The sequence below is a fragment of the Myotis daubentonii genome, chromosome 15 (assembly GCF_963259705.1).
Source record: "Myotis daubentonii chromosome 15, mMyoDau2.1, whole genome shotgun sequence".
Lineage (NCBI taxonomy): Eukaryota > Metazoa > Chordata > Mammalia > Chiroptera > Vespertilionidae > Myotis > Myotis daubentonii.
Window position 1 is genome coordinate 32,615,593 of NC_081854.1, and position 141,399 is coordinate 32,756,991.

General features: G+C 49.9%; 4 protein-coding genes and 1 non-coding gene across 9 annotated transcripts; 3 read left to right on the forward strand and 2 right to left on the reverse strand.

Annotated features, from left to right (window-relative positions):
- Nucleotides 1-3,597: 3,597 nt before the first annotated feature.
- On the forward strand, nt 3,598-16,135 carry CIBAR2 (CBY1 interacting BAR domain containing 2). Its single transcript, XM_059665436.1, has 9 exons — nt 3,598-3,617; nt 5,481-5,715; nt 7,668-7,736; nt 7,825-7,926; nt 8,046-8,051; nt 8,817-8,921; nt 13,857-13,970; nt 15,227-15,328; nt 15,992-16,135. The coding sequence occupies exons 1-9, from the start codon at nt 3,598-3,600 to the stop codon at nt 16,133-16,135; spliced, it is 897 nt and encodes a 298-aa protein (XP_059521419.1).
- A 2,856-nt stretch (nt 16,136-18,991) lies between these two features.
- KIAA0513 (KIAA0513 ortholog) lies at nt 18,992-73,520 on the reverse strand. 2 transcript variants are annotated; one of them, XM_059667167.1, is made up of 13 exons: nt 73,395-73,520; nt 41,168-41,657; nt 38,540-38,639; nt 37,625-37,698; nt 35,429-35,499; nt 33,613-33,784; nt 32,737-32,777; nt 32,160-32,238; nt 30,319-30,396; nt 29,041-29,070; nt 26,163-26,243; nt 25,666-25,760; nt 18,992-24,234 (listed from the first exon to the last, which is right to left on the reverse strand). In XM_059667167.1, the coding sequence occupies exons 2-13, from the start codon at nt 41,479-41,481 to the stop codon at nt 24,185-24,187; spliced, it is 1,185 nt and encodes a 394-aa protein (XP_059523150.1). In that variant the 5' UTR covers nt 41,482-41,657; nt 73,395-73,520; the 3' UTR covers nt 18,992-24,184. The 2 variants fall into 2 exon arrangements, with proteins under 2 accessions (XP_059523150.1, XP_059523151.1); XM_059667168.1 differs by lacking the exon at nt 29,041-29,070.
- Nucleotides 73,521-84,123: 10,603 nt separating this feature from the next.
- Nucleotides 84,124-119,033, forward strand: ZDHHC7 (zinc finger DHHC-type palmitoyltransferase 7). 4 transcript variants are annotated; one of them, XM_059667169.1, is made up of 8 exons: nt 84,124-84,647; nt 97,507-97,592; nt 100,963-101,294; nt 114,499-114,623; nt 114,811-114,907; nt 115,376-115,457; nt 116,190-116,320; nt 116,972-119,033. In XM_059667169.1, exons 3-8 carry the CDS (start codon nt 100,980-100,982, stop codon nt 117,146-117,148), a joined length of 927 nt encoding a protein of 308 aa, XP_059523152.1. In that variant the 5' UTR covers nt 84,124-84,647; nt 97,507-97,592; nt 100,963-100,979; the 3' UTR covers nt 117,149-119,033. The 4 variants fall into 4 exon arrangements, with proteins under 4 accessions (XP_059523152.1, XP_059523154.1, XP_059523155.1 ...); XM_059667171.1 differs by lacking the exon at nt 84,124-84,647 and adding an exon at nt 84,688-84,794; XM_059667172.1 differs by lacking the exon at nt 84,124-84,647 and adding an exon at nt 87,124-87,320.
- Nucleotides 119,034-124,263: 5,230 nt separating this feature from the next.
- Nucleotides 124,264-124,370, forward strand: LOC132217726 (U6 spliceosomal RNA). The gene has a single exon (XR_009448985.1). It is a non-coding gene; the product is annotated as a U6 spliceosomal RNA (small nuclear RNA).
- Nucleotides 124,371-134,996: 10,626 nt separating this feature from the next.
- Nucleotides 134,997-135,595, reverse strand: LOC132216378 (protein S100-A10-like). Its single transcript, XM_059665534.1, has one exon. The coding sequence runs from the start codon at nt 135,548-135,550 to the stop codon at nt 135,251-135,253; it is 300 nt and encodes a 99-aa protein (XP_059521517.1). The 5' UTR covers nt 135,551-135,595; the 3' UTR covers nt 134,997-135,250.
- Between the last annotated feature and the right edge of the window lie 5,804 nt (nt 135,596-141,399).

The following is a 141,399-nucleotide window of genomic DNA, read 5'->3' on the forward strand; positions in this document are numbered from 1 at the left end:
TGTGCCCCCAGCAGCCCAGGACTGGGGTGGAGGAGACGGAGGGCTGTGCCCCCAGCAGCCCAGGACTGGGGTGGAGGAGACGGAGGGCTGTGCCCCCAGCAGCCCAGGACTGGGGTGGAGGAGACGGAGGGCTGTGCCCCCAGCAGCCCAGGACTGGGGTGGAGGAGACGGAGGGCTGTGCCCCCAGCAGCCCAGGACTGGGGTGGAGGAGACACTCACAAGCACCTAGTGGTGGACGGAGGATGGACGAGCCCAGATGCTTGCTGCAGAGGGGCGGGTGGGGAGAGGGCTGGCCATGGTGGGGGTGGGGTGCTTACCCTGGGTAGCCAGCGTGCAGGAAAGGTAATCTTAAAGCAGGGGCAGGACCCAGGGCCCCTCTGAGAGCCCCTCCCCACGTGTTAACCGGAATCCATGTTCCAGGAAGCATCAAGGAGCCCAAATTGAGTGATGTTCCCACAGCACCTGACCCGGAGTCCACAGAAGTGTCAGCATCACGCCAGCTACTGGCAGCAGGTGGCCCTGGGATGGATCCCGGGCCAGGAGAAAACTGTTCCCTTATTTACTAAAATGAGGTTATTGGGCCAGCGTGTGCGATCTGAATGCAGTGTGTAGATTAGATAATAGGACACAGTCATCTGTAACTGTCAATCATCTGACTTGCTGTTTGTTCTGTGTCTGTGTAAGAGGCTGGTCCTGTGCTGAGGAAACACACGGAATACTTGGGTAAAAGGGCATGGGCATGCAACTTGCTCAGAAAATAAAGTACATGTACGGAAAGAAAGAGAGGACGATAAAACAAGCAATAAGATGTTAACAATTGAGCCCTAGCCGGTTTGGCTCAGTGGATAAAGCCTCGGCCTGGGGACTGAAGGATCCCGGGTTCGACTCCAGTCAAGGGCACATGCCCGGGTTGCGGGCTTGATCCCCAATAAGGGGCGTACAGAAGGCAGCCAATCAATGATTCTCTCTCATCATGGATGTGTCTATCTCTCTCTCCCTCTCCCTTCCTCTCTGAAATCAATAAAAAATATATATTAAAAAAAACAATTAAAAAAAAACCAATCAGGGAATGTGGGTGAAGGAATTCTTGTATTATTTCTGTGCAAACTGAAATGCTTTCAAGATAAAAAGTTACAAAATAGAAAGAAAGAAAAGTCAATATCCTGGGGTGGGGGGGGGGGGGGAAGCAAGAGCGAGGCTGGAGAGCAGTTCGGATTCAAGGAGACTAAACAGACTCGGGCGGGAACTGCAGTGTGTCCGGGCCCCGTGACATTAGTGGGGCCACTGGGGAAGCGCGTGTGGAGAGGGGGTGTTGGGTGCCAGCGCTGCATCGTGTAATTCCCTGGGTGTGGTGGTCACACGAGGGCTTTCAGGACGATGTCCTTGCTCCTCTGCGGTGTACCCTGGGTTTTGGGCTAAGGGTCAAGATGTCCGTAACCCTTTCTGTGGTTCCGCAAAAATACATTTATAGGAAAGAGAGAAAGCCATGCACTCTAAAAGGGGGAGGGAATTACAAGGGGGTCCATGCTATTTTTTCAAGGACACACACCTCCCACCCCTGCAGCCACGGGCAGTGAAGGGCTCTGGGGTGGGTGAGGCCACCCCAACCTCTGCATCCCCTCCCCATCGCTTAGCTTTTCTCTCTCTGGCCGCAGGATGTCTCCATGGGCCCTACTAGACGGTGGTTTTCATTTGCTAAAGTTTCTTAACGTTTCTGAGATGTGAATTAAGCCATCGCCCCGTCTCTCTGACCTGCGGCTCTCTCTCCCCTGGTGTGTGTGCTCTGATGTGCTTCCCCTGGTGTTTTCTGGGTGCTCGCCCAGCCCACTTCGCTGTCCCCCGCATGGGATCCCCATGAGAAGGTCTCTGCTGCCCTCTGGTGGCCACTGCCTGGAACTCAGACCCCACCCTCCTGAGGGGCAGAAACCTGAAAGGCTTGGCACTTCTTGTCCTAAAAGTGTTGGAATCGCCAGAGAAACAGCCCATCAACCACAGGAGGGTGTTTCCCTGAAGGAACTGGCTCAAGTGATCGTGGGGGCCGGCAGGTGTGAAGCCCACAGGGCGGCTGGAGCCAGGCAAGAGCCAGCGGGCAGTCTGGAGGCGGAAGTTCTCCCTCCCAGGGAACCTGAGTTTTGCTCCTGTGGTTGTCCAGTGATGGGACGGGGGTTCCCCATTACAGGGTCATCGCCTCTACTTAAAGTCAGCCGGCTGTAGGTGTGACCACGTCCACCAGATACCGTCACAGAAAATGATGCTTTCCTGCTGATTTCCGACTCCTGCTTTGCTAAGAAAAGGAGTCCACTGTGGCTTCTGAGTGTGTGAGGATGGAATGAACAAACAGCCAGCAGGGCTCTGAGTGCAGCTGTCACAGGGCTGGCCTGGAGATGTTAGTTATTATTGTTATTACTAGAGGCCCGGTGCACGAACTTGTGCACTGGGGGTCCATTGGTCTGGCCTGCGCCCTCTCGCAATCTGGGACCCCTCGAGGGATGTCAGACTGCTGGTTTCAGCCTGATCCCCGCAGGCCAGGCCGAGGAACCCCACTTCATGCATATGCATCCTTATGTGCATACAGGCCTCTAGTATGCATATAAGATCTTTGGTTAATCTCTCCCCTTTCCCTCTGAGATACATCAGCCTGTTCCATGTTTCCATGCCTGTGTGTTGAGCGGCTGTTCCCTGTTGGTCAGTGCACATCATAGCTACCGGTTGAACAGTAAAATGGTCGCTTAGGCTTTTATATAGATAGATGGTGAGAATCACCTGCATGAGTCAATAATTAAGTTAGAGGAAGAGAGACAGGGAGGTCGAAGGAAGGAGGGAGGCAGGGAGAGAGGGTTACTAGTTTCTTATGCCTTTCTTTGAGGTAAAATGTAGATACACGCAAATGTACAAATATTACAATTAGTAAAATGTATTGTATTTAATTAGTACAATTTTATATGTGCTGTTATATTTTCTCCTTTTTGTGTTTTCTCTGTTTTCTTTCTTTTCTAATAAGGAACAGATAGTTTTTATAATAAGGGGAAAAACAATAGAATGATGATACAATTAAGCTGCTCCTTTGGGCGGATGCCCTGTCCCCTCCATTCTCCACAGGCCTGGAGGCTCCCCGACCTCCTCTGTGCTTTCCCACACGCCGTCCTGAGTAACCAGGCCTCCTAGGACCTGCCTGCCTTTCCCAGGCCCCCAGGGAAGGCCTGTGGCCTCCTGGAAGGAAGGGGGCCTCAGCACACAGGACCCACAAACACAGCTGGGCCCAGGGCTGAATCCACCCCAGAACACTGCCCTGTTCCACCTGCAGGGGGAGAGAGGAGGCCTCTCTGGGACTCCCCTGACCAATGCAAGGCTGGGAAGGCCCTCTGAACCCACTGGGAGAGGCTGGCCTGGGGAGGGGTTGTCAGGCAACCAGCCGAGTCTCCTCCCAGGGCAGCTGTGAGTGGCTCCGTTGCCCAGCAACCAGGTGGCAGCGTCCCCTGAGCCAGGACCTTGCAGCTGCGCCCAGCTCTGCCCTGCCCTGCTTCTCACGGGCCTGCAGGACCCCTGGGGCCCTGTGCTTATTCCCCAAGACTGGGACAGCTGGGGCTTCTGGTCACAATGAACATTGTTCTCTTCAGGTAGGTGGCTCTGTACTGGTGCTGGCCCTGGCCGGGAGGTGGGAGGGGGTGGGGGAGGCTGGGTTTTCAGGACCCCATGCACGGGGACAGATGGTGCAGCTGGGATTGCTCGATGGGGATGGATCAGGGAGGTGGGGAGTGATGAGAGTGAGCTTTCTTCTGCACCCCACTCACCTCAAGGTCAAAAGAAAGCGTCCAGAATATTGCCTCTGTCCGCTTCTCCAGCATTACTGCCCACAGCTCTGAGGAAGCCGATTCACAGGGCCCACCCGCAACTTCCCTCGCTCACCTCCACCTGGAAAACCCCTCCTCATGCCTTAAAGCCCGCCAGGCCTCCCTCTTCTGTGGGAATGTCCCGACCCCACTCCAGGCCTGACTCTATCACTGCTCTCCCACAGCTCGCCTGCTTCCTCGGAGGGTCCCAAACCCGAGGGTGTCTCTGAATCACCCGATGTGCTTTTTAAAAAATGCAGCTCCTGGGCCTCCCTCACAGGATTCTGGTGCACAGATCGGGGCTGGGGGCCTGGGGAGCTGCATGCTTAGCGTGTGCCTCAGGTGATTCTGATGGGGGGCGAGGACGCCACCTGCAGACGCTGATACTGTGGGCAGCTGTGTGCCGTGGAGCAAGACGCTCCACCTCTCTGGGCCTCAGTTTCCTCGTTTATTAAAGACGGTGATGGTGTTAGTGCCTGGCCTATGAGTAATGCATACGGAGTGTTTTGCAAACTGTGAAGTGGTTTGTCAGACGGAGGACAAGGGGCCCTCACCGTTTCCAGCTTTAGGGGTGTGACTGGAGGGTTGCACAGGGGACTTCGGTCCACTGGAGAGAGGCAGTGGGGTCCTGGGGACAGGGGCTCAGAGTTGGGGAGCGGCCCAGGCGGGAGGTGAGTGGCCGGGGTGTTTAGGGGAGACTAAATTCAGCGGGGCTGGGGCTGAGGGGGGAGGATGAGCGGACGGAGCGGCTTTTCAGAGTAGGGGAACTGCGCTGTGACACTGTGACGGTGGATATGGGCAGCAGGCATTTGTCGAAACCCATAGGACGTACAAACAGCACGTGAACCATGAGCCCTAATGTAAACTATGGCTTTTAGTTAATAACGTATCACTATTGGCTCATCTTTTGTAACAAACGTCCCCCAGTAATGCACGATGTACTAATGCAGCGGTTCTCAACCTGTGGGTCGCGACCCCTTTGGGGGTCGAACAACCCTTTCACAGGGGTCGCCTAAGACCATCGGAAAACACATAGATAATTACATATTGTTTTTGTGATTAATCACTATGCTTTAATTATGTTCAATTTGTAACCATGAAATTGGGGGTCACCACAACATGAGGAACTGTATTGAAGGGTCGCGGCATCAGGAAAGTTGGGAACCACTGTACTAATGGAAGTGTGTGTGCGCAGGGAGAGGGTACCGGGACCTCACTGTACTTTCCACTGGGAACCTAAAACTGGTTTCCCTGAAAGTCCATCCATTTAAACATAGAGCTTCAGTATGTTTAACATAAAGGTTTAGAGAAGGAGAATTTCAACAACTTGGGGATAAGACAGAAGAGAGGGAATTTCAGGAGGAGCCCGAGGCGGCCAGGGAATAAAGAACAACTCTGCCAGGGGGACAAAAGCCCCTAAAGGGTTGCAGGGCAGGCGCTTGGAGCCGAACCCGAGTTGGCACTCCTGCCTGGCCACTGGCCGGCTCTGTGACCCAGCAGGACTCCCGCATCTGCCTCGATGGGCTGACACCTGACCTTGAGCGCTGCCCCAGGGACAGACGCCTGCCAGGGCGCTTGCCACTAGGAGGAAGGTGATGGTGGGGAGCCTGTGTCCTGCCCAGACGCCCCCTCAGGCCCCCACCTCCTCAGGGACAGCCAGGTGAGGGCGATGGAGAGCACAGTGACCAACGCCGAGAAGTACTTCGGCCGGTTCTGCTCCCTGCTGGCCGCTTACACCCGGAAGACGGCCCGGCTGAGGGACAAGGCCGACCAGCTGGTCAAGCAGCTCCTTGACTTTGCCAACACGGAGAACCCCGAGATGCGGGCCACCATGAGGAACCTCGCCGAGGAGTTGGCCAAAGTGCAGGACTACCGGCAGGCCCAGGTGAGGCAGCCCAGGGGAGGCAGGCCCAGGGGGGGCAGGCCCAGGTGAGGCAGCCCAGGGGGGCCAGGCCCAGGGGGGGCAGGCCCAGGGGGGGCAGGCTCCCGAGGGGGGTAGGTGCAGGGGGGGGGGCAGGCCCAGGTGAGCGGGCTGCAGAGGCCCCAGGGCCAGAGCCAGGGTGGGGTCAGAGGGTGGGGGCAGCCCTGGGTGTGTGGGGCCACACCTCCGTTTACAGGGCTAAGAACAGGAGGCTTTTGGGGGCTGGATGAGCGGTGGACAAGGCCAGAAGGCCGGTCCTGAGTCCTGCCGCTATGAGCTCCTGAGTCTCAGGGGGCCTGGAGAAGGGACAGACAGCCTGGGGGCTGAGGCCAAGGAGACTGCAGCATATTAAGAAAATAATTAAAAATAAAAATCTCCTACCAGCCCCCAAAACTCCTCTCCGTGATTACAGAAAAGAACAAAGCAGCTTTTCTACTAGATGAGCATTAAACCAGACGTGCACATCGCAGGGGATCGGATTAGTGATGGGCAGACAGACAGAACCTCAGCCCGTGCAGCCAGACAGCGGGGCCCGCCCAGGAGCGATCCGGGTTCTCTGGGAGGGATACCTGGTCCTGGGCGAGGGTGCTCAGCCCCTTTGTCACACAGGGTTTCCTGGTTGCACCTGGGGACGGGGTGGCACCTGGGCCAGCTGATAGTCTTTACCCAAAGGGAAGTCTCCCGTTTCCTGACAAGCAGGGGGTCACCTCTTGGAGAGGGTACCAGGGCTGAACTCAGAGAGGATGTCTCCATTTCAAAGACAAGACTGCCTTCTGGGTCACAAAACCCACAAGAGGCCTCTTTAGCTTTGACAAAGGGTTAGAATTCAGCCGTGGGCAAACTACGGCCTGCGGGCTGGATCCGGCCCTTTTGAAATGAATAAAACTAAAAAAAAAAAAAAAAAAGACCATACCCTTTTATGTAATGATGTTTACTTTGAATTTATATTAGTTCACACAAACACTCCATCCATGCTTTTGTTCCGGCCCTCCAGTCCAGTTTAAGAACCCATTGTGGCCCTTGAGTCAAAAAGTTTGCCCAACCCTGGGTTAGATGCATCTCAAAGGGATAGAGAACCGGTTCTCAATGGCAGGTTTCCTAAAGAAATGCTTTCAGGACAGGGAAGGGAAGTCCCCTTCCCTGTTGGCTGTGGAAATGGTTCCTTAGATTTGTGTCTATCCTCACGGGGTCACAAGCCTCAGTGAAGGCGAGGAAGGGCCTGTGGGGAGTGCGGCTCCCCTGGCCGGTGGGGAGCCAGGTGCGCAGGGAGCCCACCCTCAAGGCAGCAGCCTCCCTGGAAATGTGTTAGAAATGCAGGTTCCCAGGCCACCCCTGGGCCTGCTGAGTCGGAATCTCTGGGGTGGTGCCTGGCAATCAAGGTTCTCAGGAACCCGTGGGGGCATCCGAGGCCTACTCTAGGGTGCCATTGAGCAATGCTGGGCACAGGGTAAGCACTGAACGTTAGCTGTAATTGCGATTGTCACCATTGCTGATATTGTTTATCAAAGTGCCTAGTGTTAGGCAGGACTCAGGGGTGTGAGGCGTCCCCTCGCCGACCCTGCTGTGTTCTAGGGTCAGCTCTGCATCCCAAATGAGATCCTAAGGCAGTTTGGAGAAGTAAAATAGCGACAGGTCCCATTCCTGTATCCATCCCTGGTGGGTACTGTCATTATACCCATTTTACAGGCATGGAAATGAGGCTCAGCAAGATGAAATGTATTGCCCAAGCCCTAGAGAAGCAGAGCCCTGAGCCCAGGCTGTTGGTCGCAGCCCTAGGGTGAGGGAGGGCGCCCGTGCTCCCCTGCCCCCTGCAGGCCCACCTGCAGCTCTGTGTGTGACAACACTATGCATGCGGGCCAGAGGTGCATCTCCCTGGCTCCGTCCACTCTGATTCTTTGCGTGTCTGTGCTCCCCAGGTTGAGAGGCTGGAGACGAAGGTGGTCACCCCCCTGAAATTCTATGGGCCTCAGATAAAGCAGACGCGGGTGAGTGAGGGCGCCGCCCTGCGGGGTGTGCAGTGTCCGGGGCTGGCTGAGCCAGAGCCCCAAGAAACAGCTCTCCTTCTTCCTCTAGGCCGAGATCAAGAAATGCAAACATATGCGGAATAATGAGATCAAACAACTGGAAAAGTTGGAGAAACTGAGGCAGAAGTCACCTTCGGATAGGCAAACGATCGTATCCTCCCCTGGCGTCCGGCCTGGGGCCTCGGGGCCTCGGGGCCAGGATTACCGTTTGTCATGGGCGCCCTCTGGTGGGGGCTGCTGGTTAGCCTGTCTCCTTAACGTCTCTCTCAGTCCCAGGTGAGAGTCCCAGGTCTGTCTGGGGAAGGTAGATCGCATGCAGGTAATGAAAGACCTCACACAACGGCGAGGTGAGCTCTTCCCTGGGCAGGTGTGTGCCGGGTTCAGGATAGGAAAGTCAGGGGGCGGGGGGAGCCTGGGGGCCAGGAGCCCTGGGGGCTGTCCCACCACTGACACGAAGCAGCCGCTCAGCAATCACCCCCTTCTCAGGTCACCTATTTAGCACTCACTCGGGTAGGCACTTCCAGATGAGGAAACCGGGCTAAGCAAGGTGACTTCCCCAAGGTCACAAGGAACGAACGGGGAGAACCTAAACTCAGTTGAGGGCCCTCTAAAACCCAGGCTGCGCCTGTGCGAAGTGGGGTCATGCAGAGGCCAATCAAAGGAACCCAGGAATTAATTAACTTGAGGATGTTCCACATGCAGGAATTAATTATTCTCCATGTGGAGCACCTGTGATAACAATCGCTCAGCGCGTGCCCACTGCTTAATTCTTACAACAGCCCTGGGACGTAGATCTCATCGCTGTGCCCTGTTCACAGGCAAGGACACGGAGACTCAGAGAGGTTGAGTGACTTGCAGGAGGTCACGCAGGCAGCCAGTCAGTGAGTCTGGCTAAGCAGCGCCTGCGCCTTTAGCCGTGGTCCTACTCGGCCAGTTCCTCGATGACCAACTTGTCTAGGGACCCCTGAGGCGGGAGAGCTGGCCTACCAGCAGGGCCAGAGGATCCAGACGGAAGCTCCCTGACACCGTCTGTCTCCGCAGGCAGAGACCAGCGTGCAGAAGGCCTCGGTGGACGCCAGCCGCACCACCCACCAGCTGGAGGAGACGGTCGACGCCTTCCAGACGCAGAAGCTGAAGGACCTGCAGGTGGGGCGGGCTGCCTTGTTTGTGCTGCGAGCGCGTGTGTGTATGTGTGTGTGTGTGCCTAGAGAGTGTGCGCATGTGTGAGTGTGTGTTAGCTTGTGCCCACTCAGCTCCCGGCACAGTTAATCCCAGCCTAATCCTGGCCTCGGGGCAGGGGGCCGGCTGCTCTGGGCAGCTGTCCCTCACAGCTGGCCTGCTCAGTAGCCAACATTCGGCAGCCCTGCCCCTCAACGCCCAGGCCCAGCTCCCCACCAGGAGAACTTGGCAGAGTGTGTCACCCTCAAACCCCTTCCTTTCCACACAAGGACCCACAGGACTTGCCCTGACTTCCTCCTTTTCTCCATGAGGTTCTAAATGCCTTCCTCCTTCCGCCCGGATCCACCCCAGAGCAGCCCAGGACCGTGGACCCAGAGCCCAGCTCTTACATCAGGGCCTCCGGGCATTGGGGTCTGAAGGACAAGCTGATCACACAGGCCCCTGCGTTCACTTGACCCCCCTCTAGTCCATTTTCCAAACTAGCCTCGAGGATCTCACCAAAGGCAGCCCCAATCTGTCACCCCCAGGTTCAACAACCTCCTGTGACTCCCCGGTTCCAAGGAGAAAGGCCTGGATCCTCCCCAAGGCTGCAGAAGCCCCAGCCCTGCCCCCAAGCTTAATCAGAGACATTCCATTCCAAGTTCAAGGGCACCCGGCCCCTTAGTACCACAGCTTTGCACAGGCTCCGCCCACTGCCAAGAAGGCCTTTGACTCTCAGACCAGTCCAGCCCCATTCTATTTTTTAAAATATATTTATATTGATTTCCAAAAGGAAGGAAGAGGGAGAGAAAGAGAAACATCACTGGTAAGAGAGAATCATTGATCGCCTGCCTCCTACACTCCCCCTACTGGGGATCGAGCCCGCAACCCAGGCATGTGCCCTGACCAGGAATCGAATGTAACCCCCTGGTTGGTGTAACCACTGAACCACGCTGGCCAGGTCCCAGCCTCGTTCTTAATACGCTCTGGTCTGCTCCCTCTGGCGGCAGTTAGCCCAGGGACAGATTAATTATATCTTTAGTTTACTCCTTAATCTAACAAACGTTCAGTACACACCTACTATGTGCCAGGTGCTATGCCTGAGGCTGGGGACCCCACGGCCAGAAAAGCAAGGCCCCTGTCCTCATGGGGTTGACATCCTGCCCCGCCACAGGCCCCCATGCCGCATGCCATTCATCGGGGCGGGGAGAGTGTGGTGGAGAACTTGCTGCCCCCCTGCCCGCCTCCCACACCACATGTCCACAGGGCAGACCCCCTGCCTGGCTTGTGGCCTGCTGCTGGGTCCCGGACGGTACTCAGTAAATGTTTGGGAAATGAGTAAACAAATGAGCCAACAGTGGTAATTAGTGCTCTAGCATGTACGTTGCAGGCAGGACTTAAGCCACCAGCTGGCCATTATTAAGCACCTGATGTTTGCATCCTGAAAACAGGGCTCTGTAAGGCGCCAGCGAGAGCACGAGATTCTCGGCCTCCCTCCCCGGTCAGGGGCCACCACAAGTTGCAGTTTAAAGTGCGCATCCTTTAAACTTCCGGGGTCAAGTTGGTAAGGGACACTTAACCAAGCCACCCCCAGAAACCCTCCAAATTTTTTTAAAAATCATTCTTTTTTATTATTATTATTGATTTTTTTACAGAGAGGAAGGGAGAGGAATAGAGAGTTAGAAACATCGATGAGAGAGAAACATCCATCAGCTGCCTCTTGCACACCCTCTACTGGGGATGTGCCCGCAACCAAGGTACATGCCCTTGACCGAAATTGAACCTGGAACCCTCCAGTCCTCAGGCCGATGCTCTATCCACTGAGCCAAACCAGTTAGGGCACCCCTCCAAATTTTAAGAGATAAACATCCAGAACTTAAAATGATGATGACCACCGTGTTGATTTTAGGTCACACTTCTAATAAAATGATCAGATTTCCTCTCCAGCCCCCCTAAAAGAATGTCAGTAACACTTTCATACAGGGTTCCCATACCTGAGCATGCGTCCGAAGTCACCTGGTGGGCTCTGACACCGCAGAGCAGCAGCCTGGCCTGGGTGCCACTCCGTGGGGCTGGGTGGGCCAGAGAACTGGCATTTCTGACAAGCTCCCGGATGGGGCTGGTGCTGATGCCAGGAGCAGCCTGAGAGCTAATTGAATCCTCATGGGGCTCTGTGAACAGGACTGCCCTGTCCCTACGGTGCAGAAAAATAAACTGAGGCTGGAGAGGATGTCATTCCCTAGGCCCTAGGCAGGATGAGGCTGTGACCCGCCTCTTGATTCTCAGCTGCCATCACCAGCCTGCCTGCCAGGGGCAGGAGGGGAGGAGGCAGGTAATCCCACCAGCCTTGGGACACTCTCCTCGTCATCTCCCAGGCTGCCTTGCGGGCTTCCTCTGGCCTGCCTCTCCCAGGTGCTTCCCATGTTACCTAAAGTGGTGTGTTTCCAAACTTCAGGCTCCTTCCCTGACACCAAGCCTGTGTCCTGCTAGGGCCCTGCACACAGTAGGAGCTTGTGGTAGGCCCCAAGCACAAAGGAGCCTCTGCTGGGGCCTGACACACAGTAGGAGACTCTGCTCAGGCCTGGCACACAGTAGGAGCTTGTACTAGGCACTGCACACAGTAGGAGCCTCCACTGGGGCCAAACAGGCAGTAGGAACTCTAAAAGAGCTTACTGAGACAAGCTGAACCATTTGATCAAGAGAAGCCAATATCTAATTACATTTAATGTGGTAACTCGTCAGGTTGTGGAGCCTCTGGGCTGAGCCATGTCCGCCAGCAACACCCCTCCCTCTCCCAGAAGACCCCCTCACAGCCCATGGGTGGCAGAGGCTGAAGGTTTGTGGCCATCAACCTTAAAAGCCGAGTGAATGAGCCCAGGGTGCAGAGCTGAGGAAAGGACGCCCCTCGGCAAGTCCTCACTGAGAAAGGAGGCCTCTGCATTTCTGGAATAAGCTCTCTGTGCACGGCAGCTTTTGTTTTTTTTTTTTTGTTTTTTTTTTTTTAATTAAATCTTTATTGTTCAGATTATTACATTTGTTCCTTTTTTTCCCCCCCATAACTCCCCTCCTCCCAGTTCCCGCCCCACCCTCCGCCCTCACTCCCCACCCACTGTCCTCATCCATAGGTGCACGATTTTTGTCCAGTCTCTTCCCACATCTCCCACACCCCTTTCCCCCCCAAGAATAGTCAGTCCATTCCCTTTCTATGTCCCTGATTCTATTATAATCAACAGTTCATTCTGTTCATCAGATTATTTATTCACTTGGTTCTTAGATTCACTTGTTGATAGATGCATGTTTGTTGTTCATAATTTGTATCTTTACCTTTTTCTTCCTCTTCCTCTTCTTAAAGGATACCTTTCAGCATTTCATATAATCCTGGTTTGGTGGTGATGAACTCCTTTAGCTTTTCCTTATCTGTGAAGCTCTTTATCTGACCTTCAATTCTGAATGATAGCTTTGCTGGATAAAGTAATCTTGGTTGTAGGTTCTTGGTATTCATCACTTTGAATATTTCTTGCCACTCCCTTCTGGCCTGCAAAGTTTCTGTTGAGAAATCAGCTGACAGTCGTATGGGTATTCCCTTGTAGGTAACTGAGTTTCTTTCTCTTGCTGTTTTTAAGATTCTCTCTTTATCTTTTGCTCTTGGCATTTTAATGATGATGTGTCTTGGTGTGGTCCTCTTTGGATTCCTTTTGTTTGGGGTTCTCCGCGCTTCTTGGACCTGTAAGTCCATTTCTTTCACCAGGTGGGGGAAGTTTTCTGTCATTATTTCTTCAAATAGGTTTTCAATATCTTGCTCTCTCTCATCTTCTGGCACCCCTATAATTCTGATGTTGGTACGCTTGAAGCTGTCCCAGAGGCTCCTTACACTATCCTCGCATTTTTGGATTCTTTTTTCATTTTGCTTTTCTGGTTGGATGTTTTTTGCTTCCTCGCATTTCAAATCATTGACTTGATTCTTGCGCTCCTCTGGTCTGCTGTCGGGCGTCTGTATAATATTCGTTATTTCAGTCCGTGTATGCTTAATTTCTAGTTGGTTCCCCAATATAAGATCGAGGGTCTTATTAGTTTTCGTGTAGAGCTCATTAAGTTTATCGGCAGCTTCTAAACAGTTCTTGAGAGACCTTAAAAGTGTGGTTCTGAACTCTATTTCTTCCATTGACAATTTTGTCCTGTTTCTTTGTCTCCGCATTTTGTTATGCTTCCTTGGTGCACCCCCTAGTGGTCTTTGTTCGCAGTCTTATAGATAAATCTTGATTGTTGTAGCTAATTCCAGGGAGGGTTTGACCTCCAGGCCAAGTGGCTATGAGAATCAGCTGTGTCAGTAGTGAGAGAACTTCTGTCCTCTAGGGAGGTGCTAATCTAGCCTTTGCCTGAGGCTATCCGGCAAATGCCTCTGTGCAGGGCTTGGGCGGGGCGGGTCGAACAGGATCAACAGGGTGGGCCAGAGAGAGCAGTTATGGCGGCTCTCAGTCCTGTCCCCAGGAGCTCTGCCTCTCTGAGTCCCAGCACCCGATGCAAAGCTCGGAGAGAAAGCTGCACTCGCTCTGACCGAAGCCAGACAGACCCGCTTCTGGCGTTTGAGTCTGGGTCCCTAAAGACTCGCCCGGATCTGGTGCTCAGAGTCTGCGACTCCCTCCCGATTGAAAACGCCAACCACGCCCTCCGCCGCCAGCCCGCTCCGCGCACTCCGCACCTCAGAATTTGACTTCAGCACTGCGCCTCCTCTGAGTGTGCACGGCAGCTTTTGAATGGGAATGCATTGTCTCTTCGAATAAATTAAAAATAACATTGACCCAGGACCCATCCTCATAAAGACGACTGATGCCTCCTCGCCCCCCAGGTTGTCCACATGCGAGGTGACCCAGGGCTCCCCTTTGGACAGTGTTGCTTATGCGATTCGCACTTCCCTCCCCACAGAAAATTTTTTCGGACTTCGTGACCATTGAGATGGTCTTCCACGCCAAAGCGGTGGAGGTGTATTCCAGCGCCTTCCAGACGCTGGAGAACTACGACCTGGAGGGGGATCTGCAGGTGGGTCCCAGGTGCCCGGTTCTGGCTGGTGGCCTGAGCTGAATTCAATTTGGGTTCTGTCTTGATAGAAGCCGTTTTTGTTGGCAACGTTTTGTAATTTTTATCATTTGAAAGGCTCATTCTGATGAACTGTTGTAAACACCTGCCCCTGGGTCCCAGTTTAAAAACAAGCAAATGAATCAACAATGACAACAAGCCTCTCCAGGCCGATGCGCGCTGCTGTCTGGGTGTTCACCAGGTGCTGGCTACCCGTCTGAGCTGACGGAAATTGCGGCTCCTCTGTGGCCTCTGACAATGGCCACTCCCCGGGGTGTAAATAAAGTCACTTGTCCTGGTCCCTGGTGGTCCTGGGGTTGGTGAGCGCCGCTGGGTGGTCCTCGCTTGGGCCTGTGGTCAGTTTTCAATCAGGCGTAGCGGGCTGGATCCCTGTCCAAGGCTGGCTCGCTCACGTCTGGCAGCTGATGGCTGTCATCTGGGTACAGGACAGGCCACGGGAGTTGCAGAGCTCAGTGCAAAATGAATACATGGGCCATGCTGCCCAACAGTTCCTAAGAGTTTCCCGACGGCAACAGTGGGTTCCTTCTGAGCGCAGGGCCCTGGACAACTGCAGGAGCCGCACACACACGAAGCCCTCCCTGTCTGGGTCCTGGGTGGGTCCCGGAGCCCAAAGACCTGCCCGTGGCCTCTCTGGGTGGCGTGGGCCTCCTCACAGCATGGCGGCTGGTCCAGGAGCCAGTGTCCGTCCCGGGACCGAGCCAGGAGGAAACTCTCACCTTTGGTGACCGAACCTCAGAAGTAACTTAGTGTCACTTCTCCTGTATTCTGTTTAGAAGTGAGTCACTCAGGCCACATTCAGGGGGAGGAGGATTGCATTCCAGCTCCTAGTGGGAGACATGTCAACGAATTTGTAGAGGCTTTAAAACCACACGAGGTTAGATTTAACAGATCGGTCGGGCTCTCCTGCACTCACTCATCCCTGTGATACTCCTGTGGCGGGACAGTGATCTCTAACATTCCTGTGCGAATCTGGACGTGCACTAGCCTCTGGGCCTCAGTTTCCCCATCTGTAAAACGGGGTGAGAACGCCCACTTCAGGGGTTGTTGTAGGCGGCATAGAATACTGAACAGGAGGTTCCCAGAGAGGTCGGTGCGGGTGGGGCTCCGGCGGTGTTAGCAGTGCCCCGCCATCTTCCCACTCTCACATCCGATCTCCGTTTCCCGATTGGATCTAACCCACCTGAGTCTCTCCGTGGCAGGATTTCAGAGCCAAGATGCGCGGAGTTTCTGGGCACAAGGACGCCCGGCCCCACAGGGTCGCTGCTCCCTCCGCAGCTGCTCCGTGGTCTCGCCCCTGCCAGGTGAGCACTGCGGGGGGCCGGGGGGGGGAGGGGGGGGAGGGGGCCTGTCAAACCTGTGACAAAGCGAAATCACCCTGAGAACATGGGTTTGAAAGGAGACGCTGAGAAGGAGGCGCTGCCAGCGAGTCTGACCTGGACTTGCGTGGAAAAGGAATCAATAAAGCAGGGAGCCCCGCGGTGCTGCCGCCACGTGTCCCGAGCGCCCCCTAGAGGCACCCTGCAGAAATGCACTTGGGAAGCCAGGGCTCTGGATCCTCTGAGTATTAACAGAGTAGCATAAGTAAAGACTGGAAGCCGCCTCCTGCCAATAGGGTAGGTTCAGCCACCCAGCGGGTGGGGGCGAGGCGGATAGAGGGTGTCTCTTGGCTTTCTGAATCATTCTCCCCAAAGGCAGCGGAGGAAGTATGGCCCCAGCCAGGCCGACTGGACCCAAACCACTGCTCCCAAGCTATGGGAGTTCCTTAACCTCTCTGTGCCTTGGATTCCTCACCTGCCGAGTGAGGCTGATAACAGTCCCCCCCTTCATAGGGCTGTGGTGAGTGTTAGGTGAACAAATCTATGCAAAACACTTAGAAAATGCTCAATACGTGTGGCCGTCGTTGTCATTGATGGTCAATTATTATCATTGATGTTGCTGTGATGATGACGATGGTTATTACTTAGAGCACCCAGAGCACCATGCGCAGCCAGAGAAAAGAAGAGGCGGCGAGTGAGGACGACTTCGCTGAGGAGGACCTGGAGGAGGAACTCAGGGGCTGGGCTAGGGACTCCATCAATGGGACCAGAACTTCCAAGTCAGAAAACTAGGGGCCAGCCCTGGATGTTTGGGGGGCCTCTGCTGCATATCCCTGGCGAATCACATGTCTTCTGAGCTTGTTTCCTCATCTGCACAACAGGGACAGTATCACTCGCCTCCCAGGTGCCCTGGGGTTCAATGTGCCCAGCATGGTGCCTGGTGCATAGTAGGTGTTCAATAAACAATGGGTGCATCCCAACCTGACTCATGCTGACTCTCATTTCCCACTATGACCTGGGAACCCGAGTGTTTAAACCCTGTGTGTGAGTCGGAGTCCAAATTCCCTCTTTTTGTAAGGACGCCAGCCCCACTGCCCTATCCAGTGAGACCCCATCCTCACTAATTACAAGTAAGAGTCTATTTCCACTTTCGGAGGCCCTGGGAGTTAGGATGTCAACATGTAAGTTGATTCATCCCATAACACATGAACATGGTGTACAGGGATGACCTTGGGACTGGGGGACACATCACAGAAGTCCAGGGAAGTGGAGGGGCGATGCAGGTCAAGGAAGGGATGGGCACATGATTTTCTCTCAGCAAGAGGAGAATGCGACACTTTACTCATGGCATCATTGCAGGATTAGCATCCTCACTACAGTGATTGTATTACCCGAAATCCAGCTCCCTGGCACCTCCTCAGGGAAGCCCACCCTGATTCCACCCAGAAGGACATTCTAAAAATAACTAAAGCATTCTAAATTTTCTATATAATAGGTAACTTATAAAATAACATATTCATAGATATTATATATTATATATAGTCACATTTCGACTATATCTTTTATCTTATACTTGATACTATAAGCATATATATGTACACACACTCACACACACACACACACACACACACATACACACATATAAATGTACTTTTTAAAAACTTCAGTTGTGCCCCAACCCCACTGATGAATAAGTTGCTTATTCATCTGGTAGTCCTGGAGCCTGGTGGTGCCTGGCACATAGTAGGTGCTCATTAAATAAGTTGACTGCCTAAGGGACCTCTCCCCTTCCCCTCTGGCCCCAACATACCCAGAGAACAACTGTTCTAAGTACAGGGTTGGACAGTTGGCTAAGAATTTTCCTTGTCACCATCTCCTTGGGGGTCACTTGCGAACTGGCAACAAAACTTCTAACTTCTCTCTTTTGGGGCCCCAGGTAAGAGGTGGGGTGGGCAGGGCCGGAAGCAGCATGACTCCAGGGTCTCCCTGAGCCACTGGATTGGGTGGCCTCCCTCTGCATCCCTTGCTTTCCCCTCCTCCTCACTGAGCAAACTCCCCCTGTCGTTCCCCAAGCAACCTGTGCAGATGTCTGAGTGAGGGGGGAAGAGAGAGCCACAGCCACTCCTCGTGCCATGAAGAAATGCCTTCAAGAGTAAGGCCCTGGTCCCAGGTATGGGAAGAGGTGAGAGGCCTCTTCAGAGCACCGGAGCATCTGGGGCTGAGGCAGGAGAACTGGAGGCCCTCGGCCAACAGGATCAGCACGAGTCTGAGGGGAAAGCCGTCACTCAGAGTTCGGGAAGTGTGAGTGCAGTTTTAAGCTTTGCTAAAGTCAGTAAAAGGTTGCAACTTGCAAAAAAAACACCATTTGAAAGCTTGTTTAAATTCCTTTTCTATTTAGTTTGTGAACTTTGAATACATTTTAAATTAGTTCCTATGAACTTTAAACAGAAATCTTTGGTTCTTTTTCTTTAACGGGTAGGACCCTTCCCACGGGTATGCCTCCCATCAGGAAAATGAGGGATGGGGATCGGATTGGATGGTGATAAGCACAACTCCGCCATTTGCAGGGGGGCATTTGCAAATACTGCATTTGGTTCTTACAGGAGCCTTCTAGGATAGGTGATGACTTCCTTCCCATTTTACAGATGAGGAAACTGAGGACTAAACAATGACTTGGCGGAAAGTTATGGGGAAGGTGGAACAGGACCTGGGCCCCCGCCCTGCCCCGCTCTGCAGGGTCCCGCTGTCCATCAGAGGGGTCCTTCCCCTTCCCTGGAGTTGCCTCTGAATCCAGCCCTGAGCTACTCCTGCTGGTGGGATCCTCCTAGCCCCAGGTTAAACGTCAGGCGTGATGTCCAAGCTGGGGCATCCGCCATCCAGGCTGTCCCTCCACGTATGACTAAGGGGGGCTGGGATCCTCAAGACTGGGTGGGAGAGCCGGGCATGTGGAGGTTGGCCCCACCCCACTGAGCAGGGAGCATACCCAGCCCCCCTCACAGTATGGGGGACCATCTGCCCTGGGCCCCTCAAGCCCAGCTGCTGTTTCAGGCTTTGGTACCAAGGACTCCTTCCCCAAGCCCTTCCCGCTCCTCACTTCACCTCCCAGACCTGGTTGGGCCAGAGCATTAGAACGAGGCTACTGACTTCTTATAATTAGAAAAAACAAAAGCCCAAGTATTTCACAATATGCACCTGTCAAGCCAAGTTGGAAAGAATCAATAAAGGCCTCCTGTTTGTATTAGGCAAGAGTTGTCATCAGTTCCCATTACAGCCCCTCAAACCCCCAAATGCAAGAGGCGAGCAGCTTGGCTCAGAGGAAACGCGGGATTAGGATTCCAGCTGGAAGGGGCTTCAGGCATCCTGGAGGCCCTGGCTTGAGGTCCAGTCCAGGTGGGGCCACTCCATTCACTAGGACATACCCCCCAAGTGCCCAAACCCACTGCTCCAGGCTCCTTATCATCCAGAGGAACCTCCTCTTCTTAGCATTTCTCATGACACACCCATCTGGACAAGACCCGAACGCTCACCCTAAATAGTGACAGCATCTATGTGACTCCAGAAGAAAAGTTATCTTCTGAAAAGCCTCTGATATCACCGAGAAGACTGCAAATTTCTCAGGGATATGTGAAACCAGCAACCAGACAGACGTTTTCTTCAATGACAATTTATTTCAGTTTCCACCTTCTGACAACCCGAGGTGCAATGCACAGACATTCTTTTTCCTCCCAGCAAGAAGCAGTGCTTGACTTCAGCAGTTCTGAGATCCTCACCCTGAAACTCTCTCAACCTTAAAATACCGTTTGCAGAGCATCACCCGGTGGGACACACAGTGAAACCGCAACACGTAGAAGACCCGCACCCTGAACGCCACTGTTAGCTCCTAAAGGCGATGTCCAGGCGCAAGCTTAGGCGTGAGACAAACTGGGTGAAAGAGAAAACGGACGCTGCGCGCGTGTGAGCCCCACCCGAAGCCCGGTGGAAGCCGCGTGTATCACAAAGGTGGCGGTGTTCTAACCCGCGTCAGGTTCTCAGGGGGTCAAGTCTGTTGTTTGAAATATTGGCATTTTCTAGTGTTCAAACGTTTGTCTTGTCTTTAAGGTGTCCCTGGGAAGTGACAGCCCGGGCTCACTCGTGATCTCACTGTCTCCAGGACAGGACCCCACCCACCAGGCCTCGTGTGGAACCGCCATGCACATCCCATGTCCCGTTCTCCTTTCACGAGCACATGGCCCAGGGCCCCCCCCCCCCCCCCAGGACTGACCCAGAGGGCAGAGGGGATTCACCAGCAGGCGTCCCCTTTATGGTTAGAGTGCTAACCCCAGTCAGGGGCAGCTCAGAGGAGCTCCAGGCTACGGGGCTCAGGTCTGACTGGCCTTGTCAACGCCTGGAGTCTACAGGTCAAGCCGGGATTGGCTCCCCCTGTGGCAGATGCCCCGAGAGCTGTGTGTGTAAGTGATGGGAGGGGCAGGCCCAGACCATCCCGCTCACTCCTGAAAATGATGTTTCCCACAGCAACCGAGAACCAGGTACTGGGAACACTGCCCCACTTGAATCCTGGGGTTCCACTCACCAGCTGGCTGCCTTGGGGACACAGGCGACACCAGGTTGGTTACCCAGGGAACAGAGGCTGGCCCCCGGGGGCTCCTTCCATCCCTCCTGAGGAGTACAAGACGCACAGGCCCAGGAAGGGCAAGGGCCACCCCGCCCACGGGAGGCCCCAAGAGCCTGCCTTGTCTCAGCATTGGCTGTATTCGCTGGGTGTGAGCAACCTGGAAATGATTCCTCCATCTGTTCCTGGAGAACCAACGCGCTCTTCTCCCGGCCACATGGGGGTAAGGACGTGTCGGACGCATGGCCCGTGTGGCTGAGGAATCCTGTCCTGCTGGGGCTCAACTCCGCACACCAGTCCATTAGAGGTACTTCTAGCCAGACAGCTTCCCTTCACCGGGAAAACATCTCTGAGAATCATGAAAAGGAATCAATGGTTTACAGAAAAGCAAGGTGAGACGGCCAAGCTGTGAGAGCAATGGTTCCGGAGAACCAAAGGCGGGGAAGGTGAGGGAGGAGGCGAGAATAGGCCTTGGAGCAGTTTCACTACGGTTGAGGAAGGTGAGAGATTAGCCCGAGACCAGCGGTCGCCAATCGGTGGTCCATGAGGTCCGAAAGGTTGGCGACCCGACCGTTGGTTTAATGAAACCTTTGGACCTGCTGGGCGGGACTTGCTGCACCCGTCTCCTGAGTTTGGGGCTGGGCCTCCAGCCCTCCTGCCCTTTCCCTGATTCCCAAGCCCCCCCAGTTCTGGGCTAAGGACTCAGCCCCCTGCTGCATAGCTGTTTTAAGTTTTGGGTAATTTGGCAATCAAGCTGGCCTAACCATGGGTCTACCTGGCTACTCCCGAATTAAAAAGCCAAAGGTTAGGGCCCAGTAATGCCCAGGAGGGCCAGGCTTTCAGCTTGTGGCCCTAACCTCAGGTCACGAACACCCAGGCCAGACAAAGCCCATGGCCGACTCCTCTGTGGACTGAATGCTGTGCTTCTCACATCAGGAGGCTGGTGGTACATTAACCACATAAAACAGTCCAGGAAAGAGCGAACCTCCGGCTGCTGCCCTGTAGCCACATGAACCCGTGGTCTCCCTGGGCATGGAGAGGCGAGCGCAGGACCCACAGGTGGTGCCTCTGACTCCCACCCTGGCCTCTGCCCAACATCCCCGGGGCCCGCGGGGTTAACCCAAACACCCAGGCCCTCATTTGGGTGCAGAACTAGGAAGTGACGCCTTTCCCAGCCCTTTTGTAATGTCAGAGCCCCTCGGCCCACTTGTCTTCCCTTTGGCAATAGGTCAGTCTACTCATCTCACTGCACAAAGTACTTCAATATCAGAATGTGGCTCTCCTCCCTTTGGTTTTACACACACACACACACACACACACACACACACACACACACCACCACAGTTGCAGTCTGAATACTAACGTGGCCCCTCTTAAACACCCACCAGTATTGCAAAAATTATAACAAAGCTTAAAAACACAGAAGGCTGCATTTCAGCCTCCCAGTTTTCCAAGGAGGGAACACTGACTCAGCCCCGAGGGCAGCCAGCAGAAGAGCTGGGCTGCACTGCGAATGGCAGGCCTGCGGAGCCCCCGCCTGGGAAACTGCTCCTGCTGAGGCCGGAACCTCTCTCCTTGGACTCCATCTGAAGCTTCCTGCTCCGAGGCGAAGGCTCCCGAGTTTACAGGAAGGGCTCAGAGCTCTACGACCAAAGCGTCCTGTGTGCACTGGGTGAGCCAGCTCCTCTGCTGGGCCTCTGAGAGTGCGTCCTGTGTCTGCTCCTCCCAGGGCCCCTCTCCTCTGCTCTGCCAGGCCCTGGAGAGAAGGGATGATGTCACAGGGAGGAGAGGAAACACCAGTGAGGCAAGCTGCCAGCCTCCTTCTAAGGAGCCGCTCCTGCAGGAGGCAGTCCAGGGCAAAACGCTCGGCCAAAGGCAGCTGCCAACGGGAGACAGAGCAGCCTCCCATCCCCTCGTCGGGCCACGCCAAGGCGGGCCCCCGGTCTTAGCCAGCGCTCCCTTGTGGGGCTGAACGTGACAGGCAGCACCTCTGGGGCCAGACTTACCCCCCTGCGAGGAGCGGGATCTATGAGAACAGGAGTGAGAGGGGAACACAAAGCTACCCTTCCTTCCACCTTCAGCTGCCATCTCCAGGGGCCTATTAAAAGTATCTCCAGATCATCTGGGAATTAAAGTGCGTGGAAAAGCCCACAGAGGCCAAAGCTGCAATTCCTTCCGAAGGCCGTGTGCTCCCGCCCCACCCGGCATCTCCCTGGGAAAGTCTCCGAATGCACCCTCTTCCTCCAGAAATCAGCGCAAAACCAAAGCTTCCTCACAAACACCTCCGAGCACAGGGATGAGTCCTCAGGGTGTCTTGAAGTCTTAATGCATCTCAGCTAACTGCTAAGAAACGGCTGCTACAGCCAAGCCAGCAAGCTGAGGGGGCCTCCCACAGCCCTGCAGGGCTAGGACGACTACAGGGAGGCCCTGGTCTTACAGAGCGTGGGGAGGGGGCACAGCAGCACATCCAGGGCTCCGGGCTGAATGGTTGAGGGGGATGCGTTACCTGAGGGAGGCCTTGGAGGAGGGGGGCCCATACACCCATCCATGGTCATTCCTCCGAAATGCACTCGTAGAGACACGTGCCATCACTGGGGCCCAGCAGTGGGGCTGGGGGCGGGCCACGCCAGCCTGCACAACCTCCCAACACATGGCAGTCAAACCAGCAGCACAGCTGTGCTTCCTTAGTGACACCCCCAGAGAAGCTGACGCCACACACACACACACACACACACACACACACACACACACACACGCGCGAGTGAGCTCTTTCGGCTGACGACATTTACACCACACTCAGACCACACGTTTCATGGGGCCTCTCATGATTATCCAGACGTGCGTTCAATGGCTCCACCAACACCGGCTTTTCTCTGGAATCTTCCAGGGAGGCATTCCATCAGGAACCCATTCGAGCACTGGCTGGATAGGTGACTACCAGGCATGATCCGCTGTGCTCGAGAGCAGACAGTAATGTGCTGTGGTTTCGAGCTGGAGGAGGTAGTAGGGAAAACAGGACGGAGGACAGAGAGCCCCAGGAGCCCATTTGAAGGTCAGTGCCCATGAGTGATGGGCGGCGGCACAGGGAATGAGGCTGAGAATTCCCACCGGAGGAGCCAGCATGCCGGACGCTTGCAGGCTGGGCTTTAGTGCGCTTGGCTGGTGTGCTGTGCCTGGTACACACTCAGGGAGGAGTCCCGCTTCCCAGGCACCGGATGGGGGAGGGGTCATCTGCAGGGTCTGCAGGAAAGAGCTCAATGGGGCCTGGGCTGCAGCAGGGAAAGGCGCCTCCCCAAGGCTGCCAGGGGTGGAGGGCCCAACCCCCTGAAGCTCTCTGCTAGCGGGCCTCACACAACCGCCACCAGGAGCCGCCTGTGCCCGGCTGTGAAACGCCTTTTCCCTTTTTTGAAATAAAGAGCAGCACTTTTAGAAAGGGCGGTTGTCTTGCAGCTACTGAAGAAATCTCTTTCCTGTGCTGTTTCCTGGGACAGACGGCCGAGGCCACTCCCAGCGAGCAAGAGGAGGAAGCTGCCAGCTGACCAGGAACAGTTCCGACAGCGACGCAGACTCCTCGCTGGGGTGACGGCTGCGGGGACCTCTCCAGGTGCTCCACACTGGCTGTGGCCAGGCCCTCTGTGCTGGCCTCTCCCCCTCCCTAAATCAGAACCTCCTGGAGGTTCCTGTGACTCGGCGGGAGGAGCGGGAAAAGCCAGCAACCGCGTGGACCTACACTGAGAGGGCCCCGCCCGCCACACGCTGCCGCTCAGCAGGAGCAGACTAGGATTCTGCCCTGCCCAGGCCTGAAGCAGAGCCCGGACCATCTCCCAGCTGCCGTGTCAGTCATGGCCGGCTCGGGGCTGCCCTCTGTACATTCCCACGCCCCCCTCTCCTGCAGGGGCTGTGGGCGGACACTGCCCTGTGTCCACCCTGGTCCTGGCCTCCTTCCTCTTCCTTCAATTCCACGTCGCAGGCCTGGCACTGGGGAGGGTGGACGTCACCTCATTCTAGTCACACAATCCAGGGTCACTTTGGCACGTGAACAGGGGAGTAGACATAGGCAGAGGGGGTGGGGAGGCGGGCAGCCGGGGTCTTCTAACCGCTAGTTCTGGGGCAGCGTGGGGTGGCGCTGGGTGCTGCCGATGTCATGCAGGGTCATCAGGTGGGTGACAGCCAGTCGCTGGCCCAGGAGAGCGGTGCCCCGGTCCTGAGGAGTGCCTGGGCGACCCTGTGGCCTACTCGGCGGCCATCTGCTCGATGTGGTCGCTCAGCAGCTTGTATTGCTCTGGAAGAGAGAACAATGATATTTTGTGGGAGAAATGGTGGCGTGGATAGGCGGGTCCTGCTCTTCTTGCCGAGGCAATGACAAGTCAGGACCACATCAGGGACGGTGAGTGCAGGCTGCTGGAGGCGACACAGCCCTCGCCGCCAGCTCGCTGCGGGCCAGGCGCGGACGTGCACCTGGAAATGGGCTCCTTGGCACCAGGAGCCTCTTATGGGAATGATGATACAGAGCGTGGTCCCTCGGGCCCTCCCAGAAGCCTGTGGGAGGCGCAGTGCGGGCAGACTGACTGTCACAGGAGCCACACGGTGGGAGAGGAACGGCGTTCTTGCCCTTTGCTGGTGTGGCGGGCTGGTGACAACATCGGAGATAATCTAGGGATGCCTCTAACACTCTCCCCTCCTGAGGCCACTCTTTCATAACGCCTTCAGTTTGGTGCAGGATGAAGGTTTTTTTAATTCATGCAGTCATTGGTTGGTGTTTGTATGTGCCCTGATGCGGGATCGAACCCACAACCTTGGCATATCAGGATGTTGCTCTAACTAACTGAGCTACCTGACCAGAGCAAAATGAAGTGTTGTTGTTTCTTGTTTTTTGTTTTTTTTTAAATATATTTTATTGATTTTTTACAGAGAGGAAGGGAGAGAGATAGAGAGTTAGAAACATCGACGAGAGAGAAACATCGATCAGCCGCCTCCTGCACATCTCCTACTGGGGATGTGCCCGCAACCCAGGTACATGCCCTTGACCGGAATCGAACCTGGGACCTTTCAGTCCGCAGGCCGACGCTCTATCCACTGAGCCAAACCGGTTTTGGCTTTGGTGTTTTTTTGTTTGTTTGTTTGTTTTAAAAACAAACAAAACATTGGCCAATCCAAATATGCAGTGAAGTGGAAGGCTTGGAGGCCTGGAAGAAATGCTGTTTGTAGCAGGTGGGGTGATGCATGAAGGTGGACACAGTCCTATGTCAGGGGAGCTGACATCAGCAATGGATCCCCTTCTGTTATAGAAGCAAAAACTCTAGATAAACCTCAAAACCCCCTCCACCTGCCCCACCCTACCCGCTCACTTTGTTTAAGAAACAAAGGGAGGCCACGTGGTGGCCATTTAGAAGGAGGGGCAACTGGTGGTGAGTTTGGCCATTTTCAAGTTCAGAGTCTGAGCGCCCAGGTCCATCTTTGCCCTTGTCCCTGACCTTAAACACTGCACTGGCAGCTCCCCCACTCCTGGCAACCCTGCAGCGCTGCAATGGCTCCCAAACAGCGCGAGCAGTGTCCTGTGCATTGAAGTCAACAGAGACAGAGGAGGGCGACCCAGCGGACAGTTAGCACCGCTTCTCACTAGAACAGGGGCGATGCTTCCAGCAGGTGGGGGAGACCGGTCTGCAGGGCGCTGGTCCCTGGAACTGCAGCCCCACCTCTGGCCGCGACTCACCTTCATCCAGGTTGCCGATCACAGCCTGCTTCTTCAGAAAGTCATTGCACAGCTTCCTGTTCAGCCCGAAGGCCAGCATGTTGTGAGTGAATGTGCTGGAGGGAAAGACACCATGAGCTAGCACCCTCCTGCCCCCAGGGAGAGGAACCGGGACCTGCCCTCCCTTCTGGAGGCCCTGCCTGCCGCCTGCCTGGGATTGTCAGACAGAAGTAAAAATAAATCGGTCCTTGTCAGCTGGCCAACGGCTCCCTGTGGAAGTGCCGCCACAGGTGTGGAGATGGGAGGCGGATGATAGGAACTGGAATCCAGGCCGAATGTAATGAGTCACATGCTGCCAAGCTGTCTGAGCCATCACGCTGGGCTGACCCTGTCACCGCACGGACACTGTGGGTGGGAGAGTCCCCAGCCAGTGTGGGCGCCAGCGTCAGCCCTCTGCCCTGCTTCTCTTTCTGTGGGTGACCCAGGGTCACCAGACGGGGCTCCGGCCGTGCTCTTACCCCAGCTGCCCGAAGGTGATGTTCTCGTTGAACCGCAGGCTGTCGTCGCGCTCCTCCTGCGTCATGTGGCACCACTTCTCCCTGCAAGCACAGGGGGCAGGAGAGGGCATTCAGAGCGCCACTGCACCCAGCCCCTCTCCCGCCCTGCGCTGACCTACGGCGTCAGCGGTACCCACGCAGGGCCTCCCCACACAGGAAGCCACCAGCGCTCCCACACTGCCTGAGGGCCCCCCACTTACTAATGTCACCCTTCCTAAGATGAGGAGGGCCCAAAGCTCAGACATTTCCTACCGACGGGAGGGGACGTGTGCGTGGTGGTTGCCTAGGACCTTCTCCAGGAGCTAAGAATGCCGCCCCATGCCCTGCTCTTTGGTCTGAGGATGGGAGGTCACGGCCCATTTTACGGACAGAGACATGCAGAGGAAAGGACCCTGTGGCGTCCCGTGGGGAGTGGACGTCCAGACCCTGCGAAGAGGCTCTCTGGCCTCTCTGGCTTTGGTGGCTCTGGCCTGCGGGGAGGGGATGGCCTGCTGTGGGCGGCTGTGCCCGAGGCCCAGGGAGCAGGAGGGCTGGAAGGCCCTGCCACCCTCACTATCGGGTCAGGCAGCCTGGGTGCTGCGGTCACTGTCTCCCCGTGGCTTCCTCACAGCTGGCGCTGCCTGTCCACACACACCCTCCTGGGCGCGTGGACCAGACTCAGGTCCTCCCCGCAGGCCCCAGTGAACCGTGAACCGTGCCCACCATGAAGATGGCATAAAGCCTCTAACACGAAGCGAGAAAAGGATGCAGGGAGGGGAGGGTGTTCTTCTGAGCGATTCATGCTATCCCTGCCTGAAAGCTGTCCCCATTGTCTCCCCATGCCCTGTCCCCAGTGGACGGGTGACCACCCCACCCCCGCGCTACTCTGCCCCCGTGTCTCCTGCATCTGAGAAGTGTGCTACTTGCAGGAGGTGCAGATGGTGAGAAGCTCAGTTTAGTCTATTTCCTCCTAAAGATTAAACTCTGGATGATGAGTCTGACTAAAACAAGATTAGGAAAAAAGGGAGAGATCAGAGAAAGGGGAGAGAGGAGGCAGTATGAGGGACGAGGGGTTGGGATAATGGAGAAGCCAGAGGAAGAGAAACACCATGAACATTAACACTTCACCCGCCCCTCCGGGCCTGGGACACCGCAGGGGCCGCTGCCGCTCAGCGGGAGGCCCCGGACCTGGGCATGAAGGAGGCGAGGACACATGCAGCGCCCATCTCCTCTGCCTCCGACACGACACCCAGGCAGACAGCCAGAATCTGCTCCCAGGTGCTGCACTAACCCCGCCCTCTCTCCCCAGTGGTCTCCTTAGAGCTGTCCAGGCACCCAGATCCCATCCTGCCCCCAGGCCCGCTGGGGACAGGTGTGCAGGCTGCAGGCTGAACAGGCCCAGTCCCTTGGAGTCTTGGGGCGCAGCAGCCCTGGCTCCACCTCTCTGGGCCCAGGAGCGGAGGGGGTTCTGTTTGCTGTGACTAGGAGTAGAACCGGACCCTTTAATCTGACCTCTGAAGAAAGAGGTGGAAGGTGATGCCTACAATCAAATCAATTCCTTTAAGCTGTCCGGTACCAGTCAAGTTCTAAAACTCCCAGTGGGCGGACATGCATCTAGACGGCAGCAGTGGGAACTCGGAGTGACCAACAGCCTGTAGAACGGGGAGCCTTCTGCAGGAGACGTTTCCACCCGAGAGCAGAGAGGACACCACTGGCATGTTAGCCGTTCACAACGAGGAGAAATACCACGGAGTCGGAGCTGACCCTCCTGCCCCCAGTCGCAAGCACCACCTGCCCCTCTTCCAGGTACGGCCTAGGGCACGTTTGGGGAAGGTCTGAGAGGTGCGTGGTCGGACCACACCTGCTCCATTGAGGAGGCCTGTAAGGCCTGGAGGCTGGCCTGCTCCCGGGTTGGGTGACCAGCCGGAGGCCACAATGCCCCACCCTCTTGCCGGGCTGAGGCTAAGGAGCCTGCTCTAGGAAGCTGGCTCACCACCTCACCCAGAGAGGCTGTGGGAACGCAGGGGCTTCCTCCTAAAGGAGACGGGTTACGCCTAAATGCCCCTTTTAGAGCCACAGGAAGGCTGCATAAAAAACAAGCTTTCTCATAAAACAATAAGCACCAAAATTATATTACTGATTAAAGTTAGCATGTTTGGGGAAATTTTCATGGGGGGGGTGGGGAAAGAAGACATTGTATCAGAAATGATATTTTGAATAGGCAGGCCTCTATATTACAAAGGATGTCCAACAAATACAAAGTTCAGTTAGAGTCAGACCCCACTGTGCGCTACCAGGAGACAACCCCATGCTAGGCCTTTCTCTCGGGGGCCCCTCATACACACAGGCTCCATTAGGCTGGGAGAGAGCACGGCTGTCCCTTTCCTGTGACTCCCCACCCTGTTACAGCGGTGAGGGTCTGCAGACCCCCACACACCTGAGTGTGTGACTGAGTGTGCCCCCTGCACCTGCCCAGGGCTTCGGAGCCAGGACTCCAGTGTGACACAGTGAAGGTGCAGGTGTGGCTGTGAGGTTGGCCTGGAAGGGGCCAGAGGGGCCGGCAAAAAGCTTGATTTGCTTGAAATCGGAGCTGACTTCCTGGACTTCACTGCTCTCTCCTGTCTGAACTCCCACTGGGCCTTCTGGAAGGTCTGGGTGCCGTGTTTGTTTCCTATTTTGAGGTGCTCTGTCCTTGGAGAGCTCTCACCCATCACCAGCCTGGCCCCCCAGGGACACCCTCACTGCTGGTAGCCAGTGCTGAGTGGCACCTGTGTCTGGGCTCCAGCCACCCCCGCCCACCCTGAGGTGGCCCTGCGGGGACCCAGCACTGTAACATGAACAAAGTCACGTGGACACACACCTCTTCTTCTCCTCCTCTCCAGCATCCCCTCTGGAGCGGCAGCAGAAACAGGTCAACAGAGGAACATGTCAAAGTCATGCAAGATATGTGGATGGAAAAAGAGAACAAGCGGAAGAAGGAGGGTTATTCAGGCAGAAGCAGAGAAGGACAGAGAGAGGCAGCGTATTTGAGATAAATCTGCTTCCTAGGGGTTTAAGAGCTAAGCAACAAGAAACTCCATTCACCTACGAGCATCTAAGCATTTCCTTCCTTTTCGTTCCCTGGCGAGTGTAGAGTTCTCTCTAGAGTCCTTGGGAAGTGTCAGCGTCCGCCCCCGACCCCCGTGTGCTCCCTCTGCCTCCCCAGGAAACGCAGCCACAGCAGACTGCTGGGGGCACAGGCAGGCCACCTTGCTCCCATTAGGGATCGGTTGCCACCCAAACAGGTTTCACCTGCAATTCCCCCACGTGCTAGTGGGCTGAAGACTCAAACGGCAGGACCTGCCCTCTCTCCTGCCAGGGACCAAGGTTAAGGGGTCTCCCTGGAGCTAGGGGGAAGGGGATTCATTTTGTTAATGAGCGAGGTTCAGAGGCTTCCAAAGTCCCGACCAGGGAGGCCAACAAGGGCGCCCAGGACTGGGCCGGCTGCTGCCCCTGTCCTGCCCAGTGCTGTGTGCAGTGGGTGGCAACCTTAGCTCACTGTGACCAGAGAGAGAACTGAGCACCAGCCCATGGCAACCTTAGCTCACTGTGACCAGAGAGAGAACTGAGTGCCAACACCTCACTGCCACCACGTGCCACGTGCTTGGTGAAACGGTTCACCCAAGGGGTCTTCGGAAGTGGCGAGACCACCCTCAGGGAAGCTGGGAAGGGCTGCAAACCAGAGGAGCAAGTTGAAAGCAGCAACTGCATTTCTCCAGATGTTCAAGCAAAGTCTGGGGGTGGCAGCCAACCCTGCACCCCAGCCCTGCACAGCCCTGCAGCAGTGGTTCATGCTCAGGACTCGGGTTTCTTACAGAGACCAGGCGGAGTGAGCCGAGGGGTCCATTTAGGGGGCGTCCGCATTTCTTAGGAGTGTCAGGCTGAGTCATGCCAGCCCCAGGACAGGGAGAGCTCATGCAAGTACCCGCCCACCCCTGGAGTTCTGCTCCGGGGCCTCAGGAGCCTGCAGGCAAAGGCCCGGGGCTGAGGGAGAGAGACCCATGACTCAGCCGTTCTTCCGCTCTCCTCTTCAGAAACAGGGACAGAACGCGCTCCCGAGTCCTCCTCCCCAGAGCGCCAGCCCACACGTTGCTCCTACCTGGTCGTGGGGGACCGCTTTCTCCTCTCACAGTGGACAGCATCGAAAAAGGCCGCATTCCAGAACCTCAGCGTGTGCCTGTGAAACAGAGACTCTCGTCACTTCTCAAAGCGGTGAGGGAAGGCTGGTCCCGCCCACTTGAGGGATGAGGAAGCACATCCGGATGATGGACATGTCTCAGGGAGGCAGGGCTGAGATGGGAAGACAACGGAGCCTTAATCCTGAATCAGGTGCCTCCTTAGGGCTCCTGGCCAAGCATCATGAGTGCCTGGGTGAAGTGCAGGCAGGGAGGAGGCAGAGCTGGGTAAGCCTGGATTCCTCAGGTCAAAGCTGAGGCCACTAGGGGCAGGAGCCCTTTCCTGCTTCTCCATCTCCCACTGAGGCTCCCAAGAAAATGCAGGGGGTTCAAAGAGGCTTGCTTTTCTAGAACAGGTGCTAGTAACATAAACGGCAACCTGGCGGGGACAGGCTACGTGCAGAGGGCAAACACGTGTATAGGGACACACAGTAAGAAGCATTCCTCTTAAAGAAGATCAGGGGTCAGCCAACCTTGGATTTGGTGGGTGGGCCGAATCCGGCTGCTGCCTGTGTCAATCAGTGTTTATAGGAACCTAGCCCCACCCACTCACTTACATATTATCTAACAGCAAAGTTGAGTGGCTGCCTGCAAAGCCTAAAATATTCATCACCTGGCCCTTCAGGGCTGTTACTCTATTGCAGGTGATAAGACAGCCCCCAAGTCAAGGCCCAGGGGCTGTGACAGGCTGGTCAGCTTCCACTTCTCCCTGATTCCCTTTGAAAGTGGCCTAACTCAGATGGGGCCCCCCCAGGGAAGTTTCTGGACAGCTCCAGCCCTGCCCTCTGGCTGGGCCCCGGCTTTGTTGTGGCCAAGTTCTCCCACAGCTACACTGTGATCTCTGAGGGGGGGCATGCCTGGTACCTGGGGTGCCAGGTGCTGGTGCATTGCCTGCTGTGAGTAAATAAACACGGGGATAGAAAGGCTGCAGAGGGATTAGCAGCACAAGTGCTCATCCACACAGAGCAAGACGGAGGGCAAGATTTCCCGACCACTGGCCTCTCACTTCAACCGGACCTTTATACATATAAAGTGGCTTTATTGGGGTATAACTCACCTACCATAAATTCACTCCTTTAAGCATGCAATACTTAAGTGGTTTTGGTATATTCACAGAGTGGTACAACCATCACCACTATCTATTTCCAAAATATTCTCATCACCCCATACCCATCAGCAGTCACTCCTCATTCCCCAATGCCCTCAACCCCGGGCAACCACTAATCTACTCTGTCTCCAGGGATGTGCTGTCCTGACATCTTATATAAATCACATCACACCATCTGGCCTTTCAGTCTGGCTCTTTCCACTTAGCAAAATCTGTTCCTGGGTCCCCCACGCTAAAGCAGGTACCAGTGCCTCGTTCCTGTACATGGCTGGGTGACATCCGTGGGATGGCTATGTCACTCTGTGTATCCATACAGCAAATGTCCACAGAAATGGACAGCCGCACTGTTTCCACCACTAGGCTTAGGAAGAATGCTATTGTGAAGATATATGCACAAGTTTTTGCTTGAATACCCATTTTCAATTCTTTTGAGTACATTTCTAGGAGTGAAATTGCTGGTCATAGGTAACTCTATGTTTAACCTTCTGAGGAACTGCCAGGTTATTTTCTAAAGTGGCTGCCCCATTTGACAATCTCGCCAGCAGTATATGAAGGCTCCAATTTCTCCGCATCCTCACCAACCCTGCTATTGTTCATCTGTTTATCTGTATGAGTGACCTTCATTTCTGGTGTGACCAGGTATGAGGGGGGCCTTACCAGATGGGCTGCTGCTTCAGGTGCGTGTACAAGTAGATTTTCTCCCCCTTTCTCTCCTCCTCCGGGCTGCACACGGTCACTGCGGGAGGCGGAGGAAGACTGAGCATGGCTCCGGTTGCAAACCCCATGGATGCTGCTGAGGCCACTGCGGCTCCCCAGCAGCCACAGGCATGCACACTTTTGCAGTTGAAACTGCAGGACAGCTTTGCCACTGCCCGTGGGCAGTAATGAGGTCCTCACACCTGGCCATGGCTCTTTCTGAGGGAGGAATCCCCAGGAGGCTCCTGCACCCCCAGTGATATTTCCCTAAACATCCGGGAGAAGGAGCTTAGTTCCCGCTTCCTCTCCCTAGAGGACTGGCTCTCCTGCGGAAGTTCAGCAAGAAGACAGACCGGAGCTGAGGGACTGGGGAGTCACCTACGGCAGCACCTTGTGCTGCAGGCGCAGTGCAGCCCAGGACAGTTAGGCACCTGCTTGTTGGTGCTGCTAGTTAAAGGGGGGCTGGTGGGAGACTCCCGTGGGGCCTGGGTTACAGGACCGGGTAGCGGGGGGGGGGGGGGGCAGGGGTGGCACTCACCAGTCTTCTGCGGCTTGTCCTTGGGCTTGCTCTCCTCCTCCCTGGGGGAGAGGGACCATGGCAGTGACAACATGACCCCCACATTCTCTCAAAGAAACTGTTTTACACTGCTGAAACGGGACTCAGTCTCGCAACCAGTGTGTACATTTCATGTGGTTTTCTCTAAACCAAATTTCAATTAAACCAATGCTACATTTGTCAACTGCCAGTCTTTTTGAATTTAGGCTTCTTTGTGTCATTTTCTCTTAATTCAAAACTCTGCGGACCAGAAAAGGGAAAAAGCCAAGTTGCCTGACTGTAATCAAGCCACTGGAGGTGACTGCGGGGACCCCAGGCGGCTGGCACGGGGACCCCAGGTGGCTGGCACAGGCACCTGGCCCAGAGCTCTCTTGCTGACGCGCCTCTTCCCCTGTGGAAGTGTTCACATCTGCATGCGTGAACAGGGTCCTGAGTGTCTGTGGAAGCTGCTGTCCGGGGAACAGAGGCTTCTCCTGAACCTGTCTTTTCCTTTAACACAAGCTCTCACCAGTCAGAGGGAGGAGGAAGGAGGGTTTGTAATTTCCCTCCTGCCAACTGACAATGTCCCAGTGCTCCTCAGCCATCCAGAAAACACAGACCCACAGGGGACCGCCCTGCATGTTGACAAGCAGAGCACATTTGGAAACCCTAGAAAACTCTGGGGGCAGGGAGGCAAGCTGGGCTGGCAGCTGCGCTTCTCCAGCAGCTCCTGGCCCCTAAGATCGCCAAGGGCGAACAGACTGTCATTAGTAGGCCAGCAACTCCTCTCACCTCCAACTTAGTCACCTCTGCTGTTTGTCACACCTGCATGCCTGCCCCTCCCCAGTGAGACAGAGACGCTCAGCAGGCGACACTTACTCGTTTTTCCTGACCAGGGGCCCCAGCCCCCCGAAGAAGCCCTTGACGTTCTCCGTGTTCTTCAGCAGCCGCTCGGCGATGTCCTTCTTCTCCGCTAACCAGCTGTTGGCGGACTTCAAGTAGGAGTCGATGCTCCCTGCAGGCTTCTCCTTGGGAAGCAGGTGTGGTTTGCCTGGAGACAGAGGAGAAAGAAAGGGGGAATAAGAACCGTATTGTGCAGCAGCAGCAACCAAGGGCGGAAGGAACGCCTGTCAGCTGCTAAAGCCGCTCTGGTGTGGCGGGGAGGCCTCCTTCCACATGGCCGGACACGGCAGCGAGAAGCAGGGAAGACGTGACCCGGGCACCTTCTGTCTCGGGCAGTCACTAAGCACTGACTGTACAAGAAGTCAGCCAGGTGCCACAGGGGCCAAAGAAGAAACAGGCAAGGATCCAGCCCCAAAGCACGCAGTCCAGAAAGGAGGTGAGGAATGCACACAGAGTGAGAGCATAGTGAAGGCAATGGCAGAGGCCAAGGGCTGGAGGGCAACAGGGGAAGGGCATTTCCTTGTGGTGGGAGGAGGCATGCAGGTTCCAGACAGGCTGATGCACCTGCATGGGGCCTGAAACAGGAGGGTGCTGGATGAGGGAGATGGCCAGAGGAGGGTGTTCTGGGAGGAGGAGTGTGAGTGGAGGCAACACAAGGAATATCCCTTTCTAAGGGCAGTGTATGGACCTTCAGGCCAAGATCCCCCTGCAGGCAAGGCACTCCTTACAGGCCAACGTGCCACCTATAAGCCAAGGTGCCTCCTACAGGCCAAGTCACCCCCTTATAAGTCAAGACACCCCCCAGGCAAGATGCCCCCTTCAGGTCAAAAGTGACCCCTTCAGGCCCAGGTGCCCCTATAGGCCAAGGCATCCTCTACAGGTCAAGGTACTGAGTATCTCCTAATTTCAGCTGCTCTGTGCACAGGTCTGACTCAGATAAGTAGCATCTAGCTGTTCTATGAGAAGAAGGAGCCACATTTTGGATGAGGGGTTCCCAGCTGACCCAAAGGCAGCCGATGAGTGGCCCAGCACCAAGAGCCTGCCCAGTGGTGGCCTGGCTGAGCTCAAGCAGTCAGACCAGCCACTGCCAACAGAACTGAGGGGCATGGAGAGGATGGCTGTTGGGAATGAGAAGGGGACAAAGCCAAATTGCAGAGGACAGGGATACACACAAGATCAACTTGTGGGTCATGCAGAAAGGGTGGGAAGGGAGGCAGCGCTAGCACTGCCCTGACTCAGCTCCAGGCCCCGTGCAGGCCTAGCAATGTCTCCTTACGTGGCCCGAATGAGACGGTTGTAGCAGCTTAAGACAGGGAGCCCTCCAGCTCCGCATACCAGAAAGTCCCAAAGGAATGAACCAGAAGAGCTGTGAGAGCCTCTGCATGAAGGCACCCTGACCCGTGCCTGGGAGGGCTTCCCAGCCCAGAATCCAGGCTGCTTCTCTCACCTGCCCGCAACAGCCAAGCCTAAAACTGATGTCCTGACATCCAGCAGCGCCTGTGCCATTGTGAAATGCCCCACTGAGTGTTTTTCTCACTTCCCAGCAGCTGGGAGGTTTCCTTCGTACTGTGGACAGTCAAGGACTTGACCCGCCTGGTAGACCATGTCTCCTCCTGTCTCAGGAATCTCACTCCTCGCTCATTCCCTCCCTGACATCAGCCCTCACTGTCTTCTGGAAGCCTCACAGCTTTGCCTTTGATCAGGAAGAAATCCTCATTTGATGCCAGGTTCGAAGCTGACAAGTCCTGAGTTCCCAAGTTTGCCCTCCACGTGAGCCATGCCCATGTCTTACCGATGTGGTAGTAAGTGAAGCACATGGTCATGAGGTTCTTGGCAGGCCCGAAGTCATCCATCTGATGACACCTAAATTGGGAAGCAAGGTTGACTGGCTAAATAATCGTCCCACCCGATTTTCTTCCCTCCCTCCCTCCCTCCCTCCCTCCCTCCCTCCCTCCCTCCCTCCCTCCCTTCCTTCTTTCCTTCCTTTCTTCTTTTTTCTACCCGATCTTTTTACTGCAAGTTCATGAAAAAAGACTGAAATCCTTTACAAAGACACCTAAATTAATACCTCACTTCCCAGGTGCTTCTTAGGAGAGACAACAAAAATAATGCCCCTTGGTCCAGTTACGTGAGTAACGTGAGTTACATTTATTTTAAATCGGAAGTGAGGATATTTTTTCCATGGATTTTTAGAGAGAGTGGAAGGGAGGAGAGAGGTGAGAGAAAGAGAGAAAGAGAGAAAGAAAGAGAGAGAGAGAGAGAGAGAGAGAGAGACATCGATATGACAGAGACACATTGATTGGTTGCCTCCACATGCACCCTGAGCAGGGGTGGGATTGGTCCTGCAAGCCAGGTATGTGCCCTTGACTAAGAATCAAACCCGAGACCCTCCAGTGTGCAGGCTGATGCTCTAACCATTGAGCAACATCGTCCAGAGCTAGTTTAATTTTTAACCTCGAACAAACAATGCTTAAAGAAAAAGTCAATAGAAATGATCTAGACAGTGGGTTTGGGTCATTTTTGTTTCTATTTTAATATAAAAATAATTTAATAAATTTAAAGAACTAAACTACTAGTAAAGCCATACAGACTAAATAAAAGTAAAAACTAAAGATACTAATAAACTAAAATCATAAAACTCATTATTTCAAAAACTTAATAAATATTTCAAAATACTATGAAGTTCTGTTTTGTTTGCAATCCTACAACAATATATATGCTCACAAAGTAATGGAAAGATTTTGTGTTTTAGCACGGCTGAAACTTGAATTTAATTTTCCCCCTTAATTTTATTTAAGAAAAAATGCAAAGAAAAATTGAGAAGTAGATAAGTATGTTACCATGTGGGACAGGCACAATCTACACCAACTATGGGTTCGTGAAAACTTCTGTAGATGCAAATGTCTGGAAGTTGAAGAATGTTGTGTCTAAGAGCATGGTGCACACGAGACAACATGAGCTCTCAGCTGAGGTGGGGCACGCCCAGTTTCCCCCCGGGGGCTATATCCTGAACTTGGGGTGTTCTGGACAAGCGCAGGAAACATAGATCCTCGGCTCTTTTGCTCACTTTCCTCCAGGACATGCCCCATGTTCGTGGCGGAATGACGAGGAGACACCGAGACACAGGGGGATTAAGATTGAAGAAAAGAGCTACATTTCTGTTGTGAGAAGGAAGGGAAGGACAAGATGGACATGGGGACACAGGGAGGTGGCCATGGTAGAAGCCATGGGACCAGGCCCTGCTTTGAGGCCACATTGAGGTGATGGGGGAAGGATACTAAGTGATTGTCAGGCCAGCCCCTTCCTTTCCCACCCACAACCCGTGCTGTCCACCTGGGTCATTGAAGCCACTGCTCCGCTTCCCCCAGGCCTAAATGTGTCCCTTAGATTCATAATCTGGAGGACACGTCACCCGCTCTGATACAAGTCCATGACGTCTGAAGCAGGCCTGGCAGTCCTAGAGCCGTGGGTCCCAGGAGGAGAGCCCACGAGTCCAGGGCCTGCCTCCCACAGCTGCACAGAGGCAGAGGGGCCCTTTCCACCCCCGCACACATACTGTCTACCAACGCCTTTGTGAGAAAGGCCCAGCAGTGCCAAATGCCTACTCAGAGCAGGCTGTGTCACCCAGTCGTATCATTAAGTGGGAGGTTACCTAGCTTGAAGTACTTCACAACAGGAAATCAAGAAAATTCCAGATCTCTGCTGGAGGAGGGTGAGGTCGACTGTGTGTAATCACAGCCTGCCCCAAGGACCGGAGTGAGGGATTTACTCACACCCAGCTGCACCCTCTCGTCTCTACTGCAGGTAAGGATTCTCACTCCCTCCCACAGCTGCTGGTCACGACTTCTCCTTTTAGCTGATGCTGGGTGCATCACAGGAGCTGCGAGCTGATGACTCGGCGGCGCTGACTCACAGCCGGGCTATCGTGGGGCAGAGTAGGAAGGAAGACAAGCTCCTTAGGACAAAGGCTTTGAGCAGCAGTACTTACTCGAACAGGACCACCGCAAACGACTGCACGAGGCGGTAGAAGGTCGGCTCTGAGACACACTTGGAATTGCAGCGCTGTTGGGGGGAGGGCAGACACATCATCGGGCAGCCGGGTGGCAGAGGCACAGGGCAGCTCAGAGGGGCTGTGGGCTTACCACGCTGAGCACCTCTCAAGGCAGCTGGGTGAGAGCCCAGGACCATACAGCCTCCCCTGCCCTGAGAAGCCAGGACCCCGGCAGGTGCTGGCACCCAGCAGAGGTCACAGCTCGTCGGAGCACAGGCAGATGTTTTACTGCATCTCCCAGGAACTTCACCCCTCACCCTCATACAAAAGTGTGGAGGGGCAAAACACCAAATGACAACATTGGCTATTTCTGGATTGTAGGTTTATTAGTAGTTTTTCTATTTGTGCTTACCTGCACTTTCTAATTTCTCTTTGAAGAATAAATTATTTGGGAGAAAAATACTTTAAAAACTAAGAACTTAAGCCACTTTATGAAAAACGAAAAGGAATCCACTGGATATTTACACAATGTAATTCTTTTCTGAACTTACAGGCTGTCATTGTCCTGAATATATCTTTAGAAAAACTGGATATGGTAGGTTATTTAATAAAAATAGGTTAACCCACACGCTTGCCTTTAAAATCGAACTTTTCTGGACTTTCATGTGGTGGACAGGCCAGTTTTTCACTCATTCCTTCCCAGCGGGGCATCCAAATGAGCTACATGCCACTTCCCACTATTCTAAATAGGCCTTTCAGAACATCTTGAGATAAGTGTTACTTTTTTTTCTGTTGGGTCATTTCCCTCCACTCCTTTCTCCTCAGTGGAGGAATTAAAAAGAAAGAGGATGCTACATATCACCAGTCCCCTCCCCATCACCGCCCTACCTCTCCCATCACACCTGCTCTTACCTGGGCGCTCACATATCGAGCAAACCACTCCCGGCCTTTTCCACTTTCACTGCTGCAGTACTCCCCAAACTTAGCTTTCTCCTCCTGGTCCAAGTCCTCCCTGAAAAAAAGAGCAGAGGGAAAACTTTCAATCCTCTGGAACAAAACAGGTTACCATAGGGGGAAGAGGAAAGAGAGGAACACCAGCTGAGTACAGCTGCCTGAACTCCCGTCAGCTCATCTTACCCTCTGGGCAACCCTCTCAAGGAAATGGTGTTATTTCTATTTCAAGGGTGAGCAGACTGGCTTGGGGGACCAGGCACAGCTGAAGAGTGAACAGGGGCTCCATCAGACTTCCTGGCTCCAAAGCCCATGTTCCTTCTCCCTGGTCCTCCTGCCTTCAGTTCGGCGGTCCAAGCACTAACAAGGGTGACGTCGACCTCCTCTGAGGGCTCGTTCTCTAGCTCATCTCACTAATCTCCGGTGCTGAAGCCAGCATGGACCCACCCAGTGAATTCAAGGATGCCTCAGCCTCAGGAGGACAAGCATCTGATGCCCCTCCCACCAGTCAGAAGGCGGGCGTGGTTGCTAAGCCGCTGAGCTTCTGAAAAGCCAGTCTTCTCACCTCTATCCACTCTGTGTGAGGGGTGGAGACTGGGGGACCGTAGTGGGTCGCCACTCACCACCTCCAGAGCGGACAAAGTGCTCATTGATCTCAAATCACTTCTGATCAGTCTTCATAGGGGCTAAGACTCCACCCAAAATTCAATGACTGCAAAAATGAAGTAGGGGCTGAAGATCAATTGGCTTATCCCATATTTCATTTATTTAAGGTTCTGTAGAAAACATCTTGGTCTCATTTATCCCCAAACACCAGATGAAATACGAGAATTTGCCAGCCATTTGCAGTGATTTCTGGAATGCTCTTGAAAATGCGTCCGATCCAGCTGTCCATGTTCCATGATGCCGACAGGCTGCCGCAAACACAGACCAGCCTTCCCGGCAAACTGACACGCTTCAAGCTTTCTCCCCTGTTCGTTAACTGGGTGCGCTCAGAGAAAGCTGACTAATGTCAGTGTTAGTCAAACAAAATAAACAGGAAGCCACATCTACTGCTCTCCCAGAATGCATTTAAAATCAAACATACATGATTTTTAGATAGTCAAATAGATGGATTAGCATTTGAAATTTTCTCTTTTTTAACTGCATAGGAAACTGAGGCACACCTGAGTTTGCCTCCAACAATGCCAGTTTATAAACAAGGGACCTAAATCATGATAGAAAAGAATGTATTCTTTGCAGAGTGTCAACAGCAGACATCCTTACAGCTTTAATGAAATTGGAAAACCTCCCCTTCGTCCAGAGCTCCTCAGATGTGATGTGTGTGGGCAGTTACACACGTGTGAGGCCTTCTTAGAAGGCAGATCCAGCCAGTGTGTGTGGGGTGGGGTGCTGCCCAAGACTGCATTTCTAAGGAGCTACCAGTGATGCTGATGCTTTGGGTCCCAGCCTGGCTCAGTGGTTGAGTGTTGACCTATGAACCAGGAGGTCATGGTTTGATTCCCAGTCAGGGCACATGACCGGGTTATGGGCTCAATCCCTGGTCAGGAGGGTGCAGAAGGCAGCTGATCAATGAGTCTCTCTCATTATTGATGTTTTCTATCTCTCTCTCTCCCTCTCCCTTCCTATCTGAAATCAATAAAAATATATTATACTAGAGGGCCGGTGTACAAAATTCTTGCACTCAGGGTGGTCCCTCAGTCAGACATCCTTAGCACTGCAGCGGAGGCAGGAAAGGCTACCACCACTGCCGCTGTGCTCGCCAGCTGTGAGTCCAGCTTCTGGCTGAGTGGTGCTCCCCCTGTGGGAGCACACTGACCACCGGAGGGCCGCTCCTGCATTGAGCATCTGCCCCCTGGGAGTCAGTACCCATCATAGAGACCAGTCATTCTGCCATTCAGTTGATTTGCATATTAGCCTTTTATTATATAGGATATATAAAAAAGACAGTTGGAGTAGCAAGACTTTCAGCCCTGAATGTGCTTCTGTGAATGACGCAAGATCTCCAGTCAACACCTGCCACCCCTGAATTTGGGTTTGTTTGCCTCTCCGGGCCCTTGGTTGAGACAGTACTTGCATGAGGCGGGAGAGATAGAACCTATCCACAGACTCTCGCTTCTCCTGCATTCTAACTCTCACTCCCACTTCCTGTTGCTCCCCATGCCATGCTCCTTACCCATCCCTTCAAGAACCGTGAAAGAAAGGCCAGGAAGAGGTGCTAGGAAGAGTCCCCACCCAAGCAGCTGCTTAAGGCTCATCACAAGGAGCATGCCTTATACTGCCCCTAAATTTAATGCCAGCTAATAATTGTGGCCCCCTAGCCACGCATGATTCTGGCAGTTACTGGGAAAGCAAAACTAGTGTCCTTGGATTCAGCAATGGTGAGATGAGGGTGTTGGTGGAGTGGTCAAAGCAGTGGTAGGATCAAAGAAAGGGTGAAAATTCCCCACCTAGTTCTACCTGCAGCCGGGGTGGGGCTGTGAACGACTGGGGAGGCCTATCACTGGCTGGTGAGCGGCTGGGAGCCCTGGCCCAGGTGACGCTCTGCTCAGGGACAGAGCCCAGAGCGGAGAGGCCCCGGGGACCTACCCTCCGGAGAAGATCTTTTCCACGTAGCCACGCATGAACTCCCTGAGCTCCAGGGCCTCCTCGTCCTTGGCCGACTCCGTGCTCTGGTTGGAAGAGAAGGACTCGTTGGAGGAGGAGCGGCGGTACTGGTCCCAGGATGGGTGAGAGGGCGACTCGCCCATGTCGTTCTCGCTGTCTGCTGACTCCGTGGTCTCACTCTCCGACCCGCTGTCCCCATCCTGCAGCTTTGGTGGCAGTGCCTCCACGGGTGAGGAGGCAGATGGCTCTGTCTCGAAGTCAATCAGTGAGCCCACGGGGACCTCCGGGGCCTCCATGGCTCGGTGGGCTGCCGAGGAGGATGCCAGCTGGGTAGGTCGGAGGACTGGATTTCCAGGAGTGTCACTGGGAGCTGAAGACTCCAAGGGAGCCTGCCAAACACATGTGAGTTGCTTGGCAACTTCTGGCCACCAGGAATGAGTCCTCTGGGGCAGCTGACGTGGCCCTAAGGCATCTAGGATGGAAGCACACACACATGATCAGCAGGAGGGCAGCTCCTTGAGTAAGGGAAATTCAGCACTGAGAATCCAGACTTAATGAATGAACTACATTACCCAATTCCCTGTAAAGAGAAGAGGCCCCCAAATGCCAGAATTTGGGACCTCTCTATACTACCGTCATTCTCCTCTTGTCTGCTTTACTGTGAAATACCTGGTGTGTACACAGTAGGCACTCAGTAAGTATTTGTTGAATAAGTGAGCAAATAAATACCATCAAGATTTCTCCAAATAGACTTCAAGAAGGCTGTGTGTGCCGGTCCTCTCTCCACTCCAGACTACCAGACTGAGGACAATGGATAAAGTCTGCCCCAGGCTAGACATCTGCTGCCCACTGTCACTGGGATCAATAGCTGTGGAAGATGGGTGTTGCCAGGAGTCTCAGGAAAAGAGGTTTCTGCTAAGCACATGGGCCCCTCACCGCCGAGGCTCACATCTCTTCCTTTCTGAGCTCCTTTCCTAGCATTCTTCCACTCAAGACCCAGAACTTTCCCAGGCTTCAGATATATATCCCTTCTTATCATCCCACTCACACCTTCCAACAATTTGTTTTTTCTTTTTTATTGATTTCAGAGAGGAAGGGAGAGGGAGAGTTAGAAACATCAATGGTGAGAATCTTTGATTGGCTGCCTCCTGCACGCCCCACACTGGAAATCGAGCCCACAACGCAAGCATGTGCCCTGACCGGGAATCGAACCATTATCTCCCGGTTCATAGGTTGCTGCTCAATTACTGAGCCACGCTGGCCGTGCCCCTAAGACAATTTATAACATCACTGGCCATCTGGACCCAAGCTCCCCTTTCTCCCTTCTCCCTGCACTACAGCCACCCTGGACATTGACATTTGCCTCTGGTGTCTGTCCTGTTACTCTTCCTCCTCTTCTATCGTCCTCCTTCTTGCCCACCCAGAATTCTATCCATCCCTGGAGGCTTGGCTTAGCTCAGCTCTTCTGATAAGCTTCCCTATTTAACCCGGTTGGGCCCTGGCATTTTACTTACACTCATTTATAATTCTGTCTGTTTGGCAGGTAGGTATTAGCCTTTTTGTTTATCCCACTAAAGTATAACCCCAGGAGGTTGGAGCAGGCCTTAGCCACTATTGTAGCAACCTGAGTGCCCAGCACAGTCTTGACTAAATAAGTATTCATGTATGTTTGCTGATGATGAAACAACCTGACCATGGACATGCTCTAAGGGTCCAGAGAGTTGGCGACACAGACTATGTAATAGCAGAGGTGGGGACAGAATCTCTGTTTGTAAACTAGGTCTCCTGACAGCCAGTTTGGGAGTCACATGACAGTTCTGGGGCCCTCCCTTCCCAGTGATGAAGCGGGAAGAAGTCCTCTGGTTGCCAAAGCCCCTCCAGGCAAGAGCACATCCTGAGCCAGGGCCACATCCCTCTCCTCCCTTTTTACCGACCCAAATGTCTGGGACAACACCTGGCAGACAGAGGCTACTGATATTGATGAACTAATGCATCTTCTGAGGGCAACAAAACTGTATTTACTGCCTGCTAAGAGCTTATCGATTATGGGTTTCTCCAAATTCCCCAGCCTAGGGTATTTTTAAATGCCCTGAGTCAGAGAGATGGAATGGCTGGCTCCTTGTCATCAGAATGGCAACAGCACGCTCTCAGTAGAGGCCTACAAAGTTTGCCTTGGTCCAAAAAAGAGATCCATAAACCCCAGTGTGAAAGAACTTTTTGGGCGAGAAGAGCAACAGGGACCCTTAGGAGCTCAGATCAGAGGGCTGGCGATTCGGGCAACCTGGGCTCCCTTCCCCGAGCTGTGTCACTGAGCAGAGGCCTCTGCTCTCTGGGCTGGGTCTCCCCATCTGAGACATGGAGGCCAGGTTAGCTCTCTAAGGTCCTGCTGGCAGTCGTGTTCTCAGAATCTCTGTACCACAGAAAGCCACACCTATTACACACCTACTGTTAAGATGGAAAATCACACACTAGAAAAATGTTTGCAGTCACTATGATAGGAAAACTGAGTCAATCAATTAGTATTATAAATTAACTCAAATCCAACTAAAAAATCTCTATTCTGATAGATACTAAAAAAATCTATATTCCAGTAGATATGCAAACTACTCAAACAGGTAAGGCACACAAAAGGAAATGCCATTATTAAATGCTTAGACAATTCTTCAACCCATATTAGAACAAGTAGGTACCATCTGATATTATAAAATTAGCAAAAATTTATAATCCAAATGCTGATGAGGTTATGATAAAACTAAATTTTCTAACAACCCTGGTAATAGGGATACTTTAAAAAGCAATTTCTATAATTCTCATTTTTCTCTCCTCTGATCCAGAAATTTAAATGCTCAGAATTTATCCTAAGCAAATAATTCAAAACACTCAAAAATAGTTATGTGAAGGAAAATGCTCACTGCAACAGCATTTCTAATCCTAATAAATTGAGGGTAAAATCTAAATATACTAAAATGGCAAATAAATCTAACAATTTGATGTAATGGTAATTAGTAGATATACAATTAGAAAACAATTAGAACATCAGTGAATGTTCACTTTAAAGTAAATAAAATATTTTACGGTCAACAAATAATTATTAATCCTACTGCATGCCACCCTCTGTTCCGGGTTCTGAGAATCCTGAGTGAGTGAATTTTAATTTTACTATAATTACAATTATGTATACACTAGGGGCCCGGTGCACGAAATTCGTGCACTGGGTGTGTGTGTGGGGGGGGGGGGGGAGTGTCCCTCAGCCCAGTCTGCCCCCTCTCACATACTGGGAGCCCTCAGGCGTTGAGCCCCATCACCCTCCAATCGCAGGATCGGCCCCTTGCCCAGGCCTGACACCTCTGACAGAGGCGTCAGGCATGGGCAGGGGACCCTCATTTCCCCCCATCACTGGTTCTGCCCCCAGCCCAGGCCTGATGCCTCTGGCCCAGGCGTCAGGCCTGGGCAGGGGACCCCCAGACCTCTCCGATTGCTGGCTCTGCCCCTTGCCCAGGCCTGACGCCTCCGCCAGAGGTGTCAGGCTTGGACAGGGGACCCCCATCTCCCCCCGTTCACTGGCTCTGGCCCCCGCCCAGGCCTGAGGCCTCTGGCCCAGGAATCATGCCTGGGCAGGGGACCCCCATCTCCCTCTGATCGCTTGCTCCACCCCCCGCCCAAGCCTGATGCCTCTGACCCAGGCTTCAGGCCTGGGCAAGGGGACCATCATATCGCCCCAATCCCTGGCTCCGCCCCCCACCCAGGCCTGATGCCTTGGCCAGAGGAGTTGACCCTCATCACCCTCCAATCACCAATCACCGGATCGGCCCCTTGACCAGGCCTGAGGCCTCCGGCAGAGGTGTCAGGCCTGGGCAGGGGACCCCCAGCTCCCCGTGGTTGCAGGCTCCGCCCCTGCCCAGGCCTAACGCCTCTGGCTGAGGCGTCCGGCCCGGGCAGCGGGGACCCGCAGCTGCAGTGGCCCCGCGATCGTGGGCTCTGCTTTAGGCGCAGGCAAGGGACCCCTAGCTCCCGGGACTGCCAGCTTCAACCGTGCCCAGCTCCCATCGCTGGCTCCACCCCTACTTCCTGCTATCACTGGCCAGGGTGGCAAAGGCGCCTGATTCTCCGATCATGGCTGGGGGGCAGGGCAAAGGCGGCCTCAGGGCCGCCTTTGCCCTGCCCCCCAGCTCTTAGCTCCCCCCTGGGTTTCTGATCATTGTCAGTGGCAGGGGGCTTCTTCCTGCTTTCCCTTTCGCCTCCCTGCATTGTGCCTACGTATGCAAATTAGCCGCCATCTTGTTGGCAGTTAACTGCCAATCTTAGTTGGCAGTTAATTTGCATATAGCCCTGATTAGCCAATGAAAAGGGTATCGTCGTACACCAATTACCATTTTTCTCTTTTATTAGATAGGATATGGAAAAGACTGGAGAACAATACAGAAGTGTATTATAGGCCTGGCACAGAGGTAATTTCCCCTTTTTATTTTGTTCTTTACCACAACAATGCAGTATGCAATAAATAAATATCCACAGGGAAAAGGAAACAAGTATCTTGAAACATTTCACGTGGTCAGAAAGGCTGTCCTATGTACCAGGGCAGAACCCCCACCACACAGGAGGTTCAAGATCAGACCCAATTATCATGGCTATTTCTGGTCCAGCCTGAGGCTCATGAGAAGCTCTCCCAGCACAGGGTCTCAGCTAGAAAATCCTGGAATGAGTCACCCTTTCCCAGGAGCCTCCTCTGTGGGCTCAGGAGGGAGGGGACGAAGTGAGATGGAGAGGCCCCCAATGAGGGCCCAGGCCTGAGCTCCAGGCAGGCACTGGGCTTCAGCACTCGGGCCCCAGGGGCCTGTGCACTGTCATCTCACATGGCAGCCCCGGGCCCCTCAGCCCAGGTTGCATGTCTCTCTGGAGAGAAGGCTGGGATGCCAAGCCTGTTCACAGAACTAAGGGCAGGGTGAAGGCAGTTGGTGCTCAAGGCCTTGGAAGCCATCCCACCCTCTTCCTCCAGGAAGGAAATGTGATTTCGGGCCTCTGTGTAGGACAAGGTGACGGGCACGCTGAGCACACCAGGATCCCACAGCTCAAGTGGATTGCCTGTGTTGGGCCATCCAGAGAACACAGAGGAGGTGAGCCCAGTGGAACGGACCGCACTGTCCCTGCTCAGACCCACTGGGTGCTACCATGCAGGACCTCGGGCCCAGTGGTATCAGATCCAAAGAGCTCACCAAACAATGTTGAAATCTACTCTGTGAAATCTTCCAATTCTGCAACCTTGGCAACTCATTTAAATTTACTTCAAAACATGTCGTTGGCCAAAGAAAACACATCTGTGGGTCAAGCTCCAATCCATTTGCTTTGTTTTATACACACGGAGACTCTCAGGCCCACAGTAGATCCAGACTCTGACACTCCTGGTTTTAAATTGTGGCAGAACCTCTGCAGTTTCAGCGTGTGGATATTAAAAATACTTTTCTACAGGCTGGAAGCAGGACAAACCTTCCCACAATTGCACTTTTACAACTGATTTCCCAAATCTTATGGCAGAGACTTATGGCAGAGACTTATGGCAGAAGTCTCTACCAACCAAATTAGGCTAAAATTCCAAGTCAACCTATAACTTCCAATGGCCTTAAACATCTATTCCAGTGGTTCTCAACCTTGGCTGCACATCAGAATCACCTGGGAATCTTTTTAAAATCCTGATTTCTGGGCCTCATCCTCTGGAAATTCTGTTTCTTTGTTATGGGGTGGGGCCACAACATTAGTAACAAAGAAACAGAATTTCTGGAGGATGAGGCCCAGAAATCAGGATTTTAAAAAGATTCCCAGGTGATTCTAATGTGCTGCCAAGGTTGAGAACCACTGATCTATTCAGTCAACAAATATTTATTGGGCAGCTGTAGGCATCAACTACTGTGCAAGGAGCTGGGAATACAGCTGTGAACAAGGCCGTATGGAGCATTTGGTCGTGTGTGTGTGTGTGTGTGTGTGTGTGTGTGTGTGTGTGTGTTTAAGGCAGGGGGAGGGTAAGAGACACTTAATAAAAACCCAGATATAGTCTCAAGGTGATGATGTCCCTGAGAGTGCTGAGAGGTGGGGCTTCTTTGGACCGAGGGTCAGGGAGGCGCATATTAAGACAGAAGATCATCTGGGAAGACTTGAGGGTCTGCTGAGCAGAGAATAGTCTGGGCAGAGGCCACAGCCCTAAGTAGTGATGGCTTTGGAAAGTTCAGGGACTGGGAAGGCTGATGAGGTAGAGAGCAGCTGCTCTCAGAGAAGAGGTTGGCCAGCTGGGCTGGGATAGATGTGCAGAGAGGGCATGGCGACACGGTGGGAGCCTGGAATGCAGTGCAAGGGCGCCGGGCAGCCATGGGAGGAACTGAACACAGGCAGCCGCCATGGAGGACAGGAGGAGAACAAAGGGGCCAGTGGGCACATCTGGTGGGAGGTTTCCAGACCTCCTGTGGCCAACTCCTTCCGCCCGGCCTTTTCCCGCCACAGTGGGCCTGGCTGCAGCAGGAACTCGGAAGGAGATTGCCTTCTTGCGGCTGCTCAGCCACATCCCTGAGGGGCTTTGCTCAAATCTGATTTCCCCAACACCCCAGCAACCAGAGGTAGGACTTCCTCAGCAAGTTGGTCTTGAGCAATCAGATGAGGTTCCCTGGGGGACAATCCAGAACTTTCTGTAACTCTGCCCTTTGCCATTAACCCTTGCCATGCTCCCTCTCTTTTACTGTCCCCAAGAACTACCAGACATGCTGCTCCTCCCACAAAAGGACTGAAATACCTCGCTGGACCAGCACACATAACACACACGGGCTCATGTTCACGTCCACCTAGCTTGTCTCCCATTGTACAACATCAGTAAAGCAAGGCTTGAGAGGTGAAGGAGGGGCCCACTACACCTGGAAGTGACAGGGCACAGAAGCTAAACACAGGTCACCTGCAAAGCCTGTGCTCCTAACCACCACGCTGTCCTTGCAGCCACCTCCCTGGTGCTCCCCCGAGGACACATTTCTAGCAGTGGGGCTGCCAAGTCAGAGGTTTGCACACCATGAAGGCTATGATGGCATTGCCAAATTACCTTCTCCAAAGTCTGCACTGTGGCGAGATATACTTGGTGGGTTTTACATTTGTACCTTCATCTCAACCATAAGGCCAAAACACCGCCGTACCCCGAGTTAAGAACTCGGATCTGTTTGTTTCCCTCTCAGTTTAAGTGATGGGCACTGCACAAGAAGGCAGGTGCACTGTGCAGACAAGGGAACTGGGACCGTGAGGCCAGGGTCTTTGGGGAACCAGAACACCTCCTCACCCCCAGCATTTAACTAAGGCGCCTGGTTTGATCACTTCACCTGATGACTGACCCACATAGAGAAAAACTAACCTCTTCTTCCTCAAGTGTCAGTCCACACAGTCAGACTGGAAAAAAACATTTAAATCTGCATTGGTTTCCTATTTTGGAAAACGTACATTTGAATTTCTGTTTGCTCTAATCATTTGGAAGGTCGTCGAAGTCAGCACGTAGGGAGCTGTGCTAGCCCCTCCTGGCTCACGGGGGTAAGCTGAACAAGATCCCCTGTGGCAATGTGAGACAGCTGAAGAAAGAAATCGAGGCTGACATTATCAGAGCAGTTGATACTTCCAAGGCACAAAGATGTAAACACGGTTCGTTCTGGACCACTCCACCAAGCTGCTAGGGCAGTGTTGCGTTTTTACTCCCACTTTAGAGATAAGAAGTCTGGGGCTGGAGAGAGGGAGGGTCACCTGGCAGGTGGGTGGGGAGCAGCACTGCCTACTGGTCTGGACTAGAGGTCAAAGGTTCCTTGCAAGATGCTGCCTGAACTTCTGCTATATTTTGCCCTCTCTTCAACCACAACTTGAATGTCATCTGCTGCATCTCCTGTACAGCAGTGAGCTAACCTCCCCATAGAAAACCTATCTTGCTTTGCCTACGTGTGGTGGAGGGCCAGTGAACATTATGAAGAGCTGCACACCCCTGCCCAATGTGGATCACTAGACTAAAACACCCTCTATCCCGAGACTCCAGTTCACAAGACTGCAGCCCCGCCTGCACCCATGCCAAGGCTGTGTCTGCACAGAGAGAAGGTGAGTGTCTTGGGTGGGAAGCAGAGTATTAATAACTCTCTCTCCACAGTCACCAGAGTCATGATAACACTGGGACTTAACCCTTGAAGGACCATTCACTCCATAGATGTGGGCATCGGACTTCATTGATGCAGCCTTCTTTGACTAATACAGCCACTGGTCAATTGAATGCTCTCTATGGCTTTTAATAAATATCTTTCAAGAAACATGCCCAAAGAATCCCAGAAAAGTAAGTCTATTCTTCCTCTATGGTCGTGATCACAAGGTGTCCTGAAGAGCCTGTGACGGAAGAGAAGGGCCAGTGTGACTGGCTAAGGAAGCTGATGGGCCCTAGCCCACCCAGGTACGGGGCTGGGGCTTGTCCAGGAGCAGACTTGGGTCTGATGGCATCTTCTTAGCTGGATGTCTTAGCTTTATGCTGCCCAGGACTAGAGGAGACAGCCTGGCCAACGGGAACACCCAATCCTCACCACAGGAGGCCCAGCCCAAGGAGCTGAGCGGGGAGGCTTTTCACCTAAAGTTGTGGTTCTCAAGCTGAGCCGGGCACCCAGACACCTGAGCCAGTCACAGAGGTGCTGTGGGATTTTCAATTTTTGAAGAAAACATGATACTAACTTGACACTTGCTGGACACAAAGCAAACCACCGACTCGAGCAGTTTCACTTTAGATCACGCTACATCCCTTTAAATTAGGGGTCCTCACACTTTTTAAACAGGGGGCCAGTTCACTGTCCCTCAGACCGTTGGAGGGCCGGACTATAGTTTAAAAAAAAAACTATGAACAAATTCCTATGCACACTGCACATATCTTATTTTGAAGTAAAAAAACAAAACGGGAACAAATACAGTATTTGTATTTGCATGTGGCCCGCGGGCCGTAGTTTGAGGACCCCTGCAAATGATACCGTACCTCTGTGGAGCTGGGTTTTCAGCAGTTTCCCATGATAATGAACAAGTACAACCCCCAAATAAGTGTGGGGCCGGAAAGGAGACTGGCCACGTCCAATCTGACTCCAAGGATGAGAAGTTGGAATGTCCCATTAGTAAGTAATTATGGCTTTAAAGAATGAAATAGAAAGATTTTTTCAATGGTGTGGTAGGCTGAATAGTGGCCCTACAAAAGGACTTTGCAGATAGGATTAAGTTCGGAGCCCTGAGATGGGGAATGAGATTATCTGGGTGGGCCCAACATAATAGCAAAGGTCCTTATAATAGGGAGGCAGGAGGGTCAGCATCAGAGAAGGAGAAGGGATGATGCTAAGATGCTGGTTTGGAAGGTGGCAGAAGGTGTACACGCCAAGGATGCAGGTAGCATCTGGAAGCTGAAAAAGACCAAGGACTGTGATTCTCCTCTAAGACCTCCCAAGGAACCAGCCCTGCCCACACCTTGATGTTAGCACAAGACTGCTTTTTTTGGTCTTCTAATTTTTTAAATTATTATTTTTTCTTTATTAAGGTATTACATGTGTGTCCTTGTCCCACCATTGCCTCCCCCCACCGCCCCAGCTCGTGCCCTCACCCCCCTAGTGTCTGTGTCCATTGGCTATGCTTATATGCATGCATACAAGACCTTCGGTTGATCTCTCCCCTTCCCCCACCCTCCCCTGCCTTCCCTCTGAGGTTTGATGGTCTGATCAACGCTTCTCTGCTTTTGAATGCCTGCCCTCCAGAGCTATAAAATAGCAAACGTGTTGTTTGTTGTAAGCCACTAAGTATTTTTTGTGTGTGTGTTTTTAAGCAGCTAGAGCAAACTAATGCCAATAGCTAGTACATTGTTAGGACATAAATACTTATTAAGTTGCTCAAATATTAGGTATTTGTTTTAGCCTAAGGCTCCCGGGGGAAAAAAATGACTGAGACACCAAGACGCTGTGAAAGTTTGGGAGCCTCTGGCCTAGAAAGACCCGGGAGCCATTGAACTCCCACCCAGACTTTCACACCGTCCTGCTAAGCGGATTCTCCCCAGAGCCTGGTCAAGCCTGTGGAGGTCACTTCGCCCATTTCCCTTTATTAGAAACAAATCGTCAGAGAAAGGTTTGGAAATAGAAAAGAGGAATAAAAACCTCTTTTTTAAAAAAATATGTTTTTATTGATTTCAGAGAGAGGAAGGAAGAGGGAGATGGAAACATCAATGATGAGAATCATCTATCGGCTGCCTCCTGCACGCCCCCTACTGGGGATCGAGCCCACAACCTGGGCATGTGCCCTGACTGAGAATTGAACCATGACCTCCTGGTTCATGGGTCAATGCTCAACCACTGAGCAACACTGGCCAGGCAGAAGAAAAACCTCTTAATCCCACAACCCCATTTCCATTTCTGTGTGGTCCTTTCTAGTCTTTGTCAATAGGCAAACTTTTTTTTTTTAACCATTTCAATGCCAAGAGAAATCTGAATTATTTCTTTGCACCTAGCCAGTGGCTACCTCTCTTGTGACGTCTACAAACATGGAGGCACCTACTGAATAGAGTTCTCTGATCCCCTGAAGAATATTGTATTTCAAACTGACCTAACAGAGGTCAACAATCAGTCTGGGTTTGGCTGCAGGAATTAGGATAGACAGCCCCCTGACTTAGATTTCTGGTCTTTGGGGCTGTCTTGAGATAACTGAACTTGATCAATTACTAGATTATGGTTATCTGCTTTTGTTCAGCTATTAAGTGACATAATAATGAACAGTTTCCGGGAAAATCATGCCTCAGTGAAATAGCTGGAGGAGAGAGGAGGGAGAAGAAGGAAGAGAAGCTTTCAAAATGCTGTTCAATGCAATCACCCCGTAAGGAAAGTGCTGTGAACACAATGGATGAAATGTAAATTATTGAGGTTCCACAGAACGCCCCTCAGCTCCTCCGCATGCCGGGCTCTGCCCTGGTGGAGTCTGGGAATCAAGAGATATGGGAACAATTTCCATCCCCCTCCCACACCCCTTGCAACTGGCAGCACACAATTTGCCTTACAGCAGTGGCAGAGGCTCCTCCTGCAGCTCCACCACACTCACCGCTCCCCCAGGTGCCCCAATCCCTGCAGCCACTAGTCAAAGAAGGACCCCAGTTGGCTGGCCTGGGCGGGCTGTGGTGAGGACACCCAGGAGCCCCACAGCACAGCCTGGCAGACCGCAGCGCTAGCCCAGGCTCTTTAAAAAAAATGTGCTTCCTGTTGCTCAGAACCTCACACTCTGAGACCACAAGGTCTGCCTCTGCCAGGGGCTGCACCGCTCACCCTAACACAGCTCCTGACAAACAAGTCCACTCATCATTTCCTGGCTGGCTGATAACTGGCATTGCCTAGAACCAAGAAGAGACTTTCGGGCATCTGGGGCTCTGAGGCAATAGTCATTCTAGTGAAGGAATACATGTCAGTAAGAAGAAATGTCACAATGTCTTTTTACATGTCAGTGTGTTCGAGCAGCTGTTCAGACATGGGTTTATCTCCATTTGACATGGATCTAGGGCTACTTACAGGCCAGTGGAATCCAAGAAACCCATGACTGCAGCTGGGCAATGAATGCAGTGGTGTTTCCTGGCAGCCAAAGCAAAAATAGGAAGCATACTGGGTCATAAAATTCTTTTCATTCTGACAAATTCACCTGCAGAGTAATTTTTTCCAGACACTGAATTTAAAAATGAATTTGTCAAGGAGGCCCTCAAATGAAAAGACACTAATTATTATAATGAAAGTCTCTAACAAGGTTCTTGAAGAGATATAGAGATGTTGAAACTTACATTTTTTAATTGACTCCCCCAAAATCTGAGGGCATTCATTAAATGAGTTTGGTATAAGTATCTGTCTGGCTGGAGCACGCTACTGGGTGAAGATGAGACGCCCCTGGTGATACAGGGATGCAGCGTCACGCACCAGGAGACGTCACAGTTAGCATGCCCATGAGGGTCCACTCCCTCAAACAGCGGATGTCCCAAGGGCTTTTGGCAAGCACTGGATCACAGACTACTCCTGGCTGATTTCTCTGAATAGCACCTGAAGTGCCAACATGCTAATCTGATAATCAAAGCAGAATCCCTGGTGAAGCTGCCAGCGGGAGAGGACCGTCCTTCTGCCGTGGAGATGGAAGAGGCCGACTTCTTCCCCGGCACAGCAGCGTCTTCGGCAGCTTTAGGGCTTCCCTTGTGGAGAGTTCAGCCCATTGGACAATAGGCAATGGCAACCCCACCGTGCCCCCCACCCCCGTGTGCAGGCACACCTGGGTCCCACACAGGATGGCCTGCTCCCTGGCAGCTGGCTTGAAAGAGGTAACCCCTACACTGGGAGCATGTCTGAACTGGCAACCGACAGGAGAATTCTACTCCTGAGTGTCAGGGATAGTCTCTAGCGGGCTGCGCCTCTTCATGGCCCAGAACAGAACCAAGCACAAGAGTTGCTCAGTGAGTATCTATTGTTGAAAACTCACAGGTTAGGGTTCAAAGGTGATCTCCATGGCCACAGGCTGCTTCCTCCACCTCTGCATTAGTTTGCAAAGTCAGCTGGCCCGCCTCGGCCTAATCATCACCACACACTTCCTCCCACTGCCCTTGGTGCTCAGAGTAGGGAGAAAGTAGCTGAAGAAAAACTGCACCGCCAATGTATTTATAACCCAAAGGAGGAAAGGCTATAGGGTCACTACTGATCTTTCAGTCAATAAAGTTTCTAAGCCCTGCCCCTAAGCCATTCTGCTAGGCTGCATGAGAGACCACCACACGCTCCTTGGCCTCAGTGAACTGCAAATATAACCCACAAGGCAAAACTCATTCAGCAGTTCCACTGTTCTCTGCGTAGGTGCTATGTGCAAAACACTATACGAAGAAGAATAACTTATGAACTCAATCTTTAAAAAGTGCACATCTAATAGCGAAAATAAGACAAGTATGACTGTAAATTGTGCGTTCAGACACAAATGCCTGCAAAAGAGGCACAAGGTTGGAGTAGAGGGCAGTTTGGAAGATGCAAGACCACACCCAAAGGCAAGGAGATTGTCAGGGAAGGTGCCTGAGCTACATCTCTCTGAAGTCAAGGTCCATTCCTGCTAATAGAGATGGAAAGGAAGGCATCTCTAGAGAGCAATTGATGTGAACGAAGTCCTGACTTTCCCATGGGGTGGGCTATGACCCTCTCTTTGGTTTGTGGAATGTAATGAGTTACCACTGCAGCGGGCCTTGGGAGAAACTTACCCTCCTGTTTTAAATCTGAAGCAGAGACTTCCAAAGCATCAAAAGTTTTCTGATGGCAACGTGTCAGGAAGTGGCCTCCCAGTGATGACCCTGACCAAAAGGAGCACAGGTGGGAGGCTAGGGGAGGAGCGGAGGGCCTGCGGCCGTTCGGGACCCATGTTCAGGACCTTTGTGGCATCCATCGCAACACAACCCCCAGCTCCCTGGGTGCAAGGTGCCTGCTGGGACACACCTGCATGGGGACAGATGAAACTGATTGGCTGTAGCTCCCAGGAGTCCAGGCTAGACACGGACTTGGGGATCATGAACCAGAGCACATGCGAAGCACAGAACCTCTAGAGAGCTAAGCTGCACGGCTGACAGTGAGAGGTACCAGCAGGGGTGGGAAAAACAGAGGAGCTGCTCTCAGGAGAGTAAGCACAGGTTGCCTCAAATCCCTGCCCAAGGCACCAGGTTGCAGGTTTGAATTGGGGCTGAGCCCACACGGGTCAAGGAGAGGGGACTGAGCACATGCCTGCCACAGTCATGAATTACGACTCAGCCTTTTCACATAAGTCTCTGAATCACGATTTCTCATCTCTGAGGAAGCAAAGGTAACAGGTGGGGAAGGTGAGAGAGGGCAGATGTAAACCTCATTTCAAAGAGGAAGACTGCAGATTCTGTGAAACAGATTTAGGGAGATAGCCATGTCAGGGAATACCTAGAAAGAGGTTGCTAACAGGATGGCTCTATGGGCACCACAGAAGGGAAGTGGGTGAGGACTGAGGTCAAACCCTAATGTCACACCGCTCTGGTGCTATATTTTGTGTTTCTTACAGATGCGTGGATGGCGAGGCACTGTGGGAGGAGCACCCTGGGTGTCAGCACGCTACTTGACAAATGCATGACAACTTTGAGGACAAGAAAGAAAATGTGGCCTGAATGTTATATAATTGGGTGGATTTATAAACACTGGATTTCATTATCCTGAAGTATACTTCTGGGTCTTTGGCTGTGCATTTTCAGATCTCTGAAACAGATGTGCCCTAGCACTGCTCCCTGCCAGGCTTATCGTGATCCAGTTGTCATTGCCTGGAGGCCAGGCTGGACCCTGTTTTCTCTTTTCAGGCAATTAAAAAATAAAATTAAAAATACATAAATCATAACTATATCACTCAATGAATTCTCTCAAAGTGAATATTCCATGTATCCCTCACCCACCTCAGGGAGCAGAACATGCCCCTCCCCTGGGGCCCCTCCCTGGCACTCCCCTCCTCCCCAAAGGAAAACGCAGGGAGCACTCTGTGAGGGGCACATTGATGGCAAAGATGATGGGCTTCGATGCTCTGAGACAACTTCCGAAGAATGGGCCTCTCTGAATGGAAGTTTTAGAAGTGCTTTAACCAATTTATTTTGCTAATACTTTCCTCTTTGTTATGAACACGAGTGATACCTGATAATAATCTAGGTCTACGTAATTCTAAAGGTATTCTTTCAATACAGAATAAAAATTCTTAAGTGAAAATAAAGCATTGTGGGATAGTTTAAATGGAAATATTTAATCTTTCTTCATAATGCATAAAATAAAATGGTGACTCTTACAACGGATGATGTCTTAAATTCGATGAAATATGATGGTCGAGCCGCCTCACCCACAGTCAACGTGGAAAGATGTCTCTATCGCTAATGGGCAAAGGACTCCAGTCCAGGCTCTATCCCACAGCCTCATTAATTACTCAGATTTAAATGCAGTTAACATGTTAATGGAGAACGGGGAGGACATAGAGCTAGAGGGATAGAAAATGTGGTATGTATGTACAAAGAAATATTATTCAACCACAAAAGAGAATAAAATCTTACCATTTGTGACATGGATAAAAACTTGAGGGGATTATGCTAAATGAAGTCAGACAGAGAAAGGCATATACTGTATGACCTCACTTATATTTAGAATCTTAAAAACAAAACCTCATAGAAACAGATACCACATTTGTGGTTGCCAGAGGAAAGTGGTGGGGAAAATGGGTAAAAGGTACAAACTCTCAGCTATAAGATAATAAGTTCTGGGGGTACAATGTACAACTTGTGACTATGGTTAACATTACTCTATTATATATTTGAAAGTTACTAAAAGAGTAGATCTTAAAAGTTGTCATTACAAGGAAAAAAAAGAAACTGTGAGCTAATGGGTGTTAACTTAATCTGGTGACTATTTTGTAATATGTACGTATATCAAATCATTATGTGGTACACCTTAATGTACACAATGTTATTTGTCAATATTTCATAAAACTAAAAATAAATAAGAGACGCCTCTTGATAGGAAATTTGTTCATTCCTGGGAGTTTGCTAAGGGCCTTCCATGAGCTGGGCATACTATGGGAACAAGGACGTGATGACAACATTGTTTCTGCCCTTAAATAACACATAAATTATTAGTGAGGGTGTCTGACAGTTTGACACGAAGTTACACAAGTCCAGAGGCAGCTCACTGGCTGACTGTACGTGCACTTAGTCAACGTGTTTGACGCTAACAGCAAAAAACTCTAAACTGACCTCCAGGTCCATTGACAAAAGTATCTGCTCCAGGACAGGAGTGATGGTTTCACTCAATTCTGCTTGCCTGTCAGGCTGCTCCTAGAACATTCTGGCCAACTCACACTTGGAAAGGAACGGCCAGGCTCTTTTACAGTGAGTAAACGCACCTAAGAACCCATATGCATTGTTCTCCTCAACTGTCAAGTCCAAAGCAACCCATGAGGATAATAATAAACTTGCAAAAGCATTTTAATTTAATTTTGAGGGTATAACAAGAATATTTTTGGATACCAAAGAATTCAGAAAGTTTATATCTTGCACACCGTCTTCAAAAGAATTACTGAAGGATATATTTTAGCAATCCAGGGTGAGTGAATATAAACACAGACAACATGTGTTTTCCTCCCATAGCAAAAATCAACAAGGGAAACTGGAAAATAAAATGCCACATATTTATCCAAGAAGACGGACAGCTAACAGTATACTTGGGGATGAGAGACAAGGAAGATTACAGACATCACCTAGATGTTGGTAAAGTTAAAGAGTGTATTCAAATTTTTAATGCTAATCCTAACTTGAGAGGAAGGGAATCTTTCAATGTAACCACAGACAGGAAAAAGGGGTGGGGAGTATTAAAAAATAAAAAAAGGATGGCAGGACAAAGGCATTTTAATTCAATAAATGCTTGTAAGAATTTTTTTAAAAAAGGGAAAGGAAAAAGGAGAGACCTATTGAGATTCTGGAGAGCATGCTAAATAAATCCTACATAATAAAGAGCTAATATGCCAATGGCTGTGACGCCCTCACGCCGTAATGACTAATCAGCAGAAGGCTGCGTGTGCGGCAGGCATGCGCAATGAGGCACGGGTGGCGAAGCGTGCGGGGGGGGGGGGGGGGCTTGAGGGGGTGGGGCTAGCCAGGTCTGGGTCTCGCCCAATGGCAGTCGGACATCTCCCGAGGGGTCCCAGATTGCGAGAGGGTGCAGGCCAGGCTGAGGGCCCCCCCCCCCCGCATAAATTTTGTGCACCAGGCCTCTAGTAAGTAAATAAATAAATAGAACAAAAGCCTTCCCAATAATGGTGTCACATGAGCAATAGTGAATAAGCCGAGGACATTTATCGTGGAGAAAGTAACTTGGGAGACAAGATAGTGGTCTTCAAATTTCTGAGGGTGACAGAGAGATCAGATTGTTTCCTGGCTGCAGAAGGCAGGATGAGCCTAACAGGGGAGCCCTGGCACAGCAGCATCTCCAGGCACTAGAGCAGTCCCTCCAGAGTCCTCTTTTTAGGGGAGCCAGAATCGGAAGGTGGACATCTGCTGTTAGCAGGTTTGCAGCGGGAAAGGCTGCTAAACCTCTCGGGCTCCGTGCCATGTTCACGCTGAGATAACATCTTAGGATGCTCAGCGCAGGCTTCCCTCCAATGCAGCTGTCCTAATGGCTGCATCCGACAATGACTCCGATTTTATGACCTCCAGGAAAAAGGAAACATCTAAAATGTTCACTGTGCACAGGAAAGAGATAATGGACCATCTGCTGGTTCCCCAACACAGTGACTTCCTAACACAACCGTGGCTTCACCGGGTCAGTAGGAGCGGGGACAGACCGTGGGAGAGACAATCTCCCGGCCCCACGGAGCATGCACTCTGGAGATCCTGCCTCCCTTGGTTCAGCAACAGTGCAGCAGGCTCCAGAGCACACCCCACTCACCACGTTGCCAAAACCCAGAAGGGTCCAGGAGTTCAACTAGTCCCCAGTGGACTAGGGAGGAAGGAAAAGGGATATCTGATTATAAACCAATGGCTCCTCCACAATCTGAGCCGCTAAGATTTCTCAGTTTTTCAAAATTGTACTAAGTCCCCACTGAAGTCACCTTATCCAGGCAGTGGGGCATACATTTTACATTTTACTAATATTTAGTTCACCCTAGGAAGTTCCTCAGCGAATTTGTGGGCCCTCTAGTTTAAAGCAACAAGGAGGGATTTGGTGACAGTGGTTTTCCATTAACTTTTGCTATTAACTTACTGAGTTGGTTCCACTATAACCAAATGTTAGAATTTACTGCAAGGCATCCTCCCGACCTGCTTAGTGAGCAGCTGTACCTCTTTAATAAAAGAAGGACACAGCTGACAATTCGGGGACAGCTGGATTCAATTTGGATATAGACCCACTTGGACTTCCATCCTTTTGGGTAATTTGGCAAAATAAATGCATATTGCCCCAAACCCGGGTATGGAAAGAGCTGCATTCAATTATTGGATTGGGATAATCTGTGACTTGGTCCTTCACCAAAGAAGGGAGGTCAGGGATGGGCTGAGCAAACAAACGTCCGATCTTTTCCAGCTTGGTGCTTTGCTCCCGTCGGCCCAGTGAAGGGCCAAAGCAAAGAGCAATGTGCACCAGACATCTGTGTCTGTGGGAGGAAAGGCTCCGGGCATGTCCTCCTGGACACAGGGATCCCGGGCAGGCTGCAGCACGCCCTCTGGTTAAAACTGCCAGTGTTTGCCACGGTTCAGCTACAACACCGTCATTTCTGGCTGCTGGTCAAGGTGATGTGCAGTCTGGAGCTGGTCAAGGCTGCCCATGCAGCTCTCCACTGGCCAGGCACAGAAGGGGCGCTGCCACTATTCAAAAGCAAGCTTGCATAAGCATTTGGTAGTTGGCTCCTTCAAGACAGAACTTCTGCTTTAATCAGGCTAGTTTCACCTCCATTTCTCTCTCTCTCTCTCTCTCTCTCTCTCTCTCTCTCTCTCTCTCTCTCTCTCTGCCCACCACCCCGACTTTGCTAACGCTTTCTTCATTTCCCTATACACACTACCCACATCCTTCTGGCTAAATCTCTTGGCACATCCTAAACCTGCTCTGCAACATGGAGAAATCTGAAAATTGTTACTGTGTTACGATGGTGTTTTCTATAGGTCATCTATGGTCTTTTGAAATCCTCCCTAATGTTGAAACATGTTTAACAATATTTTAAAGGATATCTATTTAACCTACCCTAAAGAAATAACCCAAAATGTGACCCAAAAAACCTATATGCAGCATTATTTATAACATTAAAATTTGAAAGTAATCTAAATGGTCAAAAAGAAAATTATGTAAATTCTGTTACATTAATTATGACACTCTCTGAAATATTAGAGATCAATAATGAAAACATGGCATCATAAAAATGCTTACGTTAAATGGAAAATGAAGAAACCAAGAGATAAAATTATACTCTCCGAGGTAACAACAATGTAAAAATAATATAGGACAATACCATAGCTATCCTGTGTGACCTACACTATCGCTATAAGGATCAAATGGGCTAATAAAGAAAAAAAAAAGTCAAATGGCTAAAGTGCTATCCAAATTCTAAATGGTATTAATATTACTAGTAGGCATTTGAAGACTGTTTAGTACATGAATCAACAGAGCAATAGAAACTTTCAAGATCACATCAGTTTCAGATGCCCTGGAGAAAGTGGCCATTTCAAAAGTTCTGCTTTACAAGTTTAAAAAAAATATTTTTAATGATGAGCGAGAGAGAAACAAACAAACAAACAAACATCAATTGGTTGCCTCCCGTATGCACCCCAATTGGGGTCCAAACCCACAACCTGGGCATGTGCCCTGAGTAGGAATCAAACCATCAAACCAGCAAGCTTTTGGTGCAGGTGATGACACTCAACCAACTGAGCCACACTGGCCAGGGCTGCTTTACAATTTTTACATGGCCTTTGTTTTCATCCGTGTCAACATGTGTAGATGGAAATTCAGTGGTTGTTAGTGGTATCAATGGTCCACTTGTTCAGATAGTCTTTGAAGAAAGCAGGAGTTATTCTTACAATAAAGGCTTTGCTTTATTTGAGTGAATGAGTGACTGAGTGAGAGCAAAAGAGAGAAAGAGAAGTCTACTTTAAGAGATTAACTTCTCTATCAAGTTCAGATCAGACTCTGCAGCATGAACTACACACACTGGTGACGACCTGGATACAAACACTTGATATCCTAGATTAAAGACTCAAGGTAATCTTTCTCTAATTCTCCATGTATACTTTTCCACATGTTCCTGATAGAGAGAAATAAGCTCAGTTGCTTACAGTCAACCCGTTCAGTTCAAGCTGGAAGCCTGCGTGGTGCTGAAGAACTCAGATATGTAAAGATGGAAATAAGGAAATTTCAAGGGAGAGGTTTCCCTAAGTTCTTTATATGACCCTGCATTAGGTATTTGTCAATACCTACCTAGTCTTTCAACTTTTATTTTCCTCTTTCCCTATAGGAACCACAATTTTCCTGAGCCAGATACATCCTAGCTTCTTCATTGCTATGTTAAATGCGTCTAAAAAACGTCTCTGGCTTCCTTGTGGATCTGATTAAGATGGAGTGAGCACACTCCACCCCTGTCTCGCCCACTGAATGTGGCTATAAAACCTGGACAGAACAAACAGAGCAGCTATTTGAAGTCTCTGAAAAGTATACAGTAGTAGGGAAATGAGGGAAGACAACCAGAATTTGATGTATCATCAAAATGGTGGTGACTCTGCCATCTCCTCATCCAGGACCCCCAACCCGGACTGAATACAACCTGATACCCAGAAGCGAGCATCCGTATGGACGGCAGAGTACCAGGATAAGCCACCAATCCTGGCTTGTAGAGCATGAGAGAGACCACCTAATTCTCAGAGGTAGCAGGCCAAATCCAGGCAAGTTCCCTTTTCCATTCCTGTCTTCTCAGCTCTCTTGTGTCCTGGTCCCCCAGTGGTTCTGCAGAAGAAGAGGGCTCCACGGGTGCCTGAAACTCGGAGGGAGGAAAACTTTCTTTGCAATTGGAAATGCTGTCGTCTGAAGAGGGAAAAACAAACAAACAAACCCAACCCTTGGATTTTCTCAGTCTTGCTCTTGCCTAGTCATGGATGTGAGCCAAGGAAGAGTTGAGCAGAGCAGGAGGAATAAAGCCCATGCTTTCTGGCTTCAGGACCAAGGACCAAGGACAGATGGCCCCAGGAACTGGAATGTACTCCAGTGATTGCAAAGAGGGAGGAGCTCAGGAAAACCACTCCATAAAGCTGTTTATGAGCTCCTGGGCTCACCCTGAGCTGAACATTGTAGATATAATCCTAACTAGCATACTGTATACCTTTCAGTTCAGGTGAGACTGCCTGGGACCCACATGGCCATGGAGTGGCTCAACAGGGACAGATCAGAAGAACACAGTGAAGACTTTGAAAACACAACTGATACTGAAACTCGCAGAAGGCTGGTAGGAACTTAGAATCCAAACTCAAACTGGTGGAGTCTCTTAATGCAATATTCAAAATAGTCACCAAGATAGTTCATATTGTGGCTTATAAAACAAACCTTAGAGAATTTATAACAATTGAAATCACACCAAGTATGTTCTATGGCCATAATGGAATTAGACTAGAAATCAACAATGGAAGCATAGCTGGAAAATCTCCAAACATTTGGAAATTAAACAATATAATCTATTGGTCATAAAGGAAGTCTCAAGGAAAATTAGAAAATATATTGAACTGAATGAAAATGAAAAAAAATATATTAAAACCTGTAAGATATAGCTAAACCAGTGTTTACAGAGATATAAATAGCATTCAATGGTTGTAGTAAGGGAAAAAAAAGAAAGGTCTTAAATCAATAATTTATACTTCCACCTTAAAAACTAGAAAAAGAAAAGCAAAATTGCCCCAAACAAGCAGAAGAAATGAAACAATAAAAATAAGAGCAGAAATCAATGAGAATGGGGAAGAGATACAATGGAGAAAACCAATAAAACCAAAAACTTTTTCTTCAAAAAGACTATTAAACTTGATAAACCACCCAGCTGGCGTGACTGAGTGGTTGAGTGTTGACCTATGAACCCGGAGGCCAGGGTTTGGTCCAGGTCAAGGCACATACCTGGGTTGTGAGCTAGATCCCCAGTGTGTGGTGTGCAGGAGGCAGCCAATCAATGATTCACTCTCATCATTGATGTTTCTATCTCTCTCTCCCTCTCCCTTCTTCTCTGAAATCAATAAATATATAAAATATAATAATAATTAAAGAATAAAGGAGATGCTTGTGAAAGAGTGGGAATAAAACAGTTATGCAAGTTCTAGACTTTGTTTCACTCAAATAAAATCCCAAGATGTTAGGGTTAGATGAGACTTTAGATTTCTGGAAGACAGTAGCAGGTTGGAAGACAGACAACAATGGGACAGGGGGACAGAGGTTCAGGGGAAAGGCACAGACTCATGGATGTAGCATTCAGATGGAAAATTGAGACATGGAGAAGTGAAGTGATGGGGTGACGTCATGTGAGCAAACTCAGATGGTTTGTACAGAGCTGCATCTAGAACTCAGAATTTCTGCTCACAATGTCAACTCGTTAAAACAGAGAACTAGGGAAAATGCAGGGCCACTTTTGTCCCTGGATTGTTTGTCATCTCTCTGCTCAGTGCCAAGTTTTGGAACATTACCACCTGAGGTCAAAGAACACAGTCGCTGCTTCTCTGACGAAGGAAACACCAGTGTGGACAGATAAAAGGTGTTATTTTGTAGAGTTCGGGTCAATTTATTAAGCCCCCACCATGTTCCAGGAGCTATGGTAAGTCCTGGGGGAAAACAGGGGTTATTATGGGCCTTCCCTTGCCAAACACAATCTAGGGAGAGACAGACATAAATAAACAATTACAGCCACGTGACAAGTGCTACAATTCCAGGATGCAGATGCCACTGGGGGCCTAGAAGTAGGAGCACTCAGTTCTGCCTGTGGAATGTGGGAAGAGCCCGCTGGCCACAAAAGGGAAGATGCTCCAGACAGAAAACAGCACACACTGGCCACTGGGGGTAGTTTCATCTCCCGCCCCAGCCCACTCCACCCATACAACCAATCAGACCTATTCAGACCCAGCTGGAGGGTACAGAAGGAGAAAAAAAATTCCAAGTCTAGCACAACTTCAGTTTATGTTTGCAGGTATTGTCCAAAATCTTAAAATTGAAAATATGTAATCAATCACTTTTCTACAACAATATGGGGAATATTCTCTTATAGGACAAATATGACATTGTGATAATGACAATATAATAATACTACCAATCCCCTTATTTTGGGGGAATCTCAATATATAGCAAGAATTAAAATAGATAATCCTGAGTTGAAGTATAAATACATGTCTTTTAAAAGTGTAGTTGGTACATGTTCACTCACATGTAAGTGAAAAGAAATGGGTTTCTGCTTAGCTTTGCTTTGCAAGTATCTAGGTAGCATTCAGGGGTTGCTTAGTGTGCGAATCCACGGTTCTCACAGCACAGGCTTCTCCAGGTAGGTGTCTTCTCTGCAGAACTCCATTTCATAGTTTAAAAGTGGAGCCAATGTCCTTTCATCTCAAATGCTCATAGCTGGAGGCAGCTCCCATTTGGTCTATCATTTTAGGAAAAGAAACGAGAGGTGGGGAGGTTTAACCTGGGAGAGAGAAAGGGAATGAAAAACACGGGCCTGCGCGGAACCTGCCAGGTTCCCGAATAATGACCTTCCTGAGGAACGGGGCCATGCTGGTTCTCGGTGGGACTCCTCGGCGGTGGCCCACAGCACCGGGGCCGAGGATTCTCTGTAGTGAGGCTGCCTCTGTGGGCATCGTAGGATGCTTAGCAGCCTTCCTGGCCTCTACCCACTAGATGCCGGAAGCACCCCCCTCCCAGTCGTGACAACCAAGAATGTCTCTAGCCATCGCCCCTGGCTGAAATCCCTAATCTAGATGAACTCTGACCAGCAACAATGCTGAGGATCTCAATCCTGTTACCTGCTTCCTACTGGAAACCCTTCTCTAGTTGGTATCACTGTCTCTCCCAAAGTAAACCCAGTAAAGAGTCATTGGAAAATACTTATATTGGCCCTTGGCCAATACAAGTCTCCACCTTAAGTAGTTAACACTGTTGGTCAGAGAGAACCTTATGCATTGAATTCCTCTGAGTAAAACAGGCTCCAAATGGCACTGCCCACTCAGTGGCCTCTTCTAGAGCATTAAGAATTAGTGCTCTGCCCTAACTGGTTTGGCTCAGTGGATAGAGCATCGGCCTGCAGACTGAAGAATTAGTGCTCCAGCATTAAGAGGGTGGCTGGGTGTTTCATTTGTCCAGTCATGTTCGTTCAATCATTCCACAAACATTCTTGAGCATTTACGGTGTGGCCACTGTTGATCCAGGTGGACAAGCAAAAGCTAGTTAGATAACAAATTGGTAAACAAACACATCATGATACTCCCTCATAAGTCAATAAAATAAAAGGGCAAATAGGTTCGAGCTGCATAGTCCTGTATGGCAGCCACTTGCCACATGTGCCTACTGAGCCATGAAACATAGTGCATTCGAACTGAGGTGTGCTGACCACACCAGATTTCAGACTCAGTGCAAAAAGGAAATATCAAATGTCTCATTAATAATTTTTATATTGATTAGATGTGATCATGATAATATTTTGGATATACTGGGCTAAGTAAAATCTGCTATCAAAATTATTTTGCCTGTTTTCTTTACTGTTTAGTGTGGCCGCTTGAAACTTAAGCTGCCGCATGAGGCTCACCCTGTATTTCTATTGGGTAGGGCTGGGCCAGAGAACCAGAGGGAGGCAGGATCTCCTTCAGCCTGAGACCCCAGGAACGGTCACTCCACCCTCTGGAAGACCAGCGTCCCAACTAGAGGAAAGGCAAATTCACGGGGGGCTCTGCGATGGGAATGAACTTGGCCCACTGGAGCCACAGCCAGGCAGTGTGGCCCAGTGGGGAGCGCAGAGGGAGGGAGGAAAGAGCCAAGGCTGGCAGGGCTGCGGGCCAGGCACTAGGCAGGGGCCTGGAGGCCAAGTTTAGGATTTGGGATTCCATCCCGGGAGCAGTGGGAGAGCACTGGAGGGTTTGCGTCAGGGGAACACCATGGTCTGATTTAGACTTTGTAAAGATGCTGCACTCTGGCAGCCATGTGGAGAGGGCTGGCGTGTAAGCCAGAACAGAAGCAGGGCCACCAGGCTGGCGTCAATCTCCCAGGACCCCAAAGCTTTTGGCCACTCCAGGTGCCTTCAGAAGAGGATAGGAGACAAAGTCAGAGATGAGACGTTGCTACGTCTCTCCCACAGAGAGCTAGTCTTAATTCTACTTACATTAAAATTTTGATTATGTAGAACACCTCTTTCCTCATAAGGGAGATAAAGGGAGTGTTTATTATCCAAATCCAGCCTGAGATTCTGTGAGTGCTCCTGCTGCTTCATGAAGTTCCGCATAATCGGCCTCCTCGGAGCAGAGAGGGTATTAGACTAGCTTTTCTTTATTAACTGGTTTCCCATTTCCTGTGTTCTACCATCACCACACTAATTAAGTCAAAAATTGGGAGGAGGGGTCGTAGGTTTATTGTTTTGATCTCATTTAATTCTTTTACTTCATTCTTGCTATTTTAAATTAACTCAAAATTTGGTTTTCTTCTCTCATGAGGCTTCTATCCCTTTCACTGGGCCCTATTTTTGTATTTTAGCTTCCGGGGTTCACCCCTAAAGCCCCAATTCAAGGATGTCAGCTGAACATCAACCCTCTAAGCTCATTTACTCTGGCATTTTCCATTTGCTTTGCTGTTTCTAGATTCTCATTTTCCCCTAGCTCGTTGGTCATTTTTGCCACTGGTGAGTCATTTGCTCTGAGTCATGCTTGGCTGTGATGCAAAGCCACGAAAATGCCTCAGAACGCACCTGGCTTACAAAAGGATGTCACTGAGAAACAGGGTCTGCACCCAGGGTCTGTTTTCCTAACTGTGTTCAATAAGCAGGAGGAAAAAATAACCCATTTTCGCTTTTTTTCTTCCAAATGTACTATTTCTCTCCGCATTTGTGGAAAGAGTTTTAGTCAATTCATTTCAGACTTTCAGAGGCAGGAGAAAGTATCTGGAATGAACCGAGAACCCCCAAGGATGCAAGGCGGTCTTCCTTATGTAAGGTTCTTCCTCCGCAGTACCACGCGCACCTCCACACATGGGCCACTTCAGGGCCATTCTTCCTTTTGAGAGCTGTCAAGATACTGCTCTACACAGGGGCCACCAAGCTGTGCATAAAACTAAAGACGAGAACTGCCCCCAGCCAGAGGAGACTGGGAGATGACAACTAAATGCAACATGGTACCTGGGTTGGATCCTGGCACAGAAAGCTGCCTGAGTCTGTATGCCAGTTCTGCCCTTATAAGCTGGGTGATGGGAGGCAAATTACTCTGCCTATCCATGCAGAAGTAGGGATGGTAACAATGGCTATCCCACAGTGTTCTTGTGAAGGTTAAAGTGACAACCCTCACATTGAGCACCTAGCACTTTGCTGGGCATGGCAAAGTAAACGGGAAAAATATGAGCTACAACAACCACCTTACCCCTCAGGAACACAACACAAAGGTCCCCTTCCACCTTGCCGATCTAACTCTGAAGTTTAAGGAACTTCACTCTGAAAACCCTCCATGAATAAAAGCTTCTCCCCACACTCTTGCCTCAAAAGCCTCATTCTTCTAAGCCCCTTCCTTCCAAAATTAAACTCTTAGCACAGGTGTTGTCACTTATCACATGGGAACAAACAGCCTATCCGGTCCACACAGACAGGGGTTTGAAAAGGCAGGAAGAAGAATGGATAGTCGGGATGAAAGCACAGCCCACAGGGTGGTGGTGGGGTTGGCGGGGGGCACTCAGGGACATTAAAGGACAGCAGATCTCTGGAAGGAGCCACACACAAGGGAATGTTGGGATGGTGCTGCTGGGGAGAAGGCTGGGAACCCAGAGGGTAGGAAGGCAGAGTCAGAAATGACTTTCCACTGGACTTCTTTGTGTATCTTTTGAATCTTGTATCATCTGCATGTATTACCTAGTCAAAATTAATTCAATTAAGTAAGGGAAGGGGGGATTTGATATTGAGTAAGACAGAGCCAAAAATAAAAAGGTCTCTGAGGGCAAAGGTGCAAGTCATTTCAGATATTTTGCTGGCAGCCTGCCCTGCTCTCACCCACTCCCTTACCCCCTCACCCCCACCTCCAAAATGAGAAAAGTTATTCTATGACCTCCTGGATGGCTTGCTTTTAGAACATCAGCAATAGCCTTTCAGGGTCAAAAATCTAAGACTCTGAAACTCAGGACTCTCAAAACCTTATGAAAAGGCCCTTCAGAATCACTGGAACAGCTCCACAAGGGAAAATGCAACTTCTAATGATATCACCTCGCATCAAAGCCACTGCATGAGGTCCAACACTGGAGCGCCACATTCGGCTGTATCTTTATTCCACCACTGGGCATCAGCGAGCTAGTCCTGCAGCACAAGGGCAGGGTCCAGCAAAATGAGGGTGTATTAAAGGAAATAATCCCCCCAGGCCCCCGCAGAGCCAGGGGAGAAGTCCCAGAACCTACTGCATTTGCCACCAGTAAGACCTGTCCGCCAGCAGGCGGTGAGGGGTAGGGAGGACGAGGGCTTTGTAATCAGAGTCGGCAGGTTCATCTGGTCCTGCATGACCTTGGGCAAGTCACTCAATTGCTCCTCCTCACTTGTGACATATAAAGATCACCACTTACCTTGCCAGTTGTAAGAACCATGGAAGCTTTATGTACAAATATCCAAATCCATGTCATTATCCCTAAAAGCCCAGCACCTCCTGCCAGTTTTTCCCTTTAAAGTGTCACTGGACTTGAAGTTGGAAGATGTTATGCATTGAGTTGTGTCCCCCTAAAAAGATGTGTTGAAGTCTTAACCCCCGGAACCTGTGAATATGGCCTTATTTGGAAACAGGGTCTCTGCAGATGCAATTAGTTAAATTAAGAGAAAATCATAATGGCATAGGTTGGGTCCTAAATCCAATTTGACTGGTATCCTTATAAAAAGAGAAGAAACGGAGACACACATACAGAGAAGATAAGTGAAGGCATACACAGGGAGAAGAAGGCCACGTGACACAGGGGCAGAGGGGGGAGGGGTGCAGCCGCAGCTGAGGAACACCAAGGTCTGCTGGAAGCCGCTGAGGCTGGGAAAGGCATGAGGATTCTCCCTCAGAGCCCCAAGAAGGAACCACCTCACCAACACCTTCTGCATTTCTGATCCCTCCAACCGTGATAGAATAAACCCTCGTTTTATGCCACAGTGTGTGGTACTTCATCACAGCAGCCCTAGGAAACTAATTCAGGAAGTTATCTGATTTTGCTACCCATCGAATGCGTGAATTCTCTTGCCCAAAGGTCAGCTGGCCAGCTTATGTATGACTGTCTCTAGTAAAAAACAAACCAACCAACAAAAAACCAATAGTATATACCAACGAAGCAATTCCCCCCCACACACACTCATGAAAAGGTTTGACTGTCATAAATACCATTCATTTAAAAATATTTATTAAGCACCTACTATATGCCAGGTACTGTTTGGGGCACTGTTGATAAGGAGTGGTAAATGTGGAGCAGACAATAACAGGGTCCTCAAATAAGGTCATTTCTGATAGTGTTATGAAAAAATAAAACAATGTAATGAGATAGAGTGAGTGGGATCCAGGAAGTGGATCCAGGAAGAAATTACCTGATGGTTAGGGAATGCCCCACTGAGGATGAGACTTTGGAGCAGTGACTTGAATTACAGGGAGCCAGCCGTGGGAAAATCTGGCAGGAGGAACCACCGGTGCAAGGGCCCTGAGGCAGAGCAAGGTAGACATGCTCAAAGCACAGAAAGAAGGTGGGCCTTCCGTGAGTAAGAGAGTAGTAAGTGATGAAGCTGGAGAAACAGGCAATGTCGGTCGGTACTCAAAGCCACCCCAGTAGACTAAGGTAAGATGTTTCAATTTGATCCCATGAGTACAGGGAAGCCACTGGGGAGAGACATGATGACTCATAGTTTTCAAAAGATCTCTCTGACACAATAAAGTTCTTAAAACTGAAGTCTTTCTCACTATTACTTTTATCCTTTGGTTTTGGGGATCTTGGGCCTTTACAGGACAAGTTTAATAAATGACAGTCTGAACCTTTCATGAGGCTGGCTCCTAAGATCCTCGTGGCTTACCGGCTCGAAATCATTCACCACTGGAGCAATTCCCAATGAACGTGCTTGATTTTTCCCTATGTCCTTCATTAAATGTGATGTCTAGAAAGGAACACAATATTCTAAGCATGGAGCAGACTGGAACTATCACCTTTCTCATTCCAGACCTATATTTCTATTGATTGCCCTAAGTTTGCCTACTGAAACGTATCTAGGATAACCTCCCCCTGGAGTCCCTCTAAACACACACACACACACACACACACACACACACACACCTTCACCTGAGGATATGTTTAGAAAGAGGAAAAGGTGGAGGGAGGGAGGGAGGGAGGGAGGGAGGGAGGGAGGGAGAGAGAGAGAGAGAGAGAGAGAGAGAGAGAGAGAGAGAGAGAGACCTTGATGTGAGAGAGAAGAATCAGTTGGCTCCTGTATGCACCCCCTCCTGTGTGCAACTTAGGTACCTGCCCTGACTGGGAATCGAACCCACAACCTTTTGGTGTACAGGACACCGCTCCAACCAACTGAGCCACCCACCAGGGCTGAAGTCCCTTCTTGATGCCCAGGGATTAAACCTTGTTCTTTCCTTAATGAGAACAGTTGTGCCATGTTTGTTGTTGTTGCGTTGTGTGTGTTTTTCGGTGTCAACATTACCCAAACAATACCATGTATTAAAACGATAAAAAAAACAACAACTACTAGCTCAGCTCCTGAGGTTTCACAACCACTGCATTTCTCTTCCGGATGAAGGACAAGGAAAACAATTATGGCAAGTTTCCCTACAATTGCTTTGGGCTCTTGCATCACACAGCTGAAGACACCTAGACTATTTGGAAACACTGAGCACTTGAGCAAAAGACACTCCCTGCAATCATACTTCCTACTGGGTTTCTCAAAGACTTAAAAACAAATCTGAGTAGACGCTCGGGGTAGGAGGAAGTGGTGAAGGCGCACCTGCCCCTGAAAGCTGAGCTGACTTCGTAAGCAGGGAAATGGTAGGAGGGAAGGATGCTCTGCCAGTGGACGCTGGGAAAGCCCTGCGGCCTCTGGACGAGCAGCTCTCTGGCCAGGTCCGTCCCGCATCCCCTTCCACATCCTGTGCCAGATGGCTACGTTTACCACCGCTTTGCCCCCTCGCACCTAAGTGACCTTGGGCAAGTCACTTAGCCTCAGTTTCTCCATGCGTGACACTGAAATGAGGACACCACCTATCACTCCAAGTTTATTGTGGAGATCAATTAAGATTTTGCGTGCGGAAGCCCTTTGTAAAGTACTCTCGTGTAAGAGTGAGGGGTTATTATTGGTAACAGGACTTTTCTCCTCCCTTTGCAGCTCTTTCCTGCAGCTCATTGCCTTTCCATGACTCTTTTTTATCTTCCAAGGATGCTTTTGATGCTTCTTTTAACCTGATTATTTTCTTTTTTGAAAGAGGAGGGAGGCAGAGAGGGAGACATGTAGTATAACTCACCCCACTCTAAACTTTTCCTAAAGATTGTCCTAGAAGAAGTCCCTTTAGAGCCATTGGAAGTCAACATAAAGCAGTTTACCTCTGAAGAATCAGTCATTGTCACGAAAAGAGAACCACATCTGATATTTGTGGATGTTCTCCACTTTCTGGAATTCTGTAGCAAATTCATAAGGTTGATAACTTACTAACGTCACTGAATATCTTCATTATCTTTAACTAGAGGCCTGGTGCATGGATTTGTGCACCGGTGGGGTCCCTTGGCCTGGCCTGTGGGGATCAGAATCTCCAACATCCCCCGAGGGGTCCAGGATTGCAAGAGGGCGGTTCTTGGGCGATGCACCCTGGAATCAGGGTCCCTCCTCTCTGGTTCCGGGTGCGTCACTCGAGAACCGCAGCTGCCAAGTCACTGCAGCTCGGCAGCTCCTGCATTGAGCATCTGCCCCCTGGTGATCAATGCACATCATAGCTACCGATCAGACGGTCGGACAGTCAGATGGTAGCTTAGGCTTTTATATATGTAGATTGTTACATTCTCAAATAATACAAACTATCGTCACATTAACTGACAATGCCCTACAAAAGACAAACACTGCAAACAACAGCAACAACAAAAACATGGGAATGCATTCCAGAACCAAACGAGAGGCTGAAGATAATCTGCTGATCACCAAGAGTGCTATGTGTGCATCCTCAGCTATCTTCATTTCTTTAATGGAAAAGGAAAATCTCATGAGTCAACTTTTTCATTGTGAGCCGATCTCCATAGCTTATTGCCCTGCACTTCAGTCCTATTTCTCAACAAAGTGGAAATAAAAAAATGAGTGACAGCCAAAGGGAAATACTTTGCATAATGGGAGAAGACACACTTCCAAACAGAAATATGAGAAGACGGCAAGGAGTGCTCACGTGTAATACAATCTTAAGTTTCCTTTTTTTTTTCTTTGCTTAATTCAGTGCTAAGCATCTCCGCTGCCCAGGTTTAGATTTGGGGGGGGGGGGGGGGTGCCTGCAATTAAATGAATCTGAAGCATTAGCCTTAGGTGACTATGACCTGGCCCCTGACAGATGTCAGCTTGCCTGGAACACTGACTCACCACAGCTACAACCCCCAGGTCAGGGCGCCTCACCGGTGCCAGCTCAGAGCCAAGTTCCTGCTCATTCTGCAGGTTGGCACCCTTGCCTAGCACTTAACCAGAGAGTTGGAGGCGCTGGCCAGTACCTTTTCCTCTCCCCGGTCTCCTTCTCCCAAATCCCATCTACGTGCAACCTAGGGAAGCACAAACCCTGTACAAGAGGAACATGTCCCCAGCTCCAAAAGACCACATCCAGTCCTTTCAAAGGCCCGGACACCGGTTCAGCCGTCCGGAACCAGCTGTCCTGCACTGCGTTTCTAACGCCGCGTTTGTGCTGCTGCGCCCTCTGCAAACCCCGCTGTGCTCACTGACCGGCCCGGAGGAGGGGAGCCCTGGGCAGGCGCCCCCACCCCTCCCGCGTCCGCCACCCGGGAGCAGAGAGGCAGCAAACTTAAAACCGAACACACGCACGACTTGGCAAAGGTCTTTCCAGCCTGGTCGCAGGCACTCCCCCTGGCACGCCTTCCCAGGGGCCTGGGGGTCTTCATCCCCTCAAGACGGCGAGCCAGCTCCATCGCAGAGCCACTTGGCGACACCATCTGCCACCGGGGCTGGGGACCCCGCGTACGGTCCCCCAGCCTGCGGGCTCCCCTTCCCGTTTCTTCACCCCCGCCGGGCACCGCGGACCCCGCAGGAATCCCTGCGGCCCAAGGCCCTCGACCCCGCGTCACCAGTGACCCCCTGCCCCTCCCACAGCCCCTCACGCGCGGGTCCCAGAGAAGCCCGTGCCGTTGCCTCGGGCGCTCCAGCTGTCGCCCTCCGGAGAGCTCCCGCGCCTCCCCGGGACCCCGGCCCGTCTACCCCGCGCGGGCACCGGCGGGGGTGCCCCTCTCACCGCGGCGCGCCGGCGGGTCAGGGATAGACAGAGCGAGCGGGCGCTGGTGGGCTCGGCGGTGCAGCTGCGGCGCTGGCCGGAGAGTCGGGTCCTCGCGCGAGCTGTCAGTCAGCCGCCGCGCCCGCCCCCGGCCCGGTCTGCGCAGGCGTGAGGGCGGCCCGAGCGACGTCACGTGACAGGACAGTGCCGCCGCCCGCGCCAGGCGCTCACGGCTGTGCCGGGTCCTTGCGTGCGGGTGGCTCTCGCCCGGCTGCTCCTCGGTGAGAGGCCTGGCCCCCCGCCTCTGGGACTTGCTCGGAGATCTCCGGCGGGAAGGTCCCGGGAACCTCGTTTCCTGGGTCTGCTTAAAAGTAGGGTGTCTTGGGAAGGGGAGCAGGCTGTTGTGGGCGATCTGGTGGCTGTAGGGGTGGGTGGCCAGGAGCTCCGCAGGGAGTCGGGGAGCATCGCCTGGTTCTGCTTGCTTCCCCGCGCCCAGTGTCCCCACCTTTAAAACACCGTTTGCCATTTCCTGCCCGCCTGTTCCACCATTAGGGTCAAGTCACGGCATTAATGACCATACTTTACAAAAAAGAAAACAGTATGGAGGTTCCTCAAAAAGTTAAAAATGGAACTGCTATTTGACCCAGTGATCCCACTTCTAGGAATATATCCCAAGAAGCCAGAAACACCAATCAGAAAGGATATATGCACCCCTATGTTCATAGCAGCACAATTCACCATAGCTAAGATCTGGAAACAGCCTAAGTGCCCACCAGTAGATGAATGGATTAGAAAACTGTGGTACATCTACACGATGGAATACTATGCTGCTGTAAAAAGGAAGGAACTCTTACCATTTGCAGCAGTGTGGATGGAACTGGAGAGCATTATGCTAAGTGAAATAAGCCAGGAAGTGAAAGAAAAACACCACATGGTCTCACTCATTTATGGATAATAAAGAACATTATAACCTGATGAACAAAAAGATAGATACAGAGGCAGAGAAGCATTGAACAGACTGTCAAACTACAGCGGGAAGGCTGGGGAGTGTTGGTGGGGGGAGAGGGGGAGGTAACAGATCAACCAAAGGACTTGTGTGCATGCAGATAAGCATAACCAATGGACAGAAGACATTGGGGTGGGGTGGGGTGAGGGCATGTGCCGGGAGGTAGGCGAGGTGGGGGGAAGGTTAATTGGGGGGGGGAGGAGACATAGGTACTGCTATCTGTAATACTTTAAACAATAAAATTAAATTTTAAAAAATAATGTCAGGCAGGGATGCATGGTATAGAAGGGCAATTTGAAAGCAATTTATTTTTTGAAAGAGGGCACCTTAAAGGCTGATAGATTCCACCTCGCCTGCTCCACAAGCTTAGGCCAGGCTGCATCTTTTTTTAGCAAATACAATAAACACAACGTTCAAGCCATCCTGTTCCACATTTCTTCAATTTAAAAAAATAAAATGAAAAGGTAATGCCCTGGCCTGTGTAGCTCAGTTGGTTGAGCATCATCCCATGCGTCAAGAGGTCATGGGTTCAATTCCAGGTCAGGGCATATACCTAGGTTGCTGGCTCCATCACCAGTAGGGGGCACGCATGGGGCAGCCTGTCTATGTTACTCTCTCATCATCCATGTTTCCCTCACCCTTACTATCTCTAAAAAAAAAAAAAAAAAAACACTTTTTTTTTTTAAGGTGAACAATAGTAGTGCTCCTATGGAAGCCTTTTACCAGTATAGTTCTAAAGGAAGGAAGTATAGAAGCAGAAATTGACATCTCCCCAGTAAGTTCGGGGTTAGGCGAAACTTGGTTCCAACACTTAGCAAATTATGTATCTGATTCCGGAGTATGGGCTCCGTACCTCAAACTCTAAAGACATTTCCACAGCTACATTGCAGAGCTATCGTGCTCCTGGTGGTTGCTCATATGAAATAATAAAGCCCTGTCTCGAAATACAGGCAGTGGTATCTGAAATGGGGCTGACTGTCAATTTTAGAAAACTGGCTTCTCCGAAGTTTTAGTTGTGCAGAAAGAACTGGAGGCCTGCCATTTACGAGAAAAGATGACATGGATTGATGATCAGGTATCTTTCCTGAACCCCAAGCATGGAGCTGCTGGTCTGTGGGAAGAGGACCTGTTGAACTTCAGACTTGCTGGGGAAAGTTTAAGGGAACGACATGAAGAGAAATAGCTGGAGTCCCATAGGAGCAATGCCTGGGTCATAGCTGCTTCTGGTCCTTCCCAGATTTGCTTGACCAGCTTGGTATGGCCATCATGTCTGATAGTTCTCTTGGTGTTTCAAGTTTGGTGTGAACTAGGAAGGGAAGGAGTATAGCCTGCACTTCTTCACATGGACACTACAGATAAGTAGACATACTCTTGGTTCCTGTAAGGTCTGCCCTGTGTCCAGGAGAACGTGAGCCTGTCTTGCATGTTTTATGGGAATGGAGGAGTATTGCATCTGTGGCTGGAGGAAGTCCCCCTCTGTTCAGTGAGTGAACCTAGCACAAAGCACCATCTCTCCTATAGGCCTGACCAGGCTGGTGATACCAGCTAGTTAGGGAAATTGAAAAGTATGAGCGCATTCAGGGCCAAATTCCATTTGGGGGAAATATAATTTCTCTTCAAGAGATTTATATGGACTTTCTTTCTTTCTATCTCATTAAAGGTCTTCTGACCTTGCCAGAGGGCTGGAGAGAGGCAGATGACATAGCCATTTTTAAAAAAGGGGAAGAGGAAAGTAAGTTCAGTGAACTTGACTTTGGGCCTGAAAAATATTCATAACAGATTACTTACAAAAAATATGTGTGCCTCTCAGAAGAGGAAGCACCAATGAAAAGACCAAGTCATGCTAGATTAACCTTATCTCTGTTGTGAAATACAGAAACTGGTAAATCAAGAAAATGTAATAGAAGTAGTATGTCTGGACCTGGAAGATGTGTTTACCAGGATTCTTTCAATGATAAGAATTCAATTAATACTGGTTTTTGAAGCGAGGGACTGTATTGGCTCCCATAATCGAAAAGTTCTGGAGTTGGTCCAGCAAGATCTAGGGGCTCAAATGATGTTATCAGAACTTAGTCTCTTTCCCCTACCTGACTGCTTCCCTCTGATTTGGCTTCATTCTCAGATTAGGTTCTTTTTTAAAAAACTATATCTTATTGATTTTTTACAGAGAGGAAGGGAGAGAGAGAGTTAGAAACATGGATGAGAGAGAAACATCGATCAGCTGCCTCCTGCACATCTCCTACTGGGGATATGCCTGCAACCAAGGTACATGCCCTTGACCGGAATCGAACCTGGGACCTTTCAGTCAGCAGGCTGATGCCCTATCCACTGAGCCAAACAGGTTTCAGCAGATTAGGTTCTTTTTATGGAGTGGTCTCTAGCAGCAACAGGCTTATATTCTTTCAACTTAGCAGAAGATTAAAAAAAGGATTCTCTCAATATTTCCAGCCGAAGTCCCAGGATTCGGTCTGAATGGACCAACATCACTCATGTGCTCATCCCCTTGAACCAATCTCTGAGGCCAGGTGTTGGGATAACTGGATTGGCCACATCTAGACAGGAGTGAGGATCAGCCCTAACCAGCTACTTGGGTAGGGAGCAAGGGAAGGGTGGATCCCCACAGGAAAATGAGATAGTGTTGTGAGGAGAAGGGGGACAGATTCTGGGCAGGCAAGGAAAAACAATGTATTCAGGACAGAGCATTGCTAAGATATCTCATGATACTATATGAAGGGCAGGAAGAAAAGGAAGGAGAAATAGTAAATTTATTGGATGACTGAATTAATATTCAAAAATACTTTGATTAGAGAATGAGTCCAAAAACAATTATACAAGATAAAGCTGGTGTTGTGACATAGCATTAGTCCGTGTTTCTGGTTGCCCTCTATGTCTATTTTCCCTCCCCCTTTGTAAGATATTGCACAAACTTAGTGGCTAAAATGACACAAATTTATTACCTTACAGTTCTGGAGGTCATGTCCTAAAATCAAGGTATCAGCAGGGGTGATTCCTTCTGGAATCTCTGGGGAGAATCATTTTCTTTTTCAGTTTCTAGCAGCTTCCTGCAATTCCTTGACTCCAGGCCCCTTCCTCCATCTTCAGAAGCAAACTCTTTTAATCTGGAATGGTTGCCAGCTTTTTTTCCACTTCAAGACACTAATGGGTAGTAGGAGTACAGGCCAGGTGTTTTGTAGAATGTCTGTTATATTTTTCTGATTGCTCCCTTATAGAGTCTGGAGTACTGTATAATTTTTGGCAGCAGTACTACATAACTGTGTGTCCTTAGTGCATTGTATCAGGAGGCACAAACATCAGTGTGTCTTGTATGATACTATGCTTGAGCAATGGTTGAGACGGTGATATATTTATTCAGTGTAAAGGGACCGTTTCTTCCCTTTGTAAATAACTAGCAATCTGTGGAGAGATGCTTTGAGATAATTTAAATATCCTCTTTTCCGGTAGTTTAGCACACATTAACAATAATACTAGCGTTGCAAAACCTTGAGTGTTCTAATTCAATGAGTTGACATTCATTAGTTGACATTGCCCTGCATCTATTCTTGCCCTTCTCCACTATGCTTTCCACAAAGAAGCTAGAATGACCTTTAAAAACCACAAATGTGATCAAATCCTCCAGTGGCTTCTCACTTTCCCTCAAATGTGGCTGAAGTCCCTTAACTGGTTGTTAGGGCCCTGAATCACCCAGGCCCTTCTAAACGCTCCAGCCTGGACTCAAGCCACTCCCCCATTGCCCTCCACACAAGGGCCCCTTAAAGAACTCCAAACAATCCCAATTGCTTTCCAGCAAAGGGCCACCCACCACCCTTTGCTTGGAACCCTCTTCCTCCACCTCTTGCACCCTTTGCTTATCAAACACCCAGGTGTCCTTCACATATCACATGCTAAAGAAAGCCTTCCATGTGACCCCCACACCAGACCAGATTCCCAGGTTTATACCCTCTCCCCATACAATGTCCTTTCCCTTTATTGGAACATATCAGTTTGTAATTGTGCACTTATGTGTTCAATTAGTCTCTGAGCTAATTAACATAACAGGCAGGACTGTGTCTGGTTTTGCTTACTCGTGTCTGCAGCACTTAGCATGGTGCCAAGCACAGAGTAAATCACTAAATACCTCTGAATGAACCAATATGAGTCTAAGACAGTGGTTCTCAACCTTCCTAATGCCGTGACCCTTTAATACAGTTCTTCATGTTGTGGTGACCCCCAACCATAAAATTATTTTCATTGCTACTTCATAACTGTAATTTTGCTTACTGTTATGAATCCTAATGTAAATATCTGATATGCAGGATATATTTTCATTGTTACAAATTGAACATAATTAAAGCATATTGATTAATCACAAAAACAATATGTAATTATATATGTGTTTTTCCGATGGTCTTAAGCGACCCCTGTGAAGGGGTCGTTCGACGCCCAAAGGGGTCGTGACCCACAGGTTGAGAACCGCTGGTCTAAGACAAGGACAAGAAGAGGACTGAGTTAATGGAAAAGAGCACAAATGGGCAGGGGCTTGCTTCCAGGTGACTTGGTGGGTTGAGCCTTGGCAGCAGGAGCAGAGAACTCATGTCACCAGCCAGTCCTTGGAGCTTGGTACGGAGCGGCATTGATATGGAGCATGGCCTCTGGCTCCTTAGGGAGTGTGCACAATATAAAGAGCAGGATCTTCACAGCCAGGTGCGAGGAGGTCTACAAGCTTCTCTGCTTCCTGTGGGCAATCACTTAACCCTGAGCCTTCGTTTCCTGATCGTACAGCTTCATGGAGATGGATGTGAGGATGAAGTGAGTCTGTGAGGCAATATGACAGCAGCAAAGAGAAAGACATCTGGGTCTGAATCCTGGCTCTCCACTCCTAGCTGTGTGACCTTGACTGAGCACACTGCTTAACCTCACTAGGCCCGTTTCTTCATTTATGAAAGGGGCCAACCGTGGTGGGTTCATTCATCCCATGCATTATTACTGAGTACCTACTTATTGACAGGCACTGGTGAGATAATAGTGGAGATGAACATAACTCCCTGCCTTCCGTGAGGCTGGCATTGCAGTGAGGGAGAAACAATGGGATAACTAAGTGAAAGATACAGGAAGTTAGCTGAGACATGACAAGGAGCAAAGCTGGGTGGAGGAAGTGAGGTGTTGCAGAAATGGAAGGGGGGGCGGATTTTAGGTGGGGTTCCAGGGAGAAAGATGCCTTCCAAGTCAAGTTCCAAAGGGCATAAGAGAGTGAGCTTGAGATATCCAGGGGCCAAGCCCAGAGCCTGACACTCAGTAACTGCTCCATACCTGCCCACTAGCCATATGCCTTCCCACAGGCACAGTCCTGGAGCCTCAGCAGGCTCTACCCACAGCTGGAGGCACAGTGACGCAGTGAAAATAAATTCAGGAACACATCATACCACTTTCTGAACTTTGTCTAATACCATGGGTTGTGAAGTATAAGCTTTCTGGCTTCCCTAATCTGGCTGTTTATTCAACACTACAAACTCAGTGGAAAAAGTAAGAAACAACCCCAAACATCCTTCTGTGGGGAAGATGCCTTGAGAGTATTTAAACATCCTACTTTCCTGTAGTTTAGCACCCATTAACAATAATACTATCGTGGTTGCCAAACCTTGAGTGTTCTATTTCAATTGCTCCGTTGATATTTATTAGCTGGCATTTCCCTGTATCTATTCTTGACCTTCTCCAATATTCTGTCCACAAAGCAGCTAGAATGACCTTTAGAAACCACAAATGTGACCAAATCCTCACTGGGTCTTCTGGAACAAACCTCTGTACCCTTGTCTGGCTTCTCTCTCTCTCTCTCTCTCTCTCTCTCTCTCTCTCTCTCTCACACACACACACACACACACACACACACACACACACACACACTGTTTACTTGAAGTTGAACAGACAATTACTGAATGATTTTTTACCAAGTGAGCACCCATATAACCAGCACACAGATCAAGAAATAGACTATTAATAGCATCCCCCATCAACGGTAACCACTGCCCTACCCTGTCTTCTTTACCAAAGATCAGTTTTGCCTAACTTTGCACGTCTTTTTAATGAGGTCAGATGATATGGACTCTTTCGTGTCTTGCTTCTTTTACTCAACATCTTATTAGTGAGGTTGACCTGTATGGCTGTGTGTAGACTTCCATTCTGTACAGTATTTCATTGTAGGAATATACCACAATTTACTTATTCCTTCTGTTGCCCAGCTGCTTTTAGATTGTTTCCAATTTAGGGCTATCATGGGTAGTGCTGGGTGAACATTCTAGCACACGCCTCTTGGTGAACATAGGTACAGTATGCTCAGCTTCAGCAGATACTTCCAACAATTGCCCAAGGCAGTTTGACAATGACATGCCCACCAGCAGCGCATGGAACCTCTAGTCACTTCAACACTTGGGGGTTTTCATGTTAGGTATGTACATAGCGTTCCTTGTGGATAAGTGTGCATTTCCCTGATGACGACTGAAAATGAACACTGTCTTGGATAGTCTCTTTTGTGAAGTACTAGTACTTGTTCAACTGTTCTGCCAATTGTTTTATTGGGTTGTCTCATTTACGTTTAATTATAATTTTATGTATGTAAAAATGAATATAGGGTTTAGAAAAATAAGTTACAGACTTGTTTCTTGTATATTTTTCCAGGAATATTCTATGTACATAAAAACATATACTCCCTCTTCTTTTTTACACAAACATACAATTTTACACCATAGACTTAATATACCTGGAAGACCATTCATATGAACACATAGAACTCTGCCTTATTCTCTTTTTATAATGGCATAGCACAGTATTTCATTTATGTATACAACATAATTTATTTAATATATCGATGGGCATATAGGGTGATGCCAGTTTGTTTTGTTTTGTTTGTTTGTTTTTGCTTCTAAAAACATGCTACCATAAATACTCAAGTACAAACATCTTTGTGCACATGGGTGAGTCTATCTGTAGGATAAATTCCAGAGGGAAATCGCTGGGTCAAAGGGTATCTTGCTCTGCAAAGAGCTGAACAAATTTACAATTGCACCAATTTGATCTGCCTTACCAACACGAAGTGTTAACTTTTTTTTTTTTTACAATCTACCAGATGAAAACTGGGATCTCCTTGTACTTTAAATTTGTATTCGTTCCTGTTACTTTGAATTTGGGCTGAGCTTCCTTTCACATATGTGAATAGAGCCTCCACGTTTAAAAGGGCTGTTTCCTGGGATGACTGGTTATCTGGAAACTAGCTCCTGAGGGGAAACCAGAACTAACCTGGAGATTGGGGTATTCCCTTCCCTGCCAAGACCTCCAATTTTAGGAGGTTTTCTTCTCCCAGGACCTCAGTGAAATCAGAAAGAGGCAAAACCAAAAACACCTCTGTGTTGAGACACAATTTTAAAACTGGAAGAAACCTTAGAAATCAAGGCTAATCTCATATTTTAGAGATTATGGGGGGAAAAAGACAAAGCTGAAGCCTGGAGAGGGGAAATGACTTGCAGAAGACCACATATGTCAATTCTGTTGAGAAAGAGATGAAAATCCTTGATAAGAGTTGAATTGTTTTTGTCATCTGCTGTCATCCTTGTTAAATAACTTAAAGCATTATTTCCTTGTGCTATTATTTCCTTTAGCAAGGGTGCGATTTAAAAGTTAAAATAAACAAGCTATGCTAGTAATAAAAAATGCAGACAACATAACAAGTGTGGGGACTCAGGAGAATTATGGGGTAGGGATTCCCCTCTTTACTTTTTTTAAAAAAATTTTTATTTTATTGTTTAAAGTATTACAAATAGTAGTACAAATGTCTCCTTTCCCCCCCCATTGCCCTTCCCCTGGCCTCACCTATACCCCGCCCCCGCACATGCCCTCACCCCCACCCCCAATGTCTTGCGTCCATTGGTTATGCTTATGTGCATGCATACAAGTCCTTCACCCTCTTTACATTTTGTGAAAGACTTTGAAATGGGTATTGGTGTTTTCAATGAACAATTGGGTGTTGTCTGGCACACCCTCTGGTTATCTGGTTCCATGAGGTTTGTTTTTTCTTTCTTTAAGCTACAGTATTTATAACTCTATAGGGTATAGAGAATTTATAGTAATGAAAGTGATTCTTGCCCACAGATATGACAGACAAGTGAATCTTGTATAGTAGAAGTCCAACTGACCTCCCTCCCCCACTGTAAAAGAAGCCAGTTTTGCATCTAGTAAGCAATTTCATCTCAGCATTCCTGACTGCCTATATATGTGTCTGTCTTTTGGATTCATCTCTCAACCATTTGTATCATCTTACATGCTTTCTCATTAATTAGTGAGTGAAATGAAATATGTTACGTGTGTTTGTATTTGTATAAAAGTCATGATTTTACCTTTTAAAAATATGTTTTTATTGATTTCAGAGAGAGGAAGGGAGGGGAAGAGATAGAAACATCCATGGGACATCCAGCTGCCTCTGGCACGCCCCGACTGGGGGTGTAGCCCACGATCCCAGGCTTGTGCCCAGACGATGAATCCAACTGGTGACCTCCTTGTGAATGGGATGATGCTCAACCACTGAGGCACACTTGCTGGGCTCACTTGTTGTGTGTGTGTGTGTGTGTGTGTGTGTGTGTGTGTGTGTGTGTGTGTTTTAAAGAAGATATTCTTTTAACATTGCTTGCAGCAAGTATATCTCAAGTATAGTCTTGGTGTCATCAGAGATAACCATCCTTTCTTTCAGCCTATGTGGAAAGAATTGACCACTGACTGGAGGGGCCAACCTCACTTTTTCCTTTGTGGAAACAACGATCCCAGGCAACAGGAGGCTCAGTGAAGGGTGATTGAATGCATAGCACCACTCTGAATACAGAGATACAAGACCCACTAACACACATTTAAACTTTCAAAGCTGAAATTTTGATGATTAATTTAATGTACCCCTTGTTCCTAAAGTTTGTCTGGGGGCAAGACAATAAATAATGAGAAAGTAGCTTGCAGTCAGTGAGATTCTCATAGATTCTTTAACTGCAATTACTGCTTTTCTCATACAATTTAGTCAGTACTTACCAGTTTAACAACAAACACTGAGCATCTACTTCCCAGACCTGCAGCAGTTGCCCCAAATATTATAGGAAACCCAAATAAATAAAAAACGTGTCTACCTTTAAATATTCAGGACATCACCTGGAAGGAATCCTTGGGATGTTCTGACATCCAGGTCCCTCTTTGAGCCTCAGCAGACTCCAGGTGCCAGGCCTCCAATCCCCAGTCCAGTATGCTTCCCCTTTTCTTTTCTTTTTAAACCAGAGAACTGTATGTTTGTTTGTTTGTTTGTTTATTTATTTATTTATTGTTTCTAAAGTATCTTTTTATTGATTTTCAAGAGAGGAAGGAAGGGGGAGATAGAAGCGTCCATGAGAGAGAAGCATCCTCTGGCTGGCTCCTGCACGCCCCCTACTGGGGATGAAGTTCACAACCCAGGCATGTGCCCTTACCAGGAATCAACCCAGGGATCTCTTGGTGCCCGGGGACGGGGGTGGGGGGGTCCGGGGGGGGGGGCACTCAATCACCGGAGCCACACCAGCCGGCTATGCTTCCCCTTTTCCTCATATACTTTTACCTCCATCTTTTTCATTGCGGTTTCCATGTCCCCATTTTCTGAGCTCTCATTCCCGCACACCCTGCAGGCCACACCTAAAGCTGACAGTTCCTTAAGAGGTCGCCGCGGGCTCCAGCCACTTGGGAAGAACTCTGGACCTTGGATGACAGCTCAACGCGTGGGTTGGACCTTGCGGCAGCCCGTAGCCCCCGTCCTTTCCCTTCCGGATCTCAGTTTGGAGATCCTTTACTTTAGCAAGGGCAGCTTGCGACTGGAAGCTGACTTTCTCAGGGAACTGCCACTCCTTAGGAGCCCCTGTTCCAGAGAGACCCTGGCCACTGAGTCCCGGAGAGCGCCTCACGAGCCCATCTCCGCGGCCGGGAGCCCGGGGGGCAGCCTGAACTGCGCAGGCGCGACGCCGCTGACCTCGCGGGTTCACTTCCGGGGGTCGCACTGCTAGTGCTCTTCAGGCAGGGTTCTGGGCTCTGGTGTGTGCTCCGCGGCCACCTCCCTTCTTTCGGCCCGACCGGACGGGCCCGCTCCGAGCCACGCGGCCCGCTCCGGCCCGGCCATGAGCGCGGCCGCATGATGCGTCCCTGCCTCGGCCGCTGCAGTCGCCGCCGCCGCCGCCGCTGGCCGGGAGGAGCCGCAGCGCCGGGCGACCCCGCCCGGGCCTCGGGTGAGTGCGGCGGGCCGGGCTGGGCTGGGCCGGGCCGGATGGGCTCCTGCTTACGCCCAGGTGCCCTGGCCACTACCTGCCCCTGCGCCCTCTCCCCACCCCGCCCGCTGTCATCTGCAGCCTCCCGGATTCCTCAGGGGCACTTCGGTGCGTGCACTTGACGTCCCCAGGTGCCTCCTTGTCGCTCCTTAGTCCGTCTTTCGGGAGAGGGTCCGAATTGCAGCCCCAGTTTTGTCCCTGACCTTGGCGTGACAGTAAGCTCCCCGAGCCACTGTTTTCTCCTCTAATAACGGGTTGTTGTCAGGGCTGGAAGAGCGAATGGCTATAAACCCTCCTGTGAGCTGTAAAGAATTGTTTATGGGCATATATTACAATGGGCTTTCTCCCACATGGTGCGTGGCTTCCTGAATGCTCTTGTTCTTCCTTCCCTTTTCAGTTTTTAACTTTTTTATTCTTTGTACATCTTTCTCATTATCTTCCCTTCCCCATCAGTGTTCTTTGGGGCGATTTCCGGTCAGGGCATCCGGGACAGTCAGGTCAGCTTCAAGACAACGTCTGCATCTGCTCTGAGTGTGGCTAAGGCTCTTCTTCTTGAAAAGTCGTTGCTGCCGGAACTAAGTCTCTTTTTGCTCTTGGGTGGACACACTTTATTGGTTTATGAGCAACCAGTTTATTATGGTAGTTAAATCGGAGCATAGGAAGAACTGCTGATACACCTGCCTTGTAGCTTCTTTTGCTGTCCCGGTTGTGTACAATGCTTTCCAACCCGATGCTAAGTGGTTACATTTGCATTCTGCTTAGTGTATGTACTTAATGCACATGTATGTATCTGTTTTACTCTTATTGTCTCAGGTAGTCTAGAAATCTAGCTCAAAACATTTTTTTTCCCTAAACTCTTCACCTCACAGATGAATTTGATTTTTTGATATTGTCTTACAACTTTTACTTTATCTAAAGTCACCTTTAAAAAAGTCACCTTGTTAAGTTTGTTTGTTAGGAAGTTACAACTTGTTTAAAGTGACTGGCTATTGAGATATTTGAAAAATGGAACGGAACACAGTGATAAGTTGCATTTCTTGAACACTCTGGAAAATTGAAGTTATATTTGGATTGTGTACTTTTTGGAGTTAGACTGGTAGGTCCCCATTGACTTTTGGGCTGAGAGATGGAGGAGAATAAGACCTCCTGAAAAGGTAATTTCCTAGAGAATTCATATAACAATTGGAACTCTGTGCAGATGTTTCATAGGAAGGCAAAGTGGGTAAAAATGTATAGAGATGTGTTCTATTACCAGTGACTCATAGCCTGCCTGTGATTACAGTTAGTGAATTGCACCTTTACAGCCATGCTAATCAGTGCACTGTAAAAGCAGAAATCCTCTTCTAGGGATACAGTCATGCACCACTTAACAGCAGAGATACATTCTGAGAAATGCATCATTAGGTGATGATGTTGTGTGTGAACATCATATAGTGTACTTACACAAACCGAGGTGGTATAGCCCACTGCACACCTAAGCTATATGGCATAGCCTGTTGCTCCTCGGCTGCAAACCTATATATCGTGTTGCTGTACAACACAAGATTAAGGCAAACACAAGAGAAAATTATGCAGTTAAGAGACGCAGTAAACCAGATGTGTGAGGCTGCTGTCATGTGTCATGGCATACCGTTTTATAAGTAGAAGGTGCACTCCAGCTATAAGAAATATAGTGTAGTGAACACATAAACCAGTAACATAGTAGTTTATTATTATTTTTGTGTATTGTATACTATACATACATGTATATCAGTACTTTTATGTGACTGGCAGCACAGTAGGGTTGTTTAGACCAGCATCACCACAAACAGGTGAGAAACGTGTTGTGCTATGACGTCACTAGGCAATAGGACTTTTTCAGCTCCATTATAATCTTAGGAGACGACCGCCCTATATGTGGTTCGTTGTTGACTGAAATGTCGTTACGTGGCACACGGTTGTATTAGCATGAATAGAATGGCCGGAAATTTATGTAAGAACAGTCTTGACTTAGTCAAAAGTATGGACATACTTTTACATTCTTATTGAAACTGTTACTGCAGGCTTGGACTCTTTGGTGACATAAGTAATAGAATCTTTGTTAATTGGATGAAGTGGGGGTTAGAAATAAGTTCACATACAAAGTTAATGTTTGGGATAAATTGAGAAGCAGTTTTCCTGATGATTCCAGAGCTTCCCTGCTCCAATCTGTGCTGAACGTCTCTACAGAATAATTATCTTGAAGCAGCTTTTTGGGTATGTGTTTCTTAAAAGTGATGTTTAATTATAAAAGGAACACATGCTTGTAAAAAATTCCAACACTAGAGCAGAGCATAAAATCTAAACACTCGTTTTCACTCCCGCCTTCCCCAAGGCCAGTGTCCAGGGTCAGTGTTAACCTGCTGTGTGACCCTTCAGCTGTAGCCCCTGAGAAGAGTTCAGGCGAGCTGTGAGAGTCAGTCAGCTACAGAGTCTAGAAGGAACCGTCCACACAAGACCACCCTCACTGCTGGCATCAGCTGCAAGTTTGGGGATTCCCAGAGCCACCCTAATGTTTGATTATTGGGAAGAAGGACTCACAGAACTCACCGAAGGCTGTTGTTCTCACAGTTATGGTTCATAACAGGGAAAGGATACAGACTAAAAGCAGCCAAGGTAAGAGGCTTGTAGGACAGAGTCCAGGGAAGTATCAGAGGTGGGGCTTCTGTGAGACGATATGCACAAGGTATTGCCAAGCAGGGAAGCTCACCTGGGCCTGGGTGTTCAGAGTCTTTATTGGGGTTCCACCTGTGATTGATTGATCGCTCACTTGCTTGATCTCAGTTTCCAGGTCAACTGATACTGCATGACTCAAAGCCTCAAATTAAATTGAATTGTTAGTCTTTCTTGTGTGGCCAGCCCCCACTGAAAATCAGATTGTCCGCTGAGGACAAAGGCCAAATCCCCTTTTGGGCAAGGTTAAATTCTTTACTGCATAGCATCCTTCCTGCTCTCATGGTCCCTTCCTCAAAAAAATATATGTATTTTTCAACCATTGACAAACGATTGTCTTCTAGATCATGGAGGAGACAAAGGCCACTGGGAGAGTTCTCTCAACTTTCAATCCTTTCTAGGTAAAATACCTGAATATTCATCAGTCTTGTGTATCCCCTTGCCTCTGAAGAAGAGATAATCCCTCTTTCCCAATGTCACCTTGTATCTGTTCTTTGGTCTGCCTGTTATGGGATAAGCATTTAGTCATTTACTCACTTGCCTCTTTGATTTCCTCTCATTGACTTCTTTGCTTCTTTCTACAAACATGTTCTTGTCTTACTAATCTTAGCCTTGCTTATGCTTCATTCCATCTTGAAAAGCCTTCAGTAGAATCCTGTTCATTGTCTTATAAAATCCAGACTCCTTATGGGGCCAAGAGAATGCCTTATATTGGTACAGCACCTTTTAGTTTTGAAAACACTTGTGTTATCTTCCAGTGCCTTGCATGAAATGAAGTGGTTGCTTGGTAAATGTTAGATTAATGAATAATTTGGCTAGGAAGCGAGTGAGAGTCTTCTATTGGAGGAAATAGCAGGAGCAAAAGCACAGAGCTGTGAAGGGCATGTGGCAAGGGGAGCCTGAATGAGCACTGTGTGGAAGAGTGGTGAAGACAGCCTGGAAAGGTAGGGGGAGCAGGTTCAGGGGGGCCTTGAATGCCATGGTCCCCGGGTTTGGGACCAGATTGATTTTGTAACTCAGGCTGTGATTTTGATGACAACTCTTGCAGCTAGAGGGTGGTTGGCACCTGGAAACCCTCTGAGGTTAGGATTCAGCAGCTGTACAGGCAGAGGTGAGGGTGCCCAAGCTTGGGTTGTGGCAAAGGTGAGGAGAGGAGGATTAGAGCGCCGGGAGGAGTGTGTGCCTAGAGGGTCAAAGGTACCTAATAAATACTGTCTGTGTGAGGAGTGTCATCAGTAAGTGGAAGGAGAGGCCACTCCTGTGTTGAGCTGGTGGTTTGGTTCTTTCTGGGAAAGGGCGCAGTTCATTTGCAACACTCAGTAAGTAGGGGGCAGGCAGAATAGAGAAGCTTTCGGTTTCCCTTGAGACAGGCTTTTACAGTATCACTTCTTTGTTGAAATGTTTTGAATTCTTAGAGTTCCTTATTTCCCAAATTCAATTTATTCATTACAGAATGCATTTTCTAAAACCAAGTGCTCTGGGAGGCAGTGTATTTTAATGCAAGAATATGGGCTTTGGTGTCAAAACAGTCCTGACTCCACCCTTTTCTGGCTGTGAACTTGGGCAAGTTACTTCAGCTCTAAGGCTCAATTTCCTCATCCCTAAAATGCTAATAGTATCGTCCAGCTTTTAGGGTAGTGGCAGGAGTGCGATAGTGTGTATAAAGCTCCTGACATACAATGGATATTCAGTAATTGGCCTTTCCTTTCACCTTCTATGTTTTACATTGTTGTTAACTTGCAACTAAGAGCTAAATGTTTGTTGTACTTTGGATTTGGGTGAATCTGATGTTCTAAAATTAAATTCATATTAAATAAGTTAGGAAAATACAGAAGGAGGTTGAGATTCATTAGCATCACTCAGGTTCAGTTATTCCCTGGGACAGGACATTTAGAACTCTGGGGCGCTTTTTATTTCTGGATTTAGAATTCTTGAGGGTTTACTTACAATGTTAGGGTTTTTAAAAATTGCTGCTCCGTTTGACTTTGGGTCAGGCTGTGGCTCTAGAACAGGGACAAAGTGAACCCTTTGCTGTGTGTGTGAACAAGCCTTTGAGATGCCTTATCCAGCCTAGGTGCTCCAGGTGACATATCTCCAATTGGTGCTTCCCCAGAAAACCCCCCACTAGTGTGGGCTTCTCTCTTCCTCCCCTTCTCCCTCTCTCCCTTTAATCCTTCCACATTTCTCTCCTACTCTTTTCTCCAAGGCTCCCCGACCTTCTGACCCCAGCCCCCATGCTGGATCTCCCACTTTGATCCTCTTTCGTATTTCTTTCATGTTCCCATGGGCTTCAGTTCTACTTTTTCTTGCCTTCCTCAAGCACGCTCCCTGATTCTCTCATTCATGCAACAAATATTTGCGGCGTGTGTAGTGAGAAGGGATGGACTGGGGATATTACAAGGAATATTCTGTTGAGGTATCTGACAAAGGAACAAGACAGCCAGCAAGGGGAGACGGTAAGAGGTGAGGTCAGCAGGCTACAGAATGGGTAGGATTTTATAGGCCCTGGGGAGGCCTTTGGCTTGTGTTCTAACTGCAGAGGCAGACATGGGATGGTTTTAAGTGAGAGATCGACTCCATCTGATTTCTCAGTAAAAATGTACTCTGGTGCTGGATGGGGAAATGGATGGTGGGTGAGTGGAGGCAGTGAGTGTAGAACAGCACTGATTAGGAGTCCAGGTGAGGGCTCAGGTGCCTTGATCTGGCTAGGTGGGGACATGGAAGAGAGGGTCAGATTTGGGTGGGTTTTGGAGGTGGAATCCACAGGACTTGCTTTGGATAGCTGTGGAGGTGGGGGAAAGAGTTAAATAAAAGGTGAGTCCTGTGTTTTGACCTTGACCACCAGATGGTGGTGCCCTTTATTAAGGTGGGAAGAGTGGGTCATAAGTTTGTTGGTGGTGGTGGTGGTGGTGGTGGTGGGGCTCTGCTTTGACCCTCCTACAGTGGCGTTGTTGAGGAGTCAGTTGGATATACTTAGCGATGTATTATTAGTTTTGAAGTTTCCCAGATATACATTTTTTTAAATATATACCGATTTTTAACTACATGGGGCTAAGATCCTGTGAGACCATTTGGAAAGCATATACATAAAAGGGAAAACCGGGACTGAGCATGGGCACTCCCAACATTTGGGTATCTATGCAGGTATCTATGTATCTCGTAAGTGATAGAGTGTGGCTGGTGAGAAAGGAGAAAAACTCAGAGTTGTCGCCACCCTCCCCCACTCTCTACTCCCAGCCCCCACCCTCCATTCATGAGATGGACTTTCCTCTCACAGTCCCATGGCTTTTTGCTGTTGTGTTTTCAGCTTGGCATCTTTTTGATATGTGTTATCTGAGTGCTGTTTTGTGTGATTAAGTACTTTAGTGTAAAAGACCTTGCTAGGAAGATTAATGCTTTTACTGTTCACAGTAAGGATAATGAGACTTGGCTTTGGTTAGCTTACTACTCTGTTGGGATTTTCCTTAGAGGTTAATATTCTGTTCTTTAGCTTCAGTAATTTGAGAAGAAAATAGTGTTTTCACGTGATATACATTATTGGTAGGGTTTGAAAGCACTAACTAAATCTTTCATGATTGTAAATTGATGGAAAGAACATTTAAGAACATAAATACAGTAAATACACTGGGAGAGTAACTGGATGCTCAGTACTTGTACCAAATTCAGTGCGGGTTCTGGCTTTCTCTTTAGTGTTCCCCACCCTAACTCAGGCCCATCCTGGTTCGCTTATCCTTCAGGTTGGTGACATACCTGGGGCATAAGTTCTTGCATCCTCCCTTCACTCCCCTTCTGTTTATCAACCTGCTTGCATGGCCATATTTGAGATGTCATCGTTATCCGAATGGCACCTTCTCTGAGTTCTTAAAGGGCGTGCAGGAGGCGGCCGATCAATGATTCTCTCTCATTGATGTTTCTATCTCTCCCTCTCCCTTCCTCTCTGAAATCAGTAAAAATATATTTAAAACAAACAAACAAAAAAGTCCGCCAGCCTCAGTCCCCCTGGCTATCGTGTCACTTTCTCCAAATCTGGTTCTCATTCTCACCAGGACTTCCAGTTCCTTGAGGTCTTCTGTCTCCTGGTTCTCAGGCCTCACCCGTCATCCGCACTCTGGTTTTCTAGCCCAAGTCTTGCCTCTGATACCCTGGTTTTCTGTCATCTTTGTTAATCTCCAGCCCGTGTAAGCCTTTGCAGCGCTGGGTCAGGCTTTTGGATAAAAGGGGTAGCAGTTCTCATCACCTTATTAGAAACTGGCCGTTATCAGCACTGTCTGTGCCCAGTGTTGTGTTTCAGCCCTTCTTTTGGCTGCCCTCCCCCAGCCGCCTGTCCCCCGTCTCAGTAGCTGTTCTTTGCTCAGAACACAGTGCTATGGAGCGTGACCCTCTTTAGCTTCGGTCCATCTTGTCGACAGTCTCCCCGTCTTCCTCCAATCTAGGGAAGAAGAGCCATTCTCTGTCAGCTGTCACCTCCCTGAGTCTGCACACTTGGACCCTCATTCTTTTTTTAGTTTTAATCCTCACCTCACGATATGTTTTTATTGATTTTTAAAGAGAGAGGAAGGTGGAGAGTAGAAGAAAGAGAGAAACAGTGGTTGGTTGCCTCCGTATGTATCCTGACTGGGGAGCAAACCCACAACCTAGGTATGTGCCCTGACCAGAATCGAACCTGCAGTCCTTGGTGAATGGAATGACTCTCCAACCAACTGAGCCACCTGGCCAGGACTGGACCCTCATTCTTTAAAAACAGATAAAAGTGAGCCTGCATTGCGTTTGTAGTTGTAGGACACGTTCAAATAAGTACAAATTAGAAATAAAAAAGAAACCGAACAAGCATGGCTGGATCTCTTAACTTATAGTCTCTTAGTCTGATAGTCTGATTAGTTTACGTAGGCATATACTCTTCATTCTCTTTATATTCAGTCACTTTTTTAAAACATTAGCTCTCTCTCTCTCTCTCTCTCTCTCTCTCTCTCTCTCTCTCTCTCTCGATTTTTAAGAGAGAAAAACATCGATAGGCTGCTTCTGGTACACGCCCCCACCAGGTATTGACCATGCCCACTGGGTATGTGCCCTGATGGGGAATCGAACCTGCCACCTTTTGGTGTACGTACTGATGCTTCAGCCAATGGAGCCACACCAGCCAGGGCTGCATTCAATCACTTTTGGGGCTTTCCTAGGCTTTTTAAAAGTGTGGCGTGGTCAGACCAAGATGTAGCATGGTGGATCTCTCATGGAGTCCCAGAGACTAACTGTGACTTTGGGTGGGTACTTAAATCCTGTGGGACCATGGTGGCTCATCTGTAAAATGGTGAGACCAAATATTTCTTTAAGATAGTCATAGCTTTAAGTGAGAGGAAATTAAAATCCCCCCCCGCCCCACTTTTCCTTCTAGCTATCTATGCTCTTTAATTATCTCACCACCCTGTCTCCAAGCTCTTGGCACTTCTTTTTTTTTAATCTTCACCTAATGATATGTTTATTGATGAGAGAGAGAAAGGGAGGGCAGGAGAGGGGAGAGAGAGATGGAGAGGAGAGAGAGATTGGGGGAGGAGGGTAGAGAGAAACATCGACCTCCCACAAGTGCCCCAACTGGGGGTCGAACCCGAAACCTAGGTATGTGTCCTGACCTGAATCAAACCACATGCTTTTGGTGTATGGGGCAACGCTCCAACTGACCACACCGACCAGGCAGCTCTTGGCACTCCTGAAGCTGAATCCGCCCGGCATCTCCTGCCCCCACCCCCCCCCCCTTGTTGACTGCTCCCACCTTCCTTCCTGCCCTTAACTTCCTTCCTGGCCTCCTTCCTGGCTGTTCCTCCCCTTTCCTGTCTGTTCTCCCGAGGGTTTCAGCCTCACACTTCTGTGGCCTCTTGGATGAGTGTATCCGGTCCCACTTCACCTCTTCCCTCTGCGCTGGCTCTCTCATTCCTTATCTCTAGGTTGGGGCTGGAGGAGATCAGCTATTAGTTGGCAGCTGGTCAGATCTGCTAGTTTATTCCTTGTGCCACAGTCGCAGCACTCTCTCGCTGAGCCTGCAGCTCCCGTGTTCCATGAGAGGGTCAGCCAGGGCAGTCACGTCTCTGAGTGCCTTTTATTCCCCCACACGGTGCCCCGGCCATTCCGCGTTGGTGGCTGTGCTTTTTCTGCTGGAACTGCCTCGGCCCCCTCAGGCCCTGCCCTCCTGTCGGCCCTGGCCTCCATCATCTGCTCTGGATCACAGCAGCAGCCCCCTGCTTGCCTGGTTCCTTCCATCCTAGTCTCACTTGGTTGTCAGTTATCTTTTTAAAACATCTGTCTCTTTACCTAAATTCTGGTGCCTCCCATTCTAACAGAATGAAGTGCAGAATCCAGACTCTTTAGCTGGGCATCAGAGTCCACCCTTAGGTCACATTTCCCTTCCCTCTCCCCTGCCCTCCTCTGCCCCCCTGCGCCTTTTCGCACTACTCTCTCCTCCTGTTATATCTTGCGTGTTCATCCGGGCCCACCCTCTGTCTTCTTTACTGACACTTGCTCTGGTTCCCGCAGCCAGGATTGGTCTTTGTCATCTCTCCCTCCACACTTTGCTCCTAATTTGGGGATAACACTTAGCACATTATTTACAAGGCTGCCTCCCACCTCTGCTAGCTTGTGAGCTCCGGTGGGCCACGCTCCTGTCCTTGGTTGCTCATGGGGAGTGGGGCTTGCATAGAGTATGGATGGTGTTTGCCCCTCTCTGTCCCCATGTTTGAATTAAGTGGCTCTCTCACAGGTGGCGTATGTTTCTTATGCTGTTTCTGTGTCTGAAGCAGAGATTTGCTTATTTCTGTGCTTTATATAGATCACCAGTGGGTGTATGAATAGTAAAACAATGATGAATTCAAACAGCATATTAATAAAAACATGAATACCAAACTCTGGGGTAGATTTTCTTTTCATTGCCTTAGTGAAGTAATTTGTAACTTAATTCTTTTTTCTAGTAACTGATCACAAAAAAAAACTCTGATATCTTTTGTTTACTTAGTTGTTTTTAGTTTGTTTATGAGAAATATACATCTTGTGTATAGCCAAGGAAAATAGTAAGGGGAAGAGATTAAGAAACTGAATCAAAGATACAGTTAAAAGTAAATCTAAGAGGGGTCTTGACTCCTGAATACCCTTAAGGTTGTTGGCTGTTGCTTAGGTACTTTAATAAAATCAGAGTGTACAAATACCATATTTTAAAAGTCACCATTAGTTTAAGCAGCTTGGCATTTATGGCCACATTTGTTATTAACAAGTTCAGAAGGGACTCAGAGCCGGAAATACGTTAGGGTGGTGTTGAGGGCGGGGCGGGAGGGTGTACAGGTAAGTACAGAGGGTGAACCAAGTCCTGAGGAGACTTGCCATGGATGGGATGGGCGGGGAGGCTGACTGCAGAACCTGGCCCCGGTGGGGGTGCGGCAAACCTGAGGAAGCACTGAGCAGCCTCTGGGTCCTAGAACACCAGGATCTGTTTAGTGGCAGGGACTAAGGAAACATACCCTCCATGCCTCTTTTTATTTCTTTTTAAATTTTTAAAAAAATATATTTTATTGATTTTTTACAGAGAGGAAGCGAGAGGGATAGTTAGAAACAACGATGAGAGAGAAACATTGACCAGCTGCCTCCTGCACACCTCCCACTGGGGATGTGCCCGCAACCAAGGTACATGCCCTTGACCGGAATCAAACCTGGGACCTTTCAGTCCGCAGGCCGACGCTCTAGCCACTGAGCCAAACCGGTTTGGCTCTTTTTTAATTTTTAATATTTTTCTTTTTAATCCTCACCTGAGGATATTTTTTCTATTCAATTTTAGAGAGAGTGGAAGGTGGGCGGGAGGGATGGAGGGGGAGAGAGAGAGACAGAGAAAAAGAAAGAGAGATGAAAGAGACATGGATTGGTTACCTTCCCGCATTGCCCCAACTGGGGCAAGGGATGACCCTTATGTGTGTGGGTCAATTTTCTAACCCAGTGGTCGCCAACCTTTTGGACCTCATGGACCACCAGTGGTCCTTGGACCACCAGTTGATGACCGCTGCTCTAACCACTTAAGATACTAGCCAGGGCCTTCCAGGCCTCTTAATCCCTCCCAGACCCCTATCCCTTCACCCTCTGCCACACCAGCCTCCTGGTGTCCAAGTCAGGAGTCTTGGTTTCAGAAAACACCACCATATTTTAATTAGATTGTTTTCAGTTAAAAAATGGGCAGAGGACCAGAACAGACACTTTTCCCAAGAAGACATAGAGGTGGCCAAAAGATTTATGAAAACTTCACTAGCTATAAGGGAAAAGCATCAAAACCACAAGCTACCACCTCACACCTGTTAGAATGGCTATCATCAATAAGACAAGTGATAACAGTGTTGGAGAGGATGTGAAGAAGAGGGAACCCTTGCACACTGCTGGTGGGAATAGAGCCACCATGGAAACAGTATGGCAGTTTCTCAGAAAATTAAGAGTAGAACTACCATATGACCTGGCAATCGTTCTGGGTATCTACCTGAAAAACTTGAAAACATTTATTTGTAAAAATACTGTACCCCTATCATTATTCACAGTGGCCAAGACATAGAAACAAGCCAGGGTCCTTCGGCAGATGATTGGCTAAAGGAGATGTGGTGCATATGTACAAAGGACACTACTCAGCTATAGAAAGATGAGATACTGCCATTTGGGCAGCACGGGTGGATTGTGAGAATATCATGCAAACAGCAATATGATTTCACTCATATGTGGGATATAAAACAAAAAACACATCCACAGACAATAGTATGGCGGTTACCAGATGGGAAAGATGAAGAGGGGATAGGGGGTCAAATAAGTGGTGACTGAAGGGGACTAGGCTTTGGGTGGTGAGCACACAATGCAATACACAGATGATGTATTCTAGAACTGTACATCTGAACTTATATACGTACTAACCAGTGTTACCCCAATAAATTTAATTTAAAAAAGAAAAGAAACCAACTGAGGGCTTGTTTAAGCAGAAAATTACAATATGGGCTAAAAACAGAATGGCCAGGCCGTAAGGCACATGGCCGGGCAGCAGAATGGAAGCCCAGCTGCGAGCTGTGCTGTGGGAGGAGCTGGGAGGCTGCCCCTGCCCACCTCCTGCTGTTTGGAAGATGGGCTCCCGGCCTGTCCTTTAATCTTATTTTTTCCTCTGAGGTCCTTCTCTTTGTCCTTCAGTTCTCTTTTCTGGGAGATTTCCCTTTTCTCTGTCCAATCCTACTTTTGAGGTTTCAAAATTCTGTCATATTTTTATTATTCAATAACTAGGAAGGCCTCATAATGTTCCTCTTTTTGTTTCACCGGTACAGTTTCTTATTTCTTCTTAATTTCTTCTCTGTACGTCATGCCTGCTCTGAATTCTTTTTCTCCCCCTGTTTCTTTTTGGGGCTGTCTTTATTGAGACCTGTTTTGGGTTTTCTTCAAAACACCTGACTGTTGACTCTTTGTTCATATTCAAGAATGAGCTGGGCCGAGCCCTTGGAGCCATGGCAGGATGTCCTCTGGTGCCTTTGTCTTAGGGAATGTGGCAGTGAATCTGACCCCTTGGTTGGTATCTGACCCCTGCATCTTGGTATCTCCAGGCCTTTTCTCTTGGGCTGCACGAGTGCTTCTAGAGAAACTGTCTACTCGCTCACCTGCCAGTGAGAGATATGAGCTGGGAGCTTCTTTATTCAGAGGGTGGTCCTCACCCACGTGCACCATGGTCCTTCACGTGACTTGCTCCTTCTATCCGGCACTTCTTACCCCTGGTCTCATTCTGCCCCTCTTTTCTGTAATCCCTTTGCTGTGGCTGATAAAACAAATGTTGACTGTCGGGATGCAGGCTAGGCAGATTTGGTCTCAGCTTGAAATAGTTGTATGCAACACTAAGGCTAAAATAGCAGAAGGGGAAATGGACAGACTTAAAATATGCAATTTTCAGGATTGTGAATCAGTATACTAGTAGTGAAAATTTAGAGGAGTAAGATTCATAGTTAAGGATTGTTCTCAATAATAGCACTTTATGTGTAAAATGTTATGTTGGTTACATATGCTCCAAAAATTAATCATACCCTAAGAAATATTGTATGCTCTTCTGTCATAAAAGAACTAACTTTTCTAATTAATTTTTATTTTCTTTCAGATCCTATCACATAGGACAGTATGTACCTTCAGATCCTGAAGAAAAGGCGCAAAATGTTCAAGTAATGTTTCAAAGTTATTTGTGAGGTGAGCGTGTGGTTCTTTATTCAGGTGTATAATCACTGTTGCCTTTCTGACAGCTGACACTGGTGGCATGCCATTGAAAAGGCCACACGGGCCACACAGAAGGTTAATGGTGATAAGGAAATATTTCTCTCCGCCTGTTGTCCTTGATTTCCTTACCACCTGTCCTAGAAGGAGAGCGTATCATAGGGGTGGGGCAGGGCAACCAGAAAGTTAAGTTATTAGCAAGTTTCACAAAGTGAAGTGAATGCTCAGTATAAATGGAATGGAATGTTTTTGCTTGTACGGTTGTCCCCTTAAATAATGGAGGTCTGCAGTGTAGCTTTCGTGCTCTGTGAAACCAGGCTTTATTTAGCGAAAGGACAGGCAGCTTGGCTTCAGGAGTGTGGAAAACGATGATGCGACATCTTCTTGACCATCGGTCAATGCATAGTGCTTTCAGGTTTCTCCCAAAAATGGTCTTCAGGAGTATTAAATCAATAGCGATTTTGGTGTTTAGTGTAGAATAAGATTGCAGCCTTCTTGTAATGAGTGTATATATTTTAGTTTTGCATCGAGAATCACTGTACCATTGCTCTCATGCTCCCAGTATTTTTAGATTAGTTCAATGTAAAGGAATTGTTTCTTCATTTCCTCCCCTCCCTTCCTGCTGCATTAGTGAAGTGGATACAGTGACTCAGCAGAATGCTCATGCAGTTGATGACAGATAACTGAACACATCCAGCTTAACCTTGCTGCATCCATTGCTTGCATTCTTGAAAAGAAAGTCACTTCTGGCTACTTTTCCCTTTGTCTTCTAGTGGATTTAACAACTTTGCCTCTAAAGCACACGAGCATTATGCACCAGCATTCTATTATGCACTCCAGGAATGTCCTGCCACGCCAATGGCTGGTGTCCTTGTGGTTCCAGCCAAGGCGGAGCACCACTGGCTGCGTCTTGCACTCTGGCCATTCGCACCAGTGCCTCCACTGGAAGGTTAGGCTGGATTGGCTCAGCTGGTCAGCATATGTGTCTTTAGAAGCCATTCAAGGTCCTGATTTCTGGGGGGCGCTCACACTGCACAAACATTGTGCTGACAAAAGGCTAGTCTGTCTCTGGACATGTGGCTGTGCAGATCTTTATCTTACTGCCCAGCATCGTTTCTCATAGAAAGCATTCTACTGGAGGAGTCACTGTAAAGCAGAGAGGTTCTGTTGGAGGAATTTTTCAGCTTAAGGTCTGGATGTACAGTTATGATTCAGTAAGAAACTTATGGAAATCACTAGGAAAAAATTGCATCTGAGAGGTACCAGTTTCTTGTTGATCTGTCTGTAAACAAACATGCACTTGCCAACAGTACACAGGCACCAAAGGGAGCACAGGGAGCGAGGACCAGACCCTCCATCCAGGCCGACAGGGAGGGAAGACAGCAGCTCTTGTGGAGAGGGGTCCATGCACTGCAAGTGGAACTGATGAGTGTGCCCTGAGAGTCCTAGACCAGTAGAAGTGTCTGGATAGTGTCAGCCCTCTGGTAGAGTCAGGCGTTAGAGTGGGGTAGGCAGATACTCATGTCTGATATTCACAGACCTTTCAAAGTGCTCCTCGGAGGAAGGAGAGCTGTCTTTCCAGGATGCCTTGCTTGGAAGAGAGAAACATTGGGCCCTACAGGGTGTGGGATGCCAGAGAAATGGACTCAGCGGAGGTGTTTGCAGGGGAAGGTGGGCAGGCAAATCTGGGTGATGTCAACATTCAGTCATGCTCCCTGCCTGAGAGAATGGCTGGCTAAGGTCGACCCAATTCTTATCTTTTAGTTTCTTCTATTTTACTTAACAAAATTTTAAAGATATTTTTGCTGTTCTAAGAGCAGGTGTTATTTTACTGAACATGGGAACATTTTTATTTCTCTCTTATACCAGTCTATGTTTTTATATAAAGGGAATTATCAAAATATTTGCAGAACTCTCATCTGTAAGTGCATTTGTTCATTGAATGTTTTCATAATTACTATCCTCCAGTTGCCTTTAAGAAAAAAAAAAAAAAAACACAAAAAAATGACCTGGCCAGTGTTGCTTAGTAGTTGAGCGTCTACCTAGGAACCAGGAGGTCACAGTTCGATTCCCGGTCAGGGCACATGCCCAGGTTGCGGGCTCGATCCCCAGTAGAGGGCGTGCAGGAGGCAGCCGATCAATGATTCTCTCTCATCATTGATGTTTCTCTCTCTCTCTCCCTCCCTCTCCTTTCCTCTCTGAAATAAATATATATAAACTAGAGGCCTGGTGCATGAAATTTCGTGCACTGGGGCAGTCCCTCAGTCTGGCCTGTGCCCTCTCACAGTCTGGGACCCCTTGCTCCTTACCGCCCGCCTGCAGTGGAGGCGGCAGAGGCTCCTGCCACCAACACTGCACTCACCAGCCATGAGCCTGGCTTCTGGCTGAGTGGTGCTTCCCCTGTGGGAGCGTGCTGACCACCAGGGGGCAGCTCCTATGTTGAGCATCTGCCCCCTGGTGGTCAGTGCGAGTCATAGTGACTAGTTGTTCCACTGTTTGGTCTATTTACATATCAGGGTTTTATTATATAGGATAGGATGTGTGTGTGTACATATATTGAAATGCCCAGACTCAAAGACTGCTGGTAATCACTTGTAGCAGACTTGACTCCAAGAGCACCCATTCTCCCCCCTCCTGCTCCTACATAGAGGGGGGGGGGGGGGCCTCGCTCTGTGCTTGTCTGAAAGATGAGCAGTGCACCTGTGCTGAGAAAGCACTTGGGTCATTTGCTAAAAGGCTGCCAGTGATTTTCTGTCCCTTGAATGAACGCTAAGGCCAAATGAACTCTGACTTTATTTCCCTTGTTTTTATCACGAGTATCACTACTCATATACCAAACACTAATAAGAGAAGGTCATACGTTTAAACAAGTTGCTAGAAAAAATGCAAGTTCCTCTTGCCTTTCGTTGGACCCTACATGTTCTCAGGTATCCAGAACTATAGAAAATATAGGAAAGGTGTCAAAAGAATGGGTTAATAAGTGAAGGAAACTTTAAAAGATTAAAGTAGAGAGGAAGAGTGTTCTAGAAACAGTATCGAGTTGAAGAAGATAGAGATAAAAATGGGAGCCTACCTCCAAAACATGATCACGTGTCATCAGAGCTAAAATGAGGGAGGAATGAAAGTAAACTGAGAATCACATGGAGAAAACCCAGGTAAGCGCTGTGGTGTGGATAGCGGATGGCAGCCGTGGTACAAGTCTCGTGTCCATGGGGCTCTGGAACTTGGGTGCTGTGGTTCTGCATTGGGCTTGTTCTCCTCATTATCTTTGTCCCTCTGTGGCAGTGGCTAGCCCTACATGTGCTCCCCGGGAGCCTTATCAGCTCTGTGTCCAATCCCCCTCTAGGGTGCATCGGGGAAATCATGCCGTCATCAGGACACCGGCTCCGCGATGTCGAACACCATCCTCTCCTGACCGAAAATGACCATTATGACTCTTCGTCCTCCTCTTCCTCCGAGGCTGACGCGGCTGACAGGGTCTGGTTCATCCATGACGGCTGTGGCATGATCTGCGCTGTCATGACATGGCTTCTGGTCGTCTATGCAGACTTTGTGGTGACATTTGTCATGCTGCTGCCTTCCAAAGACTTCTGGTACTCCGTGGTCAACGGAGTCATTTTTAACTGCTTAGCGGTGCTTGCCCTGTCATCTCACCTGAGAACCATGCTCACCGACCCTGTGAGTACTCGCTGTTGAGCTGGATTTTCCCCACGTGTCTGGTCTATTGTGACATGGGCCGTGCGGCAGACGGTCTCTTGCTCCTGCAACCTCGGGTTTTTATTAATTCCTAAATACAGGCTTGTAGCGTTTTTCACTGGAGAGTAAGCATAGCTTAAATAGAAGTGATATCACGGTATGTTAATGAAAAATATTCCCGCTGGCTGTTTATTCAAATGAAGAGATTGTACTAAATAATTTCTAAAATCCCTCCTTGTTTAAATATTTCATTTCTCTAAGGAATGGACTGAAAGCTGAGAGATACGGGATCTAGATTTTACCACTTTGCTAACCTTTTCAATTGCCTTTTGACCATAAGCAACTAATTTCACTTCTTTGGGCTAAAGCAGTGGTTCTCAACCTTCTGGCCCTCTAAATACAGTTCCTCATGTTGTAACCGAACCATAAAATTATTTTCGTTACTACTTCATAACTGTAATGTTGCTACTGTTATGAATCGTAATGTAAATATCTGATATGCAGGATGGTTTTAGGCGACCCCTGTGAAAGGGTCATTCGACCGCCAAAGGGGTCGTGACCCACAGGTTGAGAACTGCTGGGCTAAAGGGTAGCTATTACCTCTAAGTTCTTGCTAGCTTTATAATTCTCTTGTTTTTAAGTCTCGGCTAAAATCAGAAGTAAACGGCTCATTCTAGCTGGTAAAAGGTCAAGGTTCAGCCGCACTACGAAGCTGAGAGGGAGAAGTCACTAATTACCGGTTCCCTCAGGGGTGAGTGTGACCTTGGAGAAAGCGGTTGCTAAACAGAGATCAGGTTCAGGGCAGTGAGCAAGCTGGCACCGGTGTGCGAGAACAAGGGCGGCGTGTTGGGCTTGTCTTTGGAGCATTTCCCTGAGAATAAAGATGGGCCAGCTCTCACACAGTGAACTGATGTCTTGAAGGCCGAGGACTCAGAACCTCCATGCTGGGCATAAGGCAGCTAACCTGAGATTTTGAGGCGTCCTTTGGTTAGGCAAAATGGTAGTGATCCCCGAAGTTCAGCCAGGGGTCACCTCCAGACTGGCTTCCAGGCTCACCCCAGAGTCCAGAGGAGGCTGCTCGTGGGAGGGCAGCCTGCAGCCCAGGGGAGAGTTCTCCCGCCAGCGGAACTGCCGCAGGTGTCAGCTAGGTTTCGTGGTCGGTGTGGCGTTCGGTTTGCAGAGGTCCTGTCCACCGCAGCATTGAAAGAGTGGTTTTAAGCCACTGGTGCAGGGCCTCCCGATTTGTACAGTCACGTCTACTGGCTCATGTCTGTTGGTAAGCTCTCTCTTAAAAGGTACCAAGAAGTTAATGTTTTGTTATAAAACCTTTTTATACATAAGATGAGGCCTTCGTCTGAGAATAAACCGATATTGATCAGTCCACGGAATGTGGTCGACACATTGACCTACCGACTTTTGTTGTGTCTGAGTTTGTGTCACGGGATGTTACCCTAGATTATTTACTCTGTTGCCTGTTTGTCCAGTGGAGGTCTTGGGCCTCGGGCAGTATTATAGGCCCAGCCAGTGGGCAGCTGGGAGCAGCACTTAGGTGACAACTTGGAAGCTAAGTCTGCCCAGGTTTTATAGCCTCACCTGATTGTGGGGTCTTACCATCACCGGATATGATGTCCCTCAGAGACGTTTAAAGCAGCGATCACCGACCGGTGGTCCGGGGACCACTGGTGTTCCGTGAGGTCCGAAAGGTTGGCGACTGCTAGTTTAAGACCCTTTTCTCCTTCCCTTTACACAGCAAAGCCTTCCTCTGGGAACACACCTGCTCCTGGGCTCTGTGCATCTCCATCCCCTGTCCTCCCTGCAGCAACAACATCACCCCAGGCCACGGAGGGGGCAGTGACAGGGCCAGGGCCCAGATGAATGGTTTCTACTCACATATTCGTTGTAGGGAAAGCCCTGTTGGTGTGGACCATCCTCCTGGATGTTGAAAGCTGGATGAGTCCATCCTTTGTAGCATTTTGGTGATGGGACCACCTCCACACACAGGTCCCTCGTTGTGAGTGTGCAGGGCGGGGCCTCGGGGGAAGGAGGGCTGACCAGGCAGACACGCCTTGTCAGAGTGTTTGTTTCCTCTGTTAAGCATAGTTGTCTCTCACTCCTGGCTGTGTAGCTCCCGGCCCCACCCCTCTCCTCCTCTGGGAAAAGGCCTCAGAACTCTTACCGGAAGTCCCAAGAGCTGGGGGAGGTGAATGGGGAGAAGGTGCAGAACGTCCCCTCTGTCCCTGGTGGGTGTGTGCATCACTGTGGTGTTGAATGGAAGCATGAGAGGGAGGCAGACCAAGCTAGAGGAGGAGTTGAAATCATGGGCATCAGTTTTTCATTGGAATTTGATTCATATACCACATTCACCCTTTCAAAGTGCATAGTTCAGAGATTTTTAGTGCAGTCATAGAATGGTGCAACCATCACTACAATCAATTTTAGACATTTCATCACCCCAAAAAGCCCCTGCACTCGTAGCCATCACTGCCTAGTTCCCCATTTCCCCCAGCCCTAGGCAGCCACTAATCTACTTTCAATCTTTGCCTCTTCTGGAATCATAACTGTAATCATACAATATGTGGCCTCCTATGCCTGGCTCCCTTCGCCCAGCACGAGGTTTTCAGGGTGCGTCCAGGTTGCAGCACATGCCACTGTCTCATCCTCTCATGGCCGAGTAGCATTGCTGTGTGTGGACAGACCCCGTTTTGTTGATTAGTGTCACTTGAGGGACCTTTGGGTTATTTCCACGTTGGGCTGTAAGGGGTACTGCTGCCGTGAAAATGTACGAGTTTTTATGCGGACCTGGGTTCATTTCTTGTGTACATACCTAGGAGTGGAATTGCTGGGTCATGTGGGAACTCTGCATTGAACTTTTTGAGGAACCGCCAGACTGTTTTCCACAGCAGCTGCCCCATTTTCATCCCCACCAGCAGTGCCTGAGGGTCCAGTTCCTCTGCATCCTCTCGTCTTGTTCACCTTTTGTCGTAGCCGCCTCAGGATACGATGTGGTGCTTCACTGTGGTTTCGATGTGCATCTCCCGATGGACTAGGATGCTGAGCATCTTTCCCTGTGCTTCTTGGCTATTCCTGTGTCTTTGGAGAAGTGTCCATTTAAGTGCTCTGTCCATCTGGGTGTCACTGGTTCAGCCAGGCCACACCAGAACTCTGGTGGCAAGTTACAGAACCCACTGGGAGTCAGTGTAAATAAAACGGAGGAACCTAAGGGCAAGAGCCCTGCGGAGAGCCTGGTTGGCCGCAGAACCGGGATGTGAACACCGTGAGGGGTAGGCGGGCTGGGGCGGACAGGCTTTCTCTGTCCTGTGGGTATGCTGTCTTGCTCACCATCCGGCTCTCCCTGCGCCTAGGGAAGAAGGGTAGCCCCACAGAGCATGCAATTGGAATTAGTTCCAGATCCACATTCCTGAAGGGAGACTATGAGGCCCAGCAGGGTCAGGTGTCCACTCTTGTCCTCTCAAGGGGGGTTTGCTTTCTTTTTTTTGCAGAGCACGGCTTTACCATCCCAGGGTCCAGTGGGCTCAGCTAGAACCACCACGCCACCCCAGGGCAGGGCAGATAGCCCACTGCGGCTTCATGTCTTTTTGCTAAACCAATAGGACCTAGTCAGCCTTTGCTAGGATTGGCTTTAGTTTGTTATTTGAGAAAAGTCCTTTGTACTTCGAATGAGGAGCAGGAAGGATGATGCGGTCCATGACCTTTGATGGAGCAGAAATCTGATCATAAAGCAACGGCCCAGCTATTGGAAGATGAGACTTCCACCAATCTTTTTTTTTTTTCTTTTTTTTTAAATATATTTTATTGATTTTTTTACAGAGAGGAAGGGAGAGAGATAGAGAGTTAGAAACATCGATGAGAGAGAAACATCGATCAGCCGCCTCCTGCACATCTCCTACTGGGGATGTGCCCGCAACCCAGGTACATGCCCTTGACCGGAATCGAACCTGGGACCTTTCAGTCTGCAGGTCGACGCTCTATCCACTGAGCCAAACCGGTTTCGGCAACTTCCACCAATCTTAACGCTGGGAAACACCGAGAACTTAAAATTGTGAAGGGACACCGAATGACTGCAGAGCGGCCGCTCACCCCTCACCAGAGCCTGCTGTCCTGAAGCCCCAGCCTTTTTTTTGTTTTTGTTTTTTGTTAATCCTCACCAGAGGATATTTTTTTCCATTACTTTTTCAGAGAGAGGGGAGACGGGGGAGAGATACAGACAGAGAGAGAAGGGGAGGAAGAGAGAGAAATATTGATGTGAGAGACACATCAACAGGTTGCCTCCCACATTCACCCTGACTGGGGGTGGGGAGCAAACCTCAAAACCCAGACACTGCCCTTGACCAGGAATCTAACCTGCAACCCTTTGGTACACAGGCCATACTCTGCGCACACCTGCCAGGGCCCAGCCTCTTTTTATGAACACCAGCCTTCTTAGCAGACGTTTGCTGAGTGCCGATGAAGGGCACCCTTGGAGGAGCGCTGGTCCTGTGCCAGGTGTTGCCAAAGATGTTCTTTCATTAACCCTCCAGCACCTGGGAGAGGTGGAGTAAATGAGACCAACATCCAAAAATGAGACCCCACACAAAGCTGGGATTCGAACAAGATTTGTCTGTCTCCAAAGCCCCTGCTTCATGTTAAATTCTTATTTATAGACTAGAGGCCCGAAGCAGGAAATCCGTGCAAAAGTAGCCTTTCTTCCCCCGGCTGCCAGCACCGGCTTCCCTCTGGCACCCAGGACCCGGGTTTCCCTTGCAGCCCCAACTTCATCCAGAAGGTCACCTGGAAGGATGTCTGCTCTAATTAGCATATTATGCTTTTATTATTATAGATGTTTCACACTTACACAGAAATAGAGAGAAAATAGTGTAATGAACCCCATGGTCAGTCTTGTGTCAGCCATACCCTCACCTAACTCCCTCTCTTCCCCTCCCCAGAGTATTTGGAAGTAAATCTCAGACACTATAAAACTATTTGTAAATATTTGTGTGTATCTTTAAAAAGTAAGGGCTCTTCTTTATAAAAGCATAGCCTCAATGCCCATAGCTCATGTGGAGCTACTGATTAATTTCTCCTACCTCTCCAGTTACAGCTCACATTTCCTCAGTGGTCTCAGTTCATTTACATTCTTCTTGTTTGAATAAGGATCCAAATAAGTTCTGTACTTTGCGATTGGTGGACCTCTTATATCTCTTGATCTCTGTGGTTCCTTCTCGCTTATTTCCTTGGGGTTTTTTTTTTAATCCTCACCTGAGGATGTGTTTAATAGAGACTTGGCGCACGAATTTGTGCACCAGTGGGGTCCCTCAGCCTGGCCTGCAGGATCAGGCCGAAACCAGCTCTCCGAAATCCCCTGAGGGGTCCTGGATTGCGAGGGGGTGTAGGCCAGGCTGAAGGACCCCACCGGTGCACGACTGGGGCCTGGGAGGAATGTGGGAAGTTGGCCATCCGGAGAAGGATGGCGCGCGGGCTCCAGGGCGTGTCTGGCCCATCTCGCTCAGTCCTGATCGGCTGGACCCCAGCTGCAAGCTAACCTACTAGTTGGAGCTTCTGCCCCCTGGTGGTCAGTGCACATCATAGCAACTGGTCAACCGGTTGACTGCCCCCTGGTGGTCAGTGCAGGTCATAGCGAGTGGTTGAGTGGCCTTAGCATATCATTAGCATATTACACTTTGATTGGTTGAATGGCCAACCGACAAAGGGACACTGGAGTGGATTGTGAATGCAGCATCTGCTGGTGGTGCAAGGCGAGCACAGGCCAGTGCCTCTACTGGGTGTCTGGTCTGCGAAAGCTCACCTTGAAAGGCTCAGCATCCACGTGTAGGCCATCGCTGCAGGGCCTCATGGAAATCATCTCCAAGTCCTGAGGAGACCAGGCCTTAAGGAGCTTCATTGGCTGCCCAGGGTTCTGAGCAGCCAAACGGAATGTCTAGAACCAGCAAATGCCTGCACACCACGAGGGAGTCTCCAGTCACCAGTTTCTCACAATGATTGTTTGTCTAACCCTCAAGAGATACACATCTTTCTTCACTAAGAAATCGTAAGTAATTTCCTAAAAAAAAGGATCATATTCTGCTTTTCAGAAGGGTATTTATCACATTTGTTTTTCCTATGGAAAAGTACCTGTGTGTCTCATAAAAGTTAAGGTGGCTGGAGTTTTAAATGTGGTCCATTTCCTCTGATGGAAATGTGTGATGCTGAACTGTCACCAGGAGCAGGTGTATGGGGGTGTCCCTCAGCCCGGCCTATGCCCTCTTGCAGTCTGGGACTCCCTTGGAGGATGTCCACCTGCTGGCTTTGGCCCGCTCCCTGGGGGATCGGGCCCAAGCTGGCAGTCAGACATCCCTCTGGCAGCCCGGCAGCCCTCAGGGGATGTCCACTTGCCAGCGGGGAGCAGGCCTAAGCTGCAGTCGGACATCCTTAGCACTGCTGAGGAGGTGGGAGAGGCTCCCACCACCACCACTGTACTGGCAGCCGTCAGCCTGGCTTGTGGCTGAGCAGAGCTCCCCCTGTGGGAGCGCTCCTGCATTGAGCGTCTGCCCCCTGGTGGTCAGTGTGTGTCATAGTGACCAGTCATTCCCAGTCGTTCTGCTGTTAGGGTCAGTTTGCATATTACCCTTTTATTATATAGGATAGAGGCCTGGTGCATGGGTGGGGGCCAGCTGGTTTGCCCTGAAGGGTGTCCCGGATCAGGGTGGGGGTCCCGCTGGGGTGCCTGGCCAGCCTGGGTGAGGGGCCAATGGCTGTTTGCAGCTGGTCACACCCCCTTCAGGGTGGGGGTCCCCACTGGGGTGCCTGGCCAGCCTGGGTGAGGGGCTGATGGCTGTTTGCAGCTGGTCACACCCCCTTCAGGGTGGGGGTCCCCACTGGGGTGCCTGACCACCTGGGTGAGGGGCTGATGGCTGTTTTCAGGCTGGCCACACCCCCTTTAGGGTGGGGGGTCCCCTCTGGGGTGCCTGGCCAGTCTTTGTGAGGGGCTGAGGGCTGTTTTCAGGCTGGCCAAGCCCCCCGGCGACGGAAGCTCCCAGCCTCTCCTTTTTTTTCTTTTTATTCTGGGATTTATTTACCCTCTATAATTGAAATTTTGTAGCCTTGAGAGGAGCTCAGAGCCAGCCAGGGCGGCGGGAGGGAAGCCTCCTGCTCGCTCCAGCTCCATGGCCACGGCCAGCTGAAAGCAGGTATCCGGGGTTTATTTAGCTTCTATAATTGAAACTTTGTTGCTTTGAGTGGAGCTCAGAGCCGGCCGCGGCAAGCAGGAAGTTGGCTTCCTCCATCATTGGGGCAACCAAGCCTCCTGCTCGCTCCAGCTCCGTGGCTGCTGGCCGCCATCTTGGTGGAGTTAATTTGCATATAGTTGCTCTGATTGGCTGGTGGGCATGGCTTAAGGCATAGTGAAGGTACAGTCAATTTGCATGTCAATTTGCAACTCCAAATTGGGATATGTAAATTAAGTAAAATGTTGCACCCAGCATTCTGATTTTAATTTTCAAAAATAAGAGTTTATTTTTTTTCCTTCCTCTTGTAATTTTATTTTATTTAATTTATTTTTTTTAATTAAATCTTTATTGTTCAGATTATTACATTTGTTCCTCTTTTTTTTTTTCAAAAATAAGAGTTTAAACCCTTAACTTTTTTTTATCTTCCTATGGAGACAGACTGAGTGTTAGGAAATGCTAGGACCTTGACCAAAACAGCTTCCCCATATTAAGACGATGAAACTGACTTCCCTCCGTGCTTGGAGGGAAGTCAACTGTAGTAGAGGGTTGGGCGAGGCACATTTTACCCACAGTCCCTCCTGTCCCACTTCCCCAGAGCACCTCCTGGAGACCTTACTTCCTGCTGGTGACGCTGGGCTTGCTGGGGCCTTGGAGCTGATGGGCCTCAGTCTTTTTCAAACCTCTCTCGGCCCTCACCCTACAGAGGTTTGGATCTGGCTTGAGGGTCCAGCCTGCACATTCTGTTTTTTGTTTGTTTGTTTGTTTGTTTGTTTTTTTAATTAAATCTTTATTGTTCAGATTATTACATTTGTTCCTTTTTTTTCCCCCCCATAACTCCCCTCCTCCCAGTTCCCACCCCACCCTCCGCCCTCACTCCCCACCCACTGTCCTCATCCATAGGTGCACGATTTTTGTCCAGTCTCTTCCCACATCTCCCACACCCCTTTCCCCCCCAAGAATAGTCAGCCCATTCCCTTTCTATGTCCCTGATTCTATTATAATCAACAGTTCATTCTGTTCATCAGATTATTTATTCACTTGATTCTTAGATTCACTTGTTGATAGATGCATATTTGTTGTTCATAATTTGTATCTTTACCTTTTTCTTCCTCTTCCTCTTCTTAAAGGATACCTTTCAGCATTTCATATAATCCTGGTTTGGTGGTGATGAACTCCTTTAGCTTTTCCTTATCTGTGAAGCTCTTTATCTGACCTTCAATTCTGAATGATAGCTTTGCTGGATAAAGTAATCTTGGTTGTAGGTTCTTGGTATTCATCACTTTGAATATTTCTTGCCACTCCCTTCTGGCCTGCAAAGTTTCTGTTGAGAAATCAGCTGACAGTCGTATGGGTATTCCCTTGTAGGTAACTGAGTTTCTTTCTCTTGCTGTTTTTAAGATTCTCTCTTTATCTTTTGCTCTTGGCATTTTAATTATGATGTGTCTTGGTGTGGTCCTCTTTGGATTCCTTTTGTTTGGGGTTCTCTGCGCTTCTTGGACCTGTAAGTCCATTTCTTTCACCAGGTGGGGGAAGTTTCTGTCATTATTTCTTCAAATAGGTTTTCAATATCTTGCTCTCTCTCATCTTCTGGCACCCCTATAATTCTGATGTTGGTACGCTTGAAGCTGTCCCAGAGGCTCCTTACACTATCCTCGCATTTTTGGATTCTTTTTTCATTTTGCTTTTCCAGTTGGATGTTTTTTGCTTCCTCGCATTTCAAATCATTGACTTGATTCTTGCGCTCCTCTGGTCTGCTGTCGGGCGTCTGTATAATATTCATTATTTCAGTCCGTGTGTGCTTAATTTCTAGTTGGTTCCCCAATATAAGATCGAGGGTCTTATTAGTTTTCGTGTAGATCTCATTAAGTTTATCGGCAGCTTCTAAACAGTTCTTGAGAGACCTTAAAAGTGTGGTTCTGAACTCTATTTCTTCCATTGACAATTTTGTCCTGTTTCTTTGTCTCCGCATTTTGTTATGCTTCCTTGGTGCACCCCCTAGTGGTCTTTGTTCAGTCTTATAGATAAATCTTGATTGTTGTAGCTAATTCCAGGGAGGGTTTGACCTCCAGGCCAAGTGGCTATGAGAATCAGCTGTGTCAGCAGTGAGAGAACTTCTGTCCTCTAGGGAGGTGCTAATCTAGCCTTTGCCTGAGGCTATCCGGCAAATGCCTCTGTGCAGGGCTTGGGCGGGGCGGGTCGCACAGGATCAACAGGGTGGGCCGGAGAGAGCAGTTATGGCGGCTCTCAGTCCTGTCCCAAGGGGCTCTGCCTCTCTGAGTCCCAGCACCCGCTGCAAAGCTCGGAGAGAAAGCTGCACTCGCTCTGACCGAAGCCAGACAGTCCCGCTTCTCCCATTTGAGTCTGGGTCCCTAAAGACTCGCCCGGATCTGGAGCTCAGAGTCTGCGACTCCCTCCCGATTGAAAACGCCAACCGCGCCCTCCGCCGCCAGCCCGCTCCGCGCACTCCACACCTCAGAATTTGACTTCAGCACTGCGCCTCCTCTGAGTGTCCGTATGCATTTCTCTTTCCTCCTAGTTGTAGGACTTCCACTCAGCCAGCGTTCCTGTGGTTCTGGGTGATGTCCCTTCCGTTTTTTGGTTTCACTTTTGAAGTAGTTGTTCAAAGCAGCAAACTCCGGCGTTAACCTATGCCGCCATCTTGGTTCTCCCAGGGGGCCCAGCCTGCACATTCTGGCTTTAAAGAGCTCCAGCGCTGCTCCTGCTGGTCAGCAGAGTCCCTTCCTGTCCACTGCCTCCTCAGTCCCCCAGGGCCCTTAGCTCCTGCCCTTGCGTCACCTTGTGTTTCTTTATCACTGCACCACTGGCCTGATCTTCCCAGTGGCTCAGTGAGGCTCTTTCTCCAGAAATGTGCATTTCTGCATGAAACACAGGCTCTGAGGGGCTAAGAAGTAGGATATGTGCTGGCTGGTGTGGCTCAGTGGTTGAGTGTCCGCCTATGAACCTAGAGGTCACGGTTCAATTCCCAGTCAGTGTACATGCCCAGTTGAGGCCTTGATCCCCAGTGGGGGCCATGTAGGAGACAGCCAATCAGTGATTTTCTTTCATCATTGATGTTTCTATCTCTCCCTCTTGGAAATTATCCTGTATAATAAAACCTTAATATGCAAATTGACTGAATGGCAGAACGACCAGTCACTATGACACGCACTGACCACCAGGGGGCAGACGGTCAACACAGGAGCTGCCAACTGCTGGTCAGTGTGCTCCCACAGGGGGAGTGCCACTCAGCCAGAAGCCGGGCTAGTGGCTGGTGAGCACAATGGCGATGGCGGGAGCCTCTCCCGCCTCTGCTGCAGGTGGGCGGTTAGGAGCGAGGGGTCCTGGACTGCAAGAGTCCCGGACTGTCAGAGGGATGTCTGACTTCTGGTTTAGGAATTGGGCTTAAGCTGGCAGGCGGATTTCCCCCGAGGGGTCCCAGACTGCAAGAGGGCTCAGGCCAGGCTGAGGGACCCTCCCCTCTGCCCCAGTGCACGAATGTCGTGCACCGGGCCTCTAGTCCTATATAATAAAAGCCTAATATGCCAATTGTCCCCTCAACTGGGAGTTCGACTGCTCACTATGACGTGTGCTGACCACCAGGGGGCGGTGCAGAACATGGCAGCAGGCGGCAGTGGAGGCGCTGCCGGCCCCAATGGGCCACAATGAGAGCAGGACTGTGGTGGGATGGTGGAGCAGGTGAGCGGGTGGCACCAGGCCAAAGCAGTGTGAGCAGGGGCCCAATCCCCCTGCAGACAGCACCCAGGAGTGGCAGCAGCAGGGGACCTGGCCCCGATCTATTGCCCTGCAGAGGGCGACCAGAGGTGGGGATGGGGCTGCCACCCGGCTCACAGGCACTGAGGGAGCTGGGTGGGGCCCTGGCCTCAACCGATCGCCCCACAGACAGCGACAAGTAGCCGGCTGACCCTGATCACCTGATCGGGGCCGGGCCCCAGGTTGGGACGGGGAACTGGGGGTGGATGGCAGCGACCAACCTCCTGCAGTGCCAAGCAGGGGGCTGCGACCTCTCACCGGCTACCTGGGGATGAGGGGGGAGGGGGACAGGGACGGAGGTGTGGTGAGAATGCGTGGTGTCCACTGAGCTGGCTCTTAGTCCCCCTGCTACCCACTCCCGGGATGCCAGGGCTCGCACGCCAGGGAAGCCCCCCATGCTCAGGTGCCAGGTGCCCGTAAGGAGCCCACCCCGCATCTGCACGGCCTCTTCAGGGTAAGCTGGGCTGCAGCCACCAGGACCACAGGGGCCGGGTTGGGCTCCCTGTGGGTTTGCAAGGCTGGCCTGGAGAGAGCGCGCTGCCTGCCCAGCTTCCATGCAGCGCCGCTGGGTGGCCCAGAGGCCCACACTGTGCCCCAACCCGCAGCGTCCGGCCGCGCTCACTGCATCTCCACGTGGGGACTCTGGTGCCATGTCTCAAACAGACAGGTGGTGTGCGGGGAACTGGGGGCCCAGGTGCTGCCCAGGGCCCAGAGGTCAGCCGGGACTTGCCTTTCCACGCCAGATGCTTGAGCTTCGATCACTGGCCAGGCCTAGGGACTGCAGCTGTGCACGAATTTCATGCATTGGGCCTCTAGTGTGTATATATATATATCGGGCTTTTTTCTGATATATTCTGAAAATATATATACCATTACATCTCTCCACTGCCCAAAGATCAAGGCAACACCGGCCGGGGCCCAGCCTTTTTTATGAACGTCAGCCTTCTCAGAAGACATGTGCCAACTGGTGATGAAGGGCACCCTTGGAGGAGTCAGTGCTCCAGGTGCCCTGCCAAACGTGTTCTTTCATTAACCCTCCAGCGCCTGGGAGAGCTGGAGTAAATCCGCATCCGAAAATGAGACCCCACACAAAGCTGGGGTTCTAACAAGATTTGTCTGTCTCCCTATTGCAGCCTCTCGGGGCAAGTGCTTGGTGCTCAGGCGGCCACTGCCCCGTGTCTGGCCTCCAGCCTACCTGGTTCTGTGAAGACAACTCCTGGCCGTCACGCTCTGCCTCTTGCCATTCGTTCACTTCTCCCTAATGCCTTCCCGTTGCTTCCCCGTTGCTCATCTTTCCCCAGCTCCCCTAGCTTGTGGGGCGTGTGCACTGACTGTTACAGCTCCTGACCCCTGGCCAGAGACGCTGAGCGGGGTCGGTTACGCAGGGCCCCATCTCCAGGTGTGAGTGTGAGTGTGGATTAGGTTGGCAGACACAGTGCATTACATTTAACAACAAGATAAGCCCTTTGTGAGATTGCTTTGTTCAGTGTTCCCTATGGCAGCTGATAGGAAACGGGGCAGTGTTATCAGGCCACCCCCCCGCCCCCCATTAGAAGGGGTGATAGGGAAACGGTGACCATCAGCTGCCCTTGAGTTGGAGTGGCTTCACAAACCTTGCTCTGTGGAACTTGCACTAGCTAGGAAAAGCTCCTGTGACTAAATATCACATGATCTCGCTCACTTGTGGAATATAATGAACAACATAACTGATGACAAAAATAGAACCAGAGACATAGAAGCATCGAACAGACTGTCCAACCTATGAGGGAATGCGGGCTGTGGGGGTAAGAGATCAACCAAAGGACTTGTATGCATGCATATGAGCATAACCAATGGACACAGACAGTAGCGGGGTGAGGGCACGTGCTGGGGGGTGGGAGCAGCCGGGGAAAGGTCAAGGGGGGGGGGGAGGAGACTTGTGTAATACTTTAAACAATAAAGAATTTAAATTTAAAAAAAAAACAACTCATGTGACTTACCAGTTTACGAGGGATAATAAGGTATTTACTTTGAGTTCATTTTAATACATATTTTTTCCATGCAAAATAAAACTTCTGGTCCTGCCTAATAGTTATTTTTCATACTAATATGCTTTAAGTGGTAACTAATTATTTCATGATATATATTCCTACATTTATTGTCTGTTTTTAACTTTTCCTTCTCCTTAACTAAACATTCTTATTAAACTGTAGGGAGCAGTACCCAGAGGAAACGCTACTAAAGAATACATGGAGAGTTTGCAGCTGAAGCCTGGAGAAGTGATCTACAAGTGCCCCAAGTGCTGCTGCATCAAGCCCGAACGCGCCCACCACTGCAGGTACCCCAGCCCCTCCCCTAGGGCAGCCCGAACGCCCACCACTGCAGGTGCCCCGGCCCCTCCCTAGGGCAGGCGGTCTCCCTCAGTGACCTCTGACCAGCATTACAATTTTGTGTATTGGATGCATGGCTTGGGGTTGTGTTCCCTCAGAGCACGGAACACTAATAATCCAACCTCTCCTTTTCAGTATTTGCAAAAGATGTATTCGGAAAATGGATCATCACTGCCCGTGGGTGAACAATTGTGTAGGAGAGAAGAATCAGAGGTTTTTTGTGCTCTTTACTGTGAGTAGAAATATTTATGTGGTAACTTACATTGAGTTTTAAATTCTTAAACTAGAATCTTGCCTGGAGCTGGTGAATTTATTCTAACCTTAGACCAGTTTCCCTCCAACCTTTTCTCTGGATTCAAATTATAATTCTGTGCTGTGACTGGAAGGAAGTAACCCGACAGATAAATATATGTTGCCTATGGTGCTTTAGGTGTTTTACTGTCATTTAGTTCTCTCAGATACACAGTTCTTAGTAAGATCTTGCTGGAGTTAGAACATGATTCCCTACTGTGTGTTCTCCTATAAAATTACATAACTTGGTCCAGCATGCTCTCGGGTAGGAGATGTCACTACTCGATTGATGCCTTCCCTCATTCATCTTATCGACAAATGCAATGGAGGCGTCCACGTCAGATTAAGCGGCCTTTGCTCCTAGAAATAGGTGCTTGCTCACCATGTGACCAGTTTTCCATCTTTGCAGATGTACATAGCTCTGTCCTCAGTGCACGCTCTGATTCTCTGTGGACTCCAGTTCATTTCCTGCGTCCGGGGGCAGTGGACAGGTAAGGCCGTGCGCATCTTTCCTGGAGTCACGCTGCTGGGTGATGAGGGAAAGACTTTAAAGGAAAACTGATTTTCCAGTTTTGAAAGAAATCCTAGCTGTTATTTTAGGAGTTGGTTTTTTTGTTTTTAAGAAAAGAATATGGGTAGGTATTAACACTGCCTTTTTCCTAGTTTAACGAAGTTCTCTATATAACTATTCTTCCAGTCAATTGATAATTTCTATTAGATAGTCTCATTTGTATTTTGCAGAAATGAAGACTAGAGGGAAGTTAGTATTGTTCCCCCAAACCTGGTTAGCCAGCTAGGCACTGTTCAGCGTGTTCCCCGTGACTAAATGACTGTGGTGAAGGTGGGCAGGGCCTGTCCAGCCCTGGATACCCAGGCAGGTACAGTTGTCCTGCCCCAGGGGCGGGGGAGGAGCGGCCTGTGTGTACTCCCGTGCGTGGTACACCTGCCTCTCTTCTTCTCCGGCTTTTGTTGCACTTTAATAAGCACTTTAATACACAGATACAGCCTTAATAGAAACCTCAGTTATTATGGAATCTTTGGAAACTGCTGACCGGAAATGGTGGTGTGAATTTTCACTCGGAAGGCTGACCTCCTCCGCCCCTTGGTGAATAATGAGTGTGCCTACCTAGAGGATGAGCACATTCTCCCTGGAAGCTGGCCCAGGGCTGCCACTGTGAGGGTCCTGGGAGCTAAACTCATGACATCCTTTCTCTCGTTCGCAGAATGCAGTGATTTTTCACCTCCGATCACTGTAATCCTGTTGATCTTCCTGTGCCTTGAGGGTCTCCTGTTTTTCACTTTCACTGCAGTTATGTTCGGCACCCAGATCCACTCAATATGCAATGATGAAACGGTATGCTTCATCCTGGGCTGTGTTTGCTTAAGGTTTGGTGAGAGCTTGAGTAAATGGGAAATTCTAATGTCCACAGCAGGTAGGTGTGTATTATTAACTCGGAGATTAATTGGGCCGCCTCGATAAGCTCCGACAGCTCGCTGTATTTGTCCTTCCTGTCCTTATGCGAGTGCATATTTCAGGGATGAGTATGACCTGAGAGTCAACAGAGCCAGGCAGGTTCCCAGTTTCTAGGGGACCCAGGCCCTAGAGCAGCTGAGGGAGTTGCAGGAATTGATCGCCCTCATGCCTTTGAACTGTAGGCCTAGAGCAGACGCTCAATAAATACTTGTAGTAAATGAATTAAAGGCTGTCCTGGGCCTGGAGGACCAGCTCTCCTCCTCACCACTGTGGCTCTTCAGCAGTCCTCGTCGCTGGTGCCACTGCCTGGCTGTGTGATGTTGGCCTGGCCAGGCGGCTGTAGCCTGGCTGTGCTCAGGGAGGCCATGGGGCTGGTGCCAGGGAAAGAGAGCCCACACTTCACCTCCACCTCGAGCTCAGATGCAGAGGGACAGTTTTGGTGGTGATTGCACGCTTTCAACACTCGGCCTAACCTGGCTGTGTTGGGGTTTCCTGGCACTGCCACCCACACGCTTTTCTTTCTGCTTCCAGGAGATCGAGAGACTGAAAAGCGAGGAGCCCACCTGGGAGCGGCGGCTGCGATGGGAGGGGATGAAGTCTGTCTTTGGGGGACCTCCCTCCCTCCTCTGGATAAATCCCTTCGTCGGCTTCCGATTTAGGCGACTACAAATGAGACCCAGAAAAGGAGGCCCGGAGTTCTCCGTTTGAGACGCCTCCCCTGCTGGAGCTTGTGAATGGACTTTAAATTATTTATTTGGTGTCTGAAAGGGTATCAACAACTCATCTGTGACCAATAGGGCAAATGGACCTACACAAACCAGTTGCTTGCAGCAAGCAGAATCTTACATACTTACAGTCGCAGGTGGCAGATTTTCCAAACTGGGACCTGGATGATGCAGGTGTTTTCACCTGCACAGCTAACGGAAGGGAGCCGGCCACATGAAGCCAAGCGTCATTCTCGTCCCCCCAGTTAGGACTTCGTTAAGGCTACTTTGCATTCCTGAGAAGCTGTGTGACATTACATGGTTATTAAACCCTGTGCTGAGCTGCTGTTTTCAATCACGAAGAAGAAAAGAATCGATACATTCTTTGAAATCCAGTGGAAGAATTCTCCGAGTGGTCGCAGGGAGTCCCGTTGACCCTGCGATTCATTAGTGCACTCCCTTGGTCCAGAGGGCGTTTACGTAGAAGTACGTTTTGGTCTCCATTAGCTCTGTCATTCGCACTGAATTTGCAGAAGATCTGTGCATTGCACACGAAGGCGGCTCCAGGTACACTCCCACTGCCGGGAGGCGCCTTCCTTGACCCTGCAGCAAGTCTGTGTGCGTGTCTGTGTCCGTGTGTGTGCGTGCGTGCATGTGTGTTTTAAAATTGACAGTGTTGTTTAGGCGATGTAACACTTAACGGCCGTGAGCAGCAAACTAACTATTTTTTAGAAACCGACGTTTCAGGGAAGCGGGGAGAGCTGCCCCGGGATCCTCCTCCCGCGGGTTCACTATGAATGTATTGCAAACTGGAGAATATCTTGATCCAAAGAACAATCATTCCTGTGTGGTCCTTTGTTGCCCTCCTGTTTTCATTTTATCTTAAAAACCGTGAGCACATGAGGGCCTCGGAACTGACTTTTTCAGTTCTGCCCAAATTAGCAGTGTCTAAACGGCACCTCGGTGGGAGAAGAGCGAAGTCCCCTGGCGGCCTTCACCTGTGCAGCGTGGCGGGCGCGTAGGAAGAGGGGCCGGCACAGCAACAGGTACACACTGAGGGGTCGGCCGCTGGCATCACTGAGGTGAGGGACCACAGGCCATGAACCCTAGACTCTGTGTCCCTCATTTGCAAAGAATATTCAGGATGGCAACAGCTTGTTTTTCTCTCTTTTCTTTTTCTTCTTCTTTTTTTAATCATTTTTGTTTCTCTACCCATGTCCCCAGTGATTAAAAACAAGGACCCTTGGCGCAGAGCTTAAAATTATGCCAGAAAGCAAACAGCCCCCTCCCTGGGGACCCGCCTTAAACTTGCCTGGTCTGTCCGTGCTCTGCGGGCCAGGAGGGAGCGTCTGTGACAGCCCGAGGGTCCCCGCGAGCCTGCCTCCCACGCTGAGAAGAGCTGGTGTCTCCCTCCTGGTCCTCATGCCTTTCTGTTCATCTGTGAACCGTTTTTGTTTCTGTTTTGAAGTGATCCGCACCCTTTCCTAATCAGGGTTTCTACCACTGCTGATGCAAAGCCACAAAGGGACCTACTCGAGACACAGTGGTAGCCAGTGAACAAAGCTGTGGGATGTGGAAGTGAACCAGTCACTGCAGAAACCGTGAGCTCCGGGGGGCAGCGTCACTGTCCCAGGGCCAGGCACCCATCCGGAGAGTTTCCTGAGATTGTTTTGCATATTCTTTTGCACATCTGTTGTCTGGGTTGGACTTGTGTATTGGGCTTCAGTGTGAGCCTTTTAATATGTATATCTTGTTTATCAATAAATTATCAAAATGGTTGAATCCTGTGAGACTTGGCAAGTATGTGCAAATCAAGTATACTTGACTTTTCAACCTCTTCTTTCAGTGTAACTTTTATATGAAATAAAGTCACCGCTGATGATCTCAAACAGTTTATGATGTGGTAGAGTTCTTGGTTGATTGTCAGTGTGTTTTCTGTGGCTGGCTTTTCCTTAGCTTATTGACACCAGCACCCTGAGCTGTGACCATCACCCCTCGCCTCCAGTGCTTGTGAAAAGTGGTGGGCATTCCAATGTTGCTCATGCACACTCTGCCCTATCCACAGGTAATATTTACTCTTAAATTGACACCACATTTTACTTAGCTTTATCTTAAACATTCCTGTAATTTTTTAGTGCTGTTTGAAATAAAATTAAATTTTAAAAAATATCCCTCTTCAATCCAGAATCTCAGCTTCCTATCATTTCATTCAACAAATGTATCTATTTGTGCTTGAGGGACCCAAAGATGAGTGAAGAGGGTGACCGTGCCCTCTTACCGCCGCATTGGGAAGATGGGCAGCTCCACGAATGACCAGCGGTGCCCACGGGAAGCCACACGCACTCTTCCACAAGGCACTCGCTGGCCTTGCAGACGTGCAGAAACACTGGGGTCCTGGACACGGAGACACGTACCGACCGGACACCAGGCCAGCAGCTACTCTCAAGCCTGAGTGGGTGGCTCTGCAGAATTTTGCTGCGATGTTAAATGTATTCCTATTAGGACATTATCAAGGCTCATTAAGAAGTACGACATCTGCATTTAAATGGAAAATGAAAATATTACCTAAAGAGGAAGTAGGCTAAATCTTATCTTCTATTACATATGATTTTGGCTTGGCTGCCTACACAGAGAAAAATACCCCTAAGAATAGTGTGGGAAAAGCAGAGGAACGGGGATGCCCAGCGAATGAATCCATGTTGAACCAAGTAGCATTCAGGTGCCACAGCGAAAGGGTACACTACCTGCAACATTGCCTGAGGGTCGGATGTGAAACCATATTTGTGAAACCATATCCTATCCATCCAACTGATAATTTAGGCAGCCCAAGGACACAGGGAAGAAAGGGATGATGCAGATCTGTGGTGGTTCAGTTAGCAGAAAGCTGAGCCAGTGTTTGGTCTGTAAGAGAATGAATGGCTTGATTGCTGGCCTGTTGGGAAACTCAAGAAAGTTCATGAAGAACTTTCTGTGCACAGTGCATTTTCAATTCAGAGAACACACGATTTCCAGGTTCCTGACACCCCTGCAGTCACTGCCTGCTCTCCCTTCCCCTCCCCCCTCACCCAATATTATTTACTTTCCACATTTTGTTCATTAGAGTTTATACTGTGATGACTAAATATTTTGTGCTAAACCAAGTAGGGTTCTGTGATGTACCAGTTTTTGCTTTTCCCAAAGATAAAGTTGCTGGTGTGCCCTATATGCCCACCAGCCAGTCTTCCTCCGCCCCAACAAGCTTCTCCGGTGTGGGCCTCTGCACCCTCTGCTCCTGTCCCTGCTGCCCTGGCCTCAGGTGCTTGCACAGCTATTTTCCCAAGATTCCTGTGTTCAAGCTCCGGCTTCCTGGGTTCTGCATCCTCCAGATTCTTCAAGTGTTCAACATGTTCCCTTGTAGTTCCTTGAAAGGGGTATGTTGTTCAAGTTTTTCAAGATTTTAGCCTGTCCGAAAATGCCTTATTTGACCCTCGCCTTCAGTTGATGGTTTAGCCCAGTGATGGCGAACCTTTTGAGCTCGGCGTGTCAGCATTTTGAAAAACCCTAACTTAACTCTGGTGCCGTGTCACATATAGAAATTTTTTGATATTTGCAACCATAGTAAAACAAAGACTTATATTTTTGATATTTATTTTATATATTTAAATGCCATTTAACAAAGAAAAATCAACCAAAAAAATGAGTTCGCGTGTCACCTCTGACACGCGTGTCATAGGTTCGCCATAAACTTCAGCCAGACCATGGATTCTCTCTTCATTACTTCTCACTTAGCACGTTGGAGACACCAAGCCATCCTTGTCCACTCCCAACGCGGCCACTGAGAGGATCCAGTCCTTCTGGTTCCTGTTTTATGTGACCTTGACCTCGCTTTTTTATTTTGAAATCTTGGGAAGCCCTAATATCCTCTTTTTAGTCCTAATTCCTCAAATTTAACCATGATCTGCCTTGGTGTCCTGCTTGGTGTCTCCATCTGAGACATGTGCTTTCGGGTTCTGGTAAATGTGCTGTTACTTCTTTGGGAATTTAATATTTTGATCTTATTTTCCAGCTCTTACAGACTGAAAGTTGCACTGCCTACCCGTGGTTGGCAAACTGCGGCTCGCGAGCCACCTGCGGCTCTTTGGCCCCTTGAGTGTGGCTCTTCCACAAAATACCACATGTGGGCGCGCACCTACAGTGCAATTGAAACTCTGTGGCCTGTGTGCAGAAGTCAGTATTTTGTGGAAGAGCCACACTCAAGGGGCTAAAGAGCCGCATGTGGCTCGCGAGCCGCAGTTTGCCGACCACTGGCCTAGACCAACCCTCTCATTTTTTCTTTTATTGTCTATGCCAACAGTCGCCAACCTTTCAGACCTCACGGACCACCAGTGGTCCATGGACTACCAGTTGGCGACCACTGGTCTATGCTTTTTTTTTTCTTTTTTTTTTCATTTTGGTACATCAGCATAAAGCTGATGGATGTTCTATTAATTCTCCCCTAAGACCTCCCCTGCTGGGGTCCAACACCAGCAGGTCCAGGGGTCCCCAAAGGTGTGGATGGAGTCGGCGAAGAAGGAATGACACGGAGACAGCGTTCAGTTGATCAGCAGCCTTGCCAGGATCTCTAGCCACAATCTCCAGCCAAGTTCTGTGTCCATGTTCTCTTGCTAGGTTCTCCAGCCAGGTTCTCCAGCCAGGTTCTGTAGCCATGTTCCCTTGCTAGGTTCTCCAGCCAGGTTCTGTCCAGGTTCTCCAGCCAGGTTCAGTCACCAGGTTCTAGTCAGGTTCTCTTGCCATGTTCTATCCAGGTTCTGTAGCCAGATTCTGTCTCTAGGTTCTTCAGCCAGGTTCTCTTGCTAGGTTCTGTCTCTAGGTTCTGTGTCCAGTTTCTGTCCAGGATCTTTTGCCATGTTCTCTCCAGCCAAGTTCTTCTGTCTCTAGGTTCTGTGTAGGTTCTGTGTCTAGGTTCTGCGTCTAGGTTCTGTGTCTAGGTTCTGTGATATGCTTTTGGTCTAATGCACCCTTAACTTGGTCTTCCAGCTCTTCTACTGGATATTTATTCAGGTGTGATAGCTTTAATTTCCAAGAGCTTTTTATTGTTCCTTTGTCCTTTAAAAAATGACAATGTTTTTCAGAGCAATTTTAGGTTCACAGCAAAATTAAATGGGGGGTACAGAGATTTCTCACATACCTTTTATTCCCACATGCATGGCCTCCCACCCCCCACCCCCCCAATCAATACCCGCACCAGAGTGGTGCATCTGTTACGATCGGTGAACTACACTGACACATAATCACCCAAAGGCCACAGTTTACACTATGGTTCACTCTTGGTGGTGTACATTCTGGGGTTGGACACATGTTGAAAGACATGTGTCCATCATTATCATTCAGAGTACTCTCACTACCCTAAAATTCCTCTGTGCTCTGCCTAGTCATTCTTCCCACAACTCCCACTGATCTTTTGGCAGTCCTCATATTTTATCTTTTCCAGAATGTCATGGAGTTGGAATCATAGTATGCAGCCTTTTCACATTAGTTTCTTTCACTCAGTAATAGGCCTTTAAATTTCCTTCACATCTTGTGATGGCTTAATAGCTCATTTCTTCTCAGTGCTGAATACTATTCCATTGTATGTACGTACCACAGTTTATCCATTCACCTGCTAAGGGCATCTTGGTTTTGGCAATTATCAATAAAGCTGCTGTGTGCAGGTTTTTGTGTGGACATAAATTTTCAATGCCTTTGTGTTCTGCTAAGAGTTTTACACTTTCTGGTCTTCTAAGTACAATCCATTTTGAGTTCATTTTTTTGTGGGGTGTAAGGTAAGGGTCCAATTTCATTCTTTTGCATGTGAATATCCCATTTTTCCAACACCATTTATTAAAGAGACTATCCTTTCCCCGTTGTGTATTTTGGCACCCTTGTTGAAGATCAGTTGACCATATATGCATGGGTTTATTTCTGGGCTCTTTATTCTGTTCCATTGGTCTATGTGTTGTCTTTATGCCAATGCCACACTGTTTTGATTACTCTAGCTTTGTAATATATTTTGAAATCATAAGCATGATGCTCTTAGCTTAGTTCTTATTTCTCAAGACTGATTTGGCTAGTATTCATGGTCTTTTGTAGCACCATATGAATTTTAGAATTGTTTTTTTCCATTTTTGTAAAAAATGCCATTGGGATTTTGATAGGGATTACATTGAATCTGTAGATAGATTTGAGGAATATGGACATTTTAACAATATTAAGTCTTCCAATTCATGAACATGGGATATCTTTCCATTTGTTTGTGTCTTCTTTAATTTCTTTAATCAATCTTCAGTATATAAATCTTTCACCTCCTTAGTTAAGTTTATTCTTACATATTTTGTTCTTTTTGGTGATTTTGTAAATGGGATTGTTTTCCTTACTTCCTTTTCACATAGTTTGTTGTTAGTGTATAAAAATGCAACTGTTGGGGGGTTTTTTTGCATGTTGAGTCTGTATTCTGCAACTTTACTGAATTTTAACAGGTTTTTGGTGGACTCTTTAGAGTTTTCAAAATATAAGATTATGTTGTCTGCAAACAGGGACACGTTCATTTCTCCCTTTCTAATTTGTTTGTCTTTTATGTCTTTTTCTTGCCTAATTGCTGCGATTAGGACTTCCAGTACTATGTGGAATCGAAATGGCAAGAGTGAGCATCTGATATTAGAGGAAAAGAATTCAGTTTTTTACTGTTGAGTATGATGTTAACTGTAAGCTCTTCATATATGGCCATTATTATTATTATCATTATTATTACCATTATTATTAGGCCTTTATTTTGAGGTACTTTCCTTCTTTTATTTTTTTATTTTTCAATTACAGTTGACATTCAGTATTTGCAGGTGTACTGCACAGAGGTTAGACATTTATATAACTTAACGAAGTGATCCCTGTGATAAGTACCCACCTGATACCATACATAGTTATTACAATATTGTTGACTATATATTCTCTATGTTGTACCTTATATCCCTATGATATTTTGGAACCGCCGTGTATTGCTTAATCCCTCACCTTTTTCACCGAGTTCCCCAACCCTCTCCCCTCTGGCAAAGGTACTTTCCTTCCATTCCTCGTTTGTTGAGAATTGTCATCATAAAAGGGTGTTGAGTGCTCGCTTCGGCAGCACATATACTAAAATTGGAACGATACAGAGAAGATTAGCATGGCCCCTGCGCAAGGATGACACGCATATTCGTGAAGCGTTCCATATTTAAAAATAAATAAATAAATAAATAAATAAATAAATAAATAAATAAATAAATAAAAGGGTGTTGAACTTTTCCAAAAGTTTTTTCTGCATCTATTCAGACAATTGTATAATTTTATCCTGTAAATGGTTAATGTGGTGTCTCACATTAATTGATTTGCATTTGTTGAACTTGCTTGCATTCCAAGGATAAGTACCACTTGGTCATGGTGTGTGATTCTTTTAATGTGCTGTTGGATTCAGTTTTCTAATATTTTGTTAAGAATTTTTGCATCTATGTTTATCAGGGATATTGACCTATAGTTTTCTTTCCCCGTGGTGTTTCTGTCTGGCTTTAGTATCAGTGTAATGCTGGCCTCATCAAATGAGTTTGAAAGTGTTCCCTCCTCTTCAGATTTTTGGAAGACGTTGAGAAGGACTGCCATTAATTCTTCCTTAAATGGTTGGTATGAGTGAAGCATGTGGTCCTGGTGACAAGTTCTTCCAAACAGGCATGTCCTCAGCCTGCTACATGCTACAGGACATAGGACCCTCTCAGAGCTTTATGGCTAAGGACCACCAGAAGGTTTGCATGCTCACAGGTCTGAAGCAAACCTGGTCCCTCCGCGTTTTCCAAACAACACAAACACAGCAACTCCAGGTAAGAGAAAACAACTGCAAAAACCAACAATGAGATAAATTTCATTCCATCTAAGGAATGAAAATTGCCACTGTTACATGCTGTCTCCCTTTGTGTCCATCAGCCCATAGTTCCTAAAAATATCTGGCCCATTTTGTGGCTGTCTCTCTCTTTGCTGTATAGACGCGATTTTTTCCCCAGTGCTGGAACATCTCAAAGAACATGACGTTGAAGGCTCGCAGGAGCTGAGATGGGGAACAAGCTCTTACATTTACTTGGGACCCTAAGTCCCCTCATATATTTCTGAATAGTAACCTCACACATGAAAGCCACAGAAGTGAATGCCGGGCAAGGCCCTGTTTTCATAACGATATCACCATGTTGTCCAAAGGCCTCCTGTTCAAATACACCCGGCATTTTTAAAAAAATATATTTTATTGATTTTTTTACAGAGAGGAAGGGAGAGGGGTAGAGAGTCAGAAACATCGATCAGCTGCCTCCTGCACACCCCCTACTGGGGATGTTGCCCGGAACCAAGGTACATGCCCTTGACCAGAATCGAATCCGGGACCCTTCAGTCCGCAGGCCGACGCTCTATCCACTGAGCCAAACCGGTTAGGGCTACACCCAGCATTTTACAAACTCTTGCCTAGAGCTCTCGAACCATAACATACACACGGATTCCTTGGCATATTGGTAAAATCTAGGCGCTGATTAGGCAGTTCCGGGGGATGCCCGAGATCCTGCATTTTTAACCAGCTCCCAGGGAGGCTGATGCTGCTGGTCCACAGACCACACTTTGAGTGACAGAGTCTAAACGCTGTTGGCCAGTGTGGGAAGAGTTCATCAGCCTGTGGCAGCTACTCAATGCAAGTCCCAAACAACCCTTTGGCAACACTGAAATATACCTGATCAGTAAGACAGTCCTCACTTATACACCTATGGCAAGACTATGTGCATGTGCACACACATGTCTAAGTAAAATCAGAACAGGACGGGAAAATTGGAAAACGAAAGCATTTGGGCTTGTTGAGGTGACTAGCCTTTTGGAGAATTTAAATTTTTAGAGCCTTTGTATGTTTGTGGAATAAGCAATTTTTTAAAAAAGTATGTGATCCAGAAAGTAAACTGTTGAGCTGAGCTGTGTAGCTCTACTCTAAAAGGACCTTTCAGAGCTCACTCATTTTAAGAACTGTAATGGCTTTGTGAGAAAAGCCTAGAAGATACCATCTAGCTTTGTGTAAGTGCACTCGCTCTATGATGTTCACAACAGTCGCCGAAGGATGCATTTCTCAAACGTATCCCGTCATTAAGCTATTAAATTGCTACATTACCCATTTCATTATTGTAATGACAATGTTAATAATAATGACAAGAGTAATAATACAATAATAATGTGAGGAGCTGGCTGACCTCCAACTTACCTGGTCATAGGAAGCAGCTCACAGAACTCCAGGAGGACCCATTTCTGCCACTTCATGGACTTGAACATGTCACTGATGGTGGCCACACCTTCTTGGTGGCTGGGTCCCAGGCGGCAAACGGCTGAGGAGATGCTGCAGGGAGAGGAGAAAGGGGTGGACCTCAGCCTGGCATCTACATAATGTCCACCAGAGTGCGCTACGAGACAGCAAATGCCCACACTTGTTCAGCCACAAAACCAAATTCTTCTGCTGTTGATTCATCCGGCCAATGGGTCCACAAATATTTACTGAACACCTACTGTGCGCAGGCGAGGCCTCTGCCCTCAGTAGACATGAATACCATCAGTTAAATTATAATTATGTACTGTGATACATGGGATAAGAGAACATAGCAGCAGGGAGAGGGAGCATCAGGGTGGGCAGCATGAATGAGGAATCTGGGAAGAGGGGAAAGGGAAGAGTTGTGCAAAGGCCCTGGGGCAGGGAAGGGCTGGGAGAGTTGCACTATACCCACTATGGGTGATGAGGTTTAGTCTTTAACATCAACTTGGAATGGGAGCTGGTTAAATAAGAGAATGCTGGGGTTAGTTCACGGCTCAGTCTGCCAGGTTCAGAGAAGGTGTTGAGGGGTTAACATGCACAAACACTGAAGGCCACCGAGCGGGTGGGGCAGAGACTCATCTGAAGCGGATTTCTTAAAGAAGGGGCCAGTCATCACCCCTAAAGGCCAGGAGCAAAGCAGACAGATTTCTGAAGAGCAGTGACTTCAAAGGCATTTCCTTCTTGGGTGGGTTGTTAGGGTCCTCAGTGGAAAGGCTGAGCCAGTGGGAGAAGGGGTGACATCTGCTATGGAAAGCCACGTGGGATGTAGGGGTGGAAATACAAGTGGCCAGGAGGGGTCTGCGCACGGCCTTTCTCTGGCCGCGGCCCGGGTGAGACCCAGCCCCCCAGCCACTGGGGACAGTTGCTGACTGGGTGGCCTTCTAGGCTGACTGGCAAGAGGTCCGCTCAGAGAGCGTGGTGACCCCGAGGCTCCGTGAGGGCTGCTCTGGGGGCAGGTTTGGCTCTCAGTCTGAGCAGCCATGAGATATGGTTGTAAGAGCCAGACAGCTGTGGCTCTGAATCACCTGCTGAGTGACCCGGGGCAAGTGTCTTCATCTTCTGTGATTCCGTTTCCTCCACTGTAAAATGACACAGTGACCGCTCCTGCCTCCTGCAGCCATTGGGAGGGTTAGGAAGGACTGACTGGATGCCTGGCACACATTAGGCACTCAAGCAGCGGTGTGGCCATTATGGTCTGGTCTGGTGAAGGGCTCTGCAGCAAAGGCAGGACCTCAAGCCAGACCTGCATGCAGAGGACAGCTGGGCTCCTCGTCCATCTTGTTTGCTCTTTCCTCGGTTTTTCTGGATTAACACGGTGTTCTCAGTTAAGATGGTCTTGCAGGATTTTTTAAAAAACCAAATAAAAACTTAACCAACTAAACAAAACCAAGTCCATTTATAACAAAGTCCCACCAAGGCAAACATTTGCAGGCCCCCAGAAAGCGATTATCCCTGGAGAGAGGCCCGTGGAATTTTAAAAGGCGGCAGCTCGTGTCTTTGAAAACCACCAGCCTCCTCATGTTTGCCTGGGCCGGTCTCTCTGCTGGGAGGTACTTTTCCATCCGTCCTGCTTTCTCCCAGCAAAGCCCAAGGCGGTGGGGGCGGCTGTCCAGGCACTTGGACGCTCTGTCCTTGGTCACCTTGGACAGAGGCTGCAAGCTGGTGGCCGTGACCCGGCCCGGCCCCCGTGGCATCGGTAAAACACCCCCAGGCAGTCCCTCACCCTACGAATCATTTCACCTAGAAACGGATTCACGGCCTCCCTGAGCCCCGATTCTTACCCGGACAAACTTCCTTATTTTTGTTTTTTAATTTATTGAGGCACAACTCACATAACATAAAACTAACCATTTAAACAACGCAGTGGCATGTCACAGTGCTGTGCCACCTACGTCCAGTTCCAAAGCATGTCCCTCATCCCAAAATCCTGGGCTGTCAGCAGTCACTCCCCAGCCGCTGGAACCAACTAAGGCCCTTTGACAAGAGGAGAAAAGAGGCTGGAGGAAGAGCCATCCACTGAAGAAGACCACCCACCCCCCCAAAGCAGGGGACAGGCTCCCTACCTCCCACTCCTGCCCCCCCACAAGGCTGGGGCCGCCATGCTGGTCTGGCCACAAAATTCGGGTTATAGTTTACCACCTCTCACCTCTCTTTGGAGTAGAAAAGAACATGGTCACTAACGGGAAAGCTCTAGAGATGTTAGAAGGGCTTCAGTTAAAAGAGGAGAAGCCCATGGAGGGTGGGGTTAGTGGCTGGTCAGATGGTGACCCCCGTGTGCGAATACATTTATGTAATGGCCCCCCACAGTTACAGCAGAGCTTCCTTTGCCCAGCTTCCTCCTCCTCCCTGCCTTGCAGCTCTGTCCCCACATTTTGGGCCGAGTTGGGGAACAGGCGGCGGGAAGAGCAGCTACAGAGGCGGAGGGCCCCCGGGAGGGAGCACCCTCATTGTGAGAATCTCCAGATGAGGCGGCGAGAAAACAAGCAAAACTGGAGGCTCCTTTTCCGCACAGAAGCAATGCTGAGGGGAGGGGAGGGGACGAGAGGCAGACTGCAATGGAAGCTGGATTTGGGGTGAGGTCTGGGTGAACGCATGAGGGGTCCAGAGTCACAGCAGAACCTCAGAGGCGCCGGGAGGAGAGGAAGCAGGATGTTGAGAAACACAATTGTGGATGAGGAGTGGATCCCCTTCGATGTAGAGAAATGCAAGTGAAGTCCACATGCCTCCCTCTCCCTCTCTGCCGGCTGCACACACTTCCCGACGCCCTCCTGCCTGGCTCCTGTGTAACTTATTCCCCATTACAACTCCGAGCGGTGGGGGCTGTCACTCCCCACATCAAAGACGAGGAAACTGAGGCACCAGGAGGTCATGCGAGTTGCCAAGGTCCCAGAGCTAGAAGGGGGCCAAGCCAGGACAAACCTGTGTTTTCCTGGCTACAAACCCCAACCTCCCCTCTCTGTCCAGCTCTGCCCCTGGGGAGGGATCCTGTGTCACTGAATCGCCGCTTTTTCAGAGTGGAACATTTTGGGCCAAATCTGAGTGAGGTCCGCTGTTTCCTCGGTTTGGCCTGACCTCAGGGCACTGCTGCCTGGCCATTGGCACGTCCCCGGCCGGCGGTCAGCGGCTGGTGGCCAGGCTGCTCTGGGCACGATTCAGTGGAAATTGGGGTAACTCAATAAAAACTCTCATTTACCTTTATGGTCAAAACACACAGGACAATTTACAGACGTCATGTATGAGAATGCCTGCTGCTGGCATTGCGGGGGTTGGGCACCCAGTCTGAGTCGGTGGAGCTGAAATCTGCACAGCTTTCTGGAGAGTATGTGTGGGGGGCGGGGGAGGGGGGCACATGAATCAGTCTGAGATAGGCAGAGCCTTTGACTCCGCAGCTCCGCCTCCAGGAGCACAGCCCAAGGGAAGCTTCCCACCCCATCCATTGTTCTCATCCCCGCAGCAACCGACCTGCCGACCTGCCGCCCAGGCTCCCCTGTGGCCATGGAGCTCGCGTCTGATTGGTTAACTACAGCAATTGTTCTCCCCAAATCTGATTTCGCTTCTCGCCCCCAAAATGGAAAAGCATGTTGGCTATTTTTAAAAAATAGCATCTAATTATGCCTACAAATTTCTATTGGCCTCACAGCTTGGCTTCTCACTCCAAAGCCACAGAATTTTCCATCTGGAGGGGACGGGAGGGCTTTTCTGTCCACCGTTTCCCAGAGTGTCTCCCGTAGGCGGCGACAGTTCCCTACGGGACTTCTCAGAGCCTTTGCTGCAGGCTGGGCACCGCAGGCTGCCACAGGCGGACAGACGGAGCAGTGTTTCCACACGGGGCTTGGCCTCTGTGTTCACTTCCTGGGGCTGCTGCACCAAGTTTCCACAAGCTGGGTGGCATAGGACAGGAGACATTTATTCCCTCACCGCCCAGGAGGCCACAAGTCCAAAATCAAGGTGTCGGCAGGGCCGGCTCCCTCCGCAGGCTCTCGGGGAGGGTCCTCCCGCCTCTTCCAGCTCCCGGGGTTCCTGGACTGTGGCCACATCGCCCCCACCTCTGCCTCTGCTCCACGCGTGCCTCGTCCCTGTGTCTGTGTGTTTCAGTGTCCAAATCTCCCTCTTCTTACAAGTCTTTGGATTAAGGCCCTCCCACTCCAGTGTGACCTCATTTTTAACCTGATCACATCGGCAAAGACCTTATTTCCAAGTAAGGTTACACAAGCTCCGCATGGATGTGAGTTTTGGGGGACACTACTCACCCCGGTACAGATGGGAAGCCCTCAGAGGCTTCTGAGCAGGAAGGCACGGGAGCCAGTGGGTGTCCCTTTCCGAGCAGCCTCGCTCAGCCTGCTGCGCTGGGACAGGCCGGGGGGGGGGGGGGGGGGGGAGTGAGCGCACAGAGACAGCCATGGGGCGGCCACTGCCCAAGGTCACCTCCCAACACGCCTGCCCAGGGGTCCTACCACCCAGCTCTCTCTGAGCCCACCACGTGCCCCGTGGACACTCCTGCCTCCTGTCAACATGGGAGGCTGTAAATATTGGGACTTCAGCAAGCCGCTCTTCCTCTCAGGGCCTCGGGGTCCCCTTCTGAAATATGGGGTTCCAAACTCAAAGGTGGTCCTGTTGGTGGTGCCCCCTGGGCCCCTGCAGCTCTGCAGAAATGATCCTGCCCCCTCCCCCTCCCCACACAATCCCCACGGCCTTCCCGGCTGCTGGTGTGTGTCTGGGTGTTGTAGGGAGGGACAGGAGGGATGTGCCAGGCGGGGGCACCATGTGGGTGCTGCCAGCAGCAGACAACAGGGTCTGCACAGCGCAGGAGAGGTCACGGGTGGGGAGACTCCCGTGACCACAGCCTCCGGCCTGGGGCCCGTTCGTTTCGACAGGGCCGAGGGCAGTTTGTGCTCATGAAAAGGAGTCACATGGCCCAGGCTGGAGTCAGGACCAGCCCGGCCACCAGTCTCTTCCCAAGCTCGCCACGAAGCAGGTTACAGAGCCACAGTCCACCGGCCTAATTTGAGCTTTGAAATTGCTTGTGGCCCTCTCCCCGTTGCCGGGAATTCCAAGGACGCGGTCCAACATCTGTGCAGAAAGAAGGCTGTTCTGCCTCCACGGGAAGGCAGCCTGACTGCGCTGCTGAGGGACTGCCTGGGCCAGGGGCACAGCTGCCTCGGTTTCCCCGCCTGTAACACGGGCATCACTGACCAGCCCTCCTTTATAAAAGCTCAGCTTGAGCCCAGCAATGAAGGAGGACATGAACTATGAACCAAGGCCAGTCCTTCACCTTGGGTATGTTTAGTTTGGAGGCACATCTGCTGGTTTTCTTGTGTCTCTTCAAAGCGTTGACTAATCAGAAACGGGCAAGAGCAGCCAGCGGGTGTTGAGTGTCTTGGGGCTGCCACACACCGGGCCTTCCAACAGCAGAAACTACAGCTCTGGAAGCGAGACGTCTAACATCCCGGTGTGGGCGGGCCATGCTCCCTCCGGAGGCTGCAGGGGAGGAGCCGTCTTGCCGTCCCAGCTTCTGGGGTTGCCAGCAATCCTCGGCGTTCCTAGGCTTGTAGACATATCGCTCCCCGCTCGGCCCCATCACCATATATCTATGTCTGCATTCCTCTCTTCTCGTAAGGACGCGGTCGTTGAATTCGGGGCCAGCCTCATCCAGCACAACCTCTTTCACGTCACCTTCATCTGCAAAGACCCTCGTTCCGAACAAGGTCACGTTCACCGGTCTGGGGATCAGACCTGAGCGTATCTTTCTCAGGACACAGTCCACCCTGGTAGAGTGGGTAGCACGGCGGCCTCCCCTCCACCCACGTTCTCCCCATGTTGACAGCAAAACGAGAGAAAGGCTTCGGTTAGGGACCGTTCCCTCCTAGCTTTTTTCTTTTGAGGAAGGACTGCCAGGGACAGCTGGACGCACCTTCCCTCCCAGCGTAAGTGCCACCGGCTTCCCTTCCAAGGAGCTGCCTGCCTGAGGTCAGCCAGCCGCCCCCTGGCAAAGCCAAGCTGGACGCAGGGCTGCAGCGCCGGCCAGGGCTGGGCCGTGACCCGAGGCTCCTTCCGGGGAAGGAGCTCAGAGTCTCATCCCCGGTCCAGGAGCCAGGTGCAGCCAAAGAGCAGAGGTGAGAGCAAGGATCCAGGCAGAGAGAAACCCGCGCCTGTGCCTGTTAGATGCAGGACAGCGACCTCGGCGCCAGGGCCTCTGTGACCTCTCGGGCCACGTGCACAGACCACAGCGGCCACCAGCCCCGCCGGTCCTCTGGGTCGGGGCAGAGTGAGTTCCCGGGCTCCCGGGAGGCTGGCACCGAAGGGACTGGAGAACACTGCCACCCAAAGGGTGTGCTGCTCCACAGAGGGGTGCAGGGACCGGCCAGCGGTCACACAGTGAGCAGTCAGGCCAAGGTGAGACACTGGGGCCCCGCCCCCCAGTTCTGCCAACGAGAGCTCGGGGCCTTTTCCCCACCAAGAAGGCATCCATCAGGTAGGTTTCTGCCCGTGGGAACAGAGAACGCACCCTGCCCAGGGATCAAACCCGAAACCTGGATATGTGCCCTGACCGGGAATTGAACCGGCGACCTTTTGGTACATGGGACAATGCTCAACCAATCGAGCTACACTGGCCAGGGCTGATCTCGTAATGGTTTTATAGTGGCCGTCAGGAAGAAAATGCCACCTGTTTAGCAGCCAGGGACACCTGGTGTTTGGGAAAAGGGGTGAGAGAAGTGGAACTGACTAAACGCCGGCCACATGCTGCATGCACACTCACATCCCGCCACCTCACCCTGGCCGCAGTCACACACCCATCTCACCTGGGAGCAGCCAGGCCCTCAGGGCAGCCTGGAGTCAGCCCAGGGTTCCCACCCTCCTCAGGCCCTTGCGGACGTCGGTTCCGCTCACTGAGCTGTGTCCTCGTCTGTAGAAGGGCATCACAAACTCAGTGTCACAGGAGGTCATGAGGATTAGGGATTCCGTCCCAGACATGGGCACCAGTAGTTGCTCAAGAAAAGTGATGTGTTCGTTTCCTGCGGGTGCTGTGATAAATGCCCACAAATACAGCAGCTTAAACACACGTTTATTATCTGAGAGTCCGGGAGGTCAGGGGTCCCGCGTGAGTCTCCCTGGGCTAAGTCAAGGCACTGCAGGACTGCCTTCCTTCTGGCGATTCTAGGGGACATTGGATCCCTTGCCCTTTCCAGCTTCTAGCTGCACCCTGATTCCTCGGCTCATGGCCCCTGCCTCCATCTTCAGAACCGGCAACATGGCATCTCTCTGATCCTTTCTCCACGGTCACGTCGTCTCTGACCACAGCTGGGAAGGCCTCTGGTTTTAAGGGCTCATGTGATGACACAGGGCCCACCTGATGACCCAGGATCACCTCCACATCACCAGGTCAACTCGGTCATATCGACAAAGTCCCTTCTACCACGTAGATCAGATGTGCCTAAGTTCTGGGAATCAGGGTGAGACATCTCCGGGGGGCGGTATCCTGCTGACCACATGTGAGTTGATTTGAACCCCATAAAGAGAGGGGTGCCTGGGCCGGTTTTTGGCAGTTCTTTCTGGAAGAAGAGGATTCCACTAAAACCAGCTCCTTCGAGGGCCATTTCCCATCCTCCTGCTGCTTTTGCCTCTTCAAAGAGGCACTGTCTAGCCAAGGAGACGGGGCCAGGACTGCCAAACCTTTACTTCAGCATAAACCCTACTAGGAAATTTCCATGGGACGGGGCCTCTTCTTCCCCCACGGACCCGCCTCAAATCCCAGCCCAAGCAGGGCCGCTTGGAGAAAGGGCGCCAGACTTCACTCTCCCCATGTGCTGGTGTTTGTTTTGTTTGTTTGTTCTGCTCTGTCACATGAAGCAGCACCAGGACAGTGTTCTGAGGCGAAGTGACCCAGCCAGGGCCTCATCTCCATCCTAGGAAAGGGTTTTACAGCTGCGTCCTCCGGAGGGCCTAGTGCCTCGCCACCCAGCTTAGATTCCTTAGGGCTCCTCCTCAGTGGCTCCAACGCACTCAGCTCTTTCGCAAGCTCTGCACATGTGCAGGGGTCACGGACTGTGCCACCCTGAGCCGGCATGGAAACCCCACTTGCGCAACCGCCCAGCATCTTCTGACTTTATTTGATTGGTCCATTAAGTCACTGTTCACAGATGGGCTCAGTGTGGGGTGCTTTTGCACGCAAGAAATGCATTTGTTTTAGATTTCAACCCGGTTTACAAGGACAGATGCCATCTCAGGGATCCTCCCGAGAATCCTGGCATTCCCCCTGCCTGATGAAACGGGGTGGGACGGGGACTTGTCACAGTCATGCAGCCGGTAACTGACAGGGCCGGGGTTTGTCTTCTGACTTTAAACAGTTCCAATTTACTGTGCAACACTCACTCTACTGGGACATGGTGACAGAATAAGAACACACACATTTGGTCTTGGTCTTGGGTTCTGGGCACAAGAGCTCCTGAAACTCATAATTTCTTGGAAGAGGTAAAAGGAGCATTTGAGGTTATTATTATTTTTTTTTTTTGGAACTAAAAAAAAACTTTTTTATTGGGGGGCAAGAGGATACAAGCAATATAAAAATCAAAAGCTTATCTGGCTTTATTGGCTTTTCTTTCTCTTGTTCAATGGGGGTGGGATTTTATTTGTACATTTTTTTTAAGAGTCCCAATCATGACATTCTTATACAGAGGAAAGCTGTGGGACACATATTCCTTCAGGGACCCATTGGGAGAACTCTTATCAGGGCAAAGTAACTGCTCACTTCCTTCCCTTCTGCTTCATGTGTTCTACGAAATAGTCATCGCATGTGATGGCGAAGGCGAGCCCAGCAATTAGTGAAAAGACGCTCTGGAAGCCCACTCTGCCCTCTCGGCGCTGGTCCAGGTCCTTCATTATTTTGTCCACAGCCAGAGGGTCTTTTTGATTTTCCAAAAAGCCAGGGAACTCCTTTTCCATGAGTACTCTTAGGTCCTCCTTTGTTAAGTAGCCTTTATCCCCAGCGAACTTATGAACCGTGAACATCATGGTTTCCATGGCGTGTTCCATTTGAGGCAGCATTTTGGTGAGGTCTTGGCAGGAGGCGGGGCAGGACCCCCGGCTGCTGGGCTGAGGTTATTCCTAAGGAGCCCATTCAACCACACCCGAATTTATGCTAAGGAGGTGACCTGGGTGGCCCCTAGATGGCTTCAGGATGGGGACTGATTGCTAGAGGAACCAACCTGGTGATGAGGTTTGGAACTTGCAGCCCCATCCCTGACCTCCAGGTTGAAGGCAGGAGGGGCTGGAGATGGAGTTAATCATGAATGATTTAATCATTCGTCCCTAAGTAATGGAACTCCATAGAAAATCTTAAAATAAGGAGGGTAGAGACCTTTTGCTGAAACATATTCACGTGCCTGGAGAGTAGCGCACCTCAAACTCCGGGGACAGCAATTTACGTGCTTGTCACCCTTCCGGACCTCACCTTATATACACCTTCATCTGGCTGTTCATTTGTGTCCTTTATAACAAACCAGCGAATGTAAGCAAAGGGCTCCCCTGAGTTCTGTCAGCTGGTATAGCAAATTATTGAACCTGAGGAGGCTGCTGTGGGAACCCTTGATACACAGCCTAATGAGACAGAAGTGTGGGTAACATGGGAACCCTCTGATTGTGACTGGCGTCTGACGGGGGGTCCATCCTGTGAGATCGAGCCCTTAACCTGTGAGGTCTGTGCTAACTCTGGGTAGTTAGCGTCAGAATGAATTAAATTTCAGGACACTCAGTTGTGTCCACAGAGAATCAGAGCATTGCTTGGTGTGCAAAACCCACCCATGGGGTGTTAGAAGTGTTATGCGTAAAAAACAGATCTTGTTAGTATCTGTTTTTATTCACGCATTCATTCATTCGATGTTTAGTAAGTTCATTTAGTCAAGTTTGTGCTGGTGATAGAGTGATGAACTGAATATTACCTTTTGTGGCAAAGACTTGGCAAATGTGACTAAGGATCTTGGGATGGGAAAATCATCCTGGATTGTCGGTGGACCTTAAATGCCACCACCTGGATCCTTACGAGGGCGGCGGGGGCAGATCGGGCCCACACAGAGGTGGCGGCCGTGTGGCCGAGGGGCAGACATAGGAGCGATGTGGCTTCAGGTCAAGGAACCATCCGAAGCTAAAAGAGAGAAGGATTCTGCCCTGGAGCCCCCAGAGAGAGCTGGCTTTGCTGACACTGTGACTTCACACCCTGGCCTCCAGAGCTGGGAGAGAATACATTTCTGTTCTTTTAAGCCACCAAGTTTATGGTAATTCATTACAGCACTCACCGGAAATATAAAGAATAACTGCATACAGATATGCGTGAAATCTAAAGTGCATAGCTTGATGAATTGTTATATATACACCCACATGCCACCCCGCAGGTCAAGATAGAAACTCCCAGCATCCCAGGTTTCCAGCCAGTAGCCCCTCTCCCCCCCTCTTTCCTCTCCCCTCCCCAATAACCTCTCCCCCGACCTGTCACGGCTAGCTCACCAGTCCTAGAACTTCGTAGACATGGACCACACAGCGTGTGCTCTGGTGTGAGGCTGCTGCTAAACGTGACAGCGGTGAGATTCAAGCGTGCTGCTGGCCGCCTTTCTTATTGATGAGTGCTGTTCCACTACGGAAATACACTATAGTTTGCGCATCTACTCTCCTACTGACGGACATCGGGGCTGCTCCCGGGTCCTAGCTAAGACTAATACAGCTCAGGAACAGTGCCGCAGCCTTTGTGAATCTATGTGCTCGCGTATTTCAGGCACATGCCTAGGAGTGGACTGGCTGGGTTCGGATCCGTAAGTTTCTACAGCTTCCCAGGTGACTCAAATGTGTAAACTGATTTTGGCTAATGGTTCCCAACTGAGGACGATTTTGCCGCCCAGGGGACATTTGGCAAGGCCTGGAGACATTTTTGGTTGTCACACTCAGAGTGGGGGTAACTGACAGTACCTGGCGGAGAGCGGTCAGGACGCTCAAGCCTCCTACAGTACCAAGGGCAGCCCCACCCTCCACACAGCACAGTCATGCGGCCCCAATGGTCAAAAGGACTGAGGTCGAGAAACCCGACTGTACACCAACCACTCACAACCACATGCATGAATAACGTGCAAAACCCACCTGCACACGTTACAGCTCACAGAGCCGGCCCCTGCTGTGAAAGGTGGGGGGTGCTGACGAGGTGAGGGTCAGAGGTCTGGGCACTCCTGGCGAGCCCTGGAGAGAGGGGGCAGGCTGCCCGGTGAGCATGCGGACAGGTTTTCCCGAGCCAACCTCGGCTGTGGGCCTTCACGCGTGCACGCATGGGTTTCGACGTCATCCCCGCGCAGTAGTTCTCTCCTCCTGGGAATACTGGCTCCAGGGACAAGGAAAGCCCCCAGCGGACGGGAACCATGCCTTAGCCATCACTGCAGATGTTTGCTAAGTGAACGGTTAAATGGGCTTCCAAGCCAGTCCTCCTGTTCCCAGTACAGGGAGAGCTGAAGTGAGCCTGGCGTTGTGGCCCTCAGGGTGCGGGAACAAAGTTCCAAGGGCAGGCTGTCAGCAAGCTCCATCTGCTGGGGGGCGTTTAATGGCGTCGCACAGGCAATCTCACAGGGTTTGGGTGTGGGGAGATTGGCTGGGTAGGCACCACACCCACTTCCTCTTCCTCCTGGACTACATTTCCCAGCATCCCTTGCAGTCAGGTGTGGCCAAGTAACAATTTTGGCCAATGGAATCTGGGTAGAACTTGTGCTTCCCTTAAAAGCCTCTGACACCCACTCTCCCTGCTCTGCTCCTACCCACCAGCGGGAAGCAAAGGACTCCTGGGGGGTGGCAGAGCCACGGACAGGAAGAACCCAGTTCCTAAACTGCCCCTAAAAAAGCCACACACTTAACACTCGCTCTGCACTATTGGGTGGAAAACAAACTGTGTTAGGTCACTGAAAAGTGGAGATTTGTTTGTTACAGCAGCTAGCATGCCCTTAACGAGTACACCATGTTTCTGCAAACCAGGGGATGGGATTTTAACTCCTCTCCAGGTAAGAAGTGAATCCTCCCCCACAAAGGAACATAAAATGCAGAATGAGGGAGAAGACACTGAGTTTGCAGGAAAAAAACCCCACAACAACAGCTGCCAAAGAGACCACTGAACTGCAGTGTAACTAGCACTTCTCAACCGGTACATTGGGGTGGTTGAAATTTACAGATGACTCAGATGTGCAAAAATGAGTGAATTTTTCTTTTCACTCATTTTTAAAAATATATATTTAATTCATTAATTTGCACATACATATTTAAAACCATATTAGATATTTCTTTAGAGATATGGCTAATCTCTCCAATCACATTCCACAAAATCATTCTATCTGAACCGTCCCCTGGCTTCCACACCAGGGTTTTGTCGCTCTTAGGGCCGCCTTGTGTTCTGTCATTTGCATTTCATTATTCGGGAGGTAGAACTCTGAATCCAGATATGATTTGATCCCTCCCAGCTTGGCTGCTCTGTGACCCTCGATCAGGGTCACTTTGCTCCTTACAGGGTGACCTCCTCCACTCCTCAGCCTGAGCTGTCCCCTCAGCACGTTCCATACTCCCCATTGGGGCACCCACACCACGGGAGCAGCGGTGTTCTCCCACCTGCCAGGCGGTGCGGGGCTGGGCCTCTTTGCCTTCAGATCCCCTCCTGGCTCTTTCCTTTCTCTGCATCATAGTTGGGCCGACCCCCAACAGCTGCATTTCCCAGGTGCCTGGGTCAACTGGACAAGGCCAATGGGAGGCACAGGGGGAGAAGCTGGGCGCTCTTTCCTCCCCCTCTGGCTACATCTCGGGTGACTGTGTATGTCCTCCACGGCCCCTCTTCCTCCGGGTAGACCTCTGTGTTCTAACTTCCTCCCCCAGCCTGGCCCCTGCAAGGCCCCCTTCTCTCCCTTCAGCTCCAGAATCAGGGGCAGCTTCCTGCAGTAGCTGAACTCAAGAGGTGACTTCCAGTTCTGTTTGGCTTCTCAGCCGTCTGTCACCTGCATACCCCAGGCCCTGCATTCATTCCCTCTGGAGAAGTGCTCAGAGGGGTGTCTGTTTCCTGGGATGGACCCCTGTCACTACGTGGGCCCACAGTGAGGTTCTCGCCATGGGCCATCTTTCCAGGCCCACTTGGGGGAGAGAGGACAGGCTACCTGGTCTCCACGTTTCCACCCGGAAGACTGCAGCCAGGCTCTCACCTTTTCCCCCTGCGCCTCTCCCGGCTCTTCCTCTCTGCGTGTCCTCCTCCCTCAGCTGCATCTTGCATCTCCCCCTTCTCTGATTCATGCTGAGGTCAGTCTCCACGTGCAGCCTTTACGGGAGAACATACATTTTGGGAGCTTTTACTCACACTGGTGAGATCGAATTTCAAGAGCACTATCTCACCAAGGACTTAAAAAAACACTCAAAGAAGTTACTTTGGCTCAGCCGGCATGGCTCAGTGGTTGAGCATCGACCCAGGAACCAGGAGGTCACAGTTTGATTCCCAGTCAGGGCACATGCCCGGCTGGGCTGGATCCCCTATAGGGGGTGTGCAGGAGGCAGCCGATCGATGATGTTTCTCTCTCACCGATGTTTCTATCCCTCTATTATCCTTCTCCCTTCCTCTCTCTCTAAAAATCAATTAAAACATTTTAAAAAGTTATTTTTATGCTCAAAGCTGAGCGTTTATCCCTTTGTGTCCAGTCTTGTCCTCTCAGCATTAAGCCCGCATTTCATGGCCTGGTGTGATAGCAGAAGGGGTGCTGGTGGGGATACCCCAAAAGGAAATTATGAGCGATTTCATAGGATTCGCCCCTCTAGAAGTAACGTCAGTAGCCAGCAACGAAAGGAGTATTCATAGGAGCATAACTTTGTAGAAGCAAGATACTGGTGACTGGGGGGAAACAGGGGCTGGGGGTGAGAAAAGGACTCGAGACCACCCCCCCCCCCTGGCACTGTTATACTGGCACCCGTCATATTTCCTGAAAACAAAGGAGGAAAAACATCTCTCATTCCAAAAAGTTCATGGGCTCAGCTCGTTCTGCCTGAAATGAAGACATTGAGGAAACACAGCTGATAACAGTCTGCTGGAGGCTGTGCTTGGAGAAAGGACCTACGTTGTGACTAACAGCTGGCGGTGCTTTGTGGTAAGCATTTACAGTTTCAAGCAGAAATAGGCCACAGGCGTGCGAGGGAGGCTCCGGCGGCGCCACCACATCCCCGTCTCTGGCGGGCTGGGGTTTATCTGCCGTCAGAAATGCGGAGGATTTCAGTTGCTGTCGTTGTGTCTCTGCTCCTGGCGGTCTGTCTGGCTGTCTGGACGGTAAACTATGCACACACTCATCCAGGGTCTGAGATTAAAGGCCCCTCCAGGATTGTTAAAGGAAGACTATCAGGATCCCTCCCCTCCCTGTGCTCAACGTCTGATGTCAGACCCAAACCAGCACCCCCCCTCCCGCCCCCTTCCCCAGCCAGAGAGCCCAGCCAGCCAGCCTGGTGCTATCTGGGCCAGCTCCACGCAGCACTGGCCTGTCCTTGGCTGTCTCCTGGAAACGTGGCTTGGAGGCAAGCAAGCCACTTGGGAGGCTGGGCCCTGAGAGCTGTGTCCTCCAGCACCAACGGGGCAGGACTGTAGCTACAGGCACTGCAAGGACCGCTAGAACCAAGCCTGGGACAGGTCCTGGTCACAGGAGCCTGGCGCCGCCCAGGAGCGCTGAAGGTGCCATTCTTCACACAGCCACCAGAGGGCACTGTCCAACACCACATCAGCACTCCCCGGTGAAAAAACTTCCATGGCTCCCACGGACCCTTAGGATGAAGCCAGATCCATCCACCCGGATTAAAAGGCCATGAACGACCTGACCTTTCCAGCGTCGTCTCACTCCCCGTGCTCCCTGTCCAGCAAC

Excerpts from the sequence above, each read along its gene's own strand:
- ZDHHC7 (XM_059667169.1), top strand. The coding sequence starts at position 100,980 with ATGCCGTCATCAGGACACCGGCTCCGCGATGTCGAACACCATCCTCTC. Across the intron at positions 114,908-115,375 it reads GGTTTTTTGTGCTCTTTACT|ATGTACATAGCTCTGTCCTC; the intron begins GTGAGTAGAAAT and ends CCATCTTTGCAG. Across the intron at positions 116,321-116,971 it reads CAATATGCAATGATGAAACG|GAGATCGAGAGACTGAAAAG; the intron begins GTATGCTTCATC and ends TTCTGCTTCCAG.
- KIAA0513 (XM_059667167.1), bottom strand. The coding sequence starts at position 41,481 with ATGGAGGCCCCGGAGGTCCCCGTGGGCTCACTGATTGACTTCGAGACA. Across the intron at positions 33,785-35,428 it reads CTTCACTTACTACCACATCG|GCAAACCACACCTGCTTCCC; the intron begins GTAAGACATGGG and ends CTCTGTCTCCAG. Across the intron at positions 32,239-32,736 it reads GGACAAGCCGCAGAAGACTG|TGACCGTGTGCAGCCCGGAG; the intron begins GTGAGTGCCACC and ends CGCCTCCCGCAG.
- LOC132216378 (XM_059665534.1), bottom strand. The coding sequence starts at position 135,550 with ATGCTGCCTCAAATGGAACACGCCATGGAAACCATGATGTTCACGGTT.
- CIBAR2 (XM_059665436.1), top strand. The coding sequence starts at position 3,598 with ATGAACATTGTTCTCTTCAG. Across the intron at positions 8,922-13,856 it reads AGAAGCTGAAGGACCTGCAG|AAAATTTTTTCGGACTTCGT; the intron begins GTGGGGCGGGCT and ends CCCTCCCCACAG. Across the intron at positions 15,329-15,991 it reads CGTGGTCTCGCCCCTGCCAG|AGCACCCAGAGCACCATGCG; the intron begins GTGAGCACTGCG and ends GTTATTACTTAG.